Here is a 144,179-nt window from a genome sequence, read left to right on the forward strand (position 1 = left end):
GAGGCGAGATGGTCAGTCCTCGTATTTATTCTTCGCGTTCTGAGCTATGCAAAATTGGTATCTCATATGCATGTAAAACAATAATATAGCCTATATTGCCTAATTATATATAGCCTATAATTGCTCAGAATTTGGGAAACATGCATTTAGTCTACCTTTTTTTTGTTCCGTGTCAGCATTCATCCAAAAATGTGGCTGTTTGACTCAACATTGAACATAATTAGCCTAGGATTTTCCTATACAAATTCTGTTTCAGCCGTTCCTCACATGAATGCCTTGAAGCTCTCCCAAGCATGAAATGCAGGCATAGAATATTATTAAGAAACTCTTTATTAACGTCTTCATCAATGGACCAAAAGTCCATTGCTCCGCGATTATAAATTGCAGCGAGATGAAACCTTTATTGCACGACGTGGGGAAGAGCAGACGTGGGGCTTTCCAACGAGCCACTAGGCCTATAAGTTGCGCAAGGACGCACATATTGCATGCTCATACCAATTGTAGGCTATATGCCTTGATGACATTAAATTAAGAAATATTTCCTGATTTGGGAAACTTTTAGTTTATTTTTCTTTCCATAATACCATTCGATCTTGCTGGAAATTATCAGACTTGAGAAACACGCATTGCATCGGCAACTTCGCTGCTCAGTAGACGATTCTGCCACTTTCTGTAGAGGCCAGCAGTTCGAGATAAAAGCTGCAGATCATAGACAGAGAAAGCATATGCTCTGAGAACAGAACACAACTGCATGTCAAGTGTAGCCGAGGGTCTGTCTACGCAGAAACAACAAGTGCATTTCTACATGTTCGTGACAAAATGTGGGGGATAGAATCGCGTTTCAGTGGGAATGCTGCAACTTATGTCTTTTTCTTCTAAAGACAATTATGTACAATATATTTTTTTACCGACCCGACCAAACATGACCCGCATATCATTAAAAATATTTTTTCTTGACCCATAACCCGCCCGCTCGATTTGGATCAGCCCGCGCATCACTGGTAGATACGGATGCCTGCTCTTCAGAGCCATCACCACAAAGGAGCACTAGAGCCTGGTGCAAAACCACCAACTGGGATGGATCGAAGGGCAAGCAAGCACTGCCACACAACGTCAAGACCTTTGTCAACACTAAGCAGAAAGTTTCCTAGGGAGAAGTGGCCGCAAGGACTGCATCGATAAGATCAACGAATGCCTTCGCAAGCCCCGAAACCCTGGCGATACATTTTCTTTCCTTTAATTCAATAAAACATTGTTTATCTGAAGAACTTTTCCGAGGTTGTCTTGTCTACCAAATCCTAAACTTAAATAGAGTAAACATTTTATCTTATGAAAAAACTCTTAGGGGGAACAGTTAGGCAGCCCTTCCTCCATTATCGTAGTAGGACTATAGGCAATTTATTAGAGGGGTCAAAAAAAACTAATAAAGTAGGCTAGACTAAATGTGTCACTTTAGTGATTGGCTCTTTCAAATGCAAATTAGGTGGATGGGCTTTTGAATGGGCCTGCTGCAGGTGAGAGGACAAATCCTACGAATTTATTGTTTTTAGAAAGTGCCATTATCATTGCCATATTCTCTTAAAACATAGGCTATATATTTGAAAACGAGTTGATTAAAGGCTTCTAATGGTGTCTCTATAATATGATAAAAGCAGAGATTGAGATGTGTGTTTGGAACAGTTTTCCCCCGGGGGTATTTAGACTCCAGGGTGTTAAGCACTCATTCACAACTGTCCCATCGCTAAATGCTCTCTTGTGTTGCGTGATCACACAAGTATACCTGTCGTAGTGTGCTTTTAATTTGATATGCCTAATTATTATCTCCGCCAAGGATATAGGATGAACAAAGTCTATGGATTTGCTATCCAGTAGCCTAATAATTAGGCTATGTGCCACGTCCGATTTCGCAAGTGGTGTAGTAGGCTACATTTAAAAACAGACAGCCGCCTGTGAGATCCATTTCATGAAGAGCATTATTGTCTTGTGCGATCATTCCCCCTCCCCCACACTCGTCTAACCAGGTCACTACATTATAGCCTATATGCGGCACTGAGGACGACACGACACTTGAGCCCGACACTATGTCAATGTAAAAATGTGTGTGTGCGCGCTGAACCACGAATTAACATATTAACTTTTCTTTTCAGCAGACATCGCAAACATAAAAAGAATCTCAAAACAGGAAATCTTTCATTTCTTTTAATAAATCGATTCATTTTGTTTCGACGGGTTCCGGAGAGGTTCTTCGACTGGGTTTCGAACACCGGTCGCTGGCGTACGATACCTATGCTTCAACCACATGCGCCACAACTGGACGTGAATTTCGAAAGGCTTTATTCGGCATATGTACTTGAACGTCGCCGTAGCCTACTTGAACGTCGCCGGTTAAAATGAACAAGCCTCCGTTTTAAAATAGCTTAGGCCTACACATTTTAAGTAGGCTATTCCTAGCATGTAAATGTTGCCAAAATGTCCATCTTGTCCATCTCTTTCGTCTTCGCCTTGACGTTGACAATAATAGCCTAGGCTATTCACGGAAATGCGGTCTTGTAACCGTAGCCTAATGAATTCATGAATTAATCTAAGGTTGCCTTTCGAGTAGCCTATTTCAGGTTGCATTGAAGGCTATTTCCTTCTGATAGGCCTATAGGTTTCTAAAACCATTTTCATTCATTTCAACAATGGTTTATTGAAACGTCGTTTGATTAATTTCGCCAGTCATCACTTTCATTTTAAGGATATAGGATGAACAAAGTCTATGGATTTGCTATCCAGTAGCCTAATAATTAGGCTATGTGCCACGTCCGATTTCGCAAGTGGTGTAGTAGGCTACATTTAAAAACAGACAGCCGCCTGTGAGATCCATTTCATGAAGAGCATTATTGTCTTGTGCGATCATTCCCCCTCCCCCACACTCGTCTAACCAGGTCACTACATTATAGCCTATATGCGGCACTGAGGACGACACGACACTTGAGCCCGACACTATGTCAATGTAAAAATGTGTGTGTGCGCGCTGAACCACGAATTAACATATTAACTTTTCTTTTCAGCAGACATCGCAAACATAAAAAGAATCTCAAAACAGGAAGTCTTTCATTTCTTTTAATAAATCGATGCATTTTCTTTTGATGGGTTCCGGTGAGCTTCTTCGACTAGGTTTCGAACCCCGGTCGCTGGCATACGATACCTATGCATCATCCACTTGCGCCACAGCTGGATGTGAACTTCAATTGGCTTTATTCGGGAGATGTACTTGAAACGTCGCCGATTAAAATGAACAAGCCTCCGTTTTAAAATAGCTTACACATTTCTAAGTATTCCTAGCATGTAAATGTTGCCAAAATGTCCATCTTGTCCATCTCTTTCGTCTTCGCCTTGACGTTGACAATAATAGCCTATTCACGGAAATGCGGTCTTGTAACCGTAATGAATTAATGAATTAATGAATTAATCTAAGGTTGCCTTTCGAGTAGCCTATTTCAGGTTGAATTGAAGGAAATAGTCCTTCTGATAGGCCTATAGGTTTCTAAAACCATTTTCATTCATTTCAACAATGGTTTATTGAAACGTCGTTTGATTAATTTCGCCAATCACTTTCATTTTAATGATTAAATGAGACGGATATGCGGAGCATTTCTCTCCCTCTCCGTTGACCAAAACGTTGCTCTGGCATCTCTGCTGGACTGACTGAGTTATAGGCTACGTCGAGTGAGAGAGCTGTGAGGTAGGCTGTAAACATTCGAAAACTCGGGCGGTCTATGTTGCCCCCTTGCGGTTGCAGTTTTCCCGATGCTTCGGGAGTCCCGATGTGCGGGAATGAAAGGAGCATTCTCAACCCGTACCATCTGTAGATTTTTTTTTCATGAGCCAATACAGGAAAAAGGAGAGAAGGATGGAAGAGAAAGGAGCAATTGAAACCAGATTAAACAGGTTTTTACTACTCCTTGGGATGGTTTTGTTTGTAACTAGTTTTTATAAGAACATCATTCAATTTGATAGAAAGTGAATATATGAAGGAGCATGAAGGTTTTTTTTAGATGCAGGCAGAGTCATGTTGGTTCTGATTTTTCGTAAAGAGAAAACATGAAAAAATAAATGATAATGAAGTGCAAGTTGGGATGCAACTGATGGTCTGTGGAAGAGCTTTCAGGTGAAAGGTGTGTGTGTGTGTGTGTGTGCGTGTGTGTGTGTGTGTGTGCGTGTGTGTGTGTGTGTGTGTGTGTGTGTCAGTCAGTCAGTGCTAGCTGTCCTGCACCTGCTCATATGATAAGAGCGAGAGAGAGAGAGAGAGAGAGAGAGAGAGATGAAGATCCAGTTGCTCCTCAATCCCAGCTGCAGTGGAGGTTCTCATCAGGACATGGACAAAGGGCTAGAAAGGTAGGACGGGGAGAAGAGTATCCACTCGAAGTTGTGACCATAAAAATACATTCAGCCACTTGGGGACGGAACAGTTGGACCTCAGAGCAGGATATCAGCAATCTGTCTTGTGGCTAGCAAGGAAGTCCAAGAGAAGTGAGGGAGAGAGTGAATGAAGGAGGGAGGGGAGCGAGAGAGGCGGCTGATGAAATATGCTGCCCTGTAACAGCAGATAGCCCTCTGTAGACTTCAGGCCTTTAGAAATGAACAAATACAGTATGTGTGTGCAAACGGGAGTGTGGGAGAGAGGACCCTGGAGACTCTGAGACGAGGCTCACACTGTTACCCTGCAGGGGCTGAGGAGCGTAGTCACAGTCTGCTGCCTTGTGATTCATCAGCACATTCATTTCAGCAACAAGAGGAAGCTCCCAGCTGGCTCCACTGGGCTTGTGATATCACTGGTGGCCTTATAGAGACCAACGAGCAGTGCACAGAGGGCTGGGCCACTAGAGCTGCTCTCAGCTACAGGTGTAAGTCTGCATCTTCTGCGTCTAGGATGCCATTGGGTCGTATATCTACACATATCTAGACATTTGGAGCTTGGCTGGCTCTTGCACTACTCCCCTCCTAGTATTTCAGATGGGCATATAAATGAGCACGTTCAACCTGTTCAATCACGCAGAGATTCTCTTCAGGTGCGTTGGGGTCGTTCGCACATAATGTCCACGTGTAAGCATCATATCTGGGCATCCGTGTGACATAGACACGCATGTAGCGAGGAGGAGGTGTCTGAAAGCAGCTGATGTGTCCGCTCCCATCCTAAAACACAGCCCACACCTCAGACTGACATTAATGCACCTGCTTATGTCACGCAGACCCTGTAGTCACCGTCTGTAGCGAGCGCCTGAGGGAGGCTGAGGCTCAGACAACAGTGAGGGATGAGAGCGCCGCCTGATCTGATTTAAGAAGCAGAGTGCAGAGATGAGTAGGGAGAAGGAGGACAACAGAATGACAGAGCACAAGAGAGGGAGAGAGAGAGAGGGGAGCCTACAGGCATACTGCCTCAGACACAAAGAGCAGTTGCTGTGACTGGGGTAACTGAGGTGATGGGGGCTGTGAGGCAGAAGGGATACTGACAGAGCTCAGATGCAGCAGCAGCAGGTCTAGCCCTCCCTACACATGTGCATGATACTGACAGGGCTCAGATGCAGCAGCAGCAGGTCTAGCCCTCCCTACACATGTGTACTGTATGAGAGGGCCACTGAGTGCTCCATGTCAGTGTGTGCTTCTAAACGCTCTCCTTTTACAGCCCGTCCCACTGAGCCTGGCACGCAGGTGGCCACTGCTAATGAAGGCTTCCCAGCAGCACCCTGGCAGGACACGCTCCGGCACTGTAGTCACCGTAAACACCTGCAGCGACAGCTAGAGAGGAAGACGGGCGGGGAAGACAGATAGAGAGGAAGACGGGCGGGGAAGACAGATAGAGAGGAAGACGGGCGGGGAAGACAGCTAGAGAGGAAGACGGGCGGGAAGACAGCTAGAGAGGAAGACGGGCGGGGAAGACAGATAGAGAGGAAGACGGGCGGGAAGACAGCTAGAGAGGAAGACGGGCGGGGAAGACAGATAGAGACAACACAAATTGTCTGGTGTGAAAGGGAGAGAGATCTAAAGATGTAAGACGTAAATGTGATCTGAAACAGTGAGAAAATAAAACAGGGAAAGGACAGAAGAAACAACACCAACATGGCTGAGGATACAAGATGGTAGAGGACAGGGCTGTTCATAAATATGCCCAGATCTGATCTGCTGTGCAGCTCACCTGGACAGCTCCAAGTCATGTTGTTGTTCTGAAAGAGCGTTAGAGCACTGGTGAGCAGAGCAGGCAGTGCAGGCAGACCATTACCAAATATCACTAAACCGTTTCCAGCAAAGCCCCCTGCACCACTGATGTCACATCCTCTCTGCACCATCAGTTGACAAGCTTCTTTGAAGTCATGTGCTGTAATCCACAGTGCAGTGGCAGGGTTCCTGTTGAGCGCTCAATTGCCATGTTGTCATCATGCATTAGTGTAAACAGAGCTAAGTAGAGACTAAACAGATGTCATGTGTGCTGAGGAACTCCTGACGCCGGTCCAAACAGCAGTCTAATCCTCTCTGCCACAGATCAGGAGGGCTGTGCGCTGGCTGATGTCTATGCTGCCCTGTGGAAGCGTCTCCTGTTTATTAAGTCCCTCTCAGTCAGGGAACAAGGTGATGCTCTACATCTCAATGAGCCTGCTCCTCAGACCTGCGGCAGCACAACATGGTGGCTGTCTCCATTGCTTCTGTATGTGGCAGAAAGTGCTTTATAAATCCGTTACTCTGGCGCAGTCAGGACTGATTTGTCTCTGGCCCAAGCCGTGGCCATCATGCCAATCAATGGCTATGATTAGGAGTTAATTGTCTTGCAGCCGCTCTGGGCTGTGCTCCATGGTTGAGGTCTGCTAGGTGACAGATGACCATTGGACTCACTGACAGCATTGGTCATCTGGATCATTTGGAACAAGAAAGGGTCAGCTTCACAGACACACTGACTCCTGCAACCTAGAAACACCAAATAGCTTCAGAACCTGGATCTGAAATCAGCTGTAACTGAAGTCAGAGAGGCATTAGTTAGTACAGAGGTGATTATACTATATGTTGTATGTTGCCACGGTGCTTCAAATACTTGCTTCTGGAGCACAAGACCAAATTTCTGCTGCTGGGTGATTACATGAAAGCTGGTGTGTCATTAGTATGCAAATGTATGCCCATGGAACGATTGCAGGAATTTCATTTCTTGGTTTGTCCTCTGTTTCTCTGCCGTCTTAATTAAAGAGTGTAGACTTTCTCAAATAATTCCCACCTAGAAGCCCCACCCGTCATCTTTATCCAGTGTGAAACCAGGAACAGACATTGCAGTGCAACATCATTTGAGCTTTCATAAATCACTGGGAGTAACAATAGCATCAGCTGCTGGAGTTTTTTTTTTTGTTTAAAGGAAAGTAATCTAATATAGTCAGGTCTATGGTGGACACAGCATGAAGTAACGTGCCGTTTCAGCAGTGCTTTGTGTAGCACCCAATCAATATTTTGTTGAAAGCCCATGCTGTGTCTGCCAGCATCATCTGAGAAGTCTATCTCAGATACTAACCATATTTGGATTCAGCACACAGCCATGTCTCATATACACTCTAAGAAGCTCATCTAATCATCCAGAATGAGGTGCTGTGGAGATGTAGTCCTGTGTGATACCTCACAAATGCACCTACAGTAGCTGAGAACATCCACAGTGCACGTGTGCTGTCTCAGATCCATAGCTGGAGGAGGTCTGAGAGAGCCATGAATAATGGAGGCCCTGCCAGACGCCCTGCTCACTGGGTGGCTCAGTGATGTATGGATCCGCCGAGGGAACTGCCTGGTTATTGACGGGCCGGAAGACATGATTGGTTATTAATCAGTGGGGTTGAATCTAGCTTAGATGGAGAGTACCAGTGTGCACTGTTTAATCACTAGCATGGCTTTGCTGCCTTCAGGTGGTGACCTGGTTAAAAACTAGGTTAGAGACCTTTACAAGAACAAACATTCAACCATGCCCAGCGTAGATGAGGCAGCAGTTCTTATGAGCTGTGCATTTCTTGTGTCTCATCTGCAGGGTGATGAGAGTGGGGCAATGGGTATTGCCTGAGTGACCACCATTGGTCCCCTGCTGTAAACATTGTAAAGGACCACCTTGTGTTCCACAAGCACCATGGCTCACTTAGAGAGGGACATTGCTTCCATCTCTGCTATCTCTGTTTTCTGCCTCATTCCCCATTCCCCAGCCCTCTATCACAAGCCCAGTGCTCAAAGTCAGATGTCATCTAGAGGGCATCTTCTCTTTAACTACAAGGAAGTGATCATGACCAGTCAAATAGACAAATAGACCAAACATATCAACATTAATATATCACAGTGAGTGAGCAGGGTTTGTTTTATAATCAATTATTAATTCTTGCCACGTTATGTATCTCGGTGCAATGTAATTTGCTCTTTCCACAGATACTGTTTAAAATGATCTACACTGAATTCAAAGCCAAACAGCAATCAAATGGGGCCCATATCTTTTGAAAAGCTGTTTCTAATAATCAATTAATATTAGTAAAATATATTGACAGTTTGATATTTTTATTTTGCACGAAGCTACAATAAAGAGTTCATATATTGCATTACGCCAATATAGGTGTTAAATGAGCACAATAGCTACAAACTAAATGAACATAATATTGCATAAATGAAATGACTTGTTCTTGTACAAATCAACAAGCATGTGAAGTTCCTCAAGATCAGGCAACACTGTTATGTCCTCATGCTGCATACAGTACATAGCAATGCATACATGAGCAATGGCATGTTTCGACTTTTGGCCTTGATTTTTCAGTGCTTCCATGTCCTTGCATTCCTTCTATGGGTCCCTTGGAGAGATAATCAAAAGGAAACAAAGACAAAAATAGAACCTTCTACAGCTGTGAAGACTGTGGAGACATTGCTCTTGTTTGCTCAAGTAGTACCCTCTTTGCTTGAGCCTTGTTCATGAAAACCTCTTTGGTTAATGAAGACAAAGATAAGGGAAGTTTCTTCTTGTTCTGCACAGTACTTTACTTTTTGACATTAATTGAACTGTCCAGTCTGCAATGTCAAAAAGAGAAAAGGCAAGTGAGCATAACCACTGAGAGGCAATCACACAGCGGTTTGACCTTTGTTTTTGAGGATGCCCATGTGATTTTGTCTAAGGAGGGACATTGTCAGGATACCTTATTAGGAGACATGTTGTTGAGTGTCCCCAGTAAGAGATGTTCTGCTATTCTCATAGTGCAGTTATAGGGTTGCTCTCAAGGTCTGCTCTGCTTATCATGCATCAATCTGATATCTCAATCTATGGAATATTAATGATTTTATTCAGGGTGATTCATAAAAAAAATATAGTATTCAGCATTATTGTTTTATTGTGTGCAGTATATTGTTTATATTATAGTATGTATGAATTATCTGTACAAGCACAAGTACAAACACATGCCTATACAAAAGCCGTCATCCACACAGCATTCCATCTTTACCCAGGAGAAGCCCTATCTCTTGCTGTCATCTGTAGAAGGAAAATCCATTTGTTATTAAGGAGCTCAGCTGCTCCTGGGTGAATGGAGCAGGAGGAGGATGTGGAGTATTGAGAGGAGGGAGTGAAATGCACCCATGTCATGAGGGCACAAGAGAGGGGCTGCAGGGGTTAATGCATGATGGGATGCAGAAGAAATAAAGAGAAGAGGAAAAGGGGGAAAACATGGGGAGGTTGAAGCCTTGATGGCAGGCAAGCTGTACGAGTTAGTGAGAGCGACACAGCGCAAGGGAGAGAGGGAGAGGAAGAGAGATTCTGATGTGATGTTGGAGAGTAGAACTGGGTAGAGGGGAGGAGAAAGGCAGAGTGATGTTTGAGAGCAAAAGGAGGACTGGGGAGAGGGGGAGGAGATGAAAGAGAGAGAGGGAGCGATATGGTAATAGACACGGGAATTTCACATAGCCACAGGGCCCGCAGCGTAATTTATTATGCAATAAAAAGGGTTTGACACAGTTGTGGAATTACTCAATTGGTAGCTTCTGTGCAGCGTAACTAAGTGGGCGTCCATATGTTATGTGAAGCAAAATCCATAACGGCAAGATAGGGCTTTTCATATAATTAATGCTAAATATTGCAGTCGTGTCACACAGTCTGAGACCTCCCTTCACATTATTTGCACTTTTTTCAGAGGAAGCATGGACATTGTTGTGACTCCTTCCTATTAAGTCCTGGGGCAATCATCTTGTCAACATCTTGAGCTGTTTGTCATTAGATAATAGAGCCAATCTTTCCATTACACTTTCAATACTGTCAAGACCTTCTCTGGGGTCTGGACTTTTGGTTGTGCAGTGACATTGCTCAGTAATATACAGTAATATTCTCTTTCAGCTCACAGCTTGTTCTCACCTGCTATCTGTGTGCTCTATACAAAGTCTGGCTTTTTAAAGACATGCATGTACGGATCTGTGGTGATGGGGACCCCAAACATATTAGGGAATGATGACCGTTTATTTATTCAGTGAACCTGAAATGTGCTTTTAGAGTTGGATTGCCACTGACATGGAAATGACCCTTTTCAGTGTCAGTAGTCTCGTGACCTGCGTTGATTTGTTCCTCGGTGAGCAGTGGAGATAAAGCGACCTGCTGTCCCCTTTTCCCCTTTGCTGTGTCGTCTCCCTGAACAGTACAGCCCTCCCTGAGCAGCAGCATGCAGTTCTGTGAAAGAGGATTACACCATCACCATTATCTTGTCCTCAAGCATATTTGTCTCTCACATGAGTGCACTCGCTTCCTGTCTGTCCCAAAATGAGTGGTAGAGACATAGCAGTGTGTTCCAGAGCAAGCCTCCATGGCATATTAGGACACACTGTTTACTGGAGAAGTAATGGGAGAAGGGTGTCGCGATACTAGACATTTGTGTCAAATAGGTTCAACATGAGATTTTAGATTCTCTCAAAAGCACCAAAGAAAGGGCTACACCACACACACTTGAGCACCAACAAACACACCAAAGAAAGGGCAACGCCACATACACTTGAGCACCAAATGGTCACGCTCTCATCACTGGGCTCCACAGTGCAGCACCAACCAGCTGGCCTGCGTGGTTTTCATTTGATTTTCTTTTGTGCAATCTAGTTATATCCCCACTGCAGATCTGAAAGAAACAGCCTTCTGTTGTAGAAAGAAATTAGTCTCTTAAAATGGGTAATAACACACTGCACTCACCCACGGTTTTCACTGATCATCTCACTAGAACTACAACTTTTAGAGCGCTGATCAAGAGCATAACTTGGGCAAGGCTGAAGAATACAGATGTACGTGCTGCTAGTTGGTCGGTAAGGGTTTGAATTTTTAGTTCATAGTCTGTTAGTCTGTCATTTGTGACCTCATGAACAACACATAACTAAAGCATGAGGTAGGCTACGGTGGTGTGAAAATAGTGTCCATCATTTAAGATAAAACAGTAGAAAGTCTTTCATTAATTCATCAAAATGTGCATATTGTAAATGGAATGTGGATGCCTCCATTATTGAACTCATGGATATACAATAGATTACGTCATTTCTAAACACAAAGGTACTGGACATTTTTTCCCCAACAGGACTTCTTTCCGCTGTTAGATTCATTTATTTAAAAGTGAAGCTAAGCCAATAATACTCCCTCCCTTAATAAATGACATGGAGTCCCAGAATCAATGGCTTTCAGGTGTGATGACCTGACAGAAGCATGAAATCCATCAGCCTTCAATGGACTAGAACACACCTGATAGATCAGTGGATGCACACCTGTTATTCATGTTGTGCTTGACCTCACCAATATTCTTCTGAATGAGCATACAATTCCACAGACATTCCAAAATATTGTGGAAATTCTTCCCAGTGGAGGGGAAGCTATTACAGCTGCAAAGGGGGAGCTAACTCCATTGTAATTCCTATGCAAGCAGAATGGGATGCCATCATAGTTCCTGTGGATGTAATGGCAGGTTTCCCAGTACTTTTGTCCATATGGTGTATTTTCACTTGCAACTATTTTCTTGGCTCTCTAACCATTTTCTCTGCCTTGAGATTAAGGTGCAATCATATGGGGCCAAGTGAAGTAGGGGAGAGGTCAGGGGTGTCAGTGAGGCTCATTCATTTACAGCTAACTGCACACACCCACCGTGTGGCTCTGCGAAGCCCAGTGAGCTTGTCCATGAAGGTCAGAAAGCAATCAGGTCCAATTGAATGGCAAAAGTAGAACACAGGGCTGTGTAGAGTCCTAGCTGCACCATGGAGACGCAGGCCTGCCTCTGTAATAGCACAGCTCATTGTGGCATCTTAGTTTGAGTGAGCGTGTGGCCAGGCTGATGTTGGAGCATCTACTGTAGATGAAGTGGCCATGGCCTGGTTGTTCTGCATCTTTCCCCTCACGAGCAACGCTCTGCTACAGAGTGCTAAAGCACAAATGAATGACTGAGAGAAAGGGGGAGAGAAAAGGACCCAACGGTGTGATGACTCATCGGGGAGTTCATGTAGAGACCTTAAGATCTCTTATTATCTCAGCGATGCTGCACTGAGATCATGGCCCTCTCACTATCTGTATGAGTAGGAATAGATGGGGTGACGAGAGGATGTGTCACACAGACTTATGGCTCAAAGACTGTTCATGCACATAAACACATACTGTACATACACACATTGCTACTCACAGTGTCACACGGATGTATTTTATTTTATTGAATTTATTGTATTTTCATACAGTTCACCATACAGTAATTGGAGTTTTTGCTTACGACCCACCCATGTGTCTCCTATACTCCTGATGGTATGGGTATAAAACTGTGTGTGTGTGTATGTGTATGTGTGTGTGTATGTGTGTGTGTGTGTGTGTGGTGTGTGTGTGTGTGTGTGTGTGTGTGTGTGTGTGTGTGCGTGTGTGTGTGCGTGCGTGCGTGCGTGCGTGCGTGCGTGCGTGCGTGCGATGAGAGAGAGATGTGGACACATACACATTTCCATGTACACATTCCTACATTTGCACTGAGAAAGAGAAAAAGCTTGCTTTAGGGTTTGTACTCACTGGTACTCCTGTGGAGATGTGGATCATTAGTTCAGTGATCTGATTCTTCTGCCCTCAGCATCTGCTGTTGAGAGTTGAATGCATCTGACTGGCTCAAGGTTTAGATGGAGGGCTGAGTTATCCAATGTGGTGCATATTACAGTTATCATTTTCTCAATTGCTAAGATGCAGTGAATGAAAGTGAGAGCTAACTGATCAACACATCTCATAAAGACTCCAAACTCTATTTGATTAAAGGTGTAGACAGCAATTGGACAGGATTTGTTTGAAGGTGAGATTTGCTTTTGTTAGCTTTAGAACGTGTGTGTGTGTGTGTGTGTGTGTGTGTGTGTGTGTGTGTGTGTGTGTGTGTGTGTGTGTGTGTGTGTGTGTGTGTGTGTGTGTATGTGTGTGTTTGTACAGTATGTGCTTGTATGTGTTTTTTACTGCAGAAAATAGAGAAGTTCATCCTCCTGCCAAGAAAGTGAAAGCTCAGAAAGTGTTTTTTTTTACACAAATCTATTTCTGCTCTCCTTCAGAGCATTAGGTCCCATTCATGCATGATATGGATGCCTCCAGTTGGCTAAAGGGCCGGGAGTGTGCAGGGACCCACTGGGGTGCAGGAAGCATGCTGTGAAAATGCCCCCTGCGTTCATTACCGGTATATCTTGGATAATTGCCCAAGTCCTAATTAATGGCTCTGGGTTGGAGCCGTGTGTGTGTGTGTGTGTGTGTGTGTGTGAGAGAGAGAGAGAGAGAGAGAGAGAGAGAGAGAGAGAGAGAGAGAGAGAGAGAGAGATTGTATTTGTATGGTAAGACAAAAAGACAAAAAATGTGGTGGAAGACAACAGATCTCCCACTCCCAGATTTACCACTTGAGCCGATCTGGAAGCTCAACTGTAGGCATATCGGTACAGCGGCAGTCATTGGAAAATTGCAACATGAGTCAATTACCTTCCTCTCTCACTTGGCTCCTGTCAGCCTTTCCTCTTCCAATATCCCATCCTGCCTCTGTCCCCATTCCTTCATTTCCATTTGCTCTCAATGACGAGGAGGGTGATGGGAGCACACACAGTGTGTGTGCTGTGATGGGGGGGGGTGGGAGCGTGGTGAGGCCTGACGCCTTGTTTTTCACATTAGCAGCACCAGCCCCATCAAGAAATGGTGTCAGAGATATATGTATTTATGGGGTCTGTTGCGGAGAGAAGATGGAAGAGGAAGAGGGGATTGATTTGGGGGTGGGTTGGGCCAGCAGGGAGGAGGAGGGAGCTAGTGGTGGCGTGACATGAGAGCCCTGAGAAGGGAGAAAAAAGGAGAAGAGATGCCAAGGAGCAGAGTGACTGATGAATTGGGAGAGAAGGAGGGGAGACCCCGACAAGTCAGCGACAGAGACACAAAACAGAGAGAGTGTAATGAGATGCCAAGATACTCAACATTCTGAGAAATGGCTTGCGGATAAATCGCATGGAGAATAGAAAGATAGAAGCACATGACAAAAAAGACAGAATGAGTGCGATGGAACGAGTTTTTAAGAGAGGCAAGAAGTGCCAATGCTATGGAGAGACATCCTGGAACTGTTGGGATATTATCAGAGATAGATACACCTGTTTCTCCCATAGAAATCTAATCAAACCTGCAGCATAAGACCAGCAGAGGCCCAATATATATTTATATATTTATATACAGTATACAGTATATATGTGGCAGATGAAAGGGAGAGTGTGTGTTCTCTACAGACACTCAGGCCACCCATGTCAAGAGCCTCTCCTGAAACAGCCATCTGACAACAACCAGCTCAAGCTCAGAGGTCAAGGCTTATGCTTCCAGCCTCCAAGTATCTGTTGCTGGCATGTGTTGGGTTTTCTCTTGTTTGTGAGAAAGACAGAGACAGATGCTTCTTTTTTCTAAGAAAATGGGATATGAATCTTATCTGCGATTCCTGCTCTGTAAGTCTCTCAGAACTGAAAATGGCATAACATCAATTGATATTGTGCAGTACCACAAAACAGTATAATGCTCAGCTTAAAGGAAGGGATTGTGTTGTAACATTTGTGGAGGAGGCTCCAAAACAACTGCCACCTCATCCTTGAAAGGTGATAAGGTCTGTTACCTGTCAATTGTGAATGAGCTGTAAATTGCTTAATGAGGAGTATGTTATCTTTGGGCCCATAATCTATCCCTAGCCTGTTTGTTTCCAGAAAAAATTGTGCCGTCTGTACAGCACACATTTTTCAATCGTGAGTCTAATCAGAATGACAGAAAAACTGCTCATGTAAATTGTGCCTATTGTGATTGGGCAGAATCACTGATTGATTTTGTCTGTGTGTGTTTGGTGCCAATGAGTCTTTCACCATAAGATCCTTACTTCTCAAGATTGAGTACTGCACCAAACTGGATAAACTTAGCAAGGCTTGTGTGTGAGGTTTCAGATGCAATGTGTAGCCATTTTGAACAGACAGAATCCCTGGTGTGTTTTGTATGCGTATTGGCAGTTAATAGTAGATTGGCAGATCATATTAAAAGTATAGTTTTGATTTAACATCTTTTTAGGATTTAAATGTGGACAATTCCGTAAAACTATGAATCGTTTATTAGTCCAGAAACAAAATATGGACATTTTTGGGGCCAGTGTGAACACCAAGGCCTATCGTCAGCATGATGACCATACTCCATGTATCGTTTAGTGCCTCTTAGAGACATTCCCCGAAGGCTACTTCAGCTTACACCTGAGACTGTCTACAGGAGCTAACACTGGACATTTCCTGTGGCTAGCGCTCTGGTTGACATGACTAACCAGCCATTGCAGCTGTTGCCAGCTGTTACCTTGGCTAATTCAACTGCTGCAGTGGCAGATTCCACAAGAGATGACCCCTCAATCCTCTTTATTGTGCTCCTCTGCGCGGCACGCTCTCCCTCTCTGACCTGGCCTGCCTCTGTGGACAAGAGAGGGGATGTGCAGTCCATGTATCCCCTGTGGTCAGCATCTTTTCAGGCAGCTGATGGAAAGTCGACAACAGCCCTTACAGTAAGCACTGAGGCTTTTAAGATGAGTCTAGCTCTGTATGCCAGAGGATTTGGTCATTCACTTTACCATGTAATGAGAAATGTTGTGTGACTGCTGTGACTATGACTAATAGGCTGCCATTAATAATACCATAAAGTGCAAATGTGAGTATATCTACATAGTTTGTATATACCAGTATTGTGTGGTGTGTGTGTGTGTGTGTGTGTGTGTGTGTGTGTGTGTGTGTGTGTGTGTGTGTGTGTGTGTGTGTGTGTGTGTGTGTGTGTGTGTGTGTGTGTGTGTGTGTGTGTGTGTGTGTGTGTGTGTGTGTGTGTGTGTGTGCATGTTTGTTTGTAAGGCGATTGTAAGAACTGTTGGAGTATGAAGTCCAATCTGTTCTGATACAATGAGATTTGTAGTAAATGCGTGGGGAGATACTGACATACTCAGTGAGGTGAGGAGAGAGACAGACTCACCCAGGAGAGAAAATGAAACAGCTGCAGACCCACCGTGTGTTTTTCAATTCAATGCACATCTAAGCTTTGTAAGACATGGCTCCTTAGAATAAAGAGATTGTGTAGATAACGATATTTGCAATCGGTCATTGTAAAGCAGAACGTGCACATAGACACACTGAGCTCTCCGGTCTTTTATAGTGAAAGCTAGCAGTTCAGTCTCTTCATCACAGCAGAATATTTCAGGATGTAACACCCTCAAGACTCTCACACAGACTGTATGGTTGAGGCGTGGTGAATTATTGCTGAGATGGAAAATATTGTCTGTGTTCAACATTCCAGAGGCTAATTCATCATGATTTAATGGAAGTAAGTGGGTGAGAACTGTATAGTAAGGCCTACTTAAAGGTCAGTTTACTGTAATCTGATCGATTGGTACTACTTTGGCAAGGTAGTGTGGGGTATCTTTTTCCTGATTAATCTGTCTTTCCTCTCTCTCTCTCTCTCTCTCTCTCTCTCTCTCTCCCTCTCTCTCTAATATATATATATACTGTATGCTATATTTACACTGTATACCTCTCTTGACCCCTATCCCAGGTCTTACTGTCTTATCTCCTCATCTTTTCCGTCGTATTACTTTCTTCTCCTTCACCTGCCCCCTCTCTTCCTGTTCCTCTGCCTAATCCCAGCCGCCGGCTCTCATTAACCTGATCAGATCAGATCTGCTGCCATTGGCACTTGGCATTTTGCTTGTTGCTTACTCCCTATGGACGACTGCAGGGCTGTTCTCATCCACTATGATGCTGAACTGAAACTGAAATACACACACACACACACACACACACACACACACACACACACACACACACACACACACACATGAAACATTGACACAAGATCACAAAACACTTTGACATGACATGTAAATCGCTCACAAGACCCATACAGTTGCTCAGTACAGGTATGTTGTGGCTTGGTTGAGATTAATGTGTTGTGTTGTGTTTACACAAACTTCCACTCACATACAGTGCACACCACTGATCACCAATGTATTGCTACAGTGTGTAGACAGTATGTAATTGCAAAATGTATTGCTATTCATCTCTCTCTCTCTCTCTCTCTCTCGCACACACACACAAATACACTGTGATCATTTATTTCATTCAGACCTACGATAACTGCTTCAGCAGCAACAGAATAACAAAATGCATGGATTAATTTAATTCTCTAATCAGTTTAATCAACCCCACCCCAGGCTACTCTCTCCATCTGGATGTTTGCTTGCATGTGTGCTTGTTTGTGTTGATGTCTATTTGTGTGTGTGTGTGTGTGTGTGTGTGTGTGTCTATGTGAGAAGCACACACTGCTGAATTCCCTAGAGAACATTATCTCTTTCCTTCTCCTCTCCCTCCCTCCACTCTCTCTGCCTCCTCTCCTCCCCTTGCCTCCTCTTTGGGAGGGAACATCTGCCTGACAACAACAGTAGGCTGGGTCAGGCACAATGTGTACACACAATCACCTGCGTGTCCTTGGTGTGTTCACTTGAAATAATAGAAGAAAGCGAATAACCGTGTCAGTGTAGCCCTGAAACCCATTTACAGCGTGGTGCAGAGAATGCATCTATGCTCAGTGGCTACAGTGCACAGACTGAAACAAAATGAGCCTTTTTCATGAAACATGAAATCAATTTTCTCTTGTCATGTTTCAAATGCCGTATGTTTCATTTCTTTGTCCATGTGTAGAAGGTGTTTTTCTGTGCTCATGTATAGCAAGATCTTATCTGATAGTGGGGGCAAGCGGGACCTGTGTCAGGGGCCCACATTCAAGTATAATATAAGTATATATAAGTATACTCATACTTATCTATTCAACCATCTATTCGCTGGTCTGTTATTATGGAACAGAGATATTTTGATGTCTTTGTTCCTCTTCATCATCCCTTGGGTTGTAGTGTGAGCTGCTAGTGTGTGGGGAGAACTGAGTTACGGTAAGTGGAGGTGACGTGGATACCTGGAGGAGCACCAGTGCTTTGCTGAGGGCGGCAGCCTCCTCCCGCCCACAAGCTCCGGTCCTGCGGCTAACTGGCAACGGGCAGCTGAAGCTCAGTTAGGAGCTACCTGACCAGGGTCACCTGACATCATCCCTGGCTCAGAAACATGTTCAGCAGTCTGCTCAACTCCTCTCAAGTCTGCAATAGCAACAATAATAATGAGAATCATATATGCTCTCGGATATATGAAACTAACTATGAACTAATGGTTTGCCAAATAAGTACAATAACAAATGGTTCAACTCAGATCAGTAGCATGTTACGATGTGGATAATGGACAGAAAGGCTCCTCTTTTTTTTCTTTTCTTTTTTTAAAAAAAACGATCCCATCTCTAACTGTGCTGCTTTTTGTTTGTCTTCAGAAACAAGACTGTCATGAAACCAGAAGCTCCTTATATTAGTTCTAACTCTTTTGGCCTCAGTAGGCTTTACTTGTCATGTCTGTCTTTGCAGCAGCACGGTAATTCCACTTGGCACACACGAGTGCATTAAGATGGAAGATGAAGTGCCTGGCAGTTTACCTACCTTTACACTTTATACCTAGACACAAACACAATGAAATATAAGCTTCACTCTTTCAAGAGAAGGTCTGAAGGTGAAAATAACAGCTAGAATGACTGCTTGACTGGGACAAAATCCACAATCACTAAATTCTTGATTGCAACAGAACATGTGACTTGATGACAACATAACTGCAGTGCACACAAGAAAAAGAGCAAGAGCAAAATGTCTTGCAATTACAGACTGAATCAATAGGCTGGGGCAGAACCTCCTAATCAAATAGAGTGCCATGCCCTCCAGAGAAGGAGCTGATTAGAGAAATAGCCGTCATTGCTAATCTGACCTCTGGTCCGGCCATGCTCTGCAGCCTGTGGTCAGGAGGCTGGGTGGCATTTTGGATGGTGACATTTGCTTGGCGCTGTCGCCATGGGCCAATCTAAAAAGACACAGGAGAGTTAGCGGCTCACCACAGGAATTAAAACATGCCACTTCTGCTCTGCCACTGAGGCCTCAGTGCTGTGGAGATAACACTTCCTGACTATTGGTATTTAGGAGGAGAGAACCAGGGCTGACGTGCCAAGAGCTCAGAGGCTTGTTGAGTTATTCTGCAAAGGGTCCAGAGATGTGTTGTGATTGTGTTTACTTTTGCCTGCAATGCTTCTGTTTGTTTTTTGGTGAATGCGGATAGAGCAGGGAGCCTCTTTCTATTCTTCCCCATCCTGAAATTTGGCTGTGGGTCACTCTTCCGTAGCCGTGTTGTTTATTGTGAGTGTCCACTCATGCATGTGCTCATGACTTCATGACTAAGAGCTTTCATTTGGAGGGGGAGTGCAGAGAGAATGCACATGGTGATTTCCTCCTCTCTGGAGAGCTCACAATATATACCTCATCGCTGCAGATAGTGATTTGTTTAATTACATGTCAAATATCATCTAGTTATAGCATAATGGTATTATATTCATCTAGATGTATGAGATGTTTTTGGTATACATTTATTTGACAGAATGAAGTGATGTGTGCCTGCAGATTGATCTCCAACTGAATGTGACAAAAGCAAGTGCAAAAGAGGGACTCATTTAGCCTTGTTCATGTCACGTGTGGTGTGCCCTGCTGAAGTGGGCTCCTCTAACTCAACACAAAGTGCTGAATAACGAGAGAGGTGCAGAGAGCTCCTCCAGCACCAGCACCAGGCACCAGGCACCGGCGCAACTCAGGTGCCCACCTGAATCAACACATCTGAAATCAGCCAAGCCAGTGGTCCAGAGAGAGCCACCGCCTCAGCTACAGATCAATTCATCAGTGTGTGTGTTGAGCCTGAGCGGATGGAGCGTGTGTGTGTGTGTGTGTGTGTGTGTGTGTGTGTGTGTGTGTGTGTGTACCAGGGTAGCAGCCACAAGGCTGGGCTGTAGGGCAGTCAGCTGAGGAACAGAATCAGCACTTCAGTCCAACAAAGCCGCCTTTCAACCCCCCGGCCAAGCCGCCTCTGATGCGCATCCATCAGCCTGGGTCCGTCCGTTTGGATCGGTCTGGGACAAGTTGAGGAGATAGATAGCAGCTTCCTGTTTTTGGGTGGCCGGACTGCAGTGGCCAGTTGAAGCTGGATGTGGTGCGTGAGGATTGCTGACACAGTAAAAATACTTGCCACAGTTGCCAGAACATTTGCGTCGGTGTGTGTGACTGTGTGTGTGTGTGTGTGTGTGTGTCAGCGTGTGCCTAGGCAGCCCTGGCCGTGTTTATATGTTTGTATGGGCATGTTGCATGTCCTTTTCCTGTTGGCAGCAGGGGTTTGCCATGTCTCTATGATGCTGTCCTGGTCAGATCTCAGTCTGCCTCTTCTCTTCTCTTCTCTTCTCTTCTCTTCTCTTCTCTTCTCTTCTCCTCTCTTCTCTTCTCTTCTCTTCCTCTCTTCTCTTCTTCTCTTCTCTTCTCTTCTCTTCTCTTCTCTTCTCTTCTCTTCTCTTCTTCTCTTCTCTTCTCTTCTTCTCTCTGGCTCTGCTTCTGTGTCTCCATTCCCATGCGCTAGATCACCCTCACAAGCCCCTCAGCAGGTCGCCATGGAAACGCCCTGGCCGTGTCCTGCATGTCTATGAGCTCTCTCTAAATGGGACTACCCTCTCTCTTCTCTTCCCCTTTCTCTCACCCCATCTCTCACGCTCTGGCTCTCTGGCTTTTTCTTTTCGCTGGGGTCCCTCTGTCACGCTGTTATTCTCTCGCCTTGGCACCACCATTTGCGGTCGCCACAACTCTAGAGTGTGCCTGAACTTCTTGTCTATTTCCATTCCAACTCTTTTCCATTTTCCATTCTGGTTTTCCTCTCTCCGTGTATTTTTCCTGTGTCTGCCCCCTTCAGCGCACAGCCCCCTACTCCCCCCTCCTGCTTGATATTCTGTGCAGAGCCCGGTCAGAGGTACAGGCATCCCCCAATTTGAACACTGTTGAGCTAGACAGAGTGTGGAGAATTACAGCATCAGATCAGCCCAACCATCTGCACAATACACACCCTGCGGCTCTCAAAGGACAGCTTTAAAAGGGTTCCATAGTTGGAGACAGGAGAATGAAGGCTGGAGTGAGATGAATGTCTTGAGAAGGATGAGAAAAGGATCGGGAATGTGTTATGTGGGAGAGGGAGTGTCAATAGCTAATTGAATGACTCCTGGTGTTGGTGGTGTTTAAGGTGTGCAGGGAAAGATCATTACAAGAGGAAGAATCCGGAGAGCATTTAATCAAAGTGTAAATCGATGTCTTGGAGTGTCCTCGCAAATCACCACACACCTGCTTGGTGAAGAGGGGGCAGTTTAATTCGGCACTGTTACACTGGATTTCTCCCCACCTACACACCCTCATAGACCCATGAACAACTTACTAAGAATCTAAAACAAGCAAGATACTTATCCTGATAGTTAAGCAGACCTTTGCCTCTAATGCATTTGAGTCATTTGATCTCCCTGTTCCTTGACTAGAGCTCTGCTCACCTGTCTCTGTGTTTGTATTGAACCCATGGAAAGCGTGTGTGTTGGCCTACAGTCCCACAACGCCAGAGCAGGAAGAGCCATATTTAGACGGAGCGTCTCCAAGGAGCAGGGAGTAACACTGACAAGAGCAGGGGAAGGAAGGGGGAGACGGACGGGGAAGCACACAAGACAACAGGTGTCCTCGCTCCAGGGATGAGGACAGACCTGCTCTTCTCTCCTTTCCTCGCCTAGCCTCTCCTCTCTCCTCCCACAGAAATGCTAATCTCATAAACTGGCAGTGATTCACTCAGTAAACTGGCATAGGCATGCCCTCACACATGGACACACACCATGCATGTGTATATACACACACACACACACACACACACACACACACACACACACACACACTCATGGATCATAAACACAAAGATGACAAAACACTTTGACATAACATATAAATCACTCGCGATACCCACACCCATACAGTTGCTCGTTACAGGTAGCCATGTTGTGGCTGGTTTGAGATGAATGTGTTGTGTTTGAATGGAGGATAATTATGCATCAGCCTTCATGAGCCACCGATAAAAGGCTGCCACAATCTCTTTACTCTGTCTACTGATTCTGTCATCTCTCTCTCTCTGTCACACACACACACACACACACACACACACACACACATGCAAACACCTTACCTTCACTGTGCAGTATGGCAAGCATACTTGTGTGTCAGATGTTTCCAAAATTACCTTTTGGATGAAAACGCTACAGTATGTTATATATATATATATATATACTGTATATATAAGCCAGTATATTGACATCTATTTTTTTGTGTTTCTCTCTGCTTCCCTTTCCCCAGGTGATCTGTGCGAGCCCTCCCTGCCTGGCCCGGTCTCTGCCCCCTCTCATTCCATCTCTCAGGCCTCCTCCAGGAGTGCAGTCATGGCTCTCTCTTCCCCTCCTCTCCTGCTCTTCCTCGTGGTGCTCCTCTCCTCCCTGCCTCCCCTCTGCTCCCCGGAGTCCCCGCGTGGGACGGAGGCCTTCTCCCCCAGCTTCCTCCCCTCCATCTACCCCACCTCCTACTCCAACATGTCCAGCCCGGCTAATGGGACCATTGACAAGTGCTTAATGGTGGTCCAGTGCAGGAAGGGCATCCTGCTGCCCGTGTGGGAGCCGGTCAACCCCGGCCTTGGAGACAAGATCGCACGCGCCGTTGTCTACTTTGTGTCCCTCATGTACATATTCCTGGGCGTGTCCATCATTGCTGACCGCTTCATGGCTTCCATTGAGGTCATTACTTCACAGGTATGTCTGAGGTCCTGACTCAGGGTTGTCATAGAGGATGGAAGATCAGAGTAACTTCACACTCATAGAGCATGAGTCATTAGATGAGGATGTGTTTGAATTGTTTGGATTTGGCAGTTGATTGGAATTATATAGCAGAAGGGTTCATGAGTGGAACACGAGTACTGTGAAAAGCAGGCAGACATTTTACAATAAGAGAAGTCTTAATGAAATCAGTCAAAGTGAGTGTGGCTGGATTCCTCGTGTCTAATATGTGTGGAGCTGCTATGGTTCACCCTTTGAGGGCTGTGCCTATTGATTTGCTGTTGTTTCCACTTCTAGAATCTACAGCTCTGAGGCTCTTAGTAATGGAACATGTCAGAGTGGGCTCTCCTTTCATTTTTTCATTTTATCTTTTTTTGATCACCAACAACTTTCAAAAATGAAATCATAAGTCCCTCACCCCTTAAAGAGGAAAATGAAAAAGGTAATTTTTATTGTTTCGGAATTTGAGAAATGGACAGATTTAAAGGGTAAATGATTGGCCTCTCCTGCTACAATGCAACATTTTGTCTCTAAATCAAATGTATTGTACAATATTGTGCTAAAATTGTCTGCCTGAATATTAATGGAACCTTAATGGATTTTCACTGTCATTGTTATTTAGTGTTAAATGTAATGAGCACAAAAAAATGTTGTGCAAATGACATCTACATGTGCATTCAAGTAGAAAACATGGACCCAATGTAATTAGCTCATGTGTGTGGCACCCTCTACATGCGCCGTATGCTGCACAGCTCACATACATCTTCATTTCACTCTATGCATTCTATCCAAGAGCACAATATGGTCTTGGCTATGGATGAGCAAGACCGTATGAAGGCAGTACATCCATGAGTTGGAACAGGAAGAGAGCATAAACTCTTGTCAATATACGAGCTCATTCAGTCCGTCCATCAGTGACTCCCTTAAGAAGCCACTGTGTTTTTATATAGATACTGTATGTGCGCATGAATGACTGAGAGAGCCCATAAAGCTGCACACATATCCCAGTGTGTCCCTGCAGGGCAGGAGCGGAGCTGGAGATCAATGAAGTGGGCTGCTGCTCCACTGTGCGTGCTGGGGAGTGGGCTGTGCTGCCAGGCCCAAATTGAATCCCTGCTGTTTCCACTTCAGTTTATATCTCCAGGTGCTGGAGAAACACATTTGCTTTCCCTTCCTTGTGTTGAATGCAGCCCTGGCAGCCAAACAGCACTATTCAGCAGCGGTTCCCTCATATTTATTAGGGAGAGCTTGTCCGCCCGCCCACAGATGTAGTGTAACCCAGTGTGGATTCCTCTTGGGGATCAATAAAGTATCTATCTATCTATCTATCTATCTATCTATCTATCTATCTATCTATCTATCTATCTATCTATCTATCAATCTATCAATCTATCTATGTGACCTGGCACCATGACAAATGTGACACTGTCTTTGTTGCTGGCGAGCAGGAGAAGGAGGTGACCATCACCATGCCCAATGGGGAGACGTCAGTGGCTACGGTGCGGATATGGAACGAGACGGTGTCCAACCTCACGCTCATGGCCCTGGGCTCCTCTGCCCCTGAGATCCTGCTGTCCGTCATCGAGGTGAGAGGTCCTGCAGTCTGCTCACTGATTCATATCCTCTTTCTGCTGCTCTCCACCCTCCCTCTCTCTCTCCCTCCCCCCCCTCTCTCTCTCTCTCTCTCTCTCTCTCCCCTCCATCACTATCTAGGTGTTGTGCCCTCACACTGGCCCAGTGGCTCGTTAGTGTGAGATGACAGCTGTCAGACTCATCTCTGTCCTGCCACATTAGCAGCAGCTGGGCTGGTGTGACACAGATGGTGTTAAGCAGGCCTCTAACTGCAGCCCCACAGCCTGTTTCTGACATAACACTGATTTGCTTATTATCTTATTATAAACTGCTCTCTGTTCTTTTACAGGCTTAAGAGGGCCACTACTTATATCGCTTTATGCTAAAATATGTTCACTCATATTCCCTAATCAGTCCAACTCAATATCCTACTTAATTGAGCTTAAACTTAAAGCTACATTTATTGTAAATACTATAGCCTAATAGTGTATACATCTCTGATATTGTATGTGAAATATTTGATTCAGATGGCCTTAAGCCTTGTATTATTACTGGAACTCCTGGAAGTACAACTAGAGCTGCTAGAACTCTCTTGCTGGAACTGTGTCTGTTTGCTGCACTCTTATTGTTAGTGTTGAGAAGTCTCCCATGGAGCCTGTAGAGAGTGTGGGTGTTATGACACATTTGTGCTGCCCTCAAAGCTAAAGGCAGACACATTTACACTACAAGCACATCACATCTCCATCACACATCTCGGTGTGCTGTCTTTGCAGGAGTTTGGTCCACCGTATGGATGGGGATCTTAGATTCCGTGATCCCATTAAAACCATAGCTAAATCAGCAGTGTGGCACATAAGACACATTGAAGATCAGCGATTTGTTCAGATTTATAATTACATGCCTTCATGTCCTGCAGGGTTGACTATTTAAATGCTCTCCTGACTGGCATCCCCAAAATGTCCATTAGACAGGTACCACTAATTTAAAAAGCCACAGCCAGAATTTTAACCCGAGAAAGAAAAGAGAGAACATCACTCTAGTCCTCACACTGCAAGAATAGAATCTAACCAAGTGTTATTAATCTTATCTTAAGATCAAACCTATAGCACTGGCTCCAAACATCATTTTGACTTATTTTAAGGACTCTTATCAAAACAAATTTACTCAATGCACAGGCAAACAAATTTGCTTGTTCTTCAGAATGAGACGTCTTAAAAGGAGTCAAACTCTTCTTAAAATGAAGTGTAACTCGAAAATTGACCTCAGGCTGCATGAAAGCACATCATATAAGCCATGGAGACAATACTGTAGTTTTCTTTGATCGAGTACTACAGAGCGTGCACCGGTGTATGCTAGCCCTGTAGCACCGCATTATGTAATAACACCGCATTATGTAATAATGTAATAAATGTGCACGCCATTATGTAATAATTGCCGCATTGTTTGTTACTACATAATGCGGTTGTTGCGTTTTTTTTTTTTTTTGCCAAATGTAACAATTGGTGCATTGTGTAGTAACTAGGGATGCAACGGTACAGTTTTGCCACGGTTCGGTTTGTATCACGGTTTTTGGGCCACGGTAACGGTTCGGTTTCAATATATCAATATTATCTTGGCTCTAGCATACAGGAGGTTATATTTGCCTTTTCTATTTCAAATCAACAATGTGCTTCTACTTACACTTGCAGAGAAAATATTAAATGCATAGCCAGACACAGATGAAGCAGAATCACAAAAATGTATTATAAGAAAAGAACACCATCATTGCCTTCTGTCATAAACAGGCAATATTATCCATAGTGAAGTGCAGCATAAAGTAATGTGTAATTATTTATTTATTATACCACTGCTTGGTCAAATTTCCTATTGTGGTGCGCTATTTGAAACGTGCATTATTTTTCTATATAGGCTACCGCACGGCTATGATGTAGTTCTCTTTTGGGCTTATTACACTTGAATATTAATTCGCCAATGTGAATGTAACGGTAAAAACAGCAATGTTGCATCTAAGACAGAGGCAATATAAATGAAAATGATAGTAGCAGTGGTATATAAGCGGATATCAACTCCGCGCCCTGTGCGTTTCTAGGAAAATAATGCACTTATCGAAGTGTCCGCCTGCGGCGTCGGGTCCTTATTACCACTTCGAACGTGCATTATTTTCCTATAAACGCACGGCGCGTCGTTGATTATCCCTTACCTGTTGTCTTACAGAACATACAGCCCTTTTGTAATATTAAGTAAGTTGCATGCATAAAACGTAAACTTTAAAAGTCACTTTCAACTTATCTCTTACACACTTCGTACAGTTCAGGAATCTTACTGCTGAAATGCGTGCCGGAGGGGATATTGAAGCGATGATCGAGAACATTTATCATGTAGCGAAATCCCATACCCGGCAGGGCATCATGTCTTTTCCTATGAACACGCCAATCGCATTCGTTATGTCTTTGTGTTTTTGGGAATTATAGGAATATTGTTGCCGAAAGGCTGCAGCAATGGATGGTTGGGTTTTCGGTGGCAAACTAGCTCTCCGTGCTGCTCCACTAAGGTTACAGCCGGGTGATGGTGGCGCAAATGGGCCGACATGTTGGATGTGTTACCTTTATTAGGTGATCGTTGTGAAGCAGTGCTTGCACACAGTGCTTTGTTTACTGACGGTCTTTTTGACTTGTTCGTAGGCTACTTCGAATGTCGCCATGATCGTGCAGCCGCCGGTAAAGTTTGTTTCTTCTCACATGACTCCTTCATTTGCATTTCAACGTCCTTATTGGGTCTTGGGAAATTCAGTAAAATTCTGATTGGTTGTTGCAAGGTTGACGAGAGGCAAGCTGAACAGTCAGAGAAAACTCATCCCCCGGGTCCTAAGCACTCCTTGCTATCGCTCCCAGGCTACGCGCGTGCAATAACCTTGTATTAAATAAAAAGTTTAATGTCGCGTATACCGAAATATTGCGGTTTAGGTGAGTCTATTGAACCGAACAGGCCAAACCGAACGGTTCAATAAATTATTGAAAACCGTTGCATCCCTAGTAGTAACCAACCAAAATTGACATTTTCATTGATTAAGAACAGCATGATAATGTGTATTTTACTCAAAATGATGAGTAAGGGGACAGTATGTTAACTATTGCTCAGCTTACATTGTAACAATCCACCTTTTAACTTTGGTTGTGCTCATTTAAATGCACAAGGGGTTCTTTTCAATTAATATTTGCAGTCATATTAGTCATGAGGTTTAGAGGTAAGTGCTTCTGATAGTTAACCACTTTATACAATTGTCAAGTAAATCTCTGTCTTTGCTCAAGCAGCAGCAAAGATAAGACATACAGCACCAAATTATTAAACATGGGCTGTGCACAAGATGGGTGTGCCATGCATTCTGTTTTCTGTTAACAGATATTATTATATTATTGGCTAAGTTAGCTGGTGTTGACATAGCCAACCATAAGCTAAGCTAACACATGTTGCACATTAACATAAAAGGTTTTCTTTTCAAGTTCATTGAGGACACAGTATCTCAGTCTAAATCCTGCTTAGTTTGTTGTAGTACAACAAAACAAAATGAATAATAATAAATATAGCTGCAAGCGGCGATGGCAGGTCCGGTCATTTCGGAATCTAACAAAGCAATACGTAATTGTTGGTGGGCATGTGCATGAGCAACACACATGCCCACAAAATTTGGTTAATTTTCATCAATGTATGTGTCAACCACAACAGACAACAGGCTAGGTGGCGCTATAGAGTCCCTAAGCCACACCCTAGGTCAAAGCTCTCTGACTAGCTGCAGCAATAACACACAAGCCTACCTAGTTGTCGTGAATGTATGTGTCAACCATAATAGACAATGTGCTAGATGGCACTATAGAGTCGCTAAGCCACACCCTAGGCCAGAGCTCTGTTTCTGACTAGCGGCAGAATTAACACACAAGCTCACCAAATTTGATTCATTTTCGTGAATGTATTTGTCAACCACAACAGGTAACACACTAGGTGGCGCTATAGAGTCCCTAAGCCACACCCTCGGCCTGAGTTCTGTCTCTGAATAGCTATAGCAAAACATATGCCCACCAAATTTGGTTCATTTTCGTGAATGTACGTGTCAACCACAACAGACAATGCGCTAGGTGGCGCTATAGAGTCCCTAAGCCACACCCTAGGCCAGAGCCAAGGGGGCAGGCATATTCCCGGAAGTAGAGACACGAATTGAGCTGGTTATCAACACTCTGCTAACTCCCATGGACGGCCATAGATTGCAGATTTTTTTGCGATCCCATAACTTCATGTAACATGTGCCCTGTGTCGCCCTTATAGCTTCTGTGTATTCTACAGTATATAGGGTATCAAAGGCAAAACTAATTCACGTCTTCCCCGTATATAACGTTGGTTTCCCGCAAAAAAGTATAGTTAGCATGTCGGTTGGAGGGAAGCTAACGTTCGACAGGAGATTCCCCGTAATGTTTGGATAAGAAGCTCAGTCCAGCCTGCACGAAAACCATGAAGGAAAGTCATTCGCAAGATCAGTGAAAAAGCGTGTAGCCTACGGTAGCCTACTGTTTGATAGGGTAAAGCATTACCTAGAGGCAAGTAAACAAAATAATAATATTAAAAACGAACATTAATAATGGATTGACAGTTGTTCTGAAAATCCCATCTATCAGACCAGTTACAGCAATGTACAGGATGGCTAACCTCACAAAATGAGTATGAGTCTGCGCAGTACGTAAAGTAAACAGATTTTTGTTTCAGCCCCCTCCCATTGAGAACAACAGAGTCTGTTTGTCCATTTCTTTTAGGTCTATGGCCAGAGCTCTGTCTCTGACTAGCAATAGCAATAACACACAAGCCCACCAAATTTGGTTAATTTTTGTGAATGTATGTGTCGACCACAACAAACAATGCGCTAGGTGGCGCAATAGAGTCCCTAAGCCACACCCTAGGCCAGAGCTCTGTCTTTGACTATCGGTAGCAATAACACGCAAGCCCATAACATTTGATTAATTTTCGTGAATGTATGTGTCAACCACAACAGACAACACGCTAGGTGGCGCTATAGAGTCCCTAAGCCACACCCTAGGCTAGAGCTCTGTCTCTGACTAGCGATAGCAATAACACATATAATGTGCCCACCAAATTTGGTTCATTTTCGTGAATGTATGTGTCAACCACAACAGACAACGCACTAGGTGGCGCTATAGAGTCCCTAAGCGACACCTTAGGCCAGAGCTCTGTCTCTGACTAGCAGAAGCAATTCCACATGTAGCTGCCAAGTTACATCCAATTTAAAACCTTTTTTCTGCCTATAACACCAACTTCCTGTTTCTTGATAAGACGTCATAATTCAAACCTTCGCCATTTCGATGTACTTCGACAATTAAAAAATCTGGTCGTAATTTCTCTTGAGCAACCCCTCAAGATCATTTTAGTGCTTATATGACATGATTTCGATAAACCGTCTAGGAGATTTTTTTCAAAATATGTGATGTGCAGAAATCATAATCATAATCATAACTCAAATTCTTCTAAGATTCACTATAAAGTTGAAATGTAAAATTGTTTAGATTAATAGAACACACCACCACAACACCACATGTCCACCAAATCTGGGCCATTTCCGTGAATGTATGTGTCAACCACAACAGACAACACGTTAGGTGGCGCTATAGAGTCCCTGAGCCACACCCTAGGCCAGAGCTCTGTCACTTAGTAGTGTTACCAATTCCACACATAGCTGCCAAATTTCAAGAGTTTTAGAGCATGCCAAGTTGGTGAAAAAAGGCAAAACGTGTCCCGGAAGAAATTTAATCTGAGCAAAAACAACAGGGCCTTGCACCTACGGTGCAGCCGCTTCAGCACCTCGGTGCTCGGGCCCTAATAACTTACGTTTAAACATTGCCTTTCCACTAGCAGGCCTAGCCTAGCCAGTACTGAGTCCCAATCAGTACCTTGTAGGAGGAGCAATATCAAGTACTGGCTTAGGCTAAGTGCCTGAACAGCATAAATCAAAGGGAATTCTGATAGGCAGTTCCCTCCATATACTGATAGTTTGGCTATACTGTATGTGTGTGAAATTTGAGTCATGGCCTGTTTTACTGTAGGAACATTGTTAAAATTCACTTTATTGTTCTGCAATTCCTTTGTGTGATCAGTGTGTTAGGCTGTATGTTGCAGCTGAATTGTTTTTCATTTAGTTGCTTAAATACTTAATTGCATCCTTAAATTAATACTTATTTGTAAGCATTAATTTTGAGTAAAATACACATTATCAAGCTGTTTTTAATCAATGAAAATGTAAATTTCGGTTGGTTATTACATAATGCACCAATTGTTACATTTGGCAAAAAAACTAAACGCAACACCCGCATTATGTAGTAACAACCGCAATATGTAATAACTTATTACATAATGCGGCAAAATGTATTACATATTGCGTTCAAGAAGTGTATTACATAATGCGGCAGATTATTACAGAATGCGGCAATTATTACATAATGGCGTGCACATTTATTACATTATTACATAATGCGGTGTTATTACATAATGCGGTGCTACAAGCCCCAAATCGCAAACAGTGGATTAGCTAAGGGTGGTGAACTAGCAATTCCCAAATAGTGTTTTTTTTTAAACAAGTAATATTGTTCAAAACAGCATCAGACCTGGTCAGTAGCTTGCTCAGGGTCTCTACCATAGACTGTAAAAAATACTACACATAAAATGAAGCACATAGCAAACCTGGAGTTTTATTAGAAGACTGTTAAGAACACTTACTAACTCTCCCTTTCCCAGCTCCTCTTGAAGGAAAATCCAAAAGGCGTTTGAAGTGAGATCTCAACATTCCAGCTGATAAAAGTGCATGTTGAACAGATATGCCTTTAGACCCATCTTGAAAGACCATCTATCACAGAATCGGAGAGCACTGGGCAACTCATTCCACCAACAAGTAACAACTGAGGAGAAGAGTCTTGAATTTGCTAAAAGTGAATGTCGGCTTACACATACAGTATGCTGAATTTGGGAACATAGGCACTCAAACATAGGACTCATATATCCTTTCTACTGTATCTGGCTGATGTTACCTCTCAAGATGAGGGTTCAGGTGGGTGTGAAACATGAATGTTGGACATGTGCTCTGTGGTGTGACCCTGGCAGGTGTGTGGGCATGGGTTTAAATCTGGGGAGCTGGGCCCTAGCACCATCGTTGGCAGTGCAGCCTTCAACATGTTTGTGATCATCGCCATCTGCGTGTGGGTCATCCCGGAAGGGGAGTCGCGGAAGATCAAGCACCTGCGTGTGTTCTTTGTCACGGCGTTCTGGAGTATCTTCGCCTACATCTGGCTCTACATCATCCTGTCCGTCAGCACGCCAGGAGTGGTGGAGGTGGGTCTGTGAAGGAGACACTATTGTGTTTGTGTTCATTGTGTGCATGTCTTTTTCATGAGCTCATGCTCAATGTTCGGTGTGGATGTGGATGGGAAAAGATTCTACAGAATTTGACTGTAATGGTGATGCATTTTGTGTACCGGGCTGTGGCATTGCACCCAGTGGAGCTTTTGTGGAAGTGATTTATGGTGCTTTAGCTGCCTTCAACAGACTATTAGTTGCAGTCTGATGTGAGGTTGGCCGCCTTATGGTGTGGAGCTGGATGCTGTCCCTGGACATCATTGGAGCAGCGATCTCCCAAAAGATTGAAGATATGACCAGGGAAGAAATGGAGTGTAAATGAATAAGCATCAGTATTTGTATCATTTTTGTGTGTGTGTGTGCGTGTGTGTGTGTGTGTGTGTGTCTGACTGCAGCTGTGGGAGGCCCTTGTCACTCTCCTCTACTTCCCTGTGTGTGTGATCCTTGCCTGGATCGCCGACCGCCGCCTCCTCTTCTACAAGTACATGTCCAAGCGCTACCGGGCTGACAAGCGGCACGGCATCGTGGTGGAGACGGAGGGAGAGATCACCCCAAAGGGCATGGAGGGCATGATCATGGATGGCAAGTTTCCCCACCATGGGAGGGCAGTGGGGCCAGCAGAAAGCACCCAGGAGGGCGCCAACAACACCACAGCCACCGGCGCCACCCTGCCCTCCTCCAACAGCACCACCGTCACCATGGACAACACCAAGGAGCTCGACGAGAGCCGCAAAGAGGTGAGCAGGGGAAGAACACACACACACACACACACACACACACACATACTGTACACACACACACACACACACACACACACACACTTTCTCTCTGTGCCCCTCCCCCCCTCTCTCTCTCACACACACACACACACACACACACACACAGAAAGCTACATGTTATTCTGTGCACATGACAGCAGGTTAATGTAGCATACAGAGAGATGGTCCTTAAATACATATTGTAATACTGTAGAACCACCTAGTGTGATTTCGCTACCGTTATCTGTTGGCTCAGTCTGCATTCAGTAAAAATAGAGCTGTATCCAGTACAAACCTAATTGTATTCCACTGTCATTACAAAGACCACAGACTCAGTTTGTGAATCAATTTGGACAATGTCCCTAGTTCACTATTTACAATACCATAAAAGGTCAACCGGTAAATTGAATAGAATTTAGAGATTTCTTTTGAAGCCTCTGTTCAAGGTTTTGGTGTGGAAAATGGATGTATATTTGCAGTGAGCTCTTATTACGTTTTTTTTTTTGGTGCCATAGGTAGCACTCCCCTGTTCCTTCCTGTAACAAGCGTCCCCCTCCCCTTCCCCAGGTCATCCGCATCCTGAAGGACCTGAAGCAGAAGTACCCAGACAAGGAGCTGGACCAGCTGGTGGAGCTGGCCAACTACTATGCCCTGCTGCACCAGCAGAAGAGCCGTGCATTCTACCGTGTTCAGGCCACGCGCATGATGATCGGCGCTGGCAACGTGCTGAAGAAGCATGCCGCCGACCACGCCAAGCGCACGGCCACGGCGGAGGAGGGCGAGGATGCGGCCGATGAGGATGACCTGGCCATCTGCAGTCGCCTGGCCTTCGAGAGCGCCCACTACCAGTGCATGGAGAACTGCGGCGTGCTGAAGCTGGCCGTGATATGCCAGGGGGGCGCCGGGGAGAACACCTTCTACGTGGACTACCGCACCGAGGACGGCTCGGCCAACGCCGGCTCTGACTACGAGTACGGCGAGGGCACCGTGGTCTTCAAGCCCGGAGACACCAGGAAGGAGATCCAGGTGAGAGAGGGAGGGAAGCAGCTCAAATTTACCGAACTATGAGATGGACAAGATGGGAGGCGAGAGACAGAGAGAGGGAGAGAGAGAGAGAGACAGAGAGGAGTGAGAGAGAGAGGAAAAAGAGGACAGTGATGGGAAGTATAAGAGTACAAAGCAATTAGCTTGGTGAATAGAGTCTGGGGACTCAGAATTGGGAAACATTTCCAACACTATTAGGGGCGTAGACTTTGTGTTGACTTTGACTTCAATCACATTGATCAGGCATTCCTATCATTACTTGCTACTTGGCCTAACCTTTACAGACTGGCATTGAGCAGCACAGTAAGGAGACCATGTACTGTACGTATGTTGGTCTATATGCTCTACAGAATGAATGAGGTGACTTGTGCTGCTACAGGCTAATATCTCCCTGAGACGAGATTCTAGGTGGGCGTGGTCAGACTACAGTAATTTCCCACATACAGTATAAGCTGCATTGTGTACAGTGTGTGGACAGTGTTTTATGCAGGTTAAAAGAAACAAAACCATATTAACGCTATATTAACTGCCCCCCTGTATTAACCTCATAGCTGAAGAAATTTTGCAAATTTCAATGTATAAGCCGCGGCTAAACGTAGGGAAATTACGGTACAAAACAATTGGCAAGGAAACAGAAGTACATTTGTTGCAGGTCTCAATGGGTTTGTTTCAGTACAGAGTTCCCTTTTTCATTTTATACATGTAGTTCATTGCATTGCACCTTACCATGTAAAGTGGTGCCATATCAAAAATCTCTCATTTATATGAAAATACATGTAGGATACGCCATTCAAGATATACATTATGCCAATGTATCAGGGATTAGTTTTATTTAGGTCAATGTGATATGAGTAAGTGTTATGAGAGGAAATAGGTTATGGTATGGAGATTTTATACAAGTATTGACACAAGTGTAAATATTTTTGTCAAAACAGCATTCATTTCTCTGTGCTGTGAAAAGGATACTATGGAGCAAATGCATTTTGCAATGCTTTCTTTCTCCATCGTGTTTAGAGAAAAGGTCTTGATGGGAGAGTTGAAGGTTTGTTACGGTTAGGTGTTTTAGGTCATAAAAGACTATTGATATGCTCAAGTGTGTGTTTATAGAGCACACACACCTGGCATGCATTTAATGTGAAGGTGAAATGCACTAGTAACCAACAATCAAATAAAACAAGTATAAAACCTAAAGTTATAATGGACCTGGGATAACATTCCATCAAACCCGACCAGATATATTAATTAAAAGATCATTAAGGATACCCTCAGATCTGGTTGCTTTTGAGGTCATGGTTCATTTGATTCTCTATCTCTGGGCTGTTGCCAAACTGAGCTGTCAATAGGCGACGTGTGTCACTGTGTTTGTCTTGTGAAGCAGCAAATGCGATGTGCTCCTAATGGAGAAAGGGATGAAGAGAGAAAAGAAGAGGAAAATGGAGGAAATGGCATAGAAGGCTATATTTGTCCCCTATGAACAGCCTCAGTAAAAAAACTGCAAAACCATGGCCACTTACAGTAAACGTCACAAAAGTGTGTCATGCTCAGATGCTTCAGTCATGGCAAGCTTCTGATGAACAATCAAATGAACAAGTGTGCAGTTGTGTGTGTTTATTTGTGCATGTAATGCAAGTAGATAATCCACTCTGTCACCCTATCTGACAGTATGTTTGTGTGACTGTGGGGGCCTTTCATAAACATAAGGGCATTTCACCAAGGGCTATTTCACAAAAGCAGAGTTTAAAAATCCCAGATAAGAGAAGAAATGAAGCTTGACTATAGCATGGGCATGGCATAGCTTTATCAGTCGGATGACTTTCTTCAAGACCTCGGGCTCCAATGTGGCGGAGATGTAGCGGGGAAACTACGTCAAGATAGGGACTCTGAAATGTCCGAGTCCTCCCTGGTGAAGTGAAATTTTTAAACAGTGTTCAGTCATTCGCTTAATTTGAAATGGGGAAGAGACACACCATAATCTTATTCACCTAAATAACCAACAGCTTTTCATTTAAGCAAATAAGGAAGGGAAGCATAGTCACTATTAGAAGACATTCTTTTGTTAGGAAAATAAACTGTACATGTACGATGTCTTCTAGAGGTTTATCACTTATTCTGAGTTAACTTGCCCTGGTTTTGTCACTAAACCACGTACTTGGAATACCCCCCTGGAGTACCAAATGAATTCATATACACATATGCATAGGGCCTATGTTTGTATGAGCCAGTCATCTAGCCAATAATGTCTTCAAGAAAAGGCTTCATTGGAAACCCCTTTACAAATGTATTTGCCATTTCCAATCATAAACCACTGCAACAACAGAGACTTGAGAGACTCCCAAGTAGTACATTTGTGAGATTTTATGGTTGCTACTGACCCTTTCAAACAAATGTGTGCTTTTAAGGCATTTCCGGTGGCACATAAAATAACATTGAGCTAACTGTTACTAAGTGGACAAATAAAAACGCCTACATTTTGTAGAGCATTATGCTTAAAAATTAATTTTCATTTCAAAGTATCTGTTTTGAACCCTCTTGGAACAGACTCAGAGTCTATACTACTAGAGAGTGTAGTTGGTTCAGTTGTTATTAATGTTTTCAGCCAAATTCATACTTTTATTGTTTAATTTTCTTATGGTTATACAGTAGAACGTTTATAACTTTTGTCTGACAGTTCATAACCATGTTGGAACTGCACCTGCACATTTTTCTGTTTAATAATTTAAGCTACTTTGAACTCACTTCAGTATGAGACATACTGAATTGCAAATAAAGGGCACTTAACCTCAGAGTTTTAGTGAGTAAGGCCTTTAGCTGAATAGTATACTTTAGCTTAACAGCCATCCTTGTCTTGCCATGTTGAAGAAAACAATTATTTCCTGACGTTTCCAATTTTGACCTCTCTTTTCACTTCTCCTCAACTCCTGTCATCTATTGTTCCATCCTCTCCTTCTCTTCCTCTACACTTCCCTCATGGTCTCTCTACTCCTGTCCTCCCCACTCCCTCCATCCTTCCTTCTCCTCCTCTCCTCTGCTCTACATGACTCTTTTCTCAACTCATGTATACTCTACACTACTCCTCTCTTCCCTCCTGGCCTTCATTCTTCTCTTCTGCCATTCTTTCCTCTCCTTTCTTGCGCCAGGTTGGCATCATTGACGATGACATCTTTGAGGAGGACGAGCACTTCTTTGTGCGTCTGCTGAACCTGCGGGTGGGCGATGCCGAGGGCATGTTCGAGAGTGACGAGGTGGGCGAGGCCCCAAAGGGACGACTGGTTGAGCCTCTGGTTGCCACAGTGACCATCCTGGATGATGACCATGCGGGCATCTTCACCTTCAGCGAGCGGCTGCTGCGTGTGAGCGAGAGCGTGGGCACCATGGAGGTGACGGTGGTGCGCAACTCGGGTGCCCGTGGCACGGTGATCCTGCCCTACCACACAGAAGCGGGCAGTGCCAAGGGCGACGGTGTGGACTATGAGGACGTGAGAGGAGAACTAGAGTTTGTCAACGATCAAACCACGTAAGAGAAACAATCAGCTGCATGAGTGTGCATGAGTGACAAGCTGAGAAAGGTCCATCTCCAGTGTATCAGTGCGTGGATACAGGACAGCCAGGGTGAGAGAGAGAGGAGAGGCCGGAGAGAGAGAGAACTCAACTCTGAGGATTGGCAAGAGCAGACATTGAGTGTGTGTACTTGTGAAGTGCTGTGTTGGTAGAGGGGGGAGAAAGGTGGGGCTGAGTGGAACTCTGACTGTGTGAGAGAGTGACAGACATTTTGTTGGAGGTGAGACGACTGATGACAGAGAGGGGAAAAGTTGGAGTGAATGTGTGAATACTTGAAGGAGTGTGAAGTTCATTTTTAGATGCATGGAGGGAAAGACTCGACTAAGTGCAAGTGTTTGAGAGAGCCAGAGAGATTTTGATTGAGGTGAGGAGAGAGAGAGAGAGAATTCAGAGATAGGTGAGTGGGAGACACAGAGTGAGTCAGAGAGAGCAACAAGTGTGTGAAAAGAAGACAGGAAGGGGGAAGTCAGTGCGTCATGGTGATCACTCAGTCTTCCATCTTTCCTGGAAAGACTGTCAGAGGCAGCGGAGATGAGCAGACATTAGGACTCGTTTCTCCCTCGACAACTTACTGCATTATTCATAGAGGCCAAACGGTTAGGAGTCCCAGTTTGTTAATAGCAACACAGAACAGAATATCAAAATAGCCTGGTGGAGCTCTGCTGTGCTCCTCTGTGGAACTTGGTGTGGTTAAATGGGCTTTGTATGAAATGAAAGATAGATGGGGAGAGAGAGAGAGAGAGAGAGAGAGAGAGAGAGAGAGACTGGCCTCTGAGGTTAGGAAGATGGTGAGTTCAGGTTTCTAATTGCTCCGTAATTGTTGTGGTGTAAATGCTGAGTCTCACTATTGCACCCTGTAAGTGAAGCTCCCTGTTGGCCATTTGCATTCTGTTTCACTGGGGTTACCCACACTATTGCACCAAGAGTGTCTGGGTGTGATAATTAAAGGAGTAGAGCACCATTAGTCAGTACAGCCTCATGCTGACATTTTGTCAGCTAAGAATAAACGGGTCTAATACGTCCACAAAGCATGGCTTGAAGAACTCGGTGGTTGGTTTAGGTGTTGTTTGGTAAAACAAATGACCTCCGGCTCTCCTCTCCTCTTGATTAAGGCCTGTGGGTTTGTGTAGGTTTAGTGTTGCGGTGTCCCTCAGATGATGAATCCAGTGGAGAGGCTGTGCTGTGAGCTGGCCCCAGCAGCTACAGGTGTAGTTGGTGGCGGCCCCAGACCTCTGGGCCACCTGCCTGTGCTCCACCACTCCAGCTGTTGTTGCAATGCCTGACGGTGTGCCCAAAGGTGTTGGTCATACACCTGTGTCTGTGTGTGCACATATACACACATACTGTTTAGTTTATATACACATATATGTGTGTGTATGTGTGTGTGAGTGCCCATGTGTGTGTGTTGGTTGATGACAGACTCTGGGGAGGCGGTGCTCAGGACCTGTTTTGAATAATTCAGCGTGTGTGTGATGAAATATTGATGTGGGCGCTGGCTCGCTGAAGTGATTTAAGTGGTGAGCTGAGGCTGATCATTCTTCTAGGGCCAAAGCCAGGCCTGCTGAGAGGGATATGGCCCAGCTGTCTGGGTGACTGACTACTCCAACTAGCCTAGTCCTCTACCGCTGGGCTGGGGTTTGTGTGTGTGAGTGTGTGTGTGAGAGAGAGAGGGAGAGGGAGGGAGGGAGAGAGAAACTTACTATTTCTCAGTCCCAGAGGCAGGGCATTAAACATTTATTATGCATGTGTTTGTCTGGCTGTGTTTCTATGTGAGTGTGGTAAACCCACGTCTGTGTGGTGTGTGGGTGGGATGGGGGGGAAAGGGATTCCTCTCATTTTTGTAATGCTGTGAATCTTATGTAAATCCTCTTGTCAAGTTAATTGTTTTATTGTGCATAAACTTGGGTAACCAACAGTTTTATTTTGTGTGTGTGTGTCTGTGTGTGTGTGTGTGTGTGTGTGTGTGTGTGTGCAGTCAGACAATTCAAGTGCGCATCACCGATGATGAGGAATATGAAAAGCATGAGAACTTCTTCATTGTGCTGGATGAACCACGGTGGCTCAAGAGGGGCATCTCAGGTTAGTGTCTACCTGTGCTTCTGTCTAAGTGTCTGCTGACTGAATGGAGGGTTATATTGCTGTGATCAGGGTTTTTCTAACATTTGCCCCCAATTTGTCATCAGAAGGTTATCAATATCGGTCAGTTGATACAGTATACAGTATCTGCTAGTTTGCCATGGAAATATAGGGCAGTATTAGTGAGTCAGTATAAAGACAGCCCAACCCCAGGTATTAGTTTAGGGAAACTCTATCCCCCAGGTCTCCAGTCTTTCTGTTAACCCTCATCTCCCCACTAATGAACAGGAGTAGCGTTACTAAAGCCATGATAACCCCCACCACTGTTCACACAGCACTGAATAACCTCCTCAGAGAGAGCAGGAAACTAACCTCTCACCTCTCTTCTTTCATTTCCTCAACAGCTTTGCTACTCAACCAAGGTACTGTAACCCTCCCACTCATAAGCCATCACATACACCAGCCTGTCACGTTCCCCATGCCCTCAACAGTCTCTCTCTCACACCCTCCAGTTGATCACAGAATTCCACAGCTCCAGTTGATCACAGAATTCCCACACATTCATTCTCTATCATTATAGAGCCGATAAGCAGCCAGACATTCTGTATGATCAGGTTATTCTGTCACGGTTTTTAGCAAGTTTCCTACACGTCAAACTGTTTCCCACCCCATCAGTAGCCATGCGATGGTGTATCTGTAAACACTGGCCGAGGGGAAAGCCTCTCTGAACCTCCGCGCTACATTCAGCAGCTCAGTTGAACTTGTGTCATGGCTGCCCCAAAATGACCAAGAGGCAGCTCTCTCGCTCCTCTGTGAAATCTGCCACCAGTTTGGAGCAACAGGATGATTCACCTGCTCCCAGACACCGGGCCTCTCAGGAGCTGTGATTTGTTAAGGATCACCAAACAAAGGCTCAGAAGCATGCTTCACTCACAACAAGCTTATAACTCAATAACAGACAAGAATGGACTTTGCCTTTAAATGATTGTGTAACTGCTACACAGACGTATTTTGGTGTAGTGTCCTGTACACAAACCTAAAACATTATACAACAACATTTAAAAAAGCGCAGGCTTTTCTTCTTTTTGTTAAAGATCAGCCAAACGCATATCTCTGCTGTAGCAGAGGCCATTCCTTGAGCCACCTGAGGCTATGTAGAACATGACTGTTACACGAGCAAAGTGTCATGGAAACAGTGAGGCTGGGATGGCCCCAGTCTTCATGGGATAATTAGAGTCTGTTCTCTAATGGGAGGCAAGCGCTGGAGGCAGACCAATGATCTTGGCTTTGCCATTTTGCTGAACAGCCTGTAGCAGCCAACTGTGAGTTGCTGCCATTGCTCTGTTTGGAAGTGTGTGTGTCAGTGTATGTGTAAGCACATACATGTGTATGTGTGTGTGTGTGTGTGTGTATGTGTGTGTGTGTGTGTGTGTGTGTGTGTGTGTGTGTGTGTATGTGTGTGCTTTCTATACATCCAGCTTTCCATCATCTTGCCTAATCTCTGTTTCCCACTTTGTTCCATGTCAAATTCTCTCTCTCTCTCTCTCTCTCTCTCTGTATATATATGTGTGTGTGTGTGTGTGTGTGTGTGTGTGTGTCTGTGTGTGTGTGTGCGTGCGTGCGTGCGTGCGTGCGTGCGTGTGTGTGTGTCCATCTCTTGTCTTCCTCTGTCTCTTATTATAGTATTATTATAGTATTACCAATTCAATAAAAATGATGTCTTTCCTTCTCAGGTAGTTAAAAGAAACTGCTGTGAAATGGTCAGATGTAGTACAAGTAGAAGCTCAGCCCATCTTATAGCGTTGTTTATAGCATGATATTAATGAAGTGTATAGGCTTTTATACACCACTCCCTCTTACCAGTCTGTCCTCCTTGTTGCACTTGTGCTCAGAAACATTCAGTCTTCAGTCGGTTGCTGCCCACCTCATCTCTTCATCGTCTTCAGTGTTGTCTTCACAATAGGGACCGTTTACACAGTAGGGTCATTGGCCTGAACATGGCTACAGGCTTGAATAGTCTTTGTGTGATAATCAATTTTATGTGATCCCATGGAATCCCTATGTCTCGGAGCCATACACATGAGCCATGCTTTTCAGTTCATTAGACTGATGCACTACATACTGTGATCACGTTCATCCTCTCTGAGTACATATCACTTTCATGTGTCTAGTTTTTATTGCCCTTTTCTTCTTTCTGTTACTCCCCCTTCCCCTCATTGTCTTCCTCGCTCCTATTGTGCTGATTGTATCAACATATTTTGATCTCTATGTACTCTATCCTCTATAATCTATACCCTGTCTGTCTTCTCTCTCTCTCTCTCTCTCTCTCTCTCTCTCTCTGTGTCTCCATCACTCTCCTTCCCTCTCCCAGAGGATCCAGAGGGCCAGATGAGTGCAGAGGAAGAGGAGGCCAGGCGCATAGCTGAGATGGGGAAGCCAATCTTGGGGGAACACAGTCGGCTGGAGGTGGTCATAGAAGAGTCCTATGAGTTTAAGGTAGACTCTACTGTCTTCTCTCATTAACAGACAGATCATACAGTATATAGATATAGATATAGATAGATAGATAGATAGATAGATAGATAGATAGATAGATAGATAGATAGATAGATAGATAGATGGATAGATATTAAACACAACTGCGCTCTCAAAGATACACAGAAGCCGAGCTGCAGCAATAATTTCCACAAACACTTGAAGATTTAGGTCATATAAAAAATGCACGCCCATATGAGAAGAGTTGTTTTGAGCTGGAGCACAAGATGAAGCTGGGAAGTGGAACTCTGGTATAAAGAATAATGAGCCAGACATTTGCTCCACACCACATGGTGCTTGACATCACACTGCAGTTTGATTAGTCTCATTGCTGGATCATTGCAGATTTAAAATGGGCCTGCCTAGGGGCTGTTATGCTGACTTATGGGAAAGCCATGGATGTGTTAGCTCGAAAAAAATAACTGGTTATTAAAAAAAGAATAATAAGTGTGTATATATGACTGTTTGTGTTTTTGTGTAAACATCCAGGCTATGTTCTCAGAGATCTATAAATTATAGATGGGAACAAACGCAGGTTAATCATTCAAGAATATTGAAATATTCGTACAGTTTTTTTCAATCGCTAACAAGCGTTTGTCCATTCAGTTGACACATTTTCAAAACTCTAAGCACAGTTTGCACAGCATCGGTCTTTCGTGGCCATACCATTCACACATTTCATGTTGTTTTCACACAGTATGCAGTCAGTGAATACATTTTCACAATGCTTACATTTTCTTAACAGACAAACTATACCTCCCAACAAAATAATGGATCGTTTTTGTATTATTTTTGAATGTTACAGTTTTTTTCAATCGCTAACAAGCGTTTGTCCATTCAGTTGACACATTTTCAAAACTCTAAACACAGACTCTCACCTACAAAACACAATTGGCCAAATGGATAATTTTCCTCTCAAAAGCACATTCCATGTTCTTACACCACATTTTGTTACATATACACTAACTCGTCATTTCTCTGCACACACTAACTTTACCAAAACACTGGAAACCTGACTCAAAATGAAGTTATTTTGTCAAAGAATGAAGCTTGTTTTCACTTCACAAGATACATGCAGTCAATCAGAGTACACTAGGTTTCAAAATACTGGCTACTGTTGACATTACAAAAACTGCATAGACTTTTATGTTTCATTTTTACAGGTATTTGCATGCAAAACATGCAATCCAGCATTTTTACACTAAATTTCTTGGTTGGGAACTGATGTAATGTTCACATTCAAATGCATTCCAGTAAAAAGCAAATCTTTTTTTTTTTTTTTTTTTACTGTTCACTAGGCCTACAGGAGGTGCAGTATAAATGTTTACAGTAGACTATGATAGAACAGAAAAAGTTTAACAACATTGCAGTGAACAAAATATCCATGAAACACAAGCCATTCTGAACAAAAAACAACAGCAAAAAGCCCAGATAAAAAAGGGGGTGAACAAAAGAAAAGCACAATATTACAGTAGGCCTACTGTGTCTAATCTCTGCACCTGCTCCTCTCAGTGCTCCTGCACCTCTCACTGCATCTCTCACTGGGCCTGCTCTTCTCCCTGGGCCCCTTACTCTTCCTCTTCCTCGTCCAGACATTACAGTATTTGTCTTTTTCTGTTTCTGCTTCCAAAAACATCACCTCCTCTTTTTACTGTGTAAATGTCAATGTAATAGAGAGAAATAACCCTGCCACTGAGTCTAAGATAGACTGGAATCAGCTGTGGTTGGCCCAATTTACCCAACATAAATCATCTGTGTGTCAATTATTCAATTGTTTGTTTATTATCAGCTGAGATATATTGCTTTTGAATTGATAACATTGCAGAAGCAGAGGTTTTTATACTTTATCTAAGGTTTGGAATATTGTTTTAACTATTGTGGGATGTTGTGTGTTAACATTCGAAAATAATACAAAAACGATCCATTATTTTGTTGGGAGGTATAGTGTGTCTGTTAAGAAAATGTAAGCATTGTGAAAATGTATTCACTGACTGCATACTGTGTGAAAACAACATGGAATGTGTGAATGGTATGGCCACAAAAGACCGATGCTGTGCTAACTGTGTTTAGAGTTTTGAAAATGTGTCAACTGAATGGACAAACGCTTGTTAGCGATTGAAAAAAACTGTAACACACAACATCCCACAATAGTTAAAACAATATTCCAAACCTTAGATACAGTATAAAAACCTCTGCTTCTAAAATGTTATCAATTCAAAAGCAATATATCTCAGCTGATAATAAACAAACAATCGAATAATTGACACACAGATGATTTATGTTGGGTAAATTGGGCCAACCACAGCTGATTTCAGTCTGTCTTAGACTCAGTGGCAGGGGTCTCTATTACATTGACACTTACGGAGTAAAAAGAGGAGGTGATGTTTTTGGAAGCAGAAACAGAAAAAGACAAATACTGTAATGTCTGGACGAGGAAGAGTAAGAGTAAGAAGAGCAGGCCCAGTGAGAGATGCAGTGAGAGGTGCAGGAGCACTGAGAGGAGCAGGTGCAGAGATTAGACACAGTAATATTGTGGGGGTTTTTTGTTCACCCCCTTTTTATCTGGGCTTTTTGCTGTTGTTTTTTGTTCAAAATGCTCTTGTGTATCATGGATAGTTTGTTTACCGCAATGCTGTAAAACTTTTTCTGTTCTATCATAGTCTGCTGTAAACAGTATTTACTGTATACTGCACCTCCTGTAGGCCTAGTGAACAGTAAAAAAAAAAAAAAAAAAGATTTTCTTTTTTCCGGAATGCATTTGAATGTGAACATTACATCTGGACATACAGTTCCCAACCAATACATTTACAGTAGTGTAAAGATGCTGGATTGCATGTTTTGCATGCAAATACCTGTAAAACTGAAACATAAAATTCTATGCAGTTTTTGTAATGTCAACAGTAGCCAGTATTTTGAAACCTAGTGTACTCTGATTGACTGCATGTATCTTGTGAAGTGAAAACAAGCTTCATTCTTTGACAAAATAACTTCATTTTGAGTCAGGTTTCCAGTGTTTTGGTAAAGTTAGTGTGTACAGAGAAATGACGAGTTAGTGTATATGTAACAAAATGTGGTGTAAGAACATGGGATGTGCTTTTGAGAGGAAAATGATCCATTTGGCCAATTGTGTTTTGTAGGTGAGAGTCTGTGTTTAGAGTTTTGAAAATGTGTCAAATGAATGGACAAACGCTTGTTAGCGATTGAAAAAAACTGTAAAGAGGAGAGTAAGGTTTTTTCAACAGAAGCAAGTAAAGCTATCCCAGGGTTTTTTTTTTTCTTCTTCTTTTTTTTTTTAAACAAACAAACAAAAATATATATGAAAATTCTGGAAAATATGATCACTATTATTGTCCATTTCTCTATTCTGAAGCTCAGTCATTCAGTAGGTATTGCCAGAGTTGAGCACCACTGGACATGTGTGTGTGTGTGTTTGTGTGTGATTATTAGAGCACTGTGGACAAACTCATTAAGAAGACCAACCTGGCCTTAGTGATTGGCACACACTCTTGGAGGGAGCAATTCGTTGAGGCAGTGACCGTCAGCGCAGGTTTGTACCCTTTCCACCTCTCACCTCCGCCTCTAATATCTCTACCTCTTTTCACCTTCTCTAGTGTCTTTACCTCTTTTTGAATGTACACAGGGCTGTGGAGGCCTGATGCAAGTAAACACTGTTTATCCGGCTCTGAAATATCAGAAATAGAGTTTATCCACCTCTTATTTTACCACTACACCCCTGAATGTGTGTGTGTGTGTGTGTGTGTGTGTGTGTGTGTGTGTGTGTGTGTGTGTGTGTGTGTGTGTGTGTGTCACAGTAATTTCCGTTGTGGTGACAGATAATTCACAGGGCCCACAGTGGTGTTGACACTTTCTCCCCAACCTAATGAGTCTGCCCAGGCCCTGAAGCTCCTCATTACTTTATGACTGTCCACCCCATCCCCACTGTATTCAGCACACATAATGATGTCATGGGATATTTGTTTATCAAACTCACCTGTTCCTTACAATCTAACAGCTCCTTGGCAAAGTCCACAGAAACTCGGGTGGAGTCACAACCATAACATCTGTATAGGAAGTTTGTTTTACCAATGATATGGCAAAAGCTAACCACACACATGCATGTTGTCATTTGAATAAATGATCACGGGAGTGACTGTGGAAAGTGTAAGAGTACAACACAGGCAGTTACATGATGTTACGCTGCCCTCTGCTGGGCCTTACGGGTAGTGCATGCAGATCCATCTTTAGTAACGAAATGGTCCTACCTGTGCAATACTTGGGATCTGTTGAACAATGGGATCTGTTGAGCTGGTCCTTTGATACTCAAACCTCTTTTTACATTTTAATTGTACCTTGTGCTGTACATGTTATGATGATAGGCTATGTGAATGTGTGTTTGTTGTTTTCATCTCTAGTGTGTATGTCCTGTGTTGTTGAGTTGTTCAGTACATTTGTGTGTAAGTGGCCATGTGAATGTGTCTCCTCAGGTGATGGAGATGAGGATGATGATGAAGGTCGTGAAGAGCGTCTGCCCTCCTGTTCTGACTACGTCATGCACTTCCTGACTGTGTTCTGGAAGGTTCTCTTTGCCTGTGTGCCGCCCACCGAGTACTGGAATGGTTGGGCCTGCTTCGTTGTCTCCATCAGTGTTATTGGCTTCCTTACTGCCATCATCGGGGACTTGGCCTCCCACTTCGGCTGCACGGTGGGGCTGAGGGACACCGTCACTGCCGTGGTGTTTGTGGCCTTGGGCACCTCATTACCAGGTAAAGGGCACTGTTCTGTTCAAATGTTCTACACCAGTCATATTCCTTTTCACTTCCCACTGATTGACAGTAAGAGTAAGCATCGTGACATGAACACAAATGCTCTGTGGTAATGGGAGGGAACTAAACCCCATTAGCCTTTTTATTGTTGTCACACGGTTTCACGGTTTCTTCAAGTAAGTGAGGGAAGGTACCGCCTTTTTGATCAGACACACAGATAACGACTCGCCCAGGCTGTTCACCCAGGTGTTTGGTGAACTGGGCCCAGAACCCTGCTGTGGTTGATATAGCAATCAGTCTTTATTCCAGTAAAGAGCAATAACAAAGCACTTGAAACATACTTTGAATGTTGTTGATGTACTTGATTTTGTGTTGTATTATTTTGTTCAAATTCAATTCTGATTTATTCTGATTCAGCTGGGCAGAACAACAATGATTATGCTATTTAATGGTACTCCAACATGTAAATGAATGATTCTTCTAATGCAAATGAATCTGATCACCGGTTCTGTATGATAATGAAGTCTTTCTCACCCCTGGTCTGTTTTCTCAGTGTGCTCCCTCCACTCCCATAATGTAACTGGTGGGTGTCGCTCACACCTCACTTTGTTTCTTTACACCAGGTGTGTGAGTGATGTGAATATGATGGGCCATATGCCATGAGCTGGAGCTTGTCTTTGTGCCCATGATAAGATCACCATATGGCACACTCACACTGCTTCAGTGCTCTCAGCGGCTGCTTTATCATGACCCTCATGTTGTCTGTCATGATGTAGTGAGTCATTTCTTACACCGCAAAAATGTAACAGTTTCAACACATGAAATCCTGAAATAATTCACTAAATGCATTATCACTATATACTGTAACTGTATTGCTGTTGGTGTTGTCATGGTTAGTTCAGTTCCGATGTTTTGGAGAAAAGCTAAAAAATCTGTGTAACAAATGATGTATCAAAAATGATGAGCATTCATTATATATAGGGAAGGATTCTGGAGACTAGTTGGATAATATACAAGAAATGCTAAATGTGAAGCAACACAAACTATGTGAATATTTTTTTCAGAAGGTAAGGGTACCTTAAATCAGGGGTTCTCAATGTTTTTGGTTCCAAGGACCCCGTTTTCCGAGGACGCCCTTATACAGTTAACCATTTGTATTCTCTGAAGTTGTGGCCGAGTTCACAATCCCATTTGTTTTGGGAGATGTACGTTAAATTAGTTTTTTTGTTAGTTTTGGATTTTGCATCACTTGACAACATGGACTGACTCAAACATTTCTACACATTCATCAGCTAGCTGGCTAACACATAAGCCAAGCTAAGCAGTAGTAGGAATGGCTCTTCATGACCTGAGTGAAATGAATGAGGGTAGGACCAAATAGACACAATTTGCTTGTTTTATAGATGAAAAGGGCATCATCTTTTTAAAATGTTAACTCTATAATTTCAAGCAAATTCTTTCACGGGCTCCTTGGCTATGTCACGGCCCCCACTTTGAGAACCTCTGCCTTTAATGATCTGTTAGTGAAGAACATACAGATCAGTATCGAATTCCTGTCTTATGAGAATTCTTGTAGGTCATAAACATGTTTATTGAGTACACATACCAAACATGTTTATTGAGTAGCACATACCAAACATGTTTATTGAGTAGCACATACCAAACATGTTTATTGGGTACAGTTCCAAGTCACGTGTGAATGCCGGTGATGCCATGAATGCCATTCAGTGTTTTTCTCATTAGCTGACTTCCCTGTATCCTCTTTCATTTGATTTTGTCTTGTTTCTTCTAGACACATTTGCAAGTAAGGTGGCAGCCACGCAGGATCAGTATGCTGATGCATCTGTGGGCAATGTGACGGGCAGCAATGCTGTGAATGTGTTCCTGGGTATTGGCGTGGCATGGTCAGTGGCAGCTGTCTACTGGAAGATCCAGGGCCGTCCGTTCACTGTGGACCCAGGCTCCCTGGCCTTCTCCGTCACGCTCTTCACCATCTTCGCTTTCTTCGTCATGGGCGTGCTGCTCTTCCGCCGGCGGCCCTCCATTGGGGGTGAGCTCGGGGGGGCACGAATCCCCCGCCTGCTTACCTGCCTCCTGTTCCTGTCCCTCTGGCTCCTCTACATCCTCTTCTCCAGCCTGGAGGCCTACTGCCACATCCAGGGCTTCTGAAATGGGAAGAGGAGCAGGACGAGCAGGAGCAGAGCCACAGCATGCTGTTCAAAACCCAACAGACATCCACATCCACATCTCCACACTTCTAGAGCACTCCATAGCCACGCACGCGCACACTCACACATAAAACACATACACACACACACACACACACACACGCGTACATACAGGCAAATCACTGGGCCCAGTATCCTGTTCCTTGTTAAGACATGACACCATTGATTGAAGGACACCATTACAGACGTGCAGATGAACACCAACATACATGCAAACGTGCAAAGGCCTTCAGGAAGCTTTTCTAAAAGGAAACTACACCTTCAGCAAGCTTCGCTGGTTAAGCCAGGAAGAATTCAGACTTTAAATCAATCCGTCCCATTCGTTTATGACACCCAAGCCTACACCAGTCAACAAAGAACGTCACAGAAGGAGAGAAAGGAAGTAAGACAGAACGGAATGTAGAAAGACGAGAGATGGAAATGAATCTGTTGACAGAATACAGAATGTAGTGCCAGTAAGGAGGGTATGAACAGTGGGGAAATCATGCAGGTAGGGAAAGAAAGGTCCGAATGGATAGAGGAACTACTTTGAGCACAGCAGCCTTCTCACCCTGGCTTGAGTTTCAACTGTCTTGCTCATGAGCTGTGGGTACAACACTACAGGGCTGTGTGCAGTACATGTGGAAGATGATGTTCTCCAGTGGGCTCTGGAGGGGAAGCAAACCAAGAAGTTCCCTTCTATAAAGGTGTGTAGGATGATGCAGCTGGCACATCCTTCAATTTTATGGAAATGGTTCATCACCCAGGAACAACAGGGAGGAAGGAGCCAAGATGTCATATTTAGTACCAACTGGATGGCCTAAGGGAGAAATAGAGAAAAGACTATAATCACAGAGAGAGATGTTGAGGACCGGAGGATGAAATCATGGTGTGGCTAGAGCTTGGCCTAAGCAGTTTTTCCATGTAAATACATATCTCCAGATCATTTATCTTCACTGATGGATGAACTGATAAGCCAGTAATATGTAGGGGGTTCACAACAGGGAAGCATTGTATGTCTCCAGAAATAAGAGAATGAGAGAGTTTGGACCAGAATGTCCCTTGGCATTGCTGGGTCAGCTCCAGGAGAATGGAACAAGCTGTTATGGAACTATTCACATACATTTTCTAAAGGTTCCTCTGTTCTAACCATGTTTCAGTCATAGATGTATAAATTATTTATTTATGTTTTTTTTTTGTTTTTTTTAAATATAACTACAAAAATATTTATTTGTTAAGTTGGTAACTAGTCATCAGGCTGTGTTGAGCTCCAGCTGAGATGTTGGGCGGTCTCCCCCGAGATCGAGGAGGCTGCTTTGGGTCTCCATTGAGTGGCCCCTGCAGCTGCCAGTCACCCAGCACATCCCGCACTTCCTGTCAACAGCAGAGATGGCAAAGCCCCATGTGGCATAGTCTCCCATTTCACAGCGCGGACCTCTGCCATCACTACGGGGAAGATTTGACTATCTTGCTGGCACATTGAGGATTGTAAATAAAGCTTTTATATTTTACTGACTTGGTTTCCCATCTGAGTGACTGCAACCCCACCCCGTACACCCCTGGACTTTTGCTCCACCAAACCATTTTGTCATTTCACTCAACTTATCCTAGTTTCTGTTGTGTTGATGTTGTTTTTCACCTTCTCTTTAGCCACTTTAAACACTGTGTGACGCATACAACTACAGCATATCATTATCTTCATTTTTTTCAGAACTAGAGCTAGCTTTTTAAATTTGTCAGTATGGACAATAAAGACTATTTCATGTTCTTCTTTGTTCGAAGAAACACTTTTTCTTCAAACTGTCTCCAGGCAGAGAAGAGAGAACCGAATAGGTCCTGCTGTAGAAGTGACATTTAGTGGCACTGTCCTCTGCACAGGCCAATGAGTCATGATGGATCTGCATTTGTGCTGAGTTTTACATGTTGTTTGCCTGTCAAGTGATAATTGTTTATGTTTGTGGAAACCTGTGGATTTGTGATACGTGTCTGTGGAACAGCCCACTTGGCATGGGCTGATGCTTAATTGTGACGTGGGTGGAAATGCATGATAGACTATACAGTGGCAGCGATATAATGGCATGGTTTACCTATAAAACATGCATGGATGGTGATACAAGAAAAGACAGTGTTCATATTTATTAAAAGGAAGTAGTTTGAGGATCAAAGTAGTGTCTCCAATTATCTCAATTTTCAGTGTGAAGTACTGTACTGACTAACTCTCCTGAATTCTGTACCAATACGGTGCTGTTCATATTTTATATCTACTGTACTTATATGTTGGTATTGATATGTAATACACCTACAACAATTCAACATGTTGTAGATTAAACGTGAATTTTTGGCTTACCATTCCATCCCAAAACTAGTTTGACTGGTCTGCCATAAACAATCTGTCTAGACTAGACTGTCTAGACTGAAAGCTCTTGCAGTAATTCTGCAGGTTCAACACCTTTCTCCTGATGTGCCCTGAATGGTGTGTGGTTATGGCATCAGCCTCTTATTGTATGCCTAGATGAGGAGTATGTTGGTTTGGTCGGGGTTTTTACAGCGAACACACACGGGCTCATATTCTACATTGCTCATTTGACTGAAATGGATAGGCCTTGTCCGCATCATAACTACTAAAAACGTTCACATTGCTTCTAATTCACTCAAAGAGACTGTTAAGTAGTGTTGTGTAATATACAATATACCTTTTTTAGTTTCCTAACTTACCCAAATACTGCCTTAAGAAGATTCAAATAATTTATTTTAAGGTAAATTATGTGTTGGCCGTCTTGCGTCATAGAGTATTTGTTTTGTTTTTTTGTTTGTTGTTTAGTAGTTGTTCAGTAGTTTTATGTTTGGAGAATACTAGACACCAAAATGATTGAGAGATAATGTGCAATATGATTTCCCTGCTAAAGCACAGCAGACAAAGCAAAACACTTTAGTTAGCGACACTTTTCACACTGTATTGAGGTGTTCACAACGATGTGTCGTGAATACATGATTCCTAAACCCTTTTTGTACTACAGAGGTAGATTCAGCAAGTGTCACTTGAATGACTTCATGAACTGAACAAATAAGTCCCATTTTCGCTCTATAATTCCATTTGGTTGATTAACCTAGTAATGCACATTTCAAATCAGGCATAGTTGGTGGCATCATGGTGAAGAATCTATGGTTAATTTCCAGTATTTCAATAAAATGTTTGATAGGATATTCTTAGATAATCTTAGTGCTATGATATCTGAAATAAAGTGTTGCTGGCACTACAGGTGTTGCCTCATGAAGGGCAAGTGAATGGTATGGAATGAGTAAAGTGCCCTTCAGAGGTTGTGCAAGACTCCTCTCTATGGTCAGGAAACAACCATTTATGGTATGTGCGGCCATACCACTTGAAATCATTTAGGAGTGAGAGATGTGAAGTGTGTCTGTTATTCATAGAAATGTTTGTATGCGGCGTTTCAAATGTGTAGCCTACACTGTTTCAGCTTCAGTGAATTCTTTAAGAGAGATTACATTTCTGATAGACATACTTGATCAAAATATGACACATGCAGGTAGTACTGAGGTGACATGCACCACCAGAGTGGAAGCTTCTTATGGCTTACTTTCATTTATTTGTCCACTATAACAAACTTTGTAAAATGTGTTTTTTTATCTGCCTGCTGTAACATGTGACAGGTTTTGTACCCTCACAACAGGCCGTTACCTTCAGAGATTTTCATTGGTGCACATATTTTTGATAGTTTTCCATTGGATACCACAAAGCAATTCACAACAAAAATGATATAGCTAATGCTACAGCCTAATTTGTATTGTATCCGACTTAGTCGCTTTAATTTGTAGTCTTTTAATCATTGCTTAACTCTTTGATAAACTCAAACCATTTCACTATTATTTTTTTCTTGTTGTCTTTTTGTCAAACAATATAAATCAATACACCATTTCAGAGAAAGGTTAGGGTAGATCTCTGACAGGAGTTTAGGAATGTATTGAAAAGAGAGTACATTATCTGAGAAGTTGCCAATCAATGTCCACTTAGTCTTCTTCACTTCCTGTTATGCCAAGAATACTGGCATTGACAAGTGCACAAAACATTGTCATCTAACGTGTGTTTTCAGGTTGCTGGAGTACTCACAAGTGGATGTGGTTGTGGTTGAGAACTCCAGAGTACAAGTGGAACAGCAACAACTTTTTGTTTACCACTGCTTGTGTAGCATCAGTGTTCACTGTTTGTACATGTAATGTGCATGAACTCTCTGTTGATTTGTGCGCATGACCTGTTGCTATTGTCTAGGTTTACAATCCACAATCTGGTCTTTCCTTCAGATTGATGGCTCCTCTTGTTCAGGCTGTGACCTGTGAAACCACTGGAGTTTGTCAGTGGTCTGAAAAAAGCTGACGGGCTACTTTATTGTTGTTTAAATAAATATATGTTGTTAATTTAACAACTACTATGCTTTTACAAAAGCTGGTAAGTGACTTGTCAACCATTTATTTGTAGACTGAAATCTGAGGTTGTCTGTGTCTGTCTTTGTGTTGGGGTGCCCTGCCTCCTGTCTTGCTCACCTGTGGAATTTCTGTGAAAATGATGTGGTTATTTCTCTCTGCCTGAATATTCTAATGATGACTGAAGACAAGATGTAAAAATATAAAAAAAAATATGATATAAATATATATACAGAAAACCAGAAAATTGACATTTTTTCAAATGAAATATAATTGCTGAAACAAAGGATGCTTATTGTTTTTGCGAACATGGCATGATGTGTATTGTGTCTAAAAACTTGTAAGAACTCCAGTTGATCTTAATGAATATAGTTAATTTATTTTCAACTGTGTCTAAGTGTGTTTTTTTGTTGGTTAAAGTGAGTGGTAGGTCTAGCCTATTTTTGCCCATTCATTTGAATGACTAAAATATCTTACACACAAAACAGAGCCAGGTGTGTCAATTTGAACTCTAGGAGGTCCTTCTCTTCTCATCTATTCTACTACGACTAGGCTACTACTACTCCCTCTGTGGTGTGTTTGGGTGGAGAGGATGATGAAATGGTGTGTGTGTGTGTGTGTTGGGGGGGTTGGTGTGTGTGTGGGGGGGATTGGGGATATTCTTACCTGGTGAAAAAAATTATCTAATCTGCTCGGAAATGCATTCAGAAGGTGTCAAATGATCTATAGTTCAAACTTCATAGCTGCGATTACAACACCTTATTTTTGCGTTTTCATTTTGAAGGTGGCGCTACGCCACAAATGCGTACTTTTGAATTTTTTTGAATTACATCTCAATATTGTCAGCAAAACGTATTGTATAGCAAAGAATATATTTGCTTATAGCAAAGAATATTGTATGTAAAAAGAACTGTATCCCTCCACAGCCATAGTTTGATACGGGACCTTCTGATAGGCTCTATCACATCTACAGTGCCATCAACGAAGGCCTACATGCCTGCCTGTAAACGTGTTATGATTATCATTATATTGTCCTCACAAAAAATGTGATGCTAATTCATGTATTGAATGCCCTTGCTGCCTTGTGCGCTTGTACAGAACTGCTCGGCAGCCTGTAGACCAAGGCCGAAATCTTTGCATGGATTTGGGGACTACTGTATATATATCATTCAAAAATCAGAAAAGTAATCAAAAAGTAATCAAAAGTAATTAGTTACGTTACTCAGAAAAAGTAATTCAAATAGTTACACTACTATTACATTTTAAACAGAGTAACTTGTAACTGTAACACATTACATTTCTATATAACCTTCCCAACACTGCAAATGCGTGGTTTGGGATGGGTTGAGAGGGCCTGTCGAGACCAACATACAAAATAAATCTGGTCATCCTACTCTACGGTTCTCATGATATTAACAGAAAACTGTTCACAAGCACACACATATGCATGCATGCACACACGCACAGACACACCCCCACACATAAACACACAGCACATGTATGCGTGCACAGAAACACACCCACACACATAATTTATCTTTTTTTTCTCACTTTTTATTGTATTTGGTGGGTAACAGCTTATGGGCATTGTCACAATATCTTGCCGAAAAAGAATCTCTAAGAATGTATTCAGTCAGTGCTTATGGGATAAGTTGTGGGATGGAATCCACAATTGAATAATTACCTCTTTGGCTGCTGTTAGACCAGCTAACCACATTTTTCTAGACTTTTCATTCATGCATTCAAGTTTAGAGCTTTGAGAAGGTGTATACAGGGTCCATATAGGGAGCTGAATATCAATCAGACAATCAGACAATAATTGTAACACCTTATTATGACCGCCGCGCAGCGTAAAATGAGTGGTTGGGTTGACATAGTCCCTTAAGACCATACAAAAAGGTGGTTCTCCTAGGCCCTATGGTTCACAAGATATTCACAGGAAATAAAATATATTACTTTTACAATTGATGAAGCGATAGGCACAGTAAATAAATAAGTAAATAAATAAACCAGATGGCAATTCAGTCAGTCAGTCAGTCAGTCAGTCAGTCAGTCAGTCAGTCACTCACTCACTCACTCACTCACTCACTCACTCACTCACTCACTCACTCACACACACACACACACACACACACACACACACACACACACACACACACACACACACACACACACACACACACACACACACACACACACACACACACAAATAACTGTTTCATCCATTAAAGTATGTCAAATATTTATATAATTTAGAATGTTAATAAAATATATTGTAGTCTAGTCAGAGGGCAGCTGAGTAGTTGAGTGGTAGTAGATGTAGCTTGGCTGTCAGTAGAAGACGATGGTGTATGGATGACTGTCCTGCTCCTTGCACTCTAACCCACTCATCAGGTGGTCAAAGGCCCAGCTGTGAAAATAACAATACTCAAGTCAACATTCAACATTAACTCATTTTGTCAATGTATGAGATGAAAGCATATCGGAGCAACATTGGAGATCTTTGGAGATTTCCTTTTAACATAAGCATTTAGTTATCAAGGCTAGTCTTAAACCTTATGAGAAACTGACCATATTAATTGTAACCACTATAAATGATCATTACCATGATTGTACTAAACATTTTATTTACAGTACATGATGTAAGGGTTTAAAACCAGTTAAGTGTGGGCATAAATTATCAGTTTATGGTCAATTCCACAGTTTCTAAACCTCTTTGGGTCTAAGGTCCAACGACTGATTATGATAAATGACTGAGATAAGAGCCCTCAAAATTGGTCACTAGACTTGTTTTTTGTCGTTGTTGCTAGATGTTGCTAGCCTGGAAAATCCAGACGCCTGGTAATCTATCAATTAAGGGACTGGCCACGAATAATGTAATGGCCCAACTCGAGGGGCGGCACCAAGCATGCATTTGAAAATCTTACTGCACGCAATTGGATAAGACTACGACCAATGTTTACTCTGACTGATTCTGGATTTTGACGCAATTAGATAACACCGACCAATGTTTTCCTTTTTTTTATTATTATATTATTTGGGCTTTTTATGCCTTTAATCAGATAGGACAGTATTGAGAGAGACAGGAAGTGAATGGGAGAGAAAGTTGAGGTGGGACCCAAGGGGACCACGGGGCGGGAGTTGAACCCGGGTCGCTGGCGTGCGGTGCAGGTGCCCCAGTCAGTCGCCTCACAGCTGGGGCCACACTGACCAATGTTTACTGATTTAGAAAGTTGTAGCGCTGTCGTCATCAGTTTAGCTCGCCCCTGGCCCGCCTATATCAGACACACCGATTTGATTGGTTACCCCAGATGGTTGAGGTAAACGTAACGTGCATCATTGCTCTTTTTTAATTGTGAGGCTACCTACGAATGTTTTTGGACTATATGAGCCTGTGTCGTGGATTGCATTTCAAAGTGTCACTCTAGAATTTTTTAAGAGCCTGCAAAATTAGGTTGGCATCGGGTTCCTTAAAAATCCATGGCACGCCGATTGAGAACCACTAGTCTTTGCTATTCCCATCAAATATCAGCTGTGGTTAGTTAGCCATTTGAGTTCTATGGTATTTGTGTTCTTACATGCTGGTTCATTAGGCTGAAGATCCTCTGCAGTCTCATCTGCTGATGACCTCTGTTCCTCCATGAGGTGGTCAAGAGCAGATTCAGATGGAGCCAGGGACCGCTGTGACAACAACAGCAACACTCAAGTCAACATTTGACATTCACTCATTTCGTCATATCAATGTCAATATAATTCAATTTATTAACTTAAATTCATTGAAATTATTTTTTATTTTTTCAGTGTAATTTATAAACCTACATTTGTAAAACTGGCCATATACATGTTAGAACCACTTGGTAGACACTATATTGTAGACACAATAACACCTCCATGTCTGTGACCTCAGTCTGACAATAATTATTTAAATGATTTCTGACTGGTTTTATGATTATGATATATTTTTGCTGTTCCAATGATCATTTCCTAATTCAAGCAAGGTCATACCTTGGTCTCCCTCTTCATTGTTTGTTGATGACTAGATTCTCCATGAGGTGAGAGTCCAGTCAGATGGGACAGGATAACTGGAGTCAGGGCCAGCTGTGACAATTACAACACTCATGTCAAACATGACATTCAGTCACTAATTTTGTCAATATCAATGTCAGTGTCTGTTTGCAATTTAAGCACATTGAATAACAATGGCAGATGATCAAAGGCTTGGTTTCCTTTTGACCCTTCTTGTACATGTGATCACCAGGCTGAGTGATCTCCATGTTTGCCATATCCCTTGCTAGTTCAGCAGGGTTGAGATCCTCTCCAGCCTGAGTGTTCTCCATCTTTGCCTCTGCCAGCTGGTTTAACAGGCTGGAGATCCTCTCCGGAGCACCCAGCGTGGCTTGCGCTTCTCTTGAAAAGCCCGCACGGAACACTTAAGTCTTTCCTGGAGTTCTACAGTTTTAGCAGGTGTACCACGTGGTTTGGCTTCCTTAGCTTGGTGTTCAGCCCAGATTCGGCCCAGTTCAGTTTTCTCTCTTTTGATGACTTTTTCTTGGCCATGGCAGAGTTGTGACAGACCTGGTAGTTCTTGGTCCTCTGTCGTCTTCTCTTTGGTCTTAGGCAGTTTCGGATGGTGTTCAAGAGAGCGCTCATGGTTCCCATGAAGCAACCACTCTCTCCTCTCACCTCGGCTCTCACTTCCATCTTCAGCCAAATGCCAATGTTATAGAAAGCTCTCTCTCTCAATGTTATCTCTGGTGTAGCCAGGGGCCGGTTTCACTAAAGTAGTTTAGACTGGTCTATGGGGTAAGATAAGGGTTAAGTCTTAAGTTTGAATAGACAGTTTAATGCAAGTAAGGCTTTCACACCAACAGCAGTTGGTGCGCACCAAACAATCCATTTGAACCAAAAGCTCTAGTTCGGTTTGTTTTCGTTGGTGTGAAAGCATCAGTCGCACTCGGGTCCGCACTAAATCAAGCAGACCGAGACCGCCAAAAAGAGGTGGTCTCGGTCCGCTTGACTCCGCACCAAATGCCAGACTTTGGTGCGGTCCCTCTGATGAGAACGCGAACTGGGGTCCAAACCATAGACTGTAGGTCAAAATAGTGAGTCATAATTGGCGCTTATTTCTACCGGAAGATAAATGTTGATGAAACGTACATTTTTGGTTCATTTGCTGGTGTGAAAGCGGACCTCACTGGAGTCTATATGCTACATAATAACAATTTCATTGCCTGATGCAGACCAAATACTTGCTACTATTGCTACTATTTTCAGAACCTTGATGTCATTTTTCACAACTCTAGACACAAAACTCAAAGCTCTAACCCTTTTCTCAATTGCTTGATACAATACACATACAACTTAGATCATTTGTTCATTCAACAAAACTCACCTGTTCAATATGAGAGCCTAATATTTTACAATGCTTCATCAGGCTGTCTTTTCTTTTCTAGGCTATTTAATTTTTTTTGTTTTTACTTTAATTCAAATAAACCTATGTTGTGATGATTGTATAGCATCAATATATTACAGTAGGCTACAAACTTTGTTCAATGATCCCACTCTGTCTGCAGTACTTTTACAGAGATGTATTTACTGTACTGTACATAGTACCATAATGAAACCTGTCACCTATTTTGTTCTTAATATCTAATGATTGTACGAACAATGACACAGTGAAACTATCGGTTGCTTGTGTGCTGGTGATCTACAGTATATGTTTCAGTGGAATTTCATAGTAAATTAGTTTTTTGAACCAATGATTGTGCAAGTGCAAGATTTCTTTGAAGATGTGAATGCACAATCCAATGTTTTGAACATTAGACATCCTGTGTTACAAGTGATAACCGTTATGAGTTTTGTGTCTAGAGTTTTGAAAAATGACATCAAGGTTCTGAAAATAGCAAAGTGATTGTAAAAAACTGTAATCAAGGAACACATGCACAGCAGCACAATGATATCATGCACCACCTGAAAATAGTCCCTGTAGGTTAACTTCCAGCAACAAGGTAGAGCTGCAGCAGACGTGATTGGATTATTACGCCTGAATGAGAGTAGTTCCATGTCAAATCAGGATAGAAAATCGCCACGTTTCATTTTCCGTTGGTCTTATTACACTTTCTAACTTGAGAGGAGACAAGTATTAATTAAGAAAACTACTGGAAATCTTAGTCACTTTTAAACGTGATGCTAGCAAGCGAGACGCTAATGGTCTAATCTGATTCAATGATCTATAGGCTGTAAAAGTTGTATCGCCAGACTCAAAGACTGGCTGGATGAACTGGAGAAAGGTAAAAATAAATTGTTTAACTCAAGGGGAGGTGGAAAATGAGTGTAATTCTCCAAATGGGAATATCCTTTTAAATTAATGTGTTTAATTATTCCACCTTGAGCCTTTTATTGTTTCTTGTTAATTCTTCTTTATTTTCAAATTATTTTACCTTGCTTTCTTTTTATATTTTATCATGATCTTTTTTGATTTATGCATCTATGCTTTTATCTGCTATTACTGTTTGGTTTTGTTTATGCAAAGCACATTGAATGACCTCTGTGTATGAAATGTGCCAAATAAATTTCACTAAATACATTCAGAGGGTGTCGTGATCCTACACTGCAGTTTTGAACCTGCCAACCAAAGATACACTATATTGCCTAAAGTATTGGGTCACCTGTCTTGACCCCCATATGAACTTCAGTCACATCCTATTCATAATCCAGGGTTTAATATGATGCTGGTCCACTTTTTGTAGGTATAACAGACATGATGCTGGTCCACGTTCGTAGCTATAACAGCTTCAATTCTTCTGGGAAGGCTTTCCACAAGGTTTAGGAGTGTGTTTATGGGCATTTTTGACCATTCCTCCAAAAGCGCATTTGTGAGGTCACACACTGATGTTGGATGAGGAGACTGGCTCTCAGTCTGCACTCTAATTCACCTCAAAGGTGTTCTGTTGGGTTGAGGTCAGGACTCTGTGCAGGCCAGTCAAGTTGATCCACACCAAACTCTGTCATCCATGTCTTTATTGACCTTGCCTTGTGCACAGTCATGTTGGAACAGGAAGGGGCTGAGGGGCTTGGCCCCTTAGTTCCAGTGAAGAGAACTCTGAATGCTACAGTATTAACCAATAGATTTCGGACAATTCCATGCTTCCAACTTTGTGGGAACAGTTTTGATAGCCACTTCCTGTTTTAACATGTGCACCAGTGCACAAAGGAAGGTCCATAAAGACATGGATCTCAGAGTTTGGTGTGGATGAACTTGACTTGCCTGCACCAGAGTGCTGACCTCAACCCGATAAAACACTTTTGGGATGAATTAGAGCGGAAACTGAGAGCCAGTCTCCTCACTCAACATCAGTGTGTGACCTCACAAATGCACTTAGAAGAATGGCCAAAAATTCCCATAAACACACTTCTAAACCTTATGGAAAGCCTTCCCAAAAAAGTCGAAGCTGTTATAGCTGCAAAGGGTGCAGGGACCAACGTCATATTAAGCAGAATGGGATTTCACTGAAGTCATTAGGGGGGTCAAGGCAAGTGACCCAATACTTTTGGCAATATACTGTAGTGTACCTGTGATTACAATGCCTCATTTTTGCTTTTTCATTTTTGACCATAGTCAAGTCAATTTTTGACCACGCTATACATTAAATGAGTGGTTATGGGATGGGTTGACATGGCCCCTGGGCCCTATACACAGGGGGCAAAACCCCCTTTTTTAGGGAAATCAGACATGGGCTGCTGTAAAAGGTTGCCATACAAAAATAAAATCTAGGGTGTCCATGCAGGATCACAACCTGGGTGGACAACCCGGCCAATAAGCTGCTGTTTGTGTGTTATCACCCTCTTTATGCCCCATTAAGTCTATGAACGAATATATTATGGGGTGAATAGGGTAAAAAATTTAACAAATAGATATTCCCACAAAAAATTCCTTAGATGATTACTCACTAAGATAATACTTTTTTTGCATTGCAAGTTTTCTGAAATACTTTATGCATTTATGTAGATGACCCAACCCAACCAACAATTTTTCAAATGAAATGCACGAATTTGCATACATTTATCTCTCTATGAACCAAACAAACTTTTGGTGAAAGGTCCGGCTATGCTGAATATAAAAATGAATGTTAACATGGGACAATTTTGGGTTACACTAACCTAAAGCTACATGGGTGTACAATTACAATACAATGCAAATATGTCAATGTCAATGTCAAATTTATTTGTATAGCACAATTTACAGACGGCTGAGCCGCACCAAAGTGCTTCACAGTAAAGTGCAAATATGCAGAGAGTAAGTAAAAAGAGACACACATTTAGTTAAAAAGATAAAAAGAAACAAATAAAAACAAAAGGAGAGATATCAAAAGGTGACCATGGGACACTGTAAACAGGTGCTTAAAAGAAGGGGACCCTAATTAAAAGCAAGTGCAAAGAGATGGGTTTTTAACAGGGATTTAAAACTGTGCACAGACTGGGCCGCACGGATGTGGAGGGGGAGGCAGTTCCAGAGACTAGGGGCTGCAACCGCAAAGGCTCTATCCCCCTTTGTCTTTAACCTGGTCCTGGGCACTTCCAGTAGCAGCTGGTCAGCTGACCGTAGTGCTCTGGAGGGGATGTGGTGATGGAGGAGATCAGACAGGTAAGTGGGGGCCAGACCATGGAGGGATTTGAATACAGTCAGTAGGAGTTTGAAGTCTATGCGGTAGCGGATGGGTAGCCAGTGGAGTGATGCAAGGACCGGGGTGATATGTTCTCGCTTTTTTGTACAGGTGAGTAGTCGAGCAGCTGAGTTCTGCACTAACTGTAGGCGGCGGAGTTGAGATTGGTCAATGCCGGTGTAAAGAGCATTGCAGTAGTCCAGTTGTGAAGTGATGACCCTTATGAAACAGAAGTATATTGCAATATACTAGAACTTATACTGCAATACATTAGAAAATATATCTCAATATACGAGAAACATCCTCACCTATTTCAAAATATATAGCAAGATATTGATGGACAACCTATTACTATATATTGATCCATATATTTTAAAATACATTGCGGGCAAAACTAAACTGTATACCATTATTCCAAGTATTTTTTTAAACTAAGCATTTTTTAAGTTCAACAAGCACATTTTACATTCATTGTACTTAATATTATAAAGCCATATTAGGGGGACCATATATGGCAATGTATTGATTCATATATTTCAAATTATCATAACAGCAAAAAATAAAAACTACTTTTTTCTCCCTTTAAGTTCACTTTTTATTCCCCCACCTTAACATTTCATCATCACATGACATTTCAAATTTCAGTCCTCCACACATGGGGGTATACATACATACAGGTTGGCATAATTTGGCAGATCAACTAACATACATTTCCTGTTGAATGCCATTACATCAAAAACCTGTTTTCTGCCCTGTAACACTCTTCTCAATCCAACTACACTTTCTGAATTTACCACTGAGCTGTGTGCTTTGTCATACTGTCTCCCAACAGCAAAACACTTGATGCCATCAAGTCTCTCTAGCACAATGTAATAATATACAGTGATTATGTGTCCATTATCCAACAAAACAGTGAAGCTGTTCCTTTTCCTTACTCTAGTGAACTGCTCTGAGTAATACAGTTGTCCTTTGACGAGAATTCTACTGAATATTTTCACAACTGTATCAGTGGTGACTGAAAGTGTCTCTCTCATGGCCAGTATCTCTTCATTTGTAAGTTTACGTATATAGTGCAAGCCAAGGGTCACAACTTGATCTGTTACTCTAACAAAATGTTTCAGCCTTTTTCCCCCTGTCAAGTTGTTATACAGCTGTATGCATCCAGGCACAGCATTTCTCAGTGCATTGTTTTTCAAAAGAGGCAACACTTGTCTATATGTGAACTGTTTCATTATTTGTATGGGAACACACTGGGTGCCATGAAACATCTTCAGTATCTCCCCATTAAAAGACTCAAAAATATAACCTGAATGTGCCCACAAAGGTCCCCAATTTCTCACAGAGTCTGGCAAATGAAGACATAAATGTACATTAAATGACACATTTTTCTTTCCATACAGTGTTTCAAACTTTTTGACAAACTCAACGACTAGTTTTTCACATCTTTTTAACCCCTCTGATGTGACAATGTCCTTACATAGCAAGGACATAAAGGTAACGAGGATTAACCAGTGCTGGTAAAAAGCATGGGGTAGTATTCCCTTTAGCACAAAGATGCTATAAAAAAGTAACCAATTCTGCCATTCATTAGCTTTCCAAAACCTCCTTTGCTGAAAAGAGCGGGGAACTCTTGTGATATTGCAAGGTGGTTTCATTTCCAAGAGCTGTTGGTCAAGCTGAGGAATACGATTACCAATATAGTATGCCTCCTCATGGTGTTCACTATCCAGCCATAAGTTTGTCATTTGCCTAACAACTCCAAGATGTACATTATGCATATGATCAGGGGGCACTCCAGATATGATGTCAAAGTGTGGGATGTTGACAAGACATGTGGGCCCTTTAATGCCCCTCACAGAATGTGTGGTACGCAAAGCCTCCCTAGCATCAGTTAGTGTTGAAGCATGATCCCTTTTCGGAACATCTTTGTATGGATAAACCCTAACAGTTCCATTTCCCTTTGGAACTTGTTCACCAGGATGTAGGCAGAGGCTGCATCCATACTGACCATTAAATTGTGTCATGTTTTGCAGAATGGGCCTGGCAACTGAATCACACATCATAACAGCTGCTATCACCCTACAATGATTCACAATGTTGTCTCTATGTAACCTGAAGCCAACAGTTGACAATGACTGACACTCTTGTGTGAATGGTTTTAGAAATGTATTAACATTTGGCTTTTTACTACCAAACCATAGGCCAAAAAGTAAGACATTCTCTTTACGGACATGATAAGGAAGCTCGTTTAGTATCCCTTGCAATGGCCAAATTGCATACTGGGATGATTTGAATACTGGAACTCCATCACAATTTAATGTTAAGGAGAAGGCATGAGGACTGTCTAGTGGGCCACCATCTTTGTTCAGATTATGATACATTTTACCACAACATATGTCATCATAATTTTCTGAACTGCATGTGCCATTTCCTGACTTCAGACAACATGCAATATCTTCTCTTTGAAGAAGATGTTCCAGTTGTGTTTGAATGGGTAAGTATAGGAAGAAATTTCCATTCTTTAGTGAGCTGTTTCTATCCCACGTAAAGTTACATACAGAACACTGCCCTTCAGTGTCTTTGTCACCAATGTAATATTCACACTTGGGGCAGTATATATGACATTCAAGGTGACCTTGTATTGGTTTAAGCTCTTTTAAGAACAAATGCTTTGAGGTTAAAACATTCTCTGGGCAGTGTATGTTTATCAAATCTAAAAGATCAGACAGGGCAACACCAGTAAGTGAATGTCTCAAAGCAAATGAAAGTATGAGTAAAAAACTCTGAGCTTTGGTTAGTTGTGAGCCTGTGTAAAGTGGCTCATCATTTACTGGAGGAAACCTTTGTGACTCTTCATTTACTGACTGGTCAGTGCTGTCCTCAATGGGAAACTCTTCTTCATTGCCACTAGATTCCGAGTTAGTAAAGGACTGCCATATTGGTTCAAATGGTGCTGTTTGGTTCAAATTTGATGTCAGTTCACTGGATTCTGCGTGCAGGCTCTGTAGTGATGGGAAAAAACAGTAAGTCCAAGGAATACTTGACAAGTAGTAGTGAATGATAGTTGTTAGTATATTACTTACTAAGAAATTTGAACAAAAGACTTGACCAAATTATTAAAAATGTGACATTGTTGTATACAAGGTAAAAATTCAAGTTTAGACAAAATTAAACCAAAAAAAGCTAGGATAGCAAAATAGCAAAATTTTAAGACAGGAAAATCTGATATGAGATTATTATCCTGTTAAAATTACTTACTGTAACGTCATCACTATCGTGTGCGCCTTCAGATGAGGAATCCAGGTTGTCAGAGAAATCCAGGTTCTGTTGTGTAAGAATGAAGACATCTTAGAGGAAGTGCTTTCAGACATAGTCAAACAAAAACCAGTAGAGTAGTAGTGATAGTTGTTAGTATATTACTTACATTAATTCCACCACCAACATGGGCGTTTTCTGAACCACTGTCAGAATCGTGGTGGGAGAAATTCTGATCCAGGTTCTGCTGTGTAAGAATAAAGAAGTCTTAGAGATAGTGCTTTCAATGAAACAGTCAAACACAGAAAACAGTGATTGGAGTTCATTCATGAACCATTCTAGGACAAAACACACATACATCATAAGACATAGAGGGTCTTATATCAACCCTAACAGCTCATTCACACTGAAATCTGTGAATTCACGGTGCGGGCACATTTTAGACCGTTGATTAATACAGTACGGATTAGACCATGCACACAGCATACATGTTCTGTGCGTCAACACCAGTAACTCAGGGCAGGTCTGCTGCTCGCATGAAATAGAAACAGGTTTTGTATCATTACTAGTACATTATACTTACAGTAATCCCACTGCCATCTTGTGCTTCTTCTGTGTCAAGGTCAAATTCATGGTCAGAGGAATCCATATTAAGGGACTCCTGATCCAGGTTCTGTTGTGTGAGAATAAAGACATCTTAAAGGAAGTTCTTTCAGTGAAATAGTCAAACACAGAAACAAGTGGACTGCAAACATTGGGGCCATCAGGACATAGTCCATCAGGACATAGAGACAACATTGATGGATTTTTACAAGGCAGTTTTATTAAAGGAATAGGATACATTTTAAAACGGTGATCCAAAGGATAGCATGCAAAGTACAATACGTATTTCCAGCATGGTCACTTGATGCCATACGAGGAAAACGCAATCACTGAGACCGAAATGCTTTTATGCATAAATGTACTGTAACTCCAGGCAAGGGGGTGAAAAACCAATTTCCATAAAGAGGTGAGCTATTCTAGCCTAGAAATCTAGACGCCCCTAGCGGCAGCAAATGTAATTTGGCTGGCGGGGTAGTCTAGCAACGCTCCGTAGAGCTAAGGAGCTGGGAAATGGAAAATAAAAGCGGGCCAATCACAGCGTGTATAGAGTTAGTGGGTGGGCTTAACGGTGACTGACATGCGACCAGAAGTTGTGACGGTAACGCATCCTGTTATTTGAAAACAAGAAGATGATTTGTTTAGCGATATCCTATTGCGTGGAGAGGGAAGGTTACGCATCCTGCTACTTGAAAACAAGAAGATAATTCGTTTAGCGTTATCTTATTGCGGGGAGGGAATTTGAAAGACAACTGTTTATCCCACCCCTCCGATTGAGCCCTGTCTACGGTGAGTGTCCAGACCCTACATCTTGATGTGGGTCTGGTTCGTCAGGCTAGAGCTATTCCTTTAACAGTAACGTGTACTTACATTAACTCCACCACCATCTTCTGCTTTCTCAGAGTCATTATCAGAGTTGTGATCAGAGCAATCCAGATTCAGGCTCGGCTGTTCAAGAACAGAGAACAGGTTTAAGCATGTAGTCGATGTATTGTATAAATGGCAGATTACCATATGTCTTCTGTTTTATGTTAGATATAATTTAGCTTACACAATAATTTTCCAACACTATTTAGCAATAAAGAGGGCTCCAAGGAACTCCCTTGCAAAAGGAGGAATGTACATGTTCAATATTATCAAGTGTCTGCAAAGTGAACGGAACGACTGAAGACACTATTCCAGTCAACCAGCTATCCCTGTCAAAAGTTAATTGTAGGCGTACTTACTGCAATGTCTTCACTATCATGTGCATCTCTGTTGTCAGAGGACTCCTGATCCAGGTTCTGTTGTGTGAGAATAAAGACATCTTAGGGGAAGTTCTTTCAGTGAAATAGTCAAACACAGAAACAAGTGGACTGCAAACATTGGGCAGGGTTCCCACCCTAGATCAGACTTAAAATTCCCAGATTTTTCCATGACCTTCCCTGACCAAAAAGCAGAATTTCCATGACCTTCCGTAAAATAAATGATTGAGCACTGCGCAGAAAAGGCCTTTTAAAATGGATAAACTACTCTTTGACCCTTGAGTCTACTTCCTAACACTTAAATTGCATGAGAGTCAGAGCATTCCGGCCATTGGCATTGTTTATGAGATCAATTCCATACCGTGCTTAAAAGCAAGCAGGATCGGGAGTTATGAGAGATAACATTGGGTTTATGTTGTTGTAGTGTAGCTTACTTCACGACCAAGCTGGTGCATAACGTTAACAATTGGGTGAAATCCAATTTTAAAACTTCTACAGTTCACACCTCCAGCTTGCAATCGTTTATCAATGGTGAAATACCAGACCCTTGTACAAAGCTAAAGCGTAGACCGAGGGGATGACCAAAGCCAGGCTATGACTTTGCAGGCAAAGTGGTCAAATTCCCTGATTTTCCCTGTCTGGAACAGCTTTTGTTGAAATTCCCTGATATTCCAGAAATTCCCTGACCTGTGGGAACCCTGATTGAAGCTCATTCAGGACCAATCACAAGTCCATCAAGATACATAGAGACACCCATTATTTATGGAATTTTACAAGGTAGTTTTATAAATAGTTACCGGTAATTGTACTTACATTAATTCCACCACCATCTTCTCCTTTCTCTGAGTCATTGTCAGAGTTGTGGTCAGAGGATTGTAGAGTCAGGTTCTGTTGAGTAAGAACAGAGAATTTTTAGACAAAACATAAAAAAAGTAAGGCGATAAGTGCCCAGTACTAGCTTCCCAATTTTTCCACTTAACAGTCTGACAAAGGACTACTTATCTGTTCAACTTTCTTGACAGAAGCTAATTAAGAAGGCATTCATTTCAATTCACTGTTGAAACCTTGGCCATTGAGACAGTCTACAAAATACACACTCATCTTCATGCTCACCATATCCTGGTTTGTCTGAAGCTTGTCAATGGCCTCTGCCAATTTCCTGCATTAGAATGAATAAAATAGTGTTATTACCATGAAAATTGTCAGAGACTGGGCATATAAACAAGAAATGAGCGGCTATACTGATTCATTTGTGGTGGTAGATTTGTTCCTGCTATATGCTTGCTTCCTTAAACAGCTTATACATCTCTCATAGAAAAAAACAGACACACACGAAAAACCAACACTGTCTGTCATGCATCAGTTAGCGCGAGGCGCTCTGTCTCTATGGTGCAGCATGCTAGCTCAAGCTAAAGCATAAAGTTGTACAAAACACAGGTAAACCCTCAGACAAATCACGATACTACAGCAGGCTAAACACAGAACAACGGTGTAATAACGTAAAGCAAATACGATAAGATGGCGTAAAGAACAAACCTCCTTTTCCAGTATCTTCTTGTTCTAGAAGGAATCCCATGTTTAGAGTTGAGGCCGATGTATTTTCTTCTCCTTCCGTCCATGCCTCTCTTCACCAGATTAACGCTTGACTAGCAGCTACATCTAACAGACCGTCTACTTGATTGCCAGAGGTTAAAATCACATCCGTTTTCTCTGTTATCAGAGCCCCTTATTAAAATGTCTCCACTGTTATGTAAAGCTGAATCAGAGGTTAAGCCTTTATTGAAATTTCTCTGCTAAAAAGTAAATTAGCCAACAGGATATTTGAAAGAAAACATTACTACCCAGAATACGTGGACAAACGTCTCTGATTGGTGGAACCTGATTGAGCTACCCGTTACCATGGACACAGGGGCAAAATAGGCGCGAAAAGTCACGCGCCAGTTAAGAAGACGACGAAGAAGAAGTAGAAAAGACAGATAGCGAGGCTACTCCATCCATGTGAGTGAATTAAGGGGAAAGAAATAAAAATGAAGTTTGCTCTCGTGAGCTGGGCTGATGGAAAGGATAAGGACGCCCTTAGCATAGTTCCTACAACGTGGATCATAGACTTCGACCCAGAAGACAGAGAGAAAAAAGAGTATCTTATTGAGTGTCGCAGCATCGGTAGCAAGAGGCCTACTAATGGCTGGCTGGTTGAACGTGCCCACATTTTGCAGTTGGCTGGTAAGTACAATTTCTCTGGTACAATGCTTATTTTTTCACTTGATATGCATGCAATATTAATCATGATAGTAGTAATCCTGTTGCTATTTTTGTGTAATTTGATCAGTGACGTTGACTATTCCAGGATTGGTTTGAATTTTTGCAAGCCTTGGCCATTAGCCTACAAGAAGTTTACGTATGTCAGTTTTAAATGAACAATAACGCATGAATTAAGCTCTTGTGCAGTAGCAGCTAGCTGCAAATCATTTTAGGAGATATATGACCGTAAAATGTGTTAAAATGAAATGCATTACAGTAAAAGGAACTGTCTAATAAAATGGGTAAACAATATGGAAGCTTTAAAAACAGCAAAACAATTGTACAGTAAAACAAAAAGAGTTTAATGTCTTGCTAATATCCTAACAGAAAAGGAGTCTACACTTAAAGCAGCTGAGCAGAAACTCTTACAAGAGGGTCTACCAAGCAAGAGGAGAAAGAAAGCACCGAAAAAACTCTTCCTTGATACAGAGGAGGAAACTGTCGAACAAATTCCAAAAGCGGTAATTGGGTTATTTTCTTAACATCAATTTTGATCATATTTTTACATTTCTGTCAGTTTTGTGGTTGGGTTATGAACTACTTCTTCCTACAGGCCAGATGTTGCATCTTGCAGGTTGGTAGTAGTGCCGATAAAGTTAACTCTCAAGTGATTATATTAATAATCATAATAATAATAATAATAATAATAATAATAATAATAACAACAGTACTACTACTACTACTACTACTACTACTAAAAACTTCAGATTAAATACTATAACACATTAATTCTGATTGATATGGTTCCACTTTCATAACATGCATTTGGCTCAGTTTCAGATAGGAAATGGCTAGAGTATCAAGTCAAACAAGTTCCTGTGTGTCCATCAACAGTCAAGGGTGAAGTAAAACATCCAAGTGGACATCGTCCATAACTCTGATGTCGTTCTTACATCTCTCTTCCCTGACCTTTGTCATACAGTAATTATGTGGTTTAGCCTAGCCTAACTTTGGCCATCCCCTTGGTCTACGCTTAGCTTCGTACAAGGGTCTGGCATTTCACCATTGACAAATGATTGCAAGCTAGAGGTGTGAACAGTCGAAGTTTCAAACTATTAAATCTGATCTCAAAATCGCTAACGTTATGCACCAGCTTGGTCGTGAAGTAGGCTAAGATACGGTAACGCTACAACAACAGGCAAAGCCAGGCTAGGTTTAGCCTATTTTGGATCTTGTTTAAGAAGTTAATTTGATATCAGGGGAGTTACTGGAAGTAGGGTACAGGTGGGAATTGGCCCATTTGGGAAGACTAAAGCCAACTGATTAGCATCGGAGGATAAAATGAGGTTTCAACCTACCCTAGCATTCAAGTTGTGATTAAAGGTGATTATTTATGAATAATCATGGCAAAATCATAATTGAAAAAATAAATAAAAAAAAAACATTATTCTTCTAATCGTTTGACAGCACTAATATGTGACTCTAAACTGCCCATGGATGTTTGTGTGTCTGTATGTAAACACTACTGCGTTTTACAAGAAAGTTTCTTGCAACTGGCAGAAAAGGAACTAGTCTTGCAGCTATGAATTTAGACAGATTCTACCCATTTGGGGAAATGCCCTGATTTATAAACAATTGAGTTTTATAATTTATAAACAATTGAGTTTTTCCTTTCTTCAGTTCAGCGGTTCTCTGATTATGACAGTAGGACTTTTAGCTACAGCTTATCATACAGTAGATCATTGAGTCACATTAGACCAGGGGTCTTCAACCTTTTTCAGCCCAAGGACCCCTTGGCTGTGAGAGAGACTGAGCACGGACCCCCACACCTGGCACACCTCAAATCATGCTTATCATTTGAACCGTCAGTCATTAGTGCCTACATGCATGCACGTACGCGCAGGCACACACACACGAACGCACACATTCTAAACATAAGTTATTATTAACAGGGGGGTAACTGCTTTATACAACTCGTTTCTGATAATTCTTTACATAGTGTTGCATAAACTCGCCCTATAATAGAATGAATGTCGCAAGGGTCAACTAAGGTGGATATGTAAGGGATAATCAACGACGCACCGTGCGTTTAGGAAAATAATGCACGTTTTAAGTGTTAATAAGGTCCCGACACCGCAGGCATTATTGCAGTGCATTATTTTCCTATAAACGCACGGCGCGGAGTTGATTATCCCGTTTATACCACTGCTACTATCATTTTCGTTTAATATTGCCGCTGTCTTAGATACAACGTTGCTGTGTTTACCGTTACATTCACATTGGCGAATTAATATTCAAGTGTGAGAAGCTCCGCTTTAACCCTCTCTGGTGGTATAAATTCAGATAAATTCAGGCAAAGCGTAATTTGCTCAACCTGATACAGACAGAGAGCCTCTGCATCTTGTGTAAATATAACTTGTCTTACACAAGGAAACACAAACACACAAGATTATCGTTATCGTTTCATTTTGTTGGTATGACATCGCGGAGAACGTTGGATTAATGAATTCAGGCAGAACGCCTTGCCGTGCAAAGACCTCAGACTCTCATTTAAAAAAAACAAAAAAAACAAAGCAAAACATCACACAGAACAAATAGGCTACCCCGCAAAGTTCAGGGTCCATCAGTCCCGACATTAAGCAAACGAATCAAACAGTCGAAACGTAATTTATCTCCCAGAATGAAAAGAACGAGTTTGTTAATGGTCATGCCGCTGAAAACGAAGCTATTTAACTAATACACGGGGGGGAAAGTGTTCCATTGGGTAACACAATGTTACAGGGATCACATTATCACATGCATGATTCATGGGTAGCCTACAATGTGTTATTTAAAAACGAATATGAAGCGATTTTCATTGAACATTATGTTAACTTTGACAAAATTTTTTGGAAGAGAAAAAAATGCTTCAGACGAAATATTTTCGCGGACCCCCTGCAGTACCTCCGCGGACCCCCTAGGGGTCGCGGACCCCCGGTTGAAGACCCATGCATTAGACCATTGGCATCTCTCTTGTTATAGTCTTGTAAAAGTGACTAAGATTTTCCAAAATTAAAACTTCACTCTTTTGTAGTTGCAACTTATAATTGCTAATGGTCTAATCTGATTCAAAAATCTATGCTAAGCCAGAGTTAAAAGTCCTACCGCCAGATGCAGAGAACAGCTGGAACAAATGCAGAAAGATGCGACTCAACTGTTGAACTCGAGGGCAGGTGGAAAATTAGCATATTTCCCTTAATCGTGGCATATCACTTAAAGTGTAAAATATTGATTTGATCATTTTTACCCAACAGAAAAACTTCAAACTCATCGCCTCAAGACAGTCTGAATTGGAAGTTATTTCCCAGGACCTCAGCCAAGAGGAGACTACTTCAGACAGGAGGCTTGAGGAGGAGATCAGGGCCCTCAGGGAAGAAAACAAGAGACTACGGGACCAGACTACGGGATCTCCTGCAACCAGTGAAGATTTTGACACACAGCTGAAGACTTTGCAGAAGGAGAACGCGAGGCTGCGCACAATGGCAATTAAAGGCAACTATCTATTTTACTGTATATTGAAAAAAGGATTGTTTTAGATAAGTACTGTGTCCTTATTTTTGGTGTTAGTGATCTCTGTTTACATTTTAGGGGGAATTTACAGGTCTAGTTGCCTGACAAGCCAGACTGTATAGTCAGGAGATATATTTTGCTACACTGTGAGACTCCAATAGGAGTGTATATTCACGTCATGTCTTTACAAATTGTTTGGAATCCTGTTGAGATAAAGTTGGCCTTATTTTTCAGAAATTCCATCACTCTTGTCAGCCGTCAAGACCCTCATCAAATCGCAGACTGCAGAGAGTTCCAGCTATGAGGGTGAAAGTGAGTATGAGGCCAGTGTCACTCAATCATCACCCGCAGCCTCACCCGCAACTCCAAAATCAACAACAGTAAGTACATTTTTGTAATGATCAGGTAAAACACAACATGGCAGTGGTGGAATGTAACAAAATTACTGAAAGCAAGTGCTTTTTACTTAAAGCGTAAGTTTGGCGGAAAATGAAAATAAAGCTATTTTCAGGCTTGCTGCTAACTTCTAGCAATGTAATGAAAGCTTTTTGAACCAGCGTTACTCTTTAAGTAGGTTTGTTGATGTGCTAATTCTACTTGCACTTGTACATATTTTGCTTTTTTATTTTTATTTAAGTGCTGAGTTACTTAAAGGGCAAGTTCAGTCAAATTTCAACAAGAACTCTATTGCTCAAGATACTTGAGATTAGCCAATACTGAAGACGCAAGACATTTTGGTCCAACCATATAGATTTCCTTGAACAGAGAATAAGCCCTGGCAGTTAACCCAATAGGACAGTAAACATGCTCCAAATGTCACCCCGAAAGCTATGTAACATCATCAGACACATTACAACACACCACTGTAGTGTTTATGACTACAAATGTCTTAACAAAGTGGTTAAAATTGTGTTTTTATGCAGTGTTGGTTTTGTAAACAAACATTGGGCTGCTTGCATAACCACACAGTTTTAACCACTTTTCCAGCCATTTGTAGCCATACACGTTACAGTTCTGTGTTGTGTCCGATGATGTTGCATATCTTTTGGGGTGATATTTGGAGCATGTTTAAATGTCAGGCCTTCTTCTCTGTTAAAGGACACCTATGGTTGGACCAAAATGTCTTGCGTCTTCAGTATTGGCTAATCTCAAGTAGCTTGAGCAATAGAGTTCTTCTTAAAATTTGACTGAACTTGCCCTTTAAGTACTTATTCCACCACTGATCACTGGTGCTATTCTCAAATGTATTTATTTGTACCTGTGTGTCTTTCCTTTTTTCCTTTCCTTTAATTAATTAGGTGCAACTTGGCAATGGCGTCACTATATCAGCGCATTGCTGGGAAACAGCCAGAGCCCAAGCTACAGCAACAGGAATGGCCCGCACCCTTCTCCTTGGCCTCTTCGGTCAGGAGGTCCTCCTCAGGTCCAACTTGACTGGAGGGGCCAATAAGTTGGACCCATTAGCAGAGCGACGTCAGGCTTTGGACCCTGTAAAGCTGCAAGCTTTACTCGGTAAGACAGTATATCATGTAATATTATGATCAGTGGTAAAGTTAACAACTACTATTATTCACTAATCAGTGAATAAATCACTAACAACTTGCACATTGGGGCAGAATTTTGAACTGTATTTTTTATTTTGTTTTATCTTAACATACTCCATGTTGCCACCACAAAAAACAATGAAACATCAACAGACACCTTACAACACATAACTGTATTATGTACGACTACAAATGGCTGAACACCAGGTCAACCATGCGCTTTGGGAAACGTTTGTTGTACAGGCCAAAGTTTCGCAGAGCTTTGAAAGTTGATGGTAATCACGCTAGTCCTGTGGTTCCACAAGTCAAAATCTGTCGTTCTTTCTTGAAATCATGGTGACTTGCATCTACAGCGCAGATGAATCAACCTACTTATTTTAGTTGTCAGTTAAAAAAGGTAGTATTTTCCTGGTTTGAGGTGCAGTATAGTGGCTTGGTTATGGTCTGCTCATTCATCTGCAGAGTTTAAATGAATGCTGAATGATGTATATGGGTTTTTTCTCAGCATACGATACCAACTGTTAAAAAATAAATTCTTCTGTTTTTGTGGTGACAACATGTTAAGATAAAAAAAAAATACAGTTCAAAATTCTGCCCCAATGGGCTAGTTGTTAGTGATAATTCTCTGTTCAAGGAAACCTATATGGTTGGACAAAAATGTCTTGCGTCTTCAGTATTGGCTATTCTTAAAGCAATAGTTCGGAATTTTGGACATAGGACCTAATTTCCAACTCAGTCTGGGTGATATAGGTCGGTGAAGACCATTTTCAGTGAATTTCTGCCCTTCCTACGAGTTGCAGCGTTCATCTCGTGCTAATCTGGTGCCAAGATAACGCAAGTCAACGGTAACATCCAGCCTGCCACTGAAAACACTCCACAGAACACCCGAAACAAATAAATTTTAACGTCAGACTATCGATGCACATGCCTAGTGTTGATAGAACCATGTTAGAAATAAAACGAACCTTGCATCGCATTGCAATAGCCTACGTTGTTCCACCCTGTATGGCAGTGGCGGATTGATATTGAGAAAATAGTCCCTCAAAATGTAATAAATCATTGAGTTGCAAGGTTAGTTTTATTTCTAAAATTATTCTATCAACACGGACATGTATATCGATAGTCCGACGATTTAATTGACTTGTCTCGGGTGTGCGGTGGAGTGAGTAAGACTGTTGTTGATGTCAGACTGATGTTACCGTAGAAATGTGTTAGCTCAAAACCAGCGTTAGCAAAGGGGGACGCTGCAACTGAAGGAAGGGGCTAAACGCGATAAAAACGGTCTCCACCGACCTATATCACCTCGGTAAAGTTGGAAATGAGGTCCTATGTCCAAAATTCCGAACTATTCCTTTAAGTAACTTGAGCAATAGAGCTCTTGTTGAAATTGAATGAAGTTGCCCTTTAACCCATAACATGATTTCCATTACAGAAGTAGATTTCATATGCAATCTTGGTTGTTAAAATTCTTTTTTGTTATGAATGAGTAATGAATGTCTACAGAACGTTATGTCTGAGACACTCTGCCTCTCTGTGATGGTCTTTTATGTACATTTATTTTGGCAGTTAATATAATTAATTGTGATAGTGTGCTGTGTTTATGTGGGGAGAGGGGTGGGTGGTTTCTTTTTGCAAAAATCAGATGATAACATTTTGGATGTCTTTCCTATTGTCTTTTACAGATGCAGTTATGGCTAAACATCCAGGCGTCAAGGTCCCCGAGTTAAGAACCGCACTAAACAGGAGGATGTGCGAGCTACGCCACCAAGAGAAAAAGAAGTCCTCTCTGTAAAGTTGAGAGACAGTTGCGTTGTGTTAGCGTTGTGAATTTCATGTTCATTTATTCAAGTTAGCTAACAATTAAAGGAATATTCCACCTCTTTATGAAAATCGTTTATTCACTCTCTTACCTGGAGTTACATATGTGGGTGTAAGCATTTTGATCTCAGTGCATGTGCTTACCTATTCTGGCAACCCCAATTGTACATGTACAGTACCTTAGCTTAGACACTTTAAAATAAAGCTATAAAATTGGGGCTGCTGGACAGGGAAAACGCATACACTAAGATCAAAATGCTTACACCCACATATGTAACTCCAGGTAAGAGAGTGAATAAACAATTTTCATAAAGAGGTGGAATATTCCTTTAATTGTTTATTTGCTTAATATTTGTGTGTGTGTGTGTGTGTGTGTGTGTGTGTGTGTGTGTGTGTGTGTGTGTGTGTGTGTGTGTGTGTGTGTAGATGTGCTTTTGAAAGCCTAAGTGTTACATTAGGCAACATTTTCTGAGCTGAAACTGACCGTTGTAATTAATAAAGTCTCATTTTCTGAAATAAGCAGCTCTTGGCTAGATTTGTCACAATATTTTGAATGTAGCCTAGTCTGTCATGATCATTTCACACAAAGAAATATGTAACCTGAAACTTTTCTGACCAAAATTGCCAACAGAGGACAGCTGTTGATTGGAGAACTTTGGCATAGTTTTGTTCATACATATATACATGCATATATTTTTCAATATATTTAAGACATATTTCCATATAAACCAGATTATATTACCTTGTATATTTTGCAATATATTTAAAACATTTCCATATAAATCAGATTATATTGCCTTGTATATTTTTCAATATATTTAAGACATATTTCCATATAAACCAGATTATATTACCTTGTATATTTTGCAATACATTTAAAACATTTCCATATAAATCAGATTATATTACCTTGTATATTTTTCAATATATTTAAGACATATGTCCATACAAATCAGATTATATTTCCTTGTACATTGAGGTATATTCTCCCATAATTTGACGTTACTTATTTACATATATTTACAATGCTTCCCAATATATAATCTCATATAATGTGAGACATATTATAATATATATAACAATATATTAAATAGTATAACAATGTATTTGTCCAATGTATGAAAACGGCAATAATCGTAGTATTATCATATACTGCAAAATATAACGTGTACATATATAATATATTATTATGTAATATATAATACAATATATATCTATATAAATATCACAATATATGAATACACATTAAATATACTGTCACATCATATATTGGGAAATATATTTTTGTTGCGTAAGGGGAATGCATGGATAACTCTCTCCAGAGCACTGCGGGGCACTATAGAGATTCATTGTCAAATGTTGTGGAAGAAGGTGAGACTTGTCTCAGCACATATTAAATCATATCTACAGGGTGTAAGATCCTAGAAAATATATAGGTTAGGCTCAGCCTAGGCTGTTTCTTACTGTATTTACCCATAAGGTACAGGCCAACTAGGCTTATGCGTACATTTAAGTGTATGATGCCTCATTTACATATTTGTACATGATATTTTAAAAAAACTTGCAATACAAAAAAGTATTGCCTTAATGTAAATAATCATCTGAGGAATTTTTGTGGGGATATCTATTTGTTAAAATTTACCCTATTCACCCCAAAATATATTCGTCCATAGACTTATAATGGGGACACTACATGTCTGTAAACCCCCTTTGCCCCTATGGTTCTCGAGATATTCACAGAAAACTGTGTCTGGCCATCTACAGGCCAGTTGGTGTACAATCACTAAATCTACACATAAATTAATTTATTGTATGGCCCCCCATGAACAGAGTTCCACGAAACTTTGCATGCTTTCAGAGGGTTTCATAATGATCCTACACATGTTGTGCAGTTTTGGCCATGTCAACCAGAGTTACCAGCGATTACAACACCTCATTTTTGCTTTTTCATTTTTAACTAGGTGGTGTTATACATGAAATGAGTGGTTATGGGATGGATTGACATGGCCCCTCAAGGCCAACATACAAAAAAGGTGGTCCTATAGGCCGTACAGTTCTCAGAAAACTGTGAATACAGATACATAAAACACACATACATGTACACTGTTAAAAATTTCTGCCAATTTACAGCAATATTTTACAGGAATCATCTGTGTTTACTAAAATACAACAGATAACTGTAAAGAGAAGTGCATTTTGGGACATGCAAACTATGTGTCTGATTATACAGAAATGAACTGTAATTTGCAAAGCACTATTGGAAAAGAACATGGAAAATGGCTGGGGTTACAGGCTGCTCCTGTACTTTTTAAATTGAGAAGACCGTTGGGTTTTTGATTCTGGATACCGTTACGTTATCTCAGACACACGGATTTCTTCTGAGAAGTACGTGGTAAGTTGAATCTCATATTTTCCTTATATCATAAAGTGCATAGTGATTGTAATCGAGTTAGCTAATTTATTTGGAAAAATAAAGTCGACGTTGTTGCTTTGTGTTCTGTTCTATTTTGTTACGTTCTTATTTGGCTAAATGTATGCTAACTAATAGGCTATGTAGCTCTAATGTTAGCCATTTTGCTATGGCACAAAGCCTTATTTTTTCAAAAGCATATTCCAGTGTTCCCCATAACATGTTTTTCTGGAAGCACATAATCTAACGTTACTAAAATGTCGGTTATTAAACATAGCTTCTAGCCCAGACATAGCTTCCAGCTATATGTTGCTAGCTACCAGCCCGGGTAAGGTCCGTGAAAAGTACAGGCTAGTCAACAGCCTATTTTAGCATAATATACTGCACGCAAATCAACATCGTTGGTTTATTTTGAAAGCGACTGCTATTTTTACGTCCATGCTTTACTTGTGCGTGGATGCATATGACGTTAACATGTGCTAATATAGTTAATGCTTCGACATGAATGTGTAGCAGCTAATTCTTCCGAAGTTGTGTGTCTCCTGTGCCTGCATGGCTCACCACCGCAACGGTAATGTCTAACTCCTACTGCTGCTTGGTGACGATACGAAGTGCTGATTTAAAATCTTTACTGACAGATAACTGCTAGACAGTTTATAATCGGATAACCCCATCATTGCAACCAAAAGTTTATTTGTGTTGTGTTACTACCCACAGGTTGATTGCTTGAAGTAGCTGGCTCAACGCACCGGGCGAGTTGACCTATCACATTCGTGTGTAATGACGTAAGTTATTTCTGGTCTTTAAATTATTGCAAAAACATAGCCTACATTTTCCAAATAGTTTCTTTTTGAATGTTGATTAACTAGTGACATTGCCTACTATTGCCTGCTCCACATTTTCATAGTCTAATTCTGTATAGAGTTAATGTGATGCCTACTTGAAATAATTGCTGAATGTTGATTAAATGGTGGCAAAGGCCTGTTTGTATTGACTTCACATGTTCATGGCCTGGCCTAATTACATAGTTATTATAATATTTGTATTTGAAAACTGAAAAAATACTGGGTTTAACACTGGGCATAGTTTAAATACTGTTGTTTTTACTTGGCTATGCCTCCCTCACATTTTCATCTGTACAGTGGCAACCAAAACTTTACAATGTACATGTATTATTTGCAGCCTACTATAGCCTACAGTAGCCTACATTGTTAGTTTAATTTGTCTGATGTAAGTTAACACCATTCTATGACCCCCCTCTAGATGCAGTATCGTTACTTCTCCAAAAGCAACAGGAGAACGTATTGTGGCCACTTCACTTGAACAGATAGTTAAGACAGAGGATGCATCACACGGGAGAGCACCATCCACTACTACGGTCCAAAGCAGCACACTGGCCAGCCAGCCGGACAGCTACAACAACCTATGAGATGACATAATGCATGACAGGACACTGAATGGGATTCATATTGTACTGTATACATGAAGCTCTTGAAGACCCAACTCTTCCAAAGAGCAAGTGGATGGTTTCCACTGAAGGACAAATCATATGTGAAGGGTCCTCATTCTTCCCTGGGCTGGCTGTTCTGTTGGATGTGTTATGTTTCTAATTATGTGTTCAACCTGGAATACCAGGATGAACTTGCATCAACCCTTGTGTTTATTCAAAGGTGAATGAATATTGTTGATTGACTTGTTTATTGGTATTTTTGTAGATGCTTCATCGAGATCAACTCAGAGGCACACACACACACACACACACACACACACACACACACACACACACACACACACACACACACACACACACACACACACACACACACCATTTCATGTCAGTGAACACATACACTGTTTTGCCAAAAGTATTGGGTCACCTGCCTTGACTCACATATGAATTTAAGTGACATCCCATTCTTAATCCTTAGGGTGTGTGAATTTGTATAGTGTGTTTATGGGAATTTTTTGACCATTCTTCCAGAAGCGCATTTGTGCGGTTACACACTGATGTTGGGAGAGGAGACTGGCTCTCAGTCTCTGCTCTAATTCATCCCAAAGGTCTTTATGGACCTTGCTTTGCGCCCTGATACGCTGTCATGTTGGAACAGGAAGGGGCCATCCCTGAGCTGGGTTTGGCCCCTTAATTCCAGTGAAAGGAGCTCTGAATGTTTCAGCATTAACCAAGAGACTTTGGATTCCATGCTCCAAACTTTGTGGGAACAGTTTGGGGATGGCCCCTTCCTGATACACAAACAATGAGCATTGCATAGGTGTCCCGCAAAGAACTTTCTTCTGTATGCTTATGTGCAAACATGTAATGTTTTATAATTGTGCTAATAAATTTGCATTGTTTTGCAATTTGCATTGCAGTCATTAATTTCACCAAATGAATGGTTCTTATATCCAGAAACAGCATTTTACTGTAATTTAGGTTCCTGTAAAATTACAGTAAAGTACTGGCAGCAATTATTCCAATAACTGACTGTATTTGTACAGTAAAATACTGTAATATTGCATACAGTGACTTCCTGTAATTACTTTTTACAGTATCAATACTGTACAAATACAGTCAGTTATTGGAATAATTGCTGCCAGTACTTTACTGTAATTTTACAGGGTTTTTTTTAACAGTGCGCAAGCAGACACACACAGTCACACATCCCATTACCCCCACCACACACACTCAAGTGAAAACTCACAGACAGAGAAGCACACATACACAAAAGCAAGCACACACATGCACACACTCATTTACATACACAAAAGTTGCAGTAGGGGATGCAGTAGGTCGGAGATGGAATCAAATTGACAAGCATGATTCATTTTTGCGGAGAGAATGTGCAGGACTGAGCGGCGGTCATATTTTGTACCGCTTTGTGGTAAGTCTAGTTTCAAAAATCATAAATCAGTGCTAACATATCTGATCCTCACTGTAGGCTATAGCCAAATCCTCAGCTCCCGCTCCATTAACTCTCTCAATGCTGAAAAGTTCACTGATTTTTTGGCTATTGATGTTACAACCTCCATTTTAACTGTGAGTTAACCCTCCTCTAGCACAGATGAATTGCTGTCTTTTTTCCAACTCAATTTTAGATTATATTGCATCCCTTAAGCTTAGACGTCCCAAACTCAAATCACAATGGTTCTCAGGCAGGCCTGTCGGAGAGCTGAGAGGAAGTGGAAGAAAGCCATCTCTGTCTCTTTCCACATTTTTAGGAACTCACAACAACTTTCCAGACAGCAGCTAAAACAGCCAGAGCTAGCACTAGGCTACCAAACACATTCCGCCTGAATGAATGCCATTTCTGTCCCAAGGGGATTATGTACATTTTAACACAAATGTTTTACCCCAAAGCCACTTTTTATTGTTAACTAGTAACCACTGCATACTAACTAGGTGCAAATTCCAGGTACATTGTTCAGAACATAGGACAAAAACACCTTAATACACTGAATATCAGCCTTTTTGTGCTGTCCCCGATGCTAAAATCTAAATTTTACCATGAAATATTATTCCTAAAATCACTCTGAAATCTTCTTTTCTTTTTATTCTGATGTACATCTATGTCCCAACCAAAGATCATAGAGCGCTACGCGTAGCGCTCTATGATCTTTGGTCCCAACTATGTGTAGGCTATAACATGTATTTTTCATAAGAAATTAATATTTTTTTTAATTTAAAATACTAATTATAGGTGCGTCCTCAGGTTTTGACTCATTCGTGTTACCCCATCATATTTTCCCTCCTAAAAAAAGAGTATTCGACAAATCACATATTTAGTTGAAAATTAGATCATTAAGCCTTCTGAAGGCCAAAGGAAGGCCAAAAGTAAGTTCTTTCATTTTTATTTCTTGAATATCTTATGAAATTGTACATCTGACAGACTCGGTCAATCTAAAATTTCTTTCCTGTTACCGAAATTATTTTTTAAAGTAATCGATAACATCAAAAAATATTGAGTGATATTAAAGCATTAGTATGTGTTCAATGTCCTCATGAAGTTAGAATAGACATCAGGTGCCCATAATTAATTTATTTCCATATTTTATGCAAAAAAATCATTGCTGTTATACTCAGTGCTGTTACTTTTACTAAGAATAATAGCACTGAAAGCCATACAAAAAATGAAAATAGTCCCTTGAGTTTAACCAAAACATTTTTTGAATACTTTCATTTGTGTGTTGATAGATTCTGTGAAAAAAATTCCTAAAAAAATTAGTTTATTATGACCGCCGCTAGCGTAGCTAGCGAAGCGGTCATATAGTTGTTGTCAAAGTTTTTTTTTTTTTTTTTTTTTTATTCTTTTTTCCCGTCATTTTTCGTCAACGATTCCCGGGACACCGTAACACCGGAGCGCATGAAACTTGGTGGGCATGTAGCCCCAGTAGAGTTCTATGGAAAATTTTCGTTTCGTCCCCGGGGGTCACTCCACCCCCGCGCTGCCCCCGCCCGAAGCCCAAAAATGACAGTTTTTCCTACATAACTACCTGAACCGTGGCACCGAGGATGACAAAATGTTTATGGTATGTTGTTCTCTAGAGCTTGCATCAACTTAGCTTATAACCAGTCATTTGTGATTTGCCCCCCCATCGTAAAAATTGAAAATGCAATGTAATATTGCTTTAATTGCCCATATCTTCAGATGAGATGTTATGAACTGCACCAAATTTCATGTGTATGATTAACCTGACACCCTCTGGGAGTAAGCCAAGTTTTGTGGAATTTCATCCATGGGGGGCTATAAAATAAATGGATTTATGTGTACATTCAGGACTGTATACCCATCGGCCAGTAGATGGTGGTATTATCTGGAGTCTAAATCCCCCCCTGGGGATTTCAAAAACTGTTCCAAACATCTCAATCTCTGCTAGTTTTTGTCCTAGAAACATATAAGTGACACCATTAGAAACCTTTAATCAACTAGTTTCCAAATATGTTTTAAAAGAGAATGGTTGCTCTGGGTGCAACAAACATGCAGGAACACACACACACACACACACACACACACACACACACATAAATACACACACACACACACATACCTACACACACACGCACCACTACATACACACATGTACATAAAACATTATACAAACACATGCACAAACACGCCCACACGCATGCGCACATACACCCTTACACACACACACACACACACACCTACACACACACACACACACACATGCACACACACATCTTTGAGTACATTTTGTGAGACCACCGGAGCTGAGAAGTGAGTGTGTGTGTGATGTACTATAGTGTGTGGGTGCGTTTCTGTGTGCCCATCTGTGTGTTTGCATGTGTGTATATGTGTGTATGTGCATGTTCTGTGTGTGTTCTCTTTCTTTCTCTCTCTCTCTCTCTCTCTGTGTCTGTGTTATCTGTGTGTATTCTGTGTGTGTTCTCTCTTTCTCTCTCTCTCTCTCTGGGTGTGCCTGTGTGTGTGTGTGTGTGTGTGTGTGTGTGTGTGTGTGCGAGTGTGTGTGTGTGAGTGTGTGCCTGTGTATGTGTGTTTGTGTGTGTGTGTGTGTGTGCACACGCGCGCATGTGAGTGTGTGTGTGTGTGTGTTATCTGATATTGGAGTGACAGTGACGGCAGAGAACACAGTGAACATATACTCAGAGACACATTAAACACACACACAAGCAGACACACACTCACACTAGACAGAGAAGCACTCATACACAAAAGCAAGCGCACACATGCACACACTCATTTACATACATAAAAGTTGCAGTAGGGATGGAGTAGGCGATGGAAACACAAGCGTGATTGATATTTGCGGAGAGAATGTGCAGGACTGAGCGGCGGTCATATTGTGTATCGCTTTGCGGTACATCTAGTTTTTGGAGGTTTTCAACTAGCAAATGGCACTCATTCGGTGGAATGTCCCTAAGACTCAGTGTCAGTAGCTTTACTGCAGCACAAGGGGTTGCAGCTTATTTGACCTGTGTCATTTCATGAACTACACTGTTATACACACATGAAACCCTCAACTTATCTATGATGTTGATCTCAAATCACAAAAGATGCCTTTGACACCATCAGCCATCAGGACATCCTCAAGACCTGCTCAGTCGTTGCTTAAAAAACACAATTAGCAAATTCTCCAAAAAACTACCGCCCCATCTCAAAAAAAGTGAATGAAGAAAGACAGACCAATTCTCAGTTCACAAGGCCTAGGCCTGGTTTGGTGTCAGCCAGTCTAATTTGTCTTCATTCAATTTGACCCACTACAATGAAGATTCTACAATAACAACAAATAAACACTGTCTGAAGTTATCACTTTTCTATTGATGCTGTTAACAGCTGCTGGCTTTCTGTTTTGTTTTGACTTGCTTGCTCCATGAACTGTGAGCGGCAAAACCGTTCACCATACATGGCCATTCTTCCTGTTGATTGCGGTGGCGCGCGGAAGTACCTGAAAAAGGAGCAAGCCGTACTGCTGGCTCTGGTTGCTTGGTTGCGCACTGCGAGATTAGGTGTGCGACATTTGCAGTAACCTCGCGCTAATAATCTGCAACTGAACACGGAACTGGGTGTTCAAACGGTAACGTTTAAGGAAAATTGTTATAGCAGTGTAATATTAATTCCCAACGTTATCTAAACGGCACGGTAATGCTAGAGTGCATGGGTAGACCATTGTGTGGTTGTTTATTTGAATAGCTGATTTGGCTACTCTGGTTAGCCTAGCTTAGTTATTGCTAGTGAGTTAACGTGAAGTCAGCCTGTCGCTGTCTTGCTTTGTAGAGGGGCCTATTCATTTGAATCTTTCTATCAGATTATTTGCCTTTGTTACTGTCAAATTTGTATATATGAATGATTCTCATCAGACGACGATGAGCATCGTGTGGTGTTGTATTGTGTCTGAAGATGATTTATTTAATATTTATAGCCTGTTTACTATGTCGGTTTATAGCTAGGCTAAGGTTAGCTGTAAACGTGACCGAATGTTGCCGTCAACATGCTTCCTTGTAGCTGATATGCCTTGCGAGGCTAACTGTCTGGTTGGTAACGTTAACCAATAGCATCTGACCATGGTGTATAGATGCAACATTGGTCAGTTCAGTAGTTATGTAATTTAAGACGAAATCAATAACATAGAAAAACCAAGCTATATTGTTGCCCTGTCGCGTATCTTAGTGTGCCTTTAGTAATAAACTTAAGTTAGCGAGTGAGCTAACAAGCTAACAGGATTCCGGCTGAACCATAACATGGCAACAACCAAAGCATCTATCAGACTTCTACTCTCAGGAAAGTTGAAGTACTAGTATATTGTTTTTAGAGTAACATGTCGTGTTTTAATGTTTAGGAGGGCGATGTCTTACTACTCATCATCCCGAAGTTCCTCTCGGAACTTGGAATGTAAAGTTTACGTTGGAGACTTGGGTAATGGAGCTGCAAAAGGCGAATTGGAGCGGGCGTTCAGCTACTATGGCCCTCTGCGCAGCGTCTGGGTGGCCAGGAACCCTCCAGGATTTGCGTTTGTGGAATATGAAGACAACCGTGACGCTGAGGATGCTGTGAAGGGCATGGATGGAAAGTAAGCAAGACGAATCCTCTGCTTTGGACTATAACAGATTTTTGAGTTCCAAGTTGGTCCTCTCCTGTATTTGCCTCTGACACTAACATATTGCCTATGCATATTGAGACATGGCTAGTTGCACTGTTGCCAAGCACCATATCAAATGCACTTTTTAGAATGGTGCTGATTTTGTCCCCATCTTCCTGATTGCTGTCATATCTGTCTTTTCCCAGAGTACTTTGTGGATCACGCATACGGGTGGAGCTGTCTACAGGTTTGTCCCGGAAGTCTCGTTATGGTCGACCTGGCCGCCGCTCTTTTGACCCAAATGATCGATGCTACCAGTGTGGTGATCGGGGGCACTATGCCTATGACTGCTACCGTTTCAGCAAGAGGGGAGGCAGTCGTCGCAGCAGGTGAGACCACCACTTCATCTTCAGCACCCCGCCTCCCAAGGCCTTATGATCATGTTATTATACATGATTTAGAAAGTATATATTATATATGGTGTCTTCCCTCCCCCAGGTCCCGTTCTAGATCCAGGTCTCGCTCTAGGTCCAGGGGACGAAGGTACCGCTCGCGGTCTCGCAGTCGTAGCAATGAAAGGTAATCGCTCCACCACCAATTCATGTTGTTTCTACCACGTTATGTGAGTGATCTGCTGATGTATATGTCTTCTTTTCCTCTCAGGAGGTACCGGTCACCATCTTACGCCAGGCGCCGTAGCAGGTAAGAAAATGCCAGAGAGATTATTGCTTTATACTGTATATTGTGAACTGGAGAAAAGCAGGTCCACACTTTTGAGGGAAAGCATCAGCTATGTTTGATATCACCTCCCAGGTTTGCATTGTGCAGAATAACATTGACTATGACAATGATCATGTATGATACGCATGTATTGTCAATAAACTTTTGGTATGTTTATGTAATGTATCTTTTAAAATCTTATAATCGAATTTTTTTTTGGCAATATAAACTAAATTGCGGGACTAACATTCATCAATGCTGATGTTAATTTACAGAATTGCCATTTTTATATGTAGAACAATTCTGGGTTAAAAATGGCTTAGTTCGCTGCCCAAACATATAATGAAGGGTTTGAGTGTTCTCTAAGTTGTGATGTCTGTATAGTAAACCGTCAGTCTATTGCCCTTTTTTTGTCATTAATGTCAGAATTCTCTATTCCTCTGCCCCTTTTAAAGGTCTGCCTCTCCTGCACGATCTAAGTCTAGGACTCCTGTACGGAGGTAAGCAGTAACTTGAGATTCTATTGAGTACTGAAGTGTGACGTTCCATTTTCATGACTGCAGTGTCACGGGATCTAAAGAAACTTTCCAAGTGGTATAAATAGCATTGGATTTAGATATGTGGCATCATATCTAGCTAATAAGTTGTTTTTAAATGTAGGCTATAACCGGGCAGCAGCATAGCTACATAACAGATTCCCTGGCAGGTGTAATAGAAAGAAACAAAATTGCAGTGGATATTTCACGTCTTATGTGTGCTATATGAATAAATGTGACTTGACTTGACTTGACTTATCAAAGACTGGTGGCTGTTAAGTGTGACGTTTTTTGCCTCTAAAATAAAGGCAAGGTCTCTCTTTTTTTTCTACGGAGGAAACCCATGCTAAAATAAAGCTCTGTAGCCACAAATTTGATCGTGTTGATATGTTGTAGTATGTGATTCCTTCAGTGTAACAACTACTGTCTTCGAAACATTGTAAAATGGTTGAAATAGATTAAGAAAGCCACTGCTATGGTGACTACTATGGTTAGATTGGTTTGTTTAGATCCAGTGAAGTTGCTGCCTTGACAACACTACGTCATGGCTTTGGTACTCCTATTGGGAGTTACTTCAGTGCAGCACCTAATGTAAGGGCCAGTGATCTAGGCAAGCAAAGATGTATGTAAACATGTTGTTTTTTCCCCCCACTTGCCTCAGTCGTTCGCGTTCTCGTTCACGGTCTGCATCACGTCCACGTGGTCGATCTGCATCACATCCACGTGGTCGATCTGCATCCCGCTCCCGATCCAGGTCACGCACCCCCAGTGCTAAGAGAAACAGGTAAGAATCAGCTCCACTTGCTGTGACCGGAAGTGCCAGGATTTCAAAGAGTAGGCTGTGTTTTTGCTCAGAATTGTAATAAAAAATAGAAAATATAGTATTTTTAATGTACATGTTTATTTTTGCAAATGTTCTTTAGCCACTCACTCTTAATTAAAAAGAAGGTTACTGCTACTTCATGTTAGATTCAGTGGTTTCACAGTCAGGTTAGGCTTGCTTGAATAAGTTGAGGCTAGCTTTTCAGTTGGCCTTGACTACATGGCAGAGATGAACCGTCGCCTGAACTTCGCTGACATCCCAGAACGCACCGAGCTACACATGTGACGATGGACAGCCGTCGATGGAAATGGGTGAAAGAGGTCAGGTGTAGGGTGGGGATAGTAAGGGTTAGTCAGGGAAGATAGTAATGTTTCCCTTCAGAAACAAATGTTAGGGATAGTCTTTCAGATCCCCAAGAATTTCTATCTTTAATTGCCTGTTTTTTTAGATACATATAGTAATAAAAGCTTAGAATGACTGCTTAGCTATAAAGGCAAACACAGCTTAGACTCCAAGAGGCACTTATTGGGTAAGGGGATATAGAGGGCAGGAGGGGGGCAACAGGGCGTGGTCTTCTCTCTTGTCTTCCCCCCAGATCCATCCTCATATTGATTAGCCGCAGGGTGCATCAGAGAACCCCCCTCCCAAATCCAAAAGAGAGAATCGGCTCGTGATCATACTCCGTTGACCAATTGCTCCAGGCTGTTCCCTTTTTTTTTCTAAAGAGTGTGGGAGTCGACGGCTCAAGCACTGACCAGGGTTCATCCTTGCTGTGTAAAACGTCCTTCGGGAGGGTGAGAAAATGCCCTGAGATCAGCCTCCGCCACGGTGGTTTCATGAGGTCGTCCGACGCACGTTCTGACCAAGACGCTCCTATCTGCACACACACACAGTTGTTCCACCTACCCCATCCCCTCCCAGAAATCCATGCACTACTACTACCGACTACCACATCTACTGCAAACCAGTGCTACGCTGAGAGAGAGCTCAGTCGACCAGTTATGGTCCCCCACACCTTCAAATCTGCGGCCTCAATGCTTAGCTTCTCTGAGGGTGTGTGTGAGAGAGAGAGAAAGAGGGAAAGGAGAGCTGACGAGAGATCAGTCTTCAAGACCCTCCGAGTGTGTCTTCAAGTTCTAGCATCCGTCGCTTCTCTGTACATGTTGTTTCTGCCACTGTCTTCAAAGGTAAAGAAAAACCCCAAGAGTCGCTGTTATTCTTGATCAGAACCGAACCTTTTATTCACTTGTGCTCTTTTTGTATTGACCTACTCAGAGCATGCATTGTCTTGTCAAAGTTCGTGTGTGTGTGTGTGTGTGTGTGTGTGTGTGTGTGTGTGCGTGCGTGCGTGCGTGCGTGCGTGCGTGCATGAGTGGGAAGAACATAAGACTTGATTCTATTAATAACTTTGGAGGTGGCCCTGCAACCTATGTTAGGGCTAAACATAGATTTTACACATAGCTTCACTAATGTTGTTCATGCTAATGGTGTTAGGGTGTGATTGATAAAGATTGCTGAGAGTTAATGTCTTTGAGTTAATGCCTTGTATGGCCATAGAGTCTCTGTAGTGTTCTTTCTTTTGTGATATTGCAAGGTGAAGTCATGATGGTGAGCATTGTCCAATTATTTGGTTGTGTAACTTGTAGGCTAACAAGGCTAACTTGTAACCTTTTTTTTGTTTTGTAGTATTTCTCTGAGGGCAGATGTGTCTATTAATCCCATACAGTCAAAACCTAAAGTAATTTTAACCCAATGATGTGGTTGTAGTGTAAGGGATTTAAGGATGGGTCAGAATCTTAGCTTGAGTATCCTAAGACATGTTCATGGAAAGGTATGACTGGCAGTGAAAGGGGGTTGGTGGGTTGAGGTTCATCCCACCCCAGATACTGCTAATAGATGCAGGTCAGAGTGGTTTCTGTGAATTGTAATTGATTGCTGACATTTTCACAACTGCATTAACACCTCTCTGTGTTTGTTTCAGCCGTTCCCGCTCTCCCAGCCCGAAGAAGAGCCCCACTCCTGGAACAGACTGATAGGAGATGAAACCTAACCCAAACCCCCTATCTCCCTCTTTTTTTCCCCCAAAGCTGTCTTCTTTCCCCCCAAGGACTACTGTTCGTGTTAAGTCTCACCCGCATACAAATGTAAAAATGAATGTCCTTGATCTACCAATTAATTACCAACTCTTTTTTTTGTCATTGTGTACAAGGCTGAAGTAGAAAGGACAGTGGCTTTGGTCAGTGATTGTTTTTACCAGTTTGAATTTTTACAACATGCCACATTTGTTGAGCCTTTCTTTTATGACAATGTTATTTAATTAAAGAAACAAAAAGAGGGCTGTGTTCAACATTTTATTTTTGCTGGATGTTTAGTATGGTTTTGAAATAAATCAGTCCATTACCACTGACTTGCCTATTTATTTTATGTTAACCTGTTTGAATGAAAGTGACTAGTATCATGTTATTATGCGTGCATTTAGCATGTGAAATTGATATTATCCCAACCTTTTGTCCCGTAAACCTGTTTTTCTTCAACGACACTTTCTATTACCAAGGGGAATTAGTACTTTTTGCATAAGGCATTTTCATCACAAAGAATAAGAACATGGGGGTGAGTGAAGGACATAACAGAAACCAGGTAGGCTAAATCTGATGTCTTGCGGAGGATACGCACGCACTGATCAGTCTTGAGCAGGTCTTGAGTGATGAACTAGTTAGCCATTACGATAATAATAAAAAAAAATGTTCAAAACATTTTTCATCGGTGCTAGTCGTCATACGAATGCACGTTGTGGGATTCTGCATTCTGCAAACAGCGTAAGTATGAGTCTTGTTTGTAGTTAATTCTTAACGGAAAATAACTACCTTACATTTCTTGATTTCCCTTATCTATCTATCTATCTATCTATCTATCTATCTATCATCGAGTGAAACAAACAGATAGGCATAGGCAGAGCTATGGCTCTGGGCATAGGCATAATGGTGATACAGTTTGAAACTCAAATTTGGCTACGCCCCAGCAGTGAAGGTCATAATCTCATCTCAACATGTCGCCTTAGTTGAGGGGGTTGTTCTGGTTGCGTTGTTTGATTGTTATTGGGTAGGAGATCGGCATATTCAAATTGATATGCGAGTGGGCCAATTGGGTGTTGGGCTTGCTGTTGGAGGGAGTGGTTAGTAGATCTGTTTCACCGTTCGTCCATTTCGTTACCAGTGTGAGACCGTGTATTTAGCTAGCATAACGGGGACAAGATGGCTGCGACAGGTCGTTACTACAGCGAAGGCGGCAGAGCAACGAAAAGGCAAAAAACCGAAAACGACGGGATGGTAATAACTAAACCCCATTTATATCTGAAACTAATGAACTATGAAATAATTGTATGGTTTCATCCTACACTAAGAAGGAAAAATATTGCGTTGCCCGCAATGCAAGATGCGACAAACACTAACATGACCGCAATGCTAGCTAGGAAGCAAACTAGCAGGACAGTCGATGAGACGCGCTTAAATTTCGCATTTACACGAGTTGACCTGACGCCAGTTAAATCTGCGGTTCACAATATTGAATACGGCTTTGTAGAGGGCATACAAGATCAGAGGAGTTTATCAATTGTTCTGTGTGTTGGTTAGATAGTTTGCTAACGTTAAATCTTAGCCGGCGATTACTAATGCTCGATGGCTAACGTTGACCTAACGCGGCTTTGTTTGCAGAATGAATGGCCCGTAGTCGGCCCACGTTTTGTAGTCGTTGCAATTTAATTACAGATGCATATACTATGCTCCCCGTCTTATATATATTTATTTAGCAGATTATTATCTTTTTCCATATTGAGTTCTCCTGAATGTGATTATTTTCTTAATTTTTTTTAAAATCAACGTAACGTTAACGGCCTCTTGGAGGGGGGGATTCCGAACGCTAGCATATTTAGCTATTAGGCTTGGCTAGCATTAGCTTTGGCCTAATGTTAACATTTTCACGTGACTCTGTTGAACTTAAACATTGTGCACTCGCTGTATTGCTTTTCTTTTAAACTGCATGGATGTTTGACGTTTTCCATCGACTATAAGACCTTATAATATTATATTGACGTAGAGCCAATTTCTTTGACCGAGGCCATGCTTGGCCAAGGCAAGGCGTTTGCACTCTTTGTCTGCACCCATTTCCTAAGCAGGCAATACGCACAGCTTTTTGCCAGTTATGTTACGTTCCGGCTAGTTTGAGTATACTGTAAATGCAAGTAACGGTACTATAATAATGTAGTTCTGGTTAAATGGATTCGATGCTTTCAATCACGTCTAAGCGATTTTTTTCGTGTTTCAGGAGGGCTACGAGGACCCTCACAAGACGCTCCCCTCCGTCGTTATTCACGTAAGGGGATTGGTTGATGGCGTCACGGAAGCAGACCTCGTTGAAGCCTTACAGGAGTTTGGCCCAATCAGGTATTTTTTCAATTTTTCTTCTCAGTACATGCTTGAGCCATGGAGACGTCGCAACCTTATTCGCCTTACTGAATAGGCCATGAACATTGTATTTTCCCCATGCAGTTATGTGGTTGTGATGCCAAAGAAGCGCCAGGCCCTAGTTGAATATGAGGATATGAGCGGGTCGTGTAATGCCGTGACCTACGCGAACGACAACCAGATCTACATAGCAGGCAATCCTGCCTTCATCAACTATTCCACAAGCCAGAAAATATCACGTCCAAGCGACGCAGATGATTCCCGGAGTGTGAACCTGGTTCTCTTACTCACCATCATGAACCCCATTTATCCCATCACAACAGTGAGTCTGACTACTATGCTTTCTTATTTTTAGCTTTACATAAATAGTTTGTTACATAAGTATAATCAATTTATTTGTTTTCTGTGCAGGATGTGCTGTACACTATTTGCAACAATTGTGGTCCCGTTCAGAGGATTGTTATCTTCCGGAAAAATGGTGTCCAGGCCATGGTGGAATATCCTTTTGTAATCTGAATTTCTTCATTCCTCAACTGGTTCAAGAGTGAAATATTTTAAACACAACCATTAATTAACCATGTAGACAAAAAAGAAAGTACTGAGAGCGCTACTAGGAGTAGTAAAAAAATTGTAGTAAATTCCACACTGGTGCTCTTTTGAGGCCGGGCAAAAATTGAAGTAAGAAAAGTTGATCAAAGGCACTCTGAGTGCCTTTGACCAACTTTTCTTACATAAATTAACCATATAGACGGGTGGATATGGAATCTTTTGAAAACTATGAAATCTGCTAACAGTTGCTAACAAAAGGTAGTGTTTTGTTCATACCACATACCACTCAGAACTGGGCTGCATCCAACTGTTTTTAACACAGATGTGACTTCACCTTCATTGACTAGTGTTTTTGCGACTCATCTAATGCTGCATCAGCCCATTCTGTCTTTATGAGCACATAATTGGGAATAATGAAGCAGGATAAGTGCACTTCATTTGGGAAGTTATTTGTCAACCATGTTTTGGTGATCATTTCAGGGATTTTATATGCCAGTCTTGTTTAAATCTATACATTGGCCATACCTTGCAACATAGGACAAATAAAGTGTCACGTGTATACAATACGTTTTTGAAAATACAGCCATAATGTGTAAAAAGACCATACAAATGTGATTGAGTTGTATTGGCTTGAGGCAGGAATGTGATGTAGAGGCGAGGATTCTCTTCATGTACACGATTCTTTCACATCTGCTTTGTGCATGATCATTTTCCTTAATTCGAAACACGTTTGATTCGGTTCAGAGTGCTCAGAGAGCTAAGGCTTCTCTCAATGGAGCAGACATTTACTCTGGTTGCTGCACATTGAAGATTGAGTATGCTAAGGTGAGTACCAACCTAGAGGCTATATTTCCATGATTAAATTAACTACCCTTGCCTTAGGTCGCACTGAACTTTAAAAAAAAAAAAAGTTTGGTTTTGTCGTGTGGCATCATGCTCTCTTCCTTTTGTCCCCCCGCTCTGTAGCCAACCCGTCTCAATGTTTTCAAGAATGATCAAGACACCTGGGATTACACCAACCCAACTTTGAGCGGCCAAGGTAAAACAAACCGCCATACTTCGTCAATACTGACACTACCCAGCGCCCATACTGCCACTGTGGAGAACAAGTGGGTAACAGGGAGGGTGGGTTTGGTGAGGTGGCAGACCTCTGGGGTAGGTAACATTCATGTATTGTAGCCTTTACTCTAGTACTATGTTCTGGCTTTCTCTTGGGACATGTCTTTACATACATTCCTACACATTGAGCTTTGGTGAGTGTGGAAGCTGATCACAAAAGCATTGATGGTTTCTTAGTGTGGTCATCATTGTTGTGATCAGCCCCTTCGCCAAGCATCCAGACACATTTACGGAGTGCAAGGATCAACTTTATCATGCTTCATTTGTCTGTAGACAAGAATAATGCTCTAAAAGCTTTCTGCCGCATTGGCTGGCTGCTTTGAATAAATAGTCTGATTGGCATTAATGGCAAAGTATGTAAGGGCTGGATGAATACACTTAAGTACACACTTGCACTGCTAAGAGTGAAGTGTTTGTATTCTGATTTTATTGAAAATTGGCATTAGAATGGTTGTCCCTTATTTGTCAATATTGGATGATCATGGGTTGTTACTGAATATACTTGATCTCAAGGCCTATTTGTCGCTGAAGCTTCCTCTTCAGAATGATTTGTCAAAAATCACAGGTAACGTGGGTCTACTTGTACATTACAACATCAAACATGGTTGTGATATGTTGTTGACCCAATCAACGTGACTACCTGTTGTATTTAGAATTGACAAAAATATCAAAATGTCCTGTGATTGCAGAGTGGTCAATTTTAGTGGTTTAGCAGTATTTTCTCACCACTCTGCTGCATCTTGACAGTAAAGTTATTAGGCTTTATGCAATTTCTAAAACCACAACTGTAAACGTTGGCCTTGATGCCTAAATTCAGCCCAATCATGCTTTGCGAGACAGAATGATCTTGTCTTGAAACGGGGCCACAATTGGCCCTACGCAGTTGCTCCTTGCACCTTAGGGCCCGTTATCTGAATATCCTTTTGACACTCCGAAAATCAACTGCCTCAACCAAATGCACTGGAACACATGGGATCAATACATTTGTCTGTTCGCAATTGAAGACACACAGCTGTTTCTCAGTACCATTCCTGACACCACCACCACCACTACCACCACCACCATGCCCACCACCAATTCTTCAAGGACATTTCCACTTTCCGTTACAAAACGAAACAAATCTGCCACAATTATCCCCTGAATGCAGTGGGAAGGGCACAAAGAAACTGCAAGAAACCGAGAAAAGACATTTGTGACAGTCCATTAAAGCAGACATGATGATCACTCGACACATACTTCTATTGTACTACTACTACCGTACAGATCCTGCGCCACGAAGACATCCTACTCTTTATTTTTTCCATGGCACAACACATGCTTCCCTGGGCTTCTGGGTTGTTGGTACGCTTGGCATTAAGTTATGCTCTCCACGCCCTCCCAGCGGTTGTGACGTAAGTCAAGACACACGCCACTTGAGACATAACTTAAATAGTGAGTCATGACCTCACTGTCGTCAGAGGGACCCGTTTGACACATCTCCAGAAGGGGAAGGCGACTACACTTGACACACCTGATGCAAACAGACATCTCGCAACTATGGGGACCCAAGTCCACACCAAACACCAAACTGATGAAGCCTACAGACAAACATGACCCTGATGCCCACCATAGCACACAGAACACGTGTGTTTTTACTACCACCTGTGAACACTACAGATAAACATGCCAACACGTCACCTACATCCTCCTCAATTGTTCCTGTCGGTTGTGCACGTCACAGACCAGTAACACTTAATGCAACACACTGGAAGAAGTCTTAGAAAAAAACAAAAGGCCACGAAGACATTGCAAACATGCCAACAACAAGCATACGCACTGACATGCAGACAGACTACATGCCTAAATTTCCTCTAATGCTCTACGGTATGTCTGCTGGGAACCAGGTGTATGTATGTCTGTGTGTGTGGTTTTTTTTTTTCCTTTTTTCTTTTTCCTTCCCTTCCTCCTGCTCTTTATCATCTGTCCTTGCTCTGGCTACTTGCCTTTTCTCCACCGCTTTCTCCTTTCATAGTGCAACTCTTGTGTGGATGTTTTTTTCCCCCTCTCCTTTTTCCCATAAGTCTTTGATGAGGCCTGAGTAACACCTTCCGTATGATGCAGGTTGGGCATTGTGTGGCTAGTGTGGACGGCAGTCTGTCTGAAATGTGCAAAGTGCCAGCTTTATGCTCCACGTACGATGCAAGCAAGCAAAGTGTGCTAAAAGGATCTCTGGTTGGAGAAAACGGGCTTCTACTGCAGTGGCAATAAGGAAATGAGTAGTCAGTCACTTGGTGGCAACTGAAGAAAGAGGAGTGGATGGACTGGAGGACCTGGAAAGGATGGATCAAATTGGAAAAGGGAGATGATGGAGAAAAGGAGGCTGCTAGTGTGAATTTTCTGCGCACGCTACCAGCATTGGCCTTCTCTCCTCTTAAGTGTGTTCTGTAAGTAACCACAAGCTTCTGTTGTATTGGAAAAAATATTTCATCTGATTAAGTGTTTATTTTTGTTTTTGTTTTAAGATTACCAATGTAAAACTTTGTCTTCAATACTGTGTTGCACATTAACCAGCTGGTTAATGCTCTCCTGTGTCTGAATTATATGGAACACTACCTTAGAAACTCAAAGCCCATTTTTAGAGTTTGTTAGCTGATTTGTTCCCTATAAATTAGGTGCTGCCTTTTTCCCAGCGTGTAAGTTTTCATAAATGATGTAGAAACAGGCCAAAGAAGTATCCTAGCCCCCCAGTCAGTGCTGAAATGGTTCATACTGGCTTACCCCTGTGGAATTTGAGGAACAGTTCTCTAATTGTATATATAAAAGATGGGGACTATGAGTTTTGCCTAGTGAATATAGTTTGCAACTGAGGAGTTGTACAGGTCAATCACTTGAGTTACCCCCTGGGTCTGCATAGTTGTGGATGTTTGTGACCTTAAAGACCAATAATCAGTTGTCACAAATACTGGTCTTTCAACCTGATTGTAGACTGATAAAAGCGCTTATGAATCAGGTTGGTCAGTGTCAGTATTCTCATGCTTCTTTGCCTTGTTGTATTGGGGAATTTACAGGGCTGATTTGTTTGAAAAGTTCAAGTTGTCTAACTATTGTTTTCTTTTCCCCATCTTGGCCAGGACGAATAAAATTATATTTTGAAACCATGTCACCTGTTGTAGAGAAACACATGAACTGTAATGGACTTTTTAATCTGTGGTACCTGGCCTGGAGTTTTTGATAATTTGCCATATGTGTACCTATACAGATGCTGATGCAGATGGCAATGGGAGCAATGCTCAAGGTGTGTGTTCGTGCTAGGCACTCTCCCTCCCACTCCCCCACCCCTTCTCAACTACATTATAGATCATATCTGCTGAACTTCCATAGCCGGGATTAGCTGTGGGGACTGTTGGATTTGTTTGTGTTTGCTGTCTGTGGGAACCATGTTGTATTCAATTAGTGTTGCAGATTTAATCATCCCTGTCTCCATATGCATTCATCTTTTGTAAGAAATGTGCAGAATTTGCATGGTCATGGGCTTTTATTTATTTGTTCCCTGCATATGGAGTGGAAAATTGGCCTTAGGCCCACTTCATTCAGATGTTGTTGTAGAGTAAATGAGTCAGCTTTAAGGCTCCAGTACTTGAATTCTGAGTTTAGAGCTCCCCTTTCTGTGGTGTCTATGGCCTTCTCCCTATGTATCTCTGATTTCTTCAGTGTTAAGATAGATAGACGCCAGGCCCTACAATTGGACCAGTTTCTTACCCTATCGCTCTTCAGTCAATTCATCAATCACTGTCTCTTCTCTTCCTTCCCCTCTTTCTTTCATGTCCCCCCCCCCTTTTTTTTGTCTCTTGGTGCCTCTCAGATGTGAATGCCAACCCCAACAAGCGCCAGAGACAGCCTGCTCTGCTGGGAGACCACCCTCCAGAGTACGGTAAGGCTCTCTCGGGGGACACTTATCACCATTGGCGCGTGCCTCACTCACACAGAGGCAGGAATTGCTAAATTATTTAAAGTGACAAAATTCGGTCGGCTAAGCACAGTGGCAGCGTTAGGGGCCTGTGTAGATGTCACTCAGAGAAGCTTTTTGGAACTTTAGAGTCTTTCCTTCTGTTTCATGCACAGACTGAACTAAAGATATGTTATATTGCTATTATTGTGAGCGTTTCTAGTGTGTTTGTATTTACATATATATACATATATATTTTAATGTGTGCTTTTTTTTGGTTGTTTTTTAACTCGTTCATAAACTGACCCATAGGATCTGGGGATTTGTCTGCTATAGGTGGGCCGCAAGGTTACCACGGATACCACGATGATGGCTACTATGAGGGTCGTCGTGTGGGGCCTCCAATGGGTCCACGTGGAAGTGGGCCAAACCAACGGTACGGCGGAGGGCAGTACGGCCCTCCCCCTCCACCCCCTGGGGAGTACAGCCCTCACGCAGAGTCTCCAGTTGTCATGGTGTATGGTCTTGACCCGACGAAGATGAATGCAGACAGGGTCTTCAACATTTTCTGTCTGTATGGCAATGTGGAGCGGGTAGGTTAATATGTTGCAGTACTGTGTATCTGTGGGCATCTGGTTACGGTGGGATAATTGAGAGAAATCAGGCACTTCTAAAGCAACTTATTAATTTCACACACCCAGGTTAAATTCATGAAAAGCAAGCCTGGAGCCTGCATGGTGGAGATGGGAGATTGCTATGCTGTTGACCGAGCCATTTCTCACCTCAACAACAACTTCCTCTTCAACCAGAAACTCAATGTCTGGTAAGAGACTTCATTTTTGTTGGTCAGGTTTGACTTGTTGCACACGAATACCCCATAGTATTACATTATACATCAAAGTCTGGGACTTCTCCTCACTGGCTCTTAAATGCCTCACATCATGGAAACTATGGAGTGCACTCTGGAGTGATGTGTGTCTGCAGTGACACCTGAACATATGGCTTGCATGGAAGTCACCAGAACACCTCTCTTGATATTCCTGAGCAAACTTCTGATGCTGTATTTTGTGGTACTAAGGAATCTAAACAAATTTTGCAAAAGAGTCCTGTTTACTGAAATCAAAACATATATGGATAGTGTACTCACAGAATGGGCTGTGATCATGAGATGATTGCCAAATGTGATTAATGTTATGGGCTTAAAATTGTGTATGATCACTGACTACTTATAAGAGACCACATAATCCCTGTACAAGCAAACTGGTAATCTCATGTACTCTTGTACTCTCCTCCCTCAGTGTGTCCAAGCAGCAGGCAATTATGCTGGGCCAGTCCTACACACTAGATGATGGAAGCAACAGCTTTAAGGATTTCCATGGCAGTAGGAACAACCGCTTCAACTCACCAGAGCAGGCAGCTAAGAATCGCATTCAACACCCAAGCAACGTTCTGCACTTCTTCAATGCGCAGCCCGAAGCCACCAATGATATCTTCTCCCAGGTTGTATGTATTGAACGGTGGTCCATATCTTAACACATTCATTCATTCATTCATTCATTCTTATTTATGTGTACGTGTACTTATCTTGTCATGCATCATATTTCTTCTCCATTTGTCTTTCAGATTTGTGATGAACTTGGCATCAAGTGTCCCTCAAACGTCAAGCTTTTTACAGGAAAAAGTAAGAACGTTTTTCCTCTTGTAGGGCAAAGTGCAAGTTTTATGTTTGCTCTTGATCAGAAATGCCATGTTTACAAGTGCAATTGCTAAGTAACACTTTCAGTACTTTGTTGTTTGATATACCCAAACCCACATCTGTATTTACCCAGCCATATGAGTCTGTCTGACTAAAACCGCAGTTTCTATTGATCAATCAGATGGAGCCCCTGGAGAGCGCAGTGCTTCAGGCCTGCTAGAGTGGGAATCCATTAATGACGCTATGGAGGCACTAGCCATGATGAACCATTACCAGATGCAGAACCCTAGTGAGTTGCTCTTAATTCAAATGATTACAGGCATACCCATGGTGTTTGTCAGAAACAAATGTTAATGTTCTAAATGTCTAAACCAATGCAAATGCACCTAAGTACCGCTCAAATTAGGTTTGAATGTAGAGGTCAGTGATGGGATTTGTAACAAATGCCAATGTGTGTGGAATTGTTCATTCTTCATCTGCTTATAGTACACATTTTACCATCTTAATGAACTTGATCATAACTCTGTAGCTAGTCAACCACTTAACCTGGCATTTCAGAATCTGTTTTCAGACATGACCTCTGGACAGTGCCTGAGTAATTAGGTTTTCTAACGCAAACAAAGCCAAGTGTTCAGATATAAACCTTACAGATGTACATGGACATTGAACGGGTGGTAGGTTTTATACCTGGAGTAAATACTCAGAGTGGTTTAAGTGAGGGGAAGAGGCAGATTTGACGCACAATAGATAGTCTGGATATGGCGCATAACATAGGCTCAATGATTAATCAGGCTAATAGGGCTAGTCTTGATATTTAAAATAAAAATAAGATCTGCAAACATGTTTTATTTTCCCTTAATGGCAACTTGTTTCAGTCCCACTTGCTCCAAGATGCTCTTGAAATAAGATTCTGGGGATTGAGTGTTGCCCTTTTAAGACCTATGATGTAGGTAATAGTTTGTAGTATAGCACCCAAGTTAGCATTCTCATCAAAATGGTAGTTAAAACCGGTCTTCGTAAAGGATATTGTGGCAATCTGGCCAAAGCCTATAATGAAATCGTCACGCAGTGATTGTTATTTTGGCTCTTGGGGCCCAGTTTTGCACGCTTTTCTGCCTTCAGCTATTGGGTGTGCATAACACACATGGAGAACAATACCAAGATTGTTCATAGGAACCTCCCGTCTTTGCTAATTAGCACTTGTCATGAACAAGAATTAATGGATTAACTTCATTGTGACCGTCAACCCTACAAACGATACGATCAGTTTCACATGCAGCATTACCACTCCCTTCACAAGGTGTGGATCTACCTGTGTTCTAACCGCATGTCTTAAGATCTATGCTCACCTGTGTGGCCTTCGGACTTAGCACAAGGGGGCTGGTAGTGTCCGACCCAGGTGATCTCACAGTAAAATAATTTGGACGTTGTCTTCGCATGTAGCCTGATTGTTTTGATTCACGGATGTCAGGAGTCCAGTACAGTCTGAAAGGGGGAAAACATTATTTACCTTGCTGTTTTCTAAATGTAACTTGAGCGGTCTCTGCAAAAATGGTGGTGTTAATGTTGGTTAATGAATGTTGCCATATTTACTTGTATATTCTTTTAGACCTTGGCTGATTTTCTCTTCTTGTCCCTCCCTAGATGGCCCTTACCCCTACACGCTGAAGCTGTGCTTCTCCACCGCACAGCATGCCAACTGAGTAGCACCTGTCTGCAGGATGGAAAAGCCACAAACTACTAAAATCACTGCTTGACTTCATCTGCATTTTACCCTCTTGTGTGTAACGGGCAGTTGTTAGTGTTTTTTGTGTCTGCGGTCATATTGAGTTGTCTTCATATTGTTTCAAGATTTATTCATGTATCCTTTGCGAGTTCTACGAGAATGACTGACCAACATGAATAAGGAAATGTTTTTACTTAAGATGGGGATGATAAGCTTTTGTACCAGTATTTTTTTCTTTTTTACTGCTTTCCATCAATTTGGTTTTGTGTTGTGTTTAGCACCTGCCGAAAGTTCACACTTTGTAAGGAGACTGCATCTTGTGTTTTTGTTCTCAATAAAATTGATGAATAATTAAATTGAATTCCTTGCCTGTGGTCTTGTTTGTATCTTAAACGTACACATCATTCATCTTAAGTCAATCACAATGAACAGTGGTGGGAAAGTCCAGCTGAAAATGAAACTACCACATATCATATATATATATGTCAGGTAGAGCAGATACATAGTCCATAATCCATAGGACCTTTATTTTCTGAAGCTGGACTTTACCACCACAGGACATTAAATATGCCATGAAATCAATGTATGTATGGGATTTTTTCCCCCTCCATGGTAATTTGATCGAATGATATTGTTATTACCACTAAGTGTACCTGTTGTGCGGGGTTTGAAATAAGCGTCTACAACCCTAACGTTGGACATGGTTTGAATTGAAAGAGTTTGTAGCAGCTACCACAGACACTAGAGCGAAGCGAATCACTTGAATCTTCGGTTTGTACCTTTAGGTTTGCCGTAGACGTGACGTGAGAAAGAAATGGCGCTTGGAAGACCAGCAACATAAACTGAGCCGTGAAAGAATTGAACGTTTCCTGCACAATAACGCCGTTTGAATAAGTACGTGTCTGAGAATCTGAGAACAGGCGTCAATGTTTGTGTTCTGAATTAACTTGAAGTCTAGCTGCTACTGGCTTTTAACTGTAAACTGTTTTTCCTGCCCCCTGTGTGACCGTCAGGAGGCAACGTAGTTACTCAACAGTCATACAGAGAGAGCAATGACGTTCTTCAGATCTACCTTTAAAAAAAGTAAGTTTTTAGAAATGCAGTGGGTGTACTTTTTTTGCTATTGTCAAACGTTAGCTTACTGTATAAGATTACGTCTTGCAGTCTGCGTTGGTTTCACAGTTGGGAACATCTGAAAACAAAAAATGTCCGTGGCTGGTGATTTGCACCGGCTAACGTTAATGTTACTATTAAATATGCGCTATGCGTTCAAATGTAACACCGGGTAAATTCGGCTTGTTATATTAAATTACAGTTTAGCTGAGGGATTGCAAGAACCTAAACTACAACCCAGGAGGAACAATTTTGGATACGACCTTTCCCCCACTTCTCGACTCGCTCTAGTAAAATCACTAGTGTACACCCATCCCATCCCTGATGTAAGAGTATAAACAAGCCAGGGAGGGTACTTTGTTTTCAAAAGGTTCCATCTGGGAAATGGAGACCCAGACTGTTCCGTAGTAGGCCTACTTAGCTTACACTGCAGTCCAGCTTTTTTGCATAACCATGACACCTGGTCCCTGTCCCAAACAAGTAATTTTTTTCAAGAGGTTTAGCAAATCGGCTATAATGTATGTCTGATCAGCAACAGTATGTAGGGCAGGCCAGGTTGGAGGTGGTGTGTTATTTTCTGTAGGCCTATTTGTTATATGTAGCCTAGTGAGAGATCCCTTTTGTCAGGTTAGTTTTGCAATTGTTCAATCAATTGTGTGTTGTTTAGACCGATCTTTGTGGCTACCTGCATTGAACTACATAAGAGCCATGTCGTCGGAGGGTTCCGCCTTCTCCTCGCTGTCAATCAGTCGCCCATCCAACACCATCACCCATGTGGAGCTGAACCGTCCGGAGAAAAGAAATGCTATGAACAGGGCGTTTTGGAGGTATTACTTTTTCACGTTGTTTAGAGAGTTCTCCTCTAAATATGTCTGACACTGTAGTTTTATGACAACACAGTATTTTATGCTTATGACTAGCATACTAACTACTGGACTGGAACAAAGAGTTGGCTGATTTTATCTTTGGCTGCCTCACTACAATATATCACAACATGCCCCATTCTTCGTCTTGTAGCCTGTCTCTCATGCAAACCAAAACAGCTTTACAGTAATTAAGTGGATGATACAGATGTGAGACCTTAATGAGGGACTTAAAAACAGTTGCACATTATTGTCATGAGGTTGAGAACCACTGGTTTAGATCAAAGGTTTAGGCACCTGTGGCAGCATGCGATTTTAAACCCATTCACCTGAAAGCTGTTGCTGTATAACCTGTACTTTATGGAGTCTTATGCAAATCTGCAGTAGCTCTCCATAGTTTACCCACATCCAGCCAGTTCAACCAGAACATCTGGGCCTAAATGTGAAATTTACAATAAAATACCATGACGATTTCTGGTGCCCATCAGTATTTGTAGGTAAGAGGGTCATTTTTATGTCAGATCAGATAAGGTCGTCACAGCCATGTCTCTCAACACCAAACCCTCTGAAATATTTCTGTTAAAATCTCATGTCTTTGATATTATCTTTTTAAAGGCCTGAAAAAACATTGCCTGAAATACAACTGCCTTTAATCCTCCTCTCCTTTGTCTTTCAGTGAAATGGTAGACTGCTTTACTGAGATTGCTGGTGATTCAGAATGCCGAGTTGTGATCATCTCAGGCGCTGGAAAAATCTTCACTGCTGGTAATCATTACCATTGTAGGCTAGCACTTGTTTAAAATCACTGTGAGATGCACAGTCATGTTGGAACAGTTTGAGGATGGCCACTTCCTGGTCCAACATGATTCTGCACCAGCGCACCAAGCAAGGTCCATACAGACATGAATGAAAGAGTTTGATGTGGATGAACTTGACTGGCCTGCACACAGTCCTGACCTCAACCCAAAAGAACACCTTTGGGATGAATTAAAGCGGAGGCTGAGAGTCAGTCTCCTCGTCCAACATCAGTGTGTGACTTCACAAATGTGCTTCTGAAAGAATGGTCAAAAATCCCCATAAACACACTCCTAAACCTTGTGGAAAGCCTTCCCAGAAGAGTTGAAGCTGTTATAGTAAAGGGTGGACCAATGTCGTATGAAGCCCTATGGATTAAGAATAGGATGTGGCTGAAGTTCATATGGGGGTCAAGGCAGGTGACCCAATACTGTTGCCAATATAGTGTATACCACGGCAAACTAGTGGTTGATCAACAAAATACTGTCTCCATGGCTTATTTGATATGTTTTAATGCAGAAAAAGACCCTGAAGTCAATTTTGGCCTGAGTTCTGCTTTGCTTTGCACTTTGTTTGCAATTCTGCAACACACATATTGCAGAACACTGCACATGGTTTCTTACATTAGACACTTTGTGAAAATTAGACACAAATGAAATCTCTTGTAATCATTGGGAAAACACTTCTATTCACACATTCCTGAAAATACTGCACAGAGAAAACTGCACAACAGTGTCTGAGTGTCATTAATTGACTACTTGCTCATTAGCTCCAACAGTCCTTTTCCATGTAATGCTTCACTACTTAGACAACATGGCACCTCGAGTCATTTTCTGATCACACTGTAAAACATTCTTTCAAATTTCTCCACCTCTGAAACCGCAATTTCACACACAGACAAAGGCCACCTGGCAAAAGCCCAAATAGTTCAAGTGGTTTTCCTATCTGTATAACTGCTAGGTGTTTGTCATCGGTATGTCAGTTGCATCTTCCGTTGTGGAATGTGGAGCATTTTTGCACATCTTATCTCACTAAACATCTCCCAGGGTACCTAGACTGGTCTAGATAAGTTGATAAAGTGGTGACCTCAAACCACTCTGTCTCAACACTGTGATGAGCTATGAGAACAGGTAGAAAAATGGCCATGTTGTGTTTACATATGCTGTTGTGGTAATGTCTTGTGTGGTCCTAGCCGTACAGTCACCTGCATGTTGAATCATCAGAGACATAGTTATATGTATGAAATGGTCCTCTCAGTAACGAAGACTGAACTGTTTGGAAGGATGTTAACATTTCTTTTTTGAGTTGAAAGTCCAGGATAATTTGAATAAAAGGCATCAGTTTTTACACCAATTAGCATCATTTAGCCTTCTGTCCTCTAATTTGAACTGTGTCCTTGTCTTGAAGGCATTGACTTAATGGACATGGCCAGTGATGTCCTGCAGCCTGAGGGTGATGACATTGCCAGGACCTCATGGAACATGCGGCGCATCATTGCCAAGTATCAGGAGACTTTCTCAGTGATTGAAAAGGTTTCAACTTTTCTGATTTTGTGTGGTTGTTTTTTGATTATCTAAGACTCTTCTTGACCGTCTCCTTCACTTTCTTGTTAGAGTGTTGAGAGTGGTATTGCCACTGTTAATTTCCAGTTAATTTTCTGAACAACATGACTCCCTCTTTCCCCATGTCTGCAGTGCCCAAAGCCAGTAGTAGCTGCAGTGCATGGAGCTTGTGTTGGAGGAGGTAGGAGAATGTTCCATAATTCTGTGTGAGAGTGTGAATAAGATGTTGGTACTTTTAAGTGTGTTTGTGTGAGTCAGAAAAACACAATGTCAACAACAACAACAATGAAGATGACGATAATAATAATAACTAGAAATGCAATTCCAAGGAATTACCAGTGCATGAAATGCAAAAATAGATAGATAATGTAGATATGGTTACTAAGGTGTAGCTAGGGTAAACATGGTGGTTGCATAGTTTACAGAGAGTTGATAGTGTGAAGGTAGACAGTTTAAAGCTGAAACATTCCCAGTTCTAACTTAACTAATGATTACTATTCATGTTAATGTTAACTATGGTAACAATGATAACCAGGTTGATTGGTTAACTTAGCTACTGATTTCATGCAGTAATGGTAAAAATGTTAACTATGCTAACTATGCTCACAGTGCTAACCAGGTTGATTAGCTAACTTAACTAATGATTTCTAGCAGTTCTGCTAAAAATGCTAACTATGCTAGCAATGCTAAAATTGCTAAGAATGCTAACTTAAACTAACAATGCTAACCAGGTTGATTAGCTGACTTAACTGATGATTTCTAGCAATAATGCTAAAAATGCTAATTATGCTAACAATGCTAAAATTGCTAACAATGCTAACCAGGTTGATTAGCTAACTTAGTTGATGTTTTTTTGCAGTTATGCTAAAAATGCTAACAATGCTAACCATGCTAACTTGCTAGTGAGGACTTTTATTTTGAAACATTTGTTGCTAGGGTATCCATGGTGGCCACTATCAGGAAACAAGAAGTTACTGCAGTATAATCATGTTGGTTGCTATGGAAACGGTCATAAACGCTTAATTTAAATGGTTGCTATGTTGGTTGCTAGGTACATGGAGGTTTCGTGTAGTTGACTGGAGGCATAGTTGATAACTGACAGTTGGAATGGTTGAACAGTTAAATAGTTGAGTAGTTACAATGGTTAAATGATTTAATAGTGTATTATAGCAGTGAGGACCTTTATTTTGAAACAGTTGTGGACAGAGGAAGTAGTGAAACAGGTTCTGTAGTCTTAATGAGATTGTATGCTTAAAGCCTTAGACAGAAGGTGCCTCTCATATAGCGTTTAAGCGTCCTCTCTCGCTCCTCACTGATCTACATAAAGAATGATGGAGCGGCAACAATGGGATAGTCTAGCCCTTCTTCTATCTTTCTTTATGTAGATCATTGAGGATCGAGGAGCGAGGGAGGACATATAAACGCTGCTTGAGAGGGACCCACAGTAAATACTTTAAAAGTTGTATGTAGATAGTCTAATTAATGTTGATAGACAGAATGTTTAATGAATTTTGATAGGCAGATTGTTTAATAGATATTGATTGACAGTTTAATGGTGGATGAGTGAATGGTCTGAAGAAGATGAATGGATAGAAGGTTGGATGGAATGTGCCTTATATTCTTGTTAAGAGAGACACAGGTACAGCTCTCTGAGAGTAGTTGATACAGGTGTAATCAATTTAACTGGCTAGTCTTAAGAGAGCCAGAGTGTATATGCTTAAAGCCTGAGACAGAGTAAATAATTTAAAAGTTGAATGTAGATAGTCTAATTAATGTTGATAGACAGAGAGTTTAATGGATGTTGATAGGCAGATTGTTTAATAGATGTTGATAGACAGTTTAATGGGTGGATGAGTGAATGGTCTGAAGAAGATGAATTGATAGAAAGTTGGATGGAATGTGCCTTATATTCTTGTAGAGTAGAGAGACACAGCTCTCTACTGAGAGTAGTGGATACAGATACAGGTGTAATCAATTTAACTGGCTAGTCTTAAGAGAGCCAGAGTGTGCTTGAGACAGAGTAGATTGTTTAAAAGTTGAATGTAGATTGTCTAATTGATGTTGATAGGCAGACTGTTTAGAATAGGTGGATGAGTGAATGGTTTGAAGAAGATGAATGGATAGAAAGTTGGATGGAATTAGGAAGACTTATGTTGATACAGTTGATACAGGGGAACAGAAAATGTAGTCTCAAGAGAGCCAGTGTAAAGCCTGAGAGAGAGAGAGAGCTGCTGCACCTGGACTGGCCACCTGGTGTAACATTCTAATTGCTGCCATGATGTCATAATGAGCAATGTTAAGTCTATGGGGAAATTGTCATTTTAATTAATTAATAGTTTAAAAAGTACAAAAGTTACAAAGTTGAAAAAAATAAAGCCCACATGGCGTAAGTAAGACCTACGCAACAGCGTTTGAATGAAGTTTCTACGTTAAACGGTTGAAGCTGCATTAACTGCGTTAGAAGAAGAAGAATAACTAGAAATGCAATTCCAAGGAATTACCAGTGCATGAAAATGCAAAATAGATAGATAATGTAGATATGGTTACTAAGGTGTAGCTAGGGTAAACATGGTGGTTGCATAGTTTACAGAGAGTTGATAGTGTGAAGGTAGACAGTTTAAAGATGAAACGTTCCAGTTCTAACTTAACTAATGATTTCTATTCATGTTAAAATGTTGATTAGCTAACTTAGCTAATGATTTCTAGCAGTTACGCTAAAAATGCTAATTATGCTAGCAATGCTAACCAGGTTGATTAGCTAACTTAACCGATGATTTCTAGCAGTAATGCTAAAAATGCTAACAATGCTAAATTGGCTAACAACGCTAACCAGGTTGATTAGCTAACTTAGTTGATGATTTTTTGCAGTTATGCTAAAAATGCTAACTATGCTAACAATGCTAACTATGCTAACCATGCTATCTAGCTAACTTGCTAGTGAGGACTTTTATTTTGAAACATTTGTTGCTAGGGTATCCATGGTGGCCACTCTCAGGAAACAAGAAGTTACTGCAGTATAATCATGTTGGTTGCTATGGAAACGGTCATAAACACTTAATTTCAATGGTTGCTATGTTGGTTGCTAGGTACATGGAGGTTTCATGTAGTTGACTGGAGGCATAGTGGATGATAACTGACAGTTAGAATGGTTGAACAGTTCAATAGTTGAGTAGTTTCAATGGTTAAATGATTTAATAGTGCATTATTGCAGTGAGGACTTTTATTTTGAAGCAGTTGTGGACAGAGGAAACAGTTAACAGGATATGTAGTCTTCTGAGAGACTGTATGCTTAAAGCCAGAGAAACTGACAGTTGGTGCCCAGGTGGCCGGCCACCTGGCGTAAGATTCTAATTGCTGCCGTGATGTCATAATGAGCAATGTTAAGTCTATAGGGGAAATTGTAATAGTTTTTAACTAGTAGTTTAAAAAGTATAAAAGTTACAAAGTTGAAAAATACAAAGCCCACATCGCGTAAGTAAGACCTACGCGACAAAGTTTGAATGGAGTTTCTATGTTAAACGGTTGAAGCTGCATTAAGTGCGTTAGAAGAAGAATAATAAAATGCCTAGGAAGAACAGTACAGTGCATTTTCATGCACTGTAATAAGAACTAGAAATGCAATTCCAAGGAATTACCAGTGCATGAAAATGCAAAAAAAGATAGATAATGTAGATATGGTTACTAAGGTGTAGCTAGGGTAAACATGGTGGTTGCGTAGTTTACAGAGAGTTGATAGTGTGAAGGTAGACAGTTTAAAGCTGAAACATTCCAGTTCTAACTTAACTAATGATTTCTATTCATGTTAAAATGTTGATTAGCTAACTTAGCTAATGATTTCTAGCAGTTACGCTAAAAATGCTAATTATGCTAGCAATGCTAACTTTACTAACAATGCTAACCAGGTTGATTAGCTAACTTAACCGATGATTTCTAGCAGTAATGCTAAAAATGCTAACTATGTTAACAATGCTAAATTTGCTAACAATGCTAACCAGGTTGATTAGCTAACTTAGTTGATGATTTTTTGCAGTTATGCTAAAAATGCTAACTATGCTAACAATGCTAACCATGCTAACTAGCTAACTTGCTAGTGAGGACTTTTATTTTGAAACATTTGTTGCTAGGGTATCCATGGTGGCCACTATCAAGAAACAAGAAGTTACTGCAGTATAATCATGTTGGTTGCTATGGAAATGGTCATAAACACTTAATTTTAATGGTTGCTATGTTGGTTGCTAGGTACATGGAGGTTTCATGTAGTTGACTGGAGGCATAGTGGATGATAACTGACAGTTGGAATGGTTGAACAGTTCAATAGTTGAGTAGTTTCAATGGTTAAATGATTTAATAGTGTATTATTGCATTGAGGACTTTTATTTTGAAACAGTTGTGGACAGAGGAAACAGTTTAACAGGATATGTGTAGTCTTCTGAGAGACTGTATGCTTAAAGCCAGAGAAACTGACAGTTGGTGCCCAGGTGGCCGGCCACCTGGCGTAAGATTCTAATTGCTGCCGTGATGTCATAATGAGCAATGTTAAGTCTATGGGGGAAATTGTAATAGTTTTTAACTAATAGTTTAAAAAGTATAAAAGTTACAAAGTTGAAAAATACAAAGCCCACATCGCGTAAGTAAGACCTACGCGACATAGTTTGAATGGAGTTTCTACGTTAAGCGGTTGAAGCTGATTTGCGTGCGTTAGAAGAAGAATAATAACTAGAAATGCAATTCCAAGGAATTACCAGTGCATGAAAATGCAAAAATAGATAGATAATGTACATATGGTTACTAAGGTGTAGCTAGGGTAAACATGGTGGTTGCATAGTTTACAGAGAGTTGATAGTGTGAAGGTAGACGTTTTAAAGATGAAACGTTCCAGTTCTAACTTAACTAATGATTTCTATTCATGTTAAAATGTTGATTAGCTAACTTAGCTAATGATTTCTAGCAGTTACGCTAAAAATGCTTATTATGCTAGCAATGCTAACTTTACTAACAATGCTAACCAGGTTGATTAGCTAACTTAACCGATGATTTCTAGCAGTAATGCTAAAAATGCTAACTATGCTAACAATGCTAAATTTGCTAACAATGCTAACCAGGTTGATTAGCTAACTTAGTTGATGATTTTTTGCAGTTATACTAAAAATGCTAACTATGCTAACTATGCTAACCATGCTAACTAGCTAACTTGCTAGTGAGGACTTTTATTTTGAAACATTTTTTTGCTAGGGTATCCATGGTGGCCACTATCAGGAAACAAGAAGTTACTGCAGTATAATCATGTTGGTTGCTATGGAAACGGTCACAAACACTTAATTTTAATGGTTGCTATGTTGGTTGCTAGGTACATGGAGGTTTCATGTAGTTGACTGGAGGCATAGTGGATGATAACTGACAGTTGGAATGGTTGAACAGTTCAATAGTTGAGTAGTTTCAATGGTTAAATGATTTAATAGTGTATTATTGCAGTGAGGACCTTTATTTTGAAACAGTTGTGGACAGAGGACGTAGTGAAACAGGATCTGTAGTCTTAATGAGATTGTATGCTTAAAGCCTGAGACAGAAGGTGCCTCTCATATAGCGTTTACGCGTCCTCTCTCGCTCCTCACTGATCTACATAAAGAATGATGGAGCGGCAACAATGGGATAGTCTAGCCCTTCTTCTATCTTTCTTTATGTAGATCATTGAGGAGCGAGGAGCGAGGGAGGACATATAAACGCTGCTTGAGAGGGACCCACAGTAAATACTTTAAAAGTTGTATGTAGATAGTCTAATTAATGTTGATAGACAGAATGTTTAATGGATGTTGATAGGCAGATTGTTTAATAGATATTGATTGACAGTTTAATGGGTGGATGAGTGAATGGTCTGAAGAAGATGAATGGATAGAAGGTTGGATGGAATGTGCCTTATATTCTTGTTAAGAGAGACACTGATACAGCTCTCTGAGAGTAGTTGACACAGGTGTAATCAATTTAACTGTCTTAAGAGAGCCAGAGTACTCTTAAAGCCTGAGACAGAGTAAATAATTTAAAAGTTGAATGTAGATAGTCTAATTAATGTTGATAGACAGAGAGTTTAATGGATGTTGATAGACAGATTGTTTAATAGATGTTGATAGACAGTTTAATGGGTGGATGAGTGAATGGTCTGAAGAAGATGAATGGATAGAATGTTGGATGGAATGTGCCTTATATTCTTGTAGAATGGAGAGACAGCTCTCTACTGAGAGTAGTGGATACAGATACAGGTGTAATCAATTTAACTGGCTAGTCTTAAGAGAGCCAGCCTGAGACAGAGTAGATTGTTTAAAAGTTGAATGTAGAGCGTCTAATTGATGTTGATAGGCAGACTGTTTAGAGTGGGTGGATGAGTGAATGGTTTGAAGAAGATGAATGGATATAAAGTTGAATGGAATTAGGAGGACTTATTTTGATACTGTTGTGCGCAGAGGATAGGCTACAGGGGAACAGAATATGTAGTCTTCAGAGAGATTGTAAAGCCTGAGAGAAACTGACAGTTGGTGCCCAGGTGGCTGACCAGCTGGGGTAACATTCTAATTGCTGCCGTGATGTCATAATGAGCCATGTTAAGTCTATGGGGGAAATTGTAATAGTTTTTAACTAATAGTTTAAAAAGTATAAAAGTTACAAAGTTGAAAAATACAAAGCCCACATCGCGTAAGTAAGACCTACGCGTCAAAATTTGAATGGAGTTTCTACGTTAAGCGGTTGAAGCTGAATTGCGTGCGTTAGAAGAAGAACTAGAAATGCAATTCCAAGGAATTACCAGTGCATGAAAATGCAAAAATAGATAGATAATGTAGATATGGTTACTAAGGTGTAGCTAGGGTAAACATGGTGGTTGCATAGTTTACAGAGAGTTGATAGTGTGAAGGTAGACAGTTTAAAGATGAAACGTTCCAGTTCTAACTTAACTAATGATTTCTATTCATGTTAAAATGTTGATTAGCTAACTTAGCTAATGATTTCTAGCAGTTACGCTAAAAATGCTTATTATGCTAGCAATGCTAACTTTACTAACAATGCTAACCAGGTTGATTAGCTAACTTAACCGATGATTTCTAGCAGTAATGCTAAAAATGCTAACTATGCTAACAATGTTAAATTTGCTAACAATGCTAACCAGGTTGATTAGCTAACTTAGTTGATGATTTTTTGCAGTTATGCTAAAAATGCTAACTATGCTAACAATGCTAACTATGCTAACCATGCTAACTAGCTAACTTGCTAGTGAGGACTTTTATTTTGAAACATTTGTTGCTAGGGTATCCATGGTGGCCACTATTAGGAAACAAGAAGTTACTGCAGTATAATCATGTTGGTTGCTATGGAAACGGTCATAAACACTTAATTTTAATGGTTGCTATGTTGGTTGCTAGGTACATGGAGGTTTCATGTAGTTGACTGGAGGCATAGTGGATGATAACTGACAGTTGGAATGGTTGAACAGTTCAATAGTTGAGTACTTTCAGTGGTTAAATGATTTAATAGTGTATTATTGCAGTGAGGACCTTTATTTTGAAACAGTTGTGGACAGAGCAAGTAGTGAAACAGGATCTGTAGTCTTAATGAGATTGTATGCTTAAAGCCTGAGACAGAAGGTGCCTCTAATATATAGCGTTTACGCATCCTCCCTCGCTCCTCACTGATCTACATAAAGAATCATGGAGCGGAAACAATGGGATAGTCTAGCCCTTTTTCTATCTCTCAGTCTCTTTATGTAGATCATTGAGGAGCGAGGAGCGAGGGAGGACATATAAACGCTGCTTGAGAGGGACCCACAGTAAATACTTTAAAAGTTGTATGTAGATAGTCTAATTAATGTTGATAGACAGAATGTTTAATGGATGTTGATAGGCAGATTGTTTAATAGATATTGATTGACAGTTTAATGGGTGGATGAGTGAATGGTCTGAAGAAGATGAATGGATAGAAGGTTGGATGGAATGTGCCTTATATTCTTGTTAAGAGAGACACTGATACAGCTCTCTGAGAGTAGTTGATACAGGTGTAATCAATTTAACTGGCTAGTCTTAAGAGAGCCATATTGTACTCTTAAAGCCTGAGACAGAGTAAATAATTTAAAAGTTGAATGTAGATAGTCTAATTAATGTTGATAGACAGAGAGTTTAATGGATGTTGATAGACAGATTGTTTAATAGATGTTGATAGACAGTTTAATGGGTGGATGAGTGAATGGTCTGAAGAAGATGAATGGATAGAATGTTGGATGGAATGTGCCTTACATTCTTGTAGAATGGAGAAACACAGCTCTCTACTGAGAGTAGTGGATACAGATACAGGTGTAATCAATTTAACTTGCTAGTCTTAAGAGAGCCAGCCTGAGACAGAGTAGATTGTTTAAAAGTTGAATGTAGAGCGTCTAATTGATGTTGATAGGCAGACTGTTTAGAATGGGTGGATGAGTGAATGGTTTGAAGAAGATGAATGGATATCAAGTTGGATGGAATTAGGAGGACTTGTTTTGATACTGTTGTGCGCAGAGGATAGAGGGGAACAGAATATGTAGTCTTCAGAGAGATTGTATGTGAGAGAAACTGACAGTTGGTGCCCAGGTGGCTGACCAGCTGGAGTAAGATTCTAATTGCTGCCGTGATGTCATAATGAGCAATGTTAAGTCTATGGGGGAAATTGTAATAGTTTTTAACTAATAGTTTAAAAAGTATAAAAGTTACAAAGTTGAAAAATACAAAGCACACATGGCATAAGCGAGACCTACGCAACAAAGGTTGAATGAAGTTTCTACGTTAAACGGTTGAAGCTGAATTGCGAGCGTTAGAAGAAGAAGTTTAACTAGAAATGCAATTCCAAGGAATTACCAGTGCATGAAAATGCAAAAATAGATAGATAATGTAGATATGGTTACTAAGGTGTAGCTAGGGTAAACATGGTGGTTGCATAGTTTACAGAGAGTTGATAGTGTGAAGGTAGACAGTTTAAAGATGAAACGTTCCAGTTCTAACTTAACTAATGATTTCTATTCATGTTAAAATGTTGATTAGCTAACTTAGCTAATGATTTCTAGCAGTTACGCTAAAAATGCTTATTATGCTAGCAATGCTAACTTTACTAACAATGCTAACCAGGTTGATTAGCTAACTTAACCGATGATTTCTAGCAGTAATGCTAAAAATGCTAACTATGCTAACAATGCTAAATTTGCTAACAATGCTAACCAGGTTGATTAGCTAACTTAGTTGATGATTTTTTGCAGTTATGCTAAAAATGCTAACTATGCTAACCATGCTAACTAGCTAACTTGCTAGTGAGGACTTTTATTTTGAAACATTTGTTGCTAGGGTATCCATGGTGGCCACTATCAGGAAACAAGAAGTTACTGCAGTATAATCATATTGGTTGCTATGGAAACGGTCATAAACACTTAATTTGAATGGTTGCTATGTTGGTTGCTAGGTACATGGAGGTTTCATGTAGTTGACTGGAGGCATAGTGGATGATAACTGACAGTTGGAATGGTTGAACAGTTCAATAGTTGAGTAGTTTCAATGGTTAAATGATTTAATAGTGTATTATTGCAGTGAGGACCTTTATTTTGAAACAGTTGTGGACAGAGGAAGTAGTGAAACAGGATCTGTAGTCTTAATGAGATTGTATGCTTAAAGCCTGAGACAGAAGGTGCCTCTCATAGCGTTTACGCGTCATCTCTCGCTCCTCACTGATCTACATAAAGAATGATGGAGCGGCAACAATGGGATAGTCTAGCCCTTCTTCTATCTTTCTTCATGTAGATCATTGAGGATCGAGGAGCGAGGGAGGACATATAAACGCTGCTTGAGAGGGACCCACAGTAAATACTTTAAAAGTTGTATGTAGATAGTCTAATTAATGTTGATAGATAGAATGTTTAATGGATGTTGATAGGCAGATTGTTTAATAGATATTGATTGACAGTTTAATGGGTGGATGAGTGAATGGTCTGAAGAAGATGAATGGATAGAAGGTTGGATGGAATGTGCCTTATATTCTTGTTAAGAGAGACACTGATACAGCTCTCTGAGAGTAGTTGACACAGGTGTAATCAATTTAACTGGCTAGTCTTAAGAGAGCCAGAGTACTCTTAAAGTCTGAGACAGAGTAAATAATTTAAAAGTTGAATGTAGATAGTCTAATTAATGTTGATAGACAGAGAGTTTAATGGATGTTGATAGACAGATTGTTTAATAGATGTTGATAGACAGTTTAATGGGTGGATGAGTGAATGGTCTGAAGAAGATGAATAGATAGAATGCTGGATGGAATGTGCCTTATATTCTTGTAGAATGGAGAGACACAGCTCTCTACTGAGAGTAGCCTAGTGGATACAGATACAGGTGTAATCAATTTAACTGGCTAGTCTTAAGAGAGCCAGCCTGAGACAGAGTAGATTGTTTAAAAGTTCAATGTAGAGCGTCTAATTGATGTTGTTGATAGGCAGACTGTTTAGAATGGGTGGATGAGTGAATGGTTTGAAGAAGATGAATGGATATAAAGTTGGATGGAATTAGGAGGACTTATTTTGATACTGTTGTGCGCAGAGGATACAGGGGAACAGAATATGTAGTCTTCAGAGAGGAGCCTGAGAGAAACTGACAGTTGGTGCCCAGGTGGCTGACCAGCTGGGGTAACATTCTAATTGCTGCCGTGATGTCATAATGAGCAATGTTAAGTCTATGGGGAAATTGTTAATAGTTTTTATTTAATAGTTCAAAAAGTATAAAAGTTACAAAGTTGAAAAATACAAAGCACACATGGCATAAGCAAGACCTACGCAACAACGTTTGAATGAAGTTTCTACGTTAAACGGTTGAAGCTGAATTGCGAGCGTTAGAAGAAGAAGTTTAATAAAAAGCCTAGGAAGAACAGTACAGTGCATTTTCATGCACTGTAATAACTAGAAATGCAATTCCAAGGAATTACCAGTGCATGAAAATGCAAAAATAGATAGATAATGTAGATATGGTTACTAAGGTGTAGCTAGGGTAAACATGGTGGTTGCATAGTTTACAGAGGGTTGATAGTGTGAAGGTAGACGTTTTAAAGATGAAACATTTCAGTTCTAACTTAACTAATGATTTCTATTCATGTTAAAATGTTGATTAGTTAACTTAGCTAATGATTTCTAGCAGTTACGCTAAAAATGCTTATTATGCTAGCAATGCTAACTTTACTAACAATGCTAACCAGGTTGATTAGCTAACTTAACCGATGATTTCTAGCAGTAATGCTAAAAATGCTAACAATGCTAAATTTGCTAACAATGCTAACCAGGTTGATTAGCTAACTTAGTTGATGATTTTTTGCAGTTATACTAAAAATGCTAACTATGCTAACAATGCTAACCATGCTAACTAGCTAACTTGCTAGTGAGGACTTTTATTTTGAAACATGTGTTGCTAGGGTATCCAGGGTGGCCACTATCAGGAAACAAGAAGTTACTGCAGTATAATCATGTTGGTTGCTATGGAAACGGTCATAAACACTTCATTTTAATGGTTGCTATGTTGGTTGCTAGGTACATGGAGGTTTCATGTAGTTGACTGGAGGCATAGTGGATGATAACTGACAGTTGGAATGGTTGAACAGCTCAATAGTTGAGTAGTTTCAATGGTTAAATGATTTAATAGTGTATTATTGCAGTGAGGACCTTTATTTTGAAACAGTTGTGGACAGAGGACGTAGTGAAACAGGATCTGTAGTCTTAATGAGATTGTATGCTTAAAGCCTGAGACAGAAAGTGCCTCTCATATAGCGTTTACGCGTCCTCTCTCGCTCCTCACTGATCTACATAAAGAATGATGGAGCGGCAACAATGGGATAGTCTAGCCCTTCTTCTATCTTTCTTTATGTAGATCATTGAGGATCGAGGAGCGAGGGAGGACATATAAACGCTGCTTGAGAGGGACCCACAGTAAATACTTTAAACGTTGTATGTAGATAGTCTAATTAATGTTGATAGACAGAATGTTTATTGGATGTTGATAGGCAGATTGTTTAATAGATGTTGATAGACAGTTTAATGGGTGGATGAGTGAATGGTCTGAAGAAGATGAATGGATAGAATGTTGGATGGAATGTGCCTTATATTCTTGTAGAATGGAGAGACACAGCTCTCTACTGAAAGTAGGCTTAGTGGATACAGATACAGGTGTAATCAATTTAACTGTCTAGTCTTAAGAGAGCCAGCCTGAGACAGAGTAGATTGTTTAAAAGTTGAATGTAGAGCGTCTAATTGATGTTGATAGGCAGACTGTTTAGAATGGGTGGATGAGTGAATGGTTTGAAGAAGATGAATGGATATAAAGTTGAATGGAATTAGGAGGACTAATTTTGATACTGTTGTGCGCAGAGGATACAGGGGAACAGAATGTAGTCTTCAGAGAGATTGTAAAGCCTGACAGAAACTGACAGTTGGTGCCCAGGTGGCTGACCAGCTGGGGTAACATTCTAATTGCTGCCGTGATGTCATAATGAGCAATGTTAAGTCTATGGGGGAAATTGTAATAGTTTTTAACTAATAGTTTAAAAAGTATAAAAGTTACAAAGTTGAAAAATAGAAAGCACACATCGCGTAAGTAAGACCTACGCGACATAGTTTGAATGGAGTTTCTACGTTAAGCGGTTGAAGCTGAATTGCGTGCGTTAGAAGAAGAATAATAAGAAGACTTTGGAAGAACAGTATAGTGCATTTTCATGCACTATAATAATAACTAGAAATGCAATTCCAAGGAATTACCAGTGCATGAAAATGCAAAAATAGATAGATAATGTAGATATGCTTACTAAGGTGTAGCTAGGGTAAACATGGTGGTTGCATAGTTTACAGAGAGTTGATAGTGTGAAGGTAGACAGTTTAAAGATGAAACATTCCAGTTCTAACTTAACTAATGATTTCTATTCATGTTAAAATGTTGATTAGCTAACTTAGCTAATGATTTCTAGCAGTTACGCTAAAAATGCTAATTATGCTAGCAATGCTAACTTTACTAACAATGCTAACCAGGTTGATTAGCTAACTTAACCGATGATTTCTAGCAGTAATGCTAAAAATGCAAACTATGCTAACAATGCTAAATTTGCTAACAATGCTAACCAGGTTGATTAGCTAACTTAGTTGATGATTTTTTGCAGTTATGCTAAAAATGCTAACTATGTTAACAATGCTAACTATGCTAACCATGCTAACTAGCTAACTTGCTAGTGAGGACTTTTATTTTGAAACATTTGTTGCTAGGGTATCCATGGTGGCCACTATCAGGAAACAAGAAGTTACTGCAGTATAATCATGTTGGTTGCTATGGAAACAGTCATAAACACTTAATTTTAATGGTTGCTATGTTGGTTGCTAGGTACATGGAGGTTTCATGTAGTTGACTGGAGGCATAGTGGATGATAACTGACCGTTGGAATGGTTGAACAGTTCAATAGTTGAGTAGTTTCAATGGTTAAATGATTTAATAGTGTATTATTGCAGTGAGGACCTTTATTTTGAAACAGTTGTGGACAGAGGAAGTAGTGAAACAGGATCTGTAGTCTTAATGAGATTGTATGCTTAAAGCCTGAGACAGAAGGTGCCTCTCATAGCGTTTACGCGTCCTCTCTCGCTCCTCACTGATCTACATAAAGAATGATGGAGCGGCAACAATGGGATAGTCTAGCCCTTCTTCTATCTTTCTTTATGTAGATCATTGAGGATCGAGGAGCGAGGGAGGACATATAAACGCTGCTTGAGAGGGACCCACAGTAAATACTTTAAAAGTTGTATGTAGATAGTTTAATTAATGTTGATAGACAGAATGTTTAATGGATGTTGATAGGCAGATTGTTTAATAGATATTGATTGACAGTTTAATGGGTGGATGAGTGAATGGTCTGAAGAAGATGAATGGATAGAAGGTTGGATGGAATGTGCCTTATATTCTTGTTAAGAGAGACACACTGATACAGCTCTCTGAGAGTAGTTGACACAGGTGTAATCAATTTAACTGGCTAGTCTTAAGAGAGCCAGAGTACTCTTAAAGCCTGAGACAGAGTAAATAATTTAAAAGTTGAATGTAGATAGTCTAATTAATGTTGATAGACAGAGAGTTTAATGGATGTTGATAGACAGTTTAATGGGTGGATGAGTGAATGGTCTGAAGAAGATGAATGGATAGAATGTTGGATGGAATGTGCCTTATATTCTTGTAGAATGGAGAGACACAGCTCTCTACTGAGAGTAGTGGATACAGATACAGGTGTAATCAATTTAACTGGCTAGTCTTAAGAGAGCCAGCCTGAGACAGAGTAGATTGTTTAAAAGTTCAATGTAGAGCGTCTAATTGATGTTGTTGATAGGCAGACTGTTTAGAATGGGTGGATGAGTGAATGGTTTGAAGAAGATGAATGGATATAAAGTTGGATGGAATTAGGAGGACTTATTTTGATACTGTTGTGCGCAGAGGATACAGGGGAACAGAATATGTAGTCTTCAGAGAGATTGAAAGCCTGAGAGAAACTGACAGTTGGTGCCCAGGTGGCTGACCAGCTGGGGTAACATTCTAATTGCTGCCGTGATGTCATAATGAGCAATGTTAAGTCTATGGGGAAATTGTTAAGTTTTTAATTTATAGTTTAAAAAGTATAAAAGTTACAAAGTTAAAAAATACATTGCGCTGATGTCCTAAGCAAGACCTTCGTAACACAGTTTGAATGAAGTTTCTACGTTAAACGGTTCAAGCTGAATTGCGTGCGTTAGAAGAAGAACTAGAAATGCAATTCCAAGGAATTACCAGTGCATGAAAATGCAAAAATAGATAGATAATGTAGATATGGTTACTAAGGTGTAGCTAGGGTAAACATGGTGGTTGCATAGTTTACAGAGAGTTGATAGTGTGAAGGTAGACGTTTTAAAGATGAAACGTTCCAGTTCTAACTTAACTAATGATTTCTATTCATGTTAAAATGTTGATTAGCTAACTTAGCTAATGATTTCTAGCAGTTACGCTAAAAATGCTTATTATGCTAGCAATGCTAACTTTACTAACAATGCTAACCAGGTTGATTAGCTAACTTAACCGATGATTTCTAGCAGTAATGTTAAAAATGCTAACTATGCTAACAATGCTAAATTTGCTAACAATGTTAACCAGGTTGATTAGCTAACTTAGTTGATGATTTTTTGCAGTTATACTAAAAATGCTAACTATGCTAACAATGCTAACTAGCTAACTTGCTAGTGAGGACTTTTATTTTGAAACATTTGTTGCTAGGGTATCCATGGTGGCCACTATCAGGAAACAAGAAGTTACTGCAGTATAATCATGTTGGTTGCTATGGAAACGGTCATAAACACTTAATTTTAATGGTTGCTATGTTGGTTGCTAGGTACATGGAGGTTTCATGTAGTTGACTGGAGGCATAGTGGATGATAACTGACAGTTGGAATGGTTGAACAGTTCAATAGTTGAGTAGTTTCAGTGGTTAAATGATTTAATAATGTATTATTGCAGTGAGGACCTTTATTTTGAAACAGTTGTGGACAGAGGAAGTAGTGAAACAGGATCTGTAGTCTTAATGAGATTGTATGCTTAAAGCCTGAGACAGAAGGTGCCTCTCATATAGCGTTTACGCGTCCTCTCTCGCTCCTCACTGATCTACATAAAGAATGATGGAGCGGCAACAATGGGATAGTCTAGCCCTTCTTCTATCTTTCTTTATGTAGATCATTGAGGATCGAGGAGCTAGGGAGGACATATAAACGCTGCTTGAGAGGGACCCACAGTAAATACTTAAAAAGTTGTATGTAGATAGTCTAATTAATGTTGATAGACAGAATGTTTAATGGATGTTGATAGGCAGATTGTTTAATAGATATTGATTGACAGTTTAATGGGTGGAGGAGTGAATGGTCTGAAGAAGATGAATGGATAGAAGGTTGGATGGAATGTGCCTTATATTCTTGTTAAGAGAGACACTGATACAGCTCTCTGAGAGTAGTTGATACAGGTGTAATCAATTTAACTGGCTAGTCTGAGACAGAGTAAATAATTTAAAAGTTGAATGTAGATAGTCTAATTAATGTTGATAGACAGAGAGTTTAATGGATGTTGATAGACAGATTGTTTAATAGATGTTGATAGACAGTTTAATGGGTGGATGAGTGAATGGTCTGAAGAAGATGAATGGATAGAATGTTGGATGGAATGTGCCTTATATTCTTGTAGAATGGAGAGACACAGCTCTCTACTGAGAGTAGTGGATACAGATACAGGTGTAATCAATTTAACTGGCTAGTCTTAAGAGAGCCAGCCTGAGACAGAGTAGATTGTTTAAAAGTTGAATGTAGAGCGTCTTATTGATGTTGATAGGCAGACTGTTTAGAATGGGTGGATGAGTGAATGGTTTGAAGAAGATGAATGGATATAAAGTTGGATGGAATTAGGAGAACTTATTTTGATACTGTTGTGCGCAGAGGATACAGGGGAACAGAATATGTAGTCTTCAGAGAGATTGTATTTTTAAAGCCAGAGAAACTGACAGTTGGTGCCCAGGTGGCCGGCCACCTGGCCTAAGATTCTAATTGCTGCCGTGATGTCACAATGAGCAATGTTAAGTCTATGGGGAAATAGCTCAATGTTAAATCTATGGGGAAATCGTTTTTTAATTCATTGTTTAAAAAGTATAAAAGTTACAAAGTTGAAAAATACAAAGCAGACATGGCATGAGCAAGACCTACGCAACAACGTTTGAATGAAGTTTCTACGTTAAACGGTTAAAGCTGAATTGGCTGCGTTAGAAGAAGAAGTTTAATAAGAAGACTTGGAATAACAGTACAGTGCATTTTCATGCACTGTAATAATAAGAAGTAGTAGAAGAAGAAGCCTAGGGATAACAGTACAGTGCATTTTCATGCACTGTAATAAGAAGAATAGGAAGAACAGTACAGTGCATTTTCATGCACTGTAATAATAAGAAGAAGACCGAGGAAGAACAGTACAGTGCATTTTCATGCACTGTAATAAGAAGAAGAAGAAGAAGAAGAAGAAGACCGAGGAAGAACAGTACAGTGCATTTTCATGCACTGTAATAAGAAACCTAGGAAGAACAATATAGTGCATTTTCATGCACTATAATGATGATAATAATAGTAACAGTAATTGTTGTCTTAAATTTCTGTTAGTCTTCTATAGTACACTTTCAGTCATCTGTATGTGCACTTGTGCTTTATCAGGTGTGGATCTCATCACTGCCTGTGACATTCGCCTTTGTACCCAGGATGCTTGGTTTCAGGTTAAGGTAGGCCCTTTGGCCCTCCATACTGCTGCAGTATAGCTCTCATTACACAGGTGTCAGTGTTTAAATCAATGCAAACTTAATTGGCAAATGCTGACAACTGACAAAGTTCAGTTTTTCTTATGAGAAAGGTGTAATATAGGCCAAGGAAGATCGACCCAACACATTTAGGAACAGGGGCCTGTACTACGAAGGAAGTTCAACCTACCCAGATGTAACCCAGGGTTACTTTGCTTAACCGGGGTTGACAAAACCTGGTTATCTTCATTGGTGTTAATCGGTACTAAGATGCTGAGTAAGAAGTTGATTTGTTGAACTGGGGTTAACCTCATCGGAGTTGGTGCGCGTTCACATAAAATGGGCGGGTTGCAGCGCAAATCATTTAATGATGACGCGATCACGTTATTTTACGGATAAGGAATGCGCAATGATTATAAAAAGTTGCAAGGAATTAAAACCCACTCTACGACACAAAAATGCCTGTAGTTATAGGTGCTTTTGGTGCAGCAATAACCTTATCTGACTTGACATGGAATGACTATGTGTTAGTACTAAGACACCCAGCAATGTCAACCTACAGGTTCAAGATTTTAAGATAGATATAATCCCTTTCTGGAATAGCTCAAAAGGGAACAGACGATAAACCACACAAAAAATCAACTTCTACAGCACCTTTGGTCGGCTTAAGCCCTATTCGCACGGGATAAGTATTACCTGTGGACCTTTGGTGATTTGTGACAGCTCTCATTACACAGGTGTCAGTGTTTAAATTGTACTGTACATCAATGCAAACTTAATTAGCCCTTTTCACGTGATGTCAGACGAAGCGTTGCTGGGTATCCTCCGGCATGTCCAGCCGCCAAATACTACAGAAGAAGAAGAAGAAGTATTCATGGGTTTCATCAGGTCCCTTTTACACAGGTGTATACAATCAAGCACCTTGATTATTAATGCAGACTGCATGGTGCTTGATTGTATACACCTGTGGAAAGGGACCTGATGAAACCCATGAATACTTCTTCTTCTTCTTCTTCTGTAGTATTTGGCGGCTGGACATGCCGGAGGATACCCAGCAACGCTTCGTCTGACATCACCGTGAAAAGGGCTAATTGGCAAATGCTGACAACTGACAAAGCACCTATAACTACAGGCATTTTTATGACACACTGAATGACACACTGAATGTCCATATACATATATTTCCATAGCTACCCCACATACCATTTTAGTTGCATGAAAATGACACAAAAATACAAACATGCCTTGTTTTGTCCTTATGATTTGACACAGAATGACTCATATTTACTTTTGCCCTCCCACAACAGGAAGTTGACATTGGTTTGGCGGCTGATGTGGGCACACTGCAGAGGCTTCCCAAGGTCATAGGTAGCCGTAGGTGAGAAGAGTCAGTTTTTGATTACTCCAGCACTGTGTTCATATTCTTCACGCACTAGAAACTGTTTTTCAAATCATGTATCAGTCAGTGTTTTTCCTGACATTTGTTTTGTTTGTGTTAGTGGTAGGCAGTGCAGATAGGCATATTGACATGTCTGTGTTTTCTTATTCTCTTTAGTCTGGTAAATGAGTTAGCACTGACTGCGCGCAAGATGTACTCTGATGAGGCCAAGAGCTGTGGACTTGTCAGGTGAGATGCATGATGCATGCAACTAAGATATTCCAGATGAGTGAAATTGCTTAACCAACATCAAACAGAACAGAACATCAGTAAAAATAAGTAAACAGAAACACACACAAATAATAATAAAAAAAACCAGACAAAACTACATAAAGTTTATGTTTATGGATCTTAGCAGACCCTTTTGTCGAAAGCGACAATGACATCAATCCACAAAACAGTAACATCAAAATCTGCAGACCACTCATTAAGTTTACATTAAGTTTAACGCTTTTGATGGGATTAGGTCTCAACCGAAATAAATATGACACATAAACTCCTTAACCCTTATAGGGTCCTCGTTTTTTGGTTACACAGGGGGTCCTGCCGGGTCTGGTAGACCCATGGCATTTTGGGGTCTTTAATTCAACATATTGAAACCTTTTTTTGCTAAAATACTCAGCAGATGTTTACTTCAACCTATTTGCAAGTCATGTAAACAACATTTGTTACATGTGTTGCCTTTACCTTTGTTAAATCACATGGTTATGCACAGAAGTGCTACTCGTTTTTGTTGCACAAATGCAACAAACTAAGGAAATGCATCATAAAACAGCCATAACTGGACAATGATCAACTAATGTACAAATGAAGGATGTTTTTCCAGAACTATAGTGAATTATTTATTAGAAATTGAACTTTCTCACTACATCTGCCATGATCCTCAGATTCTGAAACTTCTTCCTCTGCATCATCTTCAAGTCCCCCTGTCTCTTACAGTATCAATTCTAAGGCAGTCTGAACTGAGAATCGCTTTGCCATCTTGTGTGGTATTCATTCCCGCAGGACAGATGGTGAAATGTGTGGGAATATGGGTGCAGATATTGTTGGGTTAGGGGTTGGGTTAGGGTTGGGTGCTCCAATTTTGTAACAATGTTGCAACCTTGTGCGGGAACTGCACTGGTGGCTCACACTATGGGCCCATTTACCTGCTTTACTCTCTCTCCCTCTCTCTCTCTTTCTCTCTCTCCCTCACTCACTCACTCACTCTCTCTCTCTCTCTCTCACACACACACACACACACACACACACACACACACACACACACACACACACACACACACACACACACACACACACACACACACACACACACACACACACACACACACACACACACACACAGGCCCAGAAACCTAAAAGGGCAAATGAGGTAACACAGGACCTATGATTTCCACACATTATAGCCCCGGGTCCAGTAGACCCGCGAAGACCCTGTATGTAATAGAAATGTGCAGGGGGGGTTCAATTTTTTTTTTTTTGAATTATGTTCCTCACACAAAATGAGCCAAGGCCAATGAATCTCAGTTTGAAAAAATAATTATTTGTATCACTTTTCTTAAGATGAAAACTGAAAACGGGTCCCACAGACCCGAAGACCTTATAAGGGTTAATTAGAATAAAACTGCCAAACCCATTAGAATTTTAATCAGAAAAAAGGAGTTGTGTATTACTCCAATTTAACAGACATGTATACAGTCAATTCAGCTTGACTGCTGTGGCTTCTCAAGCAAAACAAAGCAGCAACAGATATTCTGATAAAGGATTCTAGTGCACATATAACCACATGCTCAGAATAGATAGATAGATAGATAGATGGGTACTTTATTCATTCCCCCAGGGGTAATTCAGGTGTCCAGCAGCCTACAGTGTGTTGTCCAAACAAGCATTCACCAAGCAATGCACTCATAAAAACACAAGTAAAGACACAGACAATAACAGTTGTTACAGGAAAAGTAAAAAAGGCTACTATCAACAGGTCCATTATGCAGCCTAAAGATCTCCTGTACCTCTCGGTCCTGCAGCGCACAGTCACTGCGGCTGCTTTGCTGGGCAACCACAGTATCATGTGTAGTGGGTGGCTCCTGTTTCTGATAATGGCTTTCATCCTCCTCCTCATTCTTTCCTCCACCAAATCTTCTACAGAAACCACCCTCCTCCCCAACACTGACACACACTTCCTGACCAGTTTGTCCAGTCTGTTACGGTCCCTGGCTGTCATACCGCTGCCCCAACAACACACCACTGCAAAGAGCACTGCACTGGCCTGAATGGTAGAACAGATACAGCATGTCATTGCAGACATGGAGAGATTTTAGTGTCCTGAGAAAAAAGAGCCTGCTCTGACCTTTTTTGTAGGCTGCATCTGCATGGACTGACCAGTCCAGTTTATGGTCCAGGTGGACTCCCAGATATCTGTATGTCTGGACCACCTGCCCTCCCCCTCAATTTCCACAGGTGTCCCTTACACCTCCCAAAGTGTGTGTGTGTGTGTGTGTGTGTGTGTGTGTGTGTGTGTGTGTGTGTGTGTGTGTGTGTGTGTGTGTGTGTGTGTGTGTGTGTGTGTGTGTGTGTGTGTGTGTGTGTGTGTGTGTGTGTGTGTGTGTGTGTGTGTGTGTGTCAATTACACTGTGTGTAAATGACTGAATGATCTAACTTGGAACAGTTTGTGGCTCTAAATCAACACTTTGACTGGACAAGGGATAACGTGTGAATGACACAAGAAATCACAATTTCTTAGAGCTCTTAGGGAGGGAGCCATAATTCTGAACAAAGTTTCCCGTTTTCACTGTGGGAAATTCGTTTTTTCTGTTTAAAATATGAATAAATGTGACTTGACTAGACTAGTTGAAGGGTTCTGTGGAGCTAATTGATAAAGAAGGGCCCTAAATAATCCATGTAATACCCAGAGGCAGGATTCAGATGCTGGAAGCTGTAGAATTTTAGCCTGGGTGAATGTAGACAAAGCGGTTAGCACATTTGAATTTGCTGTGGAGGTGTGTCTGGGTGCACAAGTTGAACCTGTCTCCCTGACACCTGCGAGAGTGAGTGTTCTGATTTGTGGCTCTGTTTGATGCAGCCGGGTGTTCTCAGATAAGGAGGCCATGATGGCCGGGGCCTTGGAGCTGGCTGGGGAGATCGCGAGCCGCAGCCCTGTGGCTGTGCAGGGCACCAAGATGAACCTCATCTACTCACGGGACCACTCTGTGGCTGAGGGCCTCAACTACATGGTAGGGCTCACTCCTGACCTGATCTTCAGCTTTAATCTTTACTTGTCTGTACTTTTTACTGATTGTATTCCTTGTATAATATCTCTCTCTCTCTCTCTCTCTCTCTCTCTCTCTCTCTCTCTCTCTCTCTCTCAGGCCACATGGAATATGGGCATGCTGCAGACACAGGATGTCATGAAGTCTGCTCAGGCAGCCATGGAAAAGAAGAGTCTCAAAGAGGTGGCTTTCTCAAAACTCTAAGGCCTTTTGAAGGACCCTTAAGCCTGTAAAGGTGCACAGATTGAAGTGTATACTGATCAAAACACTGGACGGCATATAGGTTTCAGTGAAAATATTAAACTAAACCTGTGAACTTGGTACAACTGCAGTATGCCTGACTCGCGTTAGCATGGTTGAGGATCCAAACAAATTTCACAGGATTCACTTGTGCCTTGGGGACAGAACATGTCATCACTGCACAGCCAACAGGCGCCACCGACTCCCTCTGAAGGATTACAGCCTCAATGCCTCAAGCCTGGTGTCCACACTCTTGTGCCAGATGCAGCTGTGAAATGTTTTGTTATAATAATAATAATAAAGTGTCTAACGCTGTTCTGGTCTATGCCTAGTAGAGTGTGTTTGACTGTATGTCTGCTGCACTTCTCCATATCCACAGGAGATGACTCTGATCTTGGTTCAGTATGTTGCGTGCCCAAGCAAAGCTTTTTCGTGTTAGGCCAACCCAGGCCACTATCTTACAGAGAAGGGCACATAGACATGCGTCTGTAAAAACAGATAAAGTCTCTTTGACGAATCCCTTTATAAGAAACTCCCCCAGCACCCTGGACCTCAAACAGGCAATAGTCTCACTCGGAATCTTTTCAGCGTTTACAGACAAACTGTCATCATGTATTTGTCAACAAGTCGCTTGATAGTCATAATTTGCCTTCTGAACTACGTCTGTGCAGGTAAACCATCAATTACTCTTCAGTTGTAGTCTGCATTTGAGTTGTTGGTATTTGAAATGGTTGTTGCAGTGATTGCTGACTAGCATTGGGTAAATAGCAAATAAATTAATAAATACAACTAGTCACTAATGCCATAAGGTTTTTTGCAAAGGTTGTAGATAAGGGTTGTTTTTTTTTTTTTTTTTTGCACAAATGCTTTTTTTTTTTTTTTTTCATTTTTGCGCAAATGTCCCTGAAATAGGATAGACTAGGCCTGCATTTTGGTACATTTAACGTTTTCCCGCGCACCCGCATGTATAGGACACCTATTCCAAATTATAAGTGTATATGATATATTTTGTTATGGGGGAACTGCGCGCTTATTAATGTTGATGTGGTTGTGTCTGTGTTGTTGCCAGTGGGTCAAAACTATTTTACAGCTAGGCCCCGACGCGTAAACATTGAGTCAAGTGAGTCTAGCCTACTATGAACTGTCCAAAACAGCCTACGCTGTTCTGTCGATGATAACATGTAATCAGTCAGTTCATTTGGATGAGACACGAGCTTGTAAGATAAACACGCGTTCACTTGGCAATGAAAATCACTCCTGCGTATTAGTTAGCGAAATGGCGTGAGAGCCCGCTTGTAGTTGTGTGATATGCCTATAGTACGCCATAATTGCAATGGCCTGTAACTGAGTGTGCGTAGCAGTTTTGTAGGCCTATATTTAATCGACCCGTGGCAGTTGTGCCGCGTGCGCTAAAGTGATAGCCCACATGTCCATAATGCGCCAAAATCGTAATGACACCGATAGGGTTTTTAACATGATCTTCTGACGTAAACTTCCACTGTCTGTGTTAGGACGTCTTCTTTGGCGAAGCAAAGAACGTGTTCGTCGAGCACGGTATCACAAGGCCAAGCAACATCTGTTGAGGCATGCTTTAACAGGACATCCACTCGAAAGCCATGCCAAAGACGGCGTTATCCATCAGGAACTGGATCATTTTGATAGCAATCGCAAGGACACATTTCCTCAGGTGAGACTGACAAAAGACTATTTCCCTTCTTAATTGAAAGGTTCTAGCCCAGGCATTCCTGGGTTAATTGATATGGACTGATATATTTCATATGAAGAACATGACTTATAATTTGTCAAAGAATATGTGCACAGACAACTCTATTCTAGTTTATAGTCACAACAACACGTTGGAAAACGAACTCACCAGAAAAAAGGCACACAATAATGCTGCAATTTAGGTTCTTTGAGTTGAACTTGAGCATGTAGACTTACATGTAGGCCTAATGGCATGTATCAACTATGTATCTTCCCTCTCAGAGATTCTATGTGAATGAAAAGTATTGGGAGGAACCCGATGGACCGATCTTTCTTTTCATTGGAGGAGAAGCTCCAATCTCAGAAGTAGATGTTTTGGCAGGTATGACCCTAACCCACGTTCATGTCGAATCAATATGTGTTAGTAGCACACATTTAACGCAACGAGGCTGACCTTAACGGCTTATTAACAACATAACAGTAGCAACATTAGAAAACTAATAAGAATACAAAACCTATGAATAAACAGAGTAACCTACATAAAACCACAGTGGTGGACATAAAAAGTAGAGATGATATTAAATAAGAACATGACATAAAAATGTCAAGATCTGGTTTAAAGCAAGACTTCTGTAGATAGCCTACAACTAGCCATCAAGCTATCTATCTATCTATCTATCTATATATCTATCTATCTATATATATATATATATATATATATATAAAATATATATATATATATATATATATATAGGTTATATAGAGAGAGACAAAGAGAGAGAGAAATATGGACTGAATGGACCTAATCTACAGATAACCTTATAGCATTGTATTATTTATTATTTAAGAAAATACTGCCAGGTCTTTAAATATGTTTTCTTATATTTTACTCTCCCTTCTTTTCATGTTATGTGACACATTTGTATGTGGTAAATACTAAATATGCTATAACAGGCTACATCCCTTGTCCTTGGCAAATAGTTCTGAAATGTCTGAAATATAGAATGGACAGAAGTCAGTGAGAGGAGATACCTTGAGCTCATTCATTATCTATGTAGTATGTACACTTCCTGAACTGTAATATTCCCAATTGTCCAATAAAGAAAGAACTGATTAAAAAAAGATTATTAACATTGGTAAATATAGTGTTACTAATGAAATGAGAACCTTCACATATTCTAGCACTTACCACTAGCACTAATAGAATAACACAGTCTGTGTATTTGAGTTGTCTGCTCTATCTTGTAGGGCACCATGTTGACATGGCAGAGGAGCACGGAGCACTGCTTGTGGCCCTAGAGCACCGTTTCTATGGCGAGAGCATGAATCCTGGGGGTCTTGAAACAGAGGACCTGGCTGACCTGTCCAGCCAACAAGCGTGAGAGAACCCATTGGGGAAGACACAGCAATATGAATATATATGCCAATCAAACCAAATAATCAAATGGGATGGGTGGTGATACATTTGATAATCCTGTCATGAGTTATTACAGAGATTATTTTACGCACAAGCATAATGTTGGGTTGGTATTTGTTGTGATGTACAGAGATGGCAGACACCTGAGCCTGACATCGTTGTTTCCATTGTAGTCTTGCAGATCTGGTCACATTCCATCGCTACATCTCGGATCGTTTTCGCCTTTCCGATAAAAACCCCTGGATCACCTTTGGGGGCTCCTATGGGGGATCTCTTGCTGCCTGGATGCGGGGCAAGGTACTGCTCTTGTGTGCTGCCCGCACCACCACAGTGTGCTGTAGAGACCTATTGATTCCGTGTGTGTCTGTAAAGATTGCATGCAAGATGAGGAATGAATGGTATACAGTGACGCACTGATCTGAGAGATCTCTCCCGTCGTCTATTTGAGCAGTGTTATGAAAGCTCATCACGTGTGTGTGTGTGTGTGTGTGTGTGTGTGTGTGTGTGTGTGTGTGTGTGTGTTGTGTTGTTTTCTAGTTCCCTCACCTCATCTATGGTGCCGTGGCCTCCTCTGCTCCTGTTGAAGCCAAACTGGATTTTTCCACTTACAACAAAGTAAGCTGAACTCTAGAGACCCTTTCATCTGGTCTCAGGGGTTTTATTCCTTCAGTTGAAATGAATTGATGTCATGTCTTTGCCGTACCATCTGTGGCCTCGGTTTAGTTTGGTTTTCTTCGATTACAGGTTGTGGGACTGAGCTTAATGGATGAGGAAGTTGGAGGCTCTGCTAAGGTGATTCAGAAGTGGAAGTATAGGTTGATCACTTTAAAGATGAGATATGGAAGGTGTTATAGCCGCAGTAGACAAATGAATCAATTGCTGGATAATTGTATGGAAAAGGGTGGATAAACAGAGGGATGTGCGGATGTGTATGTGTGCATGTCAGCATCTCTGTACAGTGGTTCTTGTCTCTCCATAGTGTGTGGGAGATGTTTGGGAGGCCTTTGCTGCTGTGGAGGCTGCCCTTATGGGGGGGAATGAGACCCAGGTGGGGAAGGACTTCTCTTGCTGTGACACCCCCAGCAGCCTGGATGACCAGATCGAGCTGCTCGGCAGCCTGGCTGACCTCATCGCTAGCACTGTGGAGCTCAATGACATTGAAGGAGGCATGTCCATCGAGGAGCTCTGCACCCTGATGACCAATCAGAGTGAGGCATACGAGGAAGAAACCGAGGCGTATGACCGTTTGATCAATCTTATGGACGTAAGTAACTACTGTATACCACCTCACTCTAGTCTGGTTTTCACCATACTAAGCTCCATCTTTTAAGATTGAACATTAGTCTGGCGAGGCTGCGCTTTGTTTCTACTGCACTTCGCGACGCTTATATTTCGTTATCGTCACGTCACCGGCCAATAGCGTGCCAGGACTAGAGTATGGCCGTTTCTGATTGGAGCCAAAGGTTCTGGCAGTGAACAGAGGAAAAAGATCTGCTGGTTTCCAGCCTGAGCTGCCGGGCGAAATTCAAATTCCCCGGAAGTTCAGGCAGGGTTCACCCAGCCTAACCTCACTCCAATCTCTGGCTTGGAACGTCCATCTCAGTAGCCTAGTAGCCTACAGGACTCTGCTGCTTGATTGGTGATTGCTGTGCTGTGTCTGTGGCTCAGGTCTACAGGGAGGTGGAGGACCTGCCCTGCCTGCTGTCCTCTCATGAGGACATACTGGAAGCGCTGAGAAACGCCACTGAAGCTGAGGACGGCACCTCAGAGCGCCAGTGGTACTACCAGATGTGCACTGAGTTTGGCTTCTGTGAGTCAACAGCCTACTTCTGGATGCCAATGTGCTGACGTGCTGTCTGCATGTCTATGATTATATTTGTGGCTTGTGTGTGTGTTTTCATGGCTGCATGTGTGTCCTTGTGTGTGTGTGTGTGTGTGTGTGTGTGTGTGCAGTCCAGACCTGCGAGGACGCCTCCTGTCCCTTCTCCCGCATGTTGACTCTGCGCTCGGACACAGAGCTGTGCACTGAGCTCTTCGGCATCCCCCAGGACAGGCTGCCGGGCCACATCGCCTTCACCAACATGTACTACGGAGGGAAAGACCCCGAGAGCCACAGGATCCTCTATGTCAACGGTGGGAGTCCAAGCATTGGTTCAAATCATTCACATTGTTCACAAATTATTTTATGTGTCTCTGGTCAACCTGTCCACAAATCATTGGATTGAGAAATAATGAATTAAATAATGAATTAACAATCATTTATATGCAATTAATAAATATGTACATTTGCAATGCAAAGGTTATCTAAAGTCCAACTATAACTTATAACCTATAACTTATAACCTACAGCTGCTTGTGTCACCCTGACGCCATCTTTGTCGTTCCTCCCAACCCAGGCCAGATTGACCCCTGGCATGAGGTCAGTGTGACCAGCAACGGCACCTGGTTGAATAGGGACCGTGCCATCTTCATCAAGGGCGCCTCCCACTGCGCTGACATGCAGGAGGAGGACAAGACAGACAGCGCTGCCCTGCGCCAGGCCAGAGAGGTGAGCAAGTCATGAGGAGCTCACATGCCTCTGGCCTCTTCCCCTCTGTTTCTGTATCTCTTCATTGCTTTCTCTCTGTCTCTCTCTCCATGTGCACAGGCGATTGAGAGCCACGTGGCCATGTGGCTGAAGACTGCTGCGTGGGAGAAGATGATGGGCTGAGTGCTCGGCCAGGCTGCAGATGGCTGATGTTCCACAGGCTGGCTTGAGCACAGCGTTTGCCCCTCTAATCGCCTTGCTTTTGACGAAATGTTTGGACGTGTATGCAAATGAGTTGCTGTGTTGCAGTTGAAAGGGACCAAACATCTCCATGAGAGGCTCGTTAGATGTCATGTTTGTATTACATTTAACTCTTTGTTTTTTTTCCAGACTGCATATAGACTGGATAAGTGTGGTGAAATCATGCAGAGGTTTCCCTTAATAATTGACGTTAGGAAGGCGCTTTTCCAGCGTGATTTGCAGCGCTCTGTGCACTGCGCGGGCCGCTGGGTTTGGCGCAAAATAGTAGCCACCGCCGCGCGTGTGGACAAGAGCTTAGAACGCAGTGGTGCTGTGGGCACATTGCATGTGAAGGCTGCCTAACTCAGATTGCAGTGCAATGTTGGTTGATTACAGGACAGTTATTGTCCTGTAATCTTTCATATGCCCACTAGGGGGTGCCATAAGCCCATGCTTCTATGTGTCTCCTCTTCTAGTTAATCCAAGTGCATCAACGTGAATCCATTGTCTGGGCTTCACTACACAGCCACACATTTTACGATAAACATTAGAATTTAGATATATTTACAAAAGGATCATTAGTTCGCTGATAGTGTATTTAATATAGCTATCTAAATGATCGAATTTGCAAATATCCTATTTTAATTCAAATTCAAATACATATCTACCGCATCTGTTGTAAAAGCAGTTCCTGGTTCAATTCATGCAATCATTACAGGTTCTGTGTCTGACAAGCTATACAAAAATTCTATAAAATCAGAAATTAGCATTTTGCATTGGTCATGTTGTGGAATATCCCAAAACAGATAGTAAATAGAAAAATACTTGGCAACCCGATGTCAGTCTAAGTGAAGATTGTAATGGTGTCATTTTGCCATTTTGTAATAAACTCATTTGCTTCTGTGTTTCTTGGTGAATGCTGAATGAATGGCACACAAGCATGCATTGTAGTAACATAGCAGATGTATGTTAATCTCTCGCTAATCACATGACTGCAAGATAGAGTGTATTCAAATGGCAGTGTACGTAGAGACTGCATAAACTCTGAACGGGATCATTCTATGTCAAATTGACAGAATATTTTCCGCACTGTCTCAGATTTTATTCAGAATTTTTCTACATAATGTGTTGGTCCTAAAACTAAGACCAGTACAATATTCTTTGTTAAATTTCAATGTTTTCCAACATTCATTCCTGATTTTTCCTGTTTTTACACCTTAAATCATGTCTTATATTGCATGGAGGTCATATTTGGACATTAGTATCTTAAAAAGTATTATAACAGCCAAAAGCATGTTGAGGATGACCGGATCATTAACAGTGTGCACGTCTATTGATTTTATACGATTATTAAGATTGGAACAAAATGTAAAATGAGTTGTATTGAGTCTTCCGAACTTTTTTGCACTCACATGGCATCAATTAGTGTTTGGTCTGCATGTTAATGTGTTGATATTTCAAGTCTCCACAACAAATGAACATGTAGATATTAAGGATAACATGATTGTTTTGTAGAATTGTAGAAGGGGTAGCTAGATGGAACATGTACAGGATTTAAAGTCCTCCCAACATCTTACACCTCTCCTGATACAGCTGCACTGGCTCCCTGTCTCTCAATGGGTCAAGCCCTCCAGAACATTTCCCCCCCATAGGGTGCAGTTGTCAGATCCTCTCGTGTTTCACATGCAGACTAATCTTTAAATGCATTCAGTTTTTTTCTTCTTCATTAATCTACACAAAATACTTGACAAAAAAGTGGGTGTTTTGTAAATGTATTTTTTAAAAAGTCTAAAGTAGGGGCCTAGTCTACTTAAGTTTTCAGACCCTTTGTCATGACGCTTGCAATTGAGCTCTGGTGCATCCTGCTATCAATGATCCTTGAGATGCTTCTACAACTTGATGCATACCTCTGCCTTAATGAATTCATTGGACATTGTTAGGAGAGGCACACATCTGTCTATGTAAGATCTTATAGTTGATGGTGTATGTCAGAGAGAAAACCAAGCCACGAGGTTGAGAGAATTGTCCATAGACCTACGAGACAGGATTGTGTGAAGAACATTTCTGCAGCTTTGAAAGTGCCCAACAGCACAGTGTATCATACAGTTCAGCACACTGGTGAGTTCTTGTACCCTTCCTGTGATTTATTTGCAATATCTTCATGTTCATTGTATGTGGAGAACTCAAGTGACATTAAAAGAAAATGTAAAAGAAAAAATAATGATTGATACCAAATGGGTACCCTCAGTGTTGTTTTGTTTGCACTTTTAATGGTTCATATACAGGGCTGAAAAATAAGACAGTGGATTTGAACAGAATTATTTTGGGACATATTTGGACAAAATTTGAACAAAATCTGAGATGCTGTAGCGACAACTTTATCTGATTTGACCCAACAGCAGCTTTCTTGGTATACTGTACATTATCTGTAGTGATTGTGTGTGTGTGTGTGTGTGTGTGTGTGTTTGAGGTGGGGGGATAGATACAGAAAAGAGGGAGTGTGTGTCTTATGGAAGGTGAGGAGGACACAGTTGTCCCAGGGCCATCTGTTTCTCAGAGGTGGAGACCTGATTTTGGCCTGTGTGTGTGTGTGTGTGTGTGTGTGTGTGTGTGTGTGTGTGTGTGTGTGTGTGTGTGTGTGTGTGTGTGTGTGTGTGTGTGTGTGTGTGTGTGTGTGTGTGTGTGTGTGTGTGTGTGTGTGTGTGTGTGTGTGTGTGTGTGTGGAGAGAGAGACATTTGTGTTATTTTGTTTTAATATGCATCCTTATATGACAGAGGGAAAGAGGAATGTATATGTGTGTGGTAGAGGAGGCAGAGGTTGCACGTGTGTGTGTGTGTGTGTGTGTGTGTGTGTGTGTGTGTGTGTGTGTTTGAGAGAGAGCTTTTTAGAGGGTTTTCTCTCTGTGTGTGTTGTGTGTGTGAGTGTTGTGTGTGTGTGTGTGTGAGTGTTGTGTGTGTGTGTGTGTGTGTGTGTGTGAGGGTGGGTGGTGGGCTCCTGCCATTCTGCCCTGCCCACCACTGATTGATGATCTGCACTCCCCTGGGGTCATGCAGGTCACGACCTCCCTACACTGACCTCCCCACTGAGAGCCCACTCTCCCCCTCCTAACTCTCTCACACACACACACACACACACACACACACACACACACGCTCATACCATCAAGACATCACACACTCATCACACATATGGACTAACCCCTTGTTACAACAACCTTATAGCCCATTTGCACAAACACTCATACACACATGCTCACCCTTAAACATGAAACACACACACACACACACACACACACACACACACACACACACACATACACACACACACACACACACACACACACACACACACACACACACACACACACACACACACACACACACACACACACATACAGTACACACACATTCTCTGCCTCTTTAAGAACACTTGTAATGTCCATTTGAAATGCATTTTTACACACACATACACAGGCACAATCATTCCCATTTCCCTGCTTATCACAGCTACTGCACCAGTGAGAATAGCTGTCATGTAACTGCAGCTGTGCTTGCAAGCCCTTAGAGCCCCGTTCTGTGTTTGAAGGGTGCAGAAGAAGTTTGGATGGGAGATTATTCTGGGTTTTGTTTATGCCACTGGATATTAAGTAACATTACAGTGGCTGAGGTGATTACTGAGTGAAGGTGTGCTCATTATCTAAGGTTAAGGCCAGGAATTGTGAATGCTGTTGTCAGGAATCAGAATCAGTTTTATTGGCCAGGATTGCGTCAACAAACAAGGAATTTGACTCCCGTTAACTTTGCTCTCAAAGTGCAACACACAAACAAATGAAACATAAAATAATAATAAAAAAACGAACAGTAAGAATAGGATGAAGGACAGTAGAGTAAGGCTATGTATAAGAATACATCGATTTGCAAATGAATAGACACTATGGGTGGGATAGAGTAGAGCACTGTAAAGAATGGGCCGAGTTAGTCATGATATAGGGGTGCAACAGGCCAGAGAAAGTCTTAACAATCACCAGTGAATAATGGGAAAAGCTAAATTGTTGCTGGAGTGAACAGGTGGAATCACAAGGAAAGACATATTTTTATTCTATCAGATTTGAATGTGTTCCTCAGATTTCTAGCAGACGCCCTGGACCTGTTAGTCGATCTTTCGTCCATTAATAATTTGGACACGTCCACTTGGATAGCTGGAGAAGCCAGATGCACCCAGATGATCTGTGGACAGGAGTGAAGCAGGTCCCTTAGACCCTGAATGATCTCCATAAGAAGATCGCAAGGGGGCCATGAAGACCAGTAATGCTGATTGAACAAACACTCACTTTTATATATCTGATTCCCATTTCTTTTTTTCTGTGTCAGAGATTATTATAGGAAAATGATCACCAGTGGTATGTTTCACAAAGTTCATGTACACAATATCTGATGGCTCACATTCATTCACACACTTTCCAGTATCATGGCTGTATGGATCCATACCAGGGACAAACTGGGACAAAAAATCGGCCCTGGCATATTTGTCCTTTAAGTGGCCCTCACACCTTATTAAATACCAAATCCTCGCACAACCTTTAAAATGCATATATTTCAACTAAGTGTAGAAGAGCAGTAAAAGTGGACTAATGGAGGACTCATTGGTTATCACTCTAACTGATCAGAGGAAGCCATGGAGCATATGATCTCTGTATTCAAGTATACAGATGAAAGAAGAGTTTCTGATTAGGCTGGTAAACCCTGCAGCTCAGCTGGAATTCTGCACATCTCTCCTGCTTCCTGTCCACATCTTCTGTGTCCAATCACAAACTAGCTAATCCAAAAGACACACATGATTGTTGGTCTGATTGGTTGAAGGACCAAAAGCATATAGAGTCATTTGAGCAATGCCCATTGATCACGCCTGCAGTAGAAATAAAGCGCAGACTCCCCAGACTAATGTTCGATCTTACAAGATTGAGTTTAGTATGGTGACAGCCAGACTAGTTTCTGATAGAATTCAAAGCATAGTTTCAAATTATTCCATACATTAAAACGAAGAATATGTGTCCATATCACTTCACATCGCCTTCCTTTCTCAGACATATCACATTATACTTGGTCTATATTTGACATTTGCACATAGCCTACAGCCTTTCAACGAGCTTTTCTTCTCATTATTGTTTTGAGGTGGCATCTCCCTCTTATGTAGACTACACATTACCACATGCAAACATATATTGACAGCTCCTATGATGTTCTTTTTCCATATCTCTTCGTGCACTCCACAGATTCATGTTTTCAAATATTCTTTTTTTTATCTCACCCACTAATTTCCAGACACATGATGTAAATACCCACACAAACAGAGAGAGGCACACAACATTTTTAAAACAAACTTGGCAGGTGACATTCAATCATAAAAATGAAAGTGCAAATGTCTCACTGTGGCATGCAAACAAGCAGCAGAGGTGTACAGCGGAGTGGTAGAGCACATTTTCCTTCTCTCACTCCATCTTTCTCTTGCTTTCTTTCTCCTCTGCTCTCTCCTACTTTCTTCTCTCTCCCCCTTCCATCTCCCCTGTACGCCCTCCTCCTCTCCCCACCTCCCCATCCTTCTGTTTTTCTGTCTCTCCCTCTCTCCCCCTCTCTCTGCTCTCTCTTCTCCTCTCCCTCACTTCTCGCCAGCTCCCCTGATCAATGAGCAAGTGCCAGAGCCACAACTATTAATCAGGCCCTATCGGCTATCTGTCTCCCCCAACAACCAATCACAGGAGCCCGACAGCTGGCCCATGACAAATGGAACAGGGAGGGGGCAGACTGGGGTGGGGGTGGGGTGCGGAGAGAGGCACACTTTATCTGATCTTAGCCAGGTCACAGCACTACGGCACTTACAGATGACTCCAGAGGCTGCCCCCCCCAAAAAAAACACACAGACACTCACACACTAACCTGCGTGGGTTTGTATCAACACCATACAAAACACAAAACATACAGATTTCTTGTTCTTCCATGCTTTTAGTACTTATTTCAGTTGTTTCTGCTAGCTGCTCTTGTAAGCTGAATGCCTGATTGTGGAAGGGGTAGGGCAGAACATGCCAATACTACAGGAGTTAAGATGTTATAACAAATATCCACAAAGTGAAAACTTGCTTTCACTCTTGCTTGTCATAAGAGGTCCTGTAGGTCATTCCCACTCATTTCGGAGACCATTATTTTGATATTCCAACTTAAATGCGACAGAACACTGAAGTCAGTAAAGTGTTACCACAGCAGTACAATTTTCATATGTTACACAAAGACGCAAAGTAAATATCTCTACAACCACAATACTATGGCAATTAGGTTGATCAAAATTGTATCCTGTAAAGATCTGCAAAGCCAGAAAAAGGCAATACTCCAAACCTTAGATCTTTTTATGACATAGCCTACCTTTTAGCCTGCATTTTCTAGGTAATGTGTTGCGTTTGTGTTAAATCTTACCAGCCTTTCAATCCATTTCTTAAAACTCTATAATTTAATTTATTTTGCAATCTTTCTGTCTTTGCTTTGTTTCTGTTTTATTTATATATATCTTACTTTCTTTTCTTCTCTCGTTGTTTCTTTTGTACTTTCTCACAGCAAACAATGTCCACACATTTCCTCAGGTTTGCGCTGTGGTAAATTATGCAGCCATTTCAGCGCTCCATTCAGCGGAGAGAAAGCCTGCTCTGTAGTGCCTGCTGGATGGTGCAGCTGCGCTGCTGAGATTGTTGGGAAGGCTGTACTGGCAACAGGCCTACGTGATGCAGAGCAGGTCCTCGTCTGGATTTATGGCTCTTATTGCCTTCACATCTCTCCTTTGCCCCCGTTGCTTACCACCTCTCCCTCCCTCTGTCCTTCCTCACATCTGTCCATCCATCATTCCCATGGCCAGCGGAAGGAGATGAATCCCTTCTTCCCATCCCTCACTCACGTGGACAGATGAGAGTGGGAGGGAGGGGGTAGAGGGGAAGGATAGGGGAGCTTTGGATTACTTTCTCACAACATTGTAAAAAGAAAAACGGTATCGTATTACCTGCAATGTATGTCCATATATTACCAGTCGCCAAGAGGGTCTAATCTCCAAGAGGACCTTATCAAGGTGTGTGAGGTCACGTGCATCACCAAGTGAGAGGTGATACACACACATCTGAAAAGCACTGTTTAGTGTGTTTTGTTGTTTGTATGTGTGAATTCTGATGGTTAATGTTTCACTTTCTCATAGTGATGATGAGTGTTCCTACTGTACATTTATTAGACGCGGCCCAGCTGTTGGGTCTGTGTCTCCCAGTAGCCTACACTAAGGATGTGTCCTTAAACCCACATTCAACCTTGGCAAGTATCTACAGAGCATCATTCCACATCAGCAGCTAATATTAACTCAATAATGTGCCACACAATATCCCCAGGTTAACAGCAAGCAACATACAGTCCGCTGGCTGCCTGGCTGACAACAAGCATCAATCAATGAAAGGACACACCAGCCCTGGACTGCCATGGCACGCCGCCAACTCAGAGGATTGGGTTTCATGAGTATCACATCTCCGAGAGCACGGACCCCACATCCAGCCCCGCGGCACACGCGCGTGAGCCTAACACACTGCCCCTGTGTCAACATCCTGCAGGACGTCAACATTACACCTGCTCGTGCTCAACCGGTCAAGTTGCTTCACCTCCTCCACGACACAATAAGAGGTCATCAGCACAAGTGATCTAATTAGGCTTGCAGTGAAGTGAAGAGCTGTCATGGTGTTTATGTGTAGCTCAGTCTGTGCTATGGGAAGCAGCCAGGTTAAAGAATCAGAGCATCCACAGGGCCATGAGAGCACAACTGGGCTAGTCTGAATTCTCTCTCTCTCTCTCTTTCTCTCTCTGTACCTTTCCTTTCCCCCTTTGCTTTTTCTCCTCCTCTCCCCACTCTTCCCTCCCTCCTTTTGCTTTCCGCACAGAGTGACAGGTAGATTAAGGGGTGTGATAGATGCCCCTCTCTGTATCTCCCTTTTGCCATCTCCTCCCTCTCTCTCTCCCTCTATCTATCACGGCTGCTGCTGTAATTGCGGCTGTGTTGGGCTGGCACTGCAAGCCTCCATCCATCTCCTTAATAACAAACAGTCAGGGAAACGGATGGAGCTTGGGCCCTGAGTTAATCTCCATCTGTAAGGAGACCAGTGGAGGGTGGTGTGTGTGTGTGTGTGTGTGTGTGTGTGTGTGTGTGTGTGTGTGTGTGTGTGTGTATGTGTGTGTGTGTGTGTGTGTGTGTGTGTGTGTGTGTGTGTGTGTGTGTGTGTGTGTGAGGGGAAGGGGGTGGAAGGACAGAGAAAAGAGACAGAGAGAGAGAGCTGCTATGCTATGTTTTTCTTCTTTTTGTAGCTATGATTCTCTCTTTTAGACCCGGTTATTACAAAAACTAGAAACTGGAATGGAAGATAGGCATAAAAGATCATCAAAAACATGTCCTGTGTCATTAAGAGACTATGTAGCCAGGTAGCTATTTATTCTACAAAGTATTGAAATGAAGAACTCACTAAGAGGAGGGAACACATATGGCCACTTAGCCATGTTAGGTTTGAGAGACAGCAAGAGAGATGAAGTACAGAGATGAGAGAGTGAGTATACACTGTATGTGTGTGTGTGTGTGTGTGTGTGTGTGTGTGTGTGTGTGTGTGTGTGTGTGTGTGTGTGTGTGTGAATGAGAGAGAGAGAGAGAGAGAGAGAGATAGATATAGGGCGATGATGGATATTTACAAGAAAAGAGGCCAGGCAACACAGAAACTAGAGAGGTGCACCCTTGTAAAAAAGCACTCTTCTCCTTTTCTTCCTCTCTTTCTTCCTCCCCCTTTACAGACAGGTCACGGTGATGGGGCACCCCCTTCCCTGTGGAGGCTCCACTGCTTGTGAGGGTATAGGGGGTCACTGTGGCCATTTGCACTTAAAGACTGAGTCAACAGCGGCCTGGGTGGCCAAGGTGACTTAAAGCAAGGGCAGAGGGAGAGGATGGATGCAGTAAGTTTGGGTAGAGCAGCCCAGTGCTTTGCTGCTGAGAGTGGGGATGCATGTCTGCATAGACAACCTCTGGCTTGGTAGGATTAGATTGATTTGATTAAAACACTAATGGCTTTTCTCTGTGCAACTGGGAATTGATTGTCATTTTGCATCCCTCTGTCAACCTGTGAAAGCTGCTGACGTGTGGCTCTGCTGAGGGCTTTTGACAAGACTCCAGAGGAATGATGGGTGTCATAAGAGCCTAGTTCATTTGGCAGTTGTTGAAACATTTTCTTTATGGATGAGTGTATTTTCCTGCGCTCATTTCCTGCTAATCCATAATAAGAATTGGTTATAGCATCTGATTGGGGCAATGTCAATTTCTTGAACCATGGCATGCGATCTTCTAGGGACCCCGGTATTAATCCCTAACTCCTATGAAGGCAGCACAGGGCAGCTGAAGAGGAGGAGGTGAACTATGCCTGAGTGTCCCGCTGGGGCGTATTTATCACATATAGATCTATAAAACATGCAGGGACTCTCTTAGGCCGGCCCCTGGAGGAGCGCGTATGCAGATTTGTTTTCAGGCCAGTGACCGGGCCTCGTGAGC

At 41.5% G+C, this 144,179-nt stretch overlaps 6 protein-coding genes across 15 annotated transcripts; 5 read left to right on the top strand and 1 right to left on the bottom strand.

Moving 5' to 3' along the window:
* Positions 1 to 22,832: 22,832 nt before the first annotated feature.
* slc8a2b (solute carrier family 8 member 2b) lies at positions 22,833 to 54,026 on the top strand. Its single transcript, XM_062552900.1, has 12 exons — positions 22,833 to 23,272; positions 24,745 to 24,882; positions 32,021 to 32,248; positions 32,668 to 33,009; positions 33,598 to 34,056; positions 37,212 to 37,588; positions 39,608 to 39,711; positions 40,113 to 40,130; positions 42,080 to 42,204; positions 45,691 to 45,790; positions 46,728 to 47,006; positions 48,799 to 54,026. The coding sequence occupies exons 1-12, from the start codon at positions 22,910 to 22,912 to the stop codon at positions 49,173 to 49,175; spliced, it is 2,910 nt and encodes a 969-aa protein (XP_062408884.1). The 5' UTR covers positions 22,833 to 22,909; the 3' UTR covers positions 49,176 to 54,026.
* Positions 50,467 to 69,259, bottom strand: LOC134100015 (uncharacterized). Its single transcript, XM_062553066.1, has 9 exons — positions 68,949 to 69,259; positions 68,526 to 68,571; positions 68,226 to 68,300; positions 67,395 to 67,451; positions 67,039 to 67,116; positions 66,152 to 66,241; positions 65,738 to 65,815; positions 65,572 to 65,660; positions 50,467 to 50,659 (listed from the first exon to the last, which is right to left on the bottom strand). Exons 1-9 carry the CDS (start codon positions 69,029 to 69,031, stop codon positions 50,467 to 50,469), a joined length of 789 nt encoding a protein of 262 aa, XP_062409050.1. The 5' UTR covers positions 69,032 to 69,259.
* Positions 69,260 to 85,386: 16,127 nt separating this feature from the next.
* On the top strand, positions 85,387 to 91,014 carry srsf7a (serine and arginine rich splicing factor 7a). Of its 4 annotated transcripts, XR_009941146.1 has the most exons (10): positions 85,387 to 85,526; positions 86,289 to 86,519; positions 86,735 to 86,917; positions 87,027 to 87,107; positions 87,192 to 87,230; positions 87,704 to 87,748; positions 88,446 to 88,568; positions 88,834 to 88,927; positions 89,333 to 89,794; positions 90,589 to 91,014. XR_009941146.1 is itself a non-coding variant. In XM_062552610.1 (8 exons), the coding sequence occupies exons 2-8, from the start codon at positions 86,296 to 86,298 to the stop codon at positions 90,638 to 90,640; spliced, it is 747 nt and encodes a 248-aa protein (XP_062408594.1). In that variant the 5' UTR covers positions 85,387 to 85,526; positions 86,289 to 86,295; the 3' UTR covers positions 90,641 to 91,014. The 4 variants fall into 4 exon arrangements, 1 of the variants encoding a protein (XP_062408594.1); XR_009941145.1 differs by having other exon boundaries at positions 88,834 to 89,794; XR_009941144.1 differs by lacking the exon at positions 88,834 to 88,927.
* Positions 91,015 to 91,784: 770 nt separating this feature from the next.
* Positions 91,785 to 102,443, top strand: LOC134099654 (heterogeneous nuclear ribonucleoprotein L-like). 7 transcript variants are annotated; one of them, XM_062552602.1, is made up of 14 exons: positions 91,785 to 91,933; positions 92,928 to 93,046; positions 93,152 to 93,389; positions 93,479 to 93,564; positions 94,345 to 94,441; positions 94,583 to 94,655; positions 97,974 to 98,009; positions 98,577 to 98,645; positions 98,973 to 99,253; positions 99,362 to 99,483; positions 99,959 to 100,163; positions 100,284 to 100,341; positions 100,520 to 100,645; positions 102,001 to 102,443. In XM_062552602.1, the coding sequence occupies exons 1-14, from the start codon at positions 91,859 to 91,861 to the stop codon at positions 102,057 to 102,059; spliced, it is 1,644 nt and encodes a 547-aa protein (XP_062408586.1). In that variant the 5' UTR covers positions 91,785 to 91,858; the 3' UTR covers positions 102,060 to 102,443. The 7 variants fall into 7 exon arrangements, with proteins under 7 accessions (XP_062408586.1, XP_062408589.1, XP_062408588.1 ...); XM_062552605.1 differs by having other exon boundaries at positions 100,538 to 100,645; XM_062552604.1 differs by having other exon boundaries at positions 99,959 to 100,160.
* A 405-nt stretch (positions 102,444 to 102,848) lies between these two features.
* On the top strand, positions 102,849 to 129,027 carry ech1 (enoyl CoA hydratase 1, peroxisomal). The gene is made up of 11 exons (XM_062552619.1): positions 102,849 to 102,976; positions 103,096 to 103,165; positions 103,863 to 104,022; positions 104,735 to 104,823; positions 106,261 to 106,385; positions 106,548 to 106,596; positions 123,673 to 123,737; positions 125,060 to 125,130; positions 125,308 to 125,379; positions 128,270 to 128,420; positions 128,556 to 129,027. Exons 2-11 carry the CDS (start codon positions 103,135 to 103,137, stop codon positions 128,658 to 128,660), a joined length of 918 nt encoding a protein of 305 aa, XP_062408603.1. The 5' UTR covers positions 102,849 to 102,976; positions 103,096 to 103,134; the 3' UTR covers positions 128,661 to 129,027.
* A 191-nt stretch (positions 129,028 to 129,218) lies between these two features.
* prss16 (serine protease 16) lies at positions 129,219 to 135,489 on the top strand. Its single transcript, XM_062552614.1, has 12 exons — positions 129,219 to 129,367; positions 130,208 to 130,383; positions 130,683 to 130,782; positions 131,649 to 131,778; positions 131,991 to 132,114; positions 132,355 to 132,432; positions 132,562 to 132,609; positions 132,797 to 133,081; positions 133,486 to 133,627; positions 133,771 to 133,950; positions 134,214 to 134,365; positions 134,465 to 135,489. The coding sequence occupies exons 1-12, from the start codon at positions 129,307 to 129,309 to the stop codon at positions 134,525 to 134,527; spliced, it is 1,539 nt and encodes a 512-aa protein (XP_062408598.1). The 5' UTR covers positions 129,219 to 129,306; the 3' UTR covers positions 134,528 to 135,489.
* Positions 135,490 to 144,179: the final 8,690 nt, after the last annotated feature.

Source organism: Sardina pilchardus, chromosome 13 (genome assembly GCF_963854185.1).
Source record: "Sardina pilchardus chromosome 13, fSarPil1.1, whole genome shotgun sequence".
Taxonomy (NCBI): Eukaryota; Metazoa; Chordata; class Actinopteri; order Clupeiformes; family Clupeidae; genus Sardina; species Sardina pilchardus.

What these genes read in the sequence shown, in the direction of transcription:
- srsf7a (XM_062552610.1), top strand. Translation starts at nt 86,296, where the DNA reads ATGTCTTACTACTCATCATCCCGAAGTTCCTCTCGGAACTTGGAATGT. An exon ending in GGAGGCAGTCGTCGCAGCAG is followed by an intron (nt 86,918 to 87,026) that starts GTGAGACCACCA and finishes TCCCTCCCCCAG; the next exon opens with GTCCCGTTCTAGATCCAGGT. An exon ending in CCCAGTGCTAAGAGAAACAG is followed by an intron (nt 88,569 to 90,588) that starts GTAAGAATCAGC and finishes TGTTTGTTTCAG; the next exon opens with CCGTTCCCGCTCTCCCAGCC.
- LOC134100015 (XM_062553066.1), bottom strand. Translation starts at nt 69,031, where the DNA reads ATGGACGGAAGGAGAAGAAAATACATCGGCCTCAACTCTAAACATGGG. An exon ending in AAGATGGTGGTGGAATTAAT is followed by an intron (nt 67,452 to 68,225) that starts GTAAGTACAATT and finishes CTCACACAACAG; the next exon opens with AACCTGGATCAGGAGTCCTC. An exon ending in ACGATAGTGATGACGTTACA is followed by an intron (nt 50,660 to 65,571) that starts GTAAGTAATTTT and finishes TCTTCCCCGTAG; the next exon opens with TGATGGCAGAGGTCCGCGCT.
- prss16 (XM_062552614.1), top strand. Translation starts at nt 129,307, where the DNA reads ATGTATTTGTCAACAAGTCGCTTGATAGTCATAATTTGCCTTCTGAAC. An exon ending in TCTGAACTACGTCTGTGCAG is followed by an intron (nt 129,368 to 130,207) that starts GTAAACCATCAA and finishes TGTCTGTGTTAG; the next exon opens with GACGTCTTCTTTGGCGAAGC. An exon ending in GTTTGATCAATCTTATGGAC is followed by an intron (nt 133,082 to 133,485) that starts GTAAGTAACTAC and finishes TCTGTGGCTCAG; the next exon opens with GTCTACAGGGAGGTGGAGGA.
- ech1 (XM_062552619.1), top strand. Translation starts at nt 103,135, where the DNA reads ATGACGTTCTTCAGATCTACCTTTAAAAAAA. An exon ending in ATGAACAGGGCGTTTTGGAG is followed by an intron (nt 104,023 to 104,734) that starts GTATTACTTTTT and finishes TTTGTCTTTCAG; the next exon opens with TGAAATGGTAGACTGCTTTA. An exon ending in TGGAGCTTGTGTTGGAGGAG is followed by an intron (nt 106,597 to 123,672) that starts GTAGGAGAATGT and finishes GTGCTTTATCAG; the next exon opens with GTGTGGATCTCATCACTGCC.
- slc8a2b (XM_062552900.1), top strand. Translation starts at nt 22,910, where the DNA reads ATGGCTCTCTCTTCCCCTCCTCTCCTGCTCTTCCTCGTGGTGCTCCTC. An exon ending in TCGACGAGAGCCGCAAAGAG is followed by an intron (nt 33,010 to 33,597) that starts GTGAGCAGGGGA and finishes CCCCTTCCCCAG; the next exon opens with GTCATCCGCATCCTGAAGGA. An exon ending in TTTGTCAACGATCAAACCAC is followed by an intron (nt 37,589 to 39,607) that starts GTAAGAGAAACA and finishes GTGTGTGTGCAG; the next exon opens with TCAGACAATTCAAGTGCGCA.
- LOC134099654 (XM_062552602.1), top strand. Translation starts at nt 91,859, where the DNA reads ATGGCTGCGACAGGTCGTTACTACAGCGAAGGCGGCAGAGCAACGAAA. An exon ending in GGTGTCCAGGCCATGGTGGA is followed by an intron (nt 93,565 to 94,344) that starts ATATCCTTTTGT and finishes AATTCGAAACAC; the next exon opens with GTTTGATTCGGTTCAGAGTG. An exon ending in TGTATGGCAATGTGGAGCGG is followed by an intron (nt 99,254 to 99,361) that starts GTAGGTTAATAT and finishes TCACACACCCAG; the next exon opens with GTTAAATTCATGAAAAGCAA.